A 121896-nucleotide genomic window follows, 5' to 3' on the forward strand; every position below is an offset into this window, starting at 1 on the left:
CCACTATCTTAGCTGATAAACAATTCTCCTTTGGAGGTCTGTTAGGGCACTTATATAGCTACAAAATGACACCAAACACACTTCAATACCTTTTGTTTAAGCAGAGATATAACAATTTGAACGAGTCTCGATTTGGAAAAGCGTAATTTACACCACCATTTTTGGGTGGCGAGTTCAAAACGCGTGGCCCCATAGGAAAATACACAAATTTGAAATTTGAACCCCAGAAACTTTACATTGTACGTAGAAAGTCAAAAAGTGTCAATTGGTATACCCTGGTAATTCATTGTAAGGACCTTAGGTACCGTCAATGATGGTCACAGAAGTCACAGGTCACCTTTGACCTTTCTAAACAAAACAATTTCAATGTGAAATATCATACTTTGATGATCATATCTATTGACAGCCATGTTGCAAAAGAGGGTCATCGGCTCCTTGTATAGTTTTTTAATTTGCTTAGTTGTATTTCTCATGCAAGAAAACATATTTATTTAATTAGACTCCAAAATCACCGAAATCGGACGTTGTTTACTATGGTCAGAATTCAAAAAGGTTGTTGACCTACATGTATGAACATTTTTCATCATAGCTCCCTCTTGAAAGGTCTGACACATAACAAACTATACATTTTTGGAATCCTCATGACCACACAAGTAATTTGATATAAACTTTACATAATTGGAGCATTCTGAAAATTTGACCCCCATGTAAGCTTGATTGACCCCTCCCCGGAAAGCCCGGAAGTTTCAGGTGGTGAGCCCAATCTAAATTGATTCAGAATCAATCAAAGATCCCAAATTCTTAGTCAGTGGGAGTGGTCTATTAGTAGACACATAATCTGATTGGACAATCGCATGATTTTGGGTGTCATCTATTAGGCCGTAGACGACCCCACGTCATCACGAGTGTTGATAACGCGTAACACGCTCATAGAGGTGCGGCGTATGTATTATGCGTTGTATGCGTGAGCGCAGTGCGGAATACTTTCACGCTGCGCTAGCAGTAGGCGCAACAAAAGATGTGAAGTTGTAAACAAGTTTCGTTCATTTTAGAAAAAGGGGAGTTTTTATGACGGTAACTTAATTTTTGCTTTAAAAAATAGTTTACAGTTATTAAAATAATAATTTAACTGACTAAAAATGCTGCGCCGGTATCCACTACGATAAAATATTGGACCTGCCTGTCGTCTATCATAGGTAGAGGATAGGCAAAATAAAAATTCCTATCGTTTATTCTCTAAATAACTTTCAAATCTTTGTTCTATGAGTTGGTCACAAACTCTACAGGACGGTCCTCTACTATATTCTGATGGAATTTCATCAAAATCGGAGGCCAGGGTCACCTGGGGGACCTGGTTGATTTGACATGGACTGACCCTGATTCAATCACCTTTTTCACCTAAATGAGGGGTGTTGTTGAATGGCGCCATAGCCTAGATTAATCACCTCTATAAGTACTAGTTCTCTGCCAAATACGGCAAATTTAGCACGATTTACACGAATGTAGTGCATATGAACTGATATCTCTTGATTACAGATGAATATGACTAATTCTCTAGTTCGTGAATATATTAAAGGACGGTGCATTTGCTATCAGAATTCAGAATGTCTCATGACATTTAAAAGTACCATACTTTATGTTTTAAATATTATTTTATGTTCCTTACAGCTTTCAATGTGTGCTCGTCAATTGTTTACTAGCATTTAATTATTGTAAACTGTAAATATTAACTTGTGTTTTATGTTCATTATTTGTGTTGTGTTCCTACATGAATATTGTTTTCATTGATTGTACCCTACAAATGTATGTGAGGTGAATATCAATAAAGATTCTGATTCTGATTCTATTCACAATACAGGGACGTGGACGTACGGAGTGGAGAAGGCGAGAGAAACTCAGCTGAATCTAACCCTGATTTTGATAGTTTTGGTCTATTATTTTGCCTAAATTTTCAACATGGCAAATTATCGGCAACACCAAGATGAATGGTCTGACGATAGAGATTTGGAAAGATCTAGAGATTATAGGAGGAGACAAGACTTTGCAAATAGTGACCGACACCATGGATACCGTGACAGTCACTCACACACATACCGGTACCATGATAGTCCCTCACATAGATATCGGTACCATGACAGTCCACCACACACATACCGGTACCGTAGTCTGTCACCACACACATATCGGTACCGTAGTCAGTCACCACACAGATACAGATACCATGACATTCCCTCACCAACATCGAGCGGCCCGGCGAGAAATTACCTCCACCGAGATCGGACTCCCGATCACAACCAAGGCCAAGTTACCCCTCACCGAGATCAGACTCCAGATCACAACCAAGGCCAAGTTACCCCCCACCGAGATCGGACTCCCGATCACAGCCAAGTCCAAGTATGGACAGGTATGGCCATGTGAGGGACAGACAAGATGACAGAGGACGATACTATGATGCTGACCGATCAGATAGTCCAGCGGTTAGAAATCGTAACCGATCATATAGCCCACGGTATAATCAAAAAGCTGATCCAAGAGGGGATCAGGAGGCACATACTGGGTGGTGTCCATATTGTGAACACTGTACAAATGGACAGTCTAGAAAAACACATATTTTGCAAATCGATAGAGCAACTTCACCAACACATCCAATTCCAACTCCAGCTGGAAATAAGAAAAGGAAAAAATCACCCTCGAGACAAAGAAGGGATAGAGTAAGACTAGAGAAAAAACGGAAGGAATTGGAACACATGACCAACACAATGGTTTCCCCCCTACCTTCACTTCTTGATTTGTAAAATCTACACTACAATACTGCAAAATGATGGGATCAGTCAACAAATGTGATGTGATCAAGCAAAATCAGTCGGAACTCAGAAATATTGATTTTGAGATATAGCCAAACAAAGGGAATATTTTCTTTTGTTTCCTGTTGTTGTAAGAACTCTTTAATTGCTCATATCTTTGGAACTGGTTGTTCAATTACGGTTTTCTGCAAAATGCAGGATTAGGCCCTATAAATGCTTTTTACTATCCTATAAGAAACTGAAAATTTAATATTTCTGAGTTCCAACTGATTTTGCTTGATCGCATCACAAATGTAACTTTCACCCTCATTCATCATTGTCGACTGAAATGAAAACTTGATGAGCTAGTGTTATTTAAAACAGGGAAACTTTACAGTACAATTTTCAGGGGCTGTCTTTTGGAATTTACAGGAGAGCATTAAATAGCTCTTCTGGAGCCTTCAAGGAGAGTTGTTTAGTGCAGAGAATGTCAACTAAGGAGAGCTAACAATCACTCTCCTTTATCAGATTTAAGGAGAGCAGTAGAGAGTGATTGCTCTCACTCTCGTCAAAAGGCAGTCCCTGAATTTTCCTCACTCATTTATTCAGTCTTCTTTCCTAAATACTCATCATCTGTATTATGTTACATTGAATGGCACCTGATTAACCAACCCCCTGAGCACTACCTGCCAACATTGCCTCTGATTGGTCAATTGCTTGATTTCTTCATTTTAATCACCAATCAGAATGGAGCTTTGCAAATAATTCACCCAATTTTTTTGCATGGTGAAATTATTCTAACAATGTTGCTGATTGGTCCAGTTGATAATGAAATCTTCTTTTTGGCCAATCGGCAGGTAGTGCTCATGGGGTTAAGAAATACTACACCCCTGGCCAATTTTGTGCCTATTTTTGCATTTTCTCAAAAATTATAGCGCATTGGTGACAAGTAAGATATGTATATTATAGGGCAAGGACTACAACTATGCACAAAAAAATCGTCACTACAAATCAACTTTATTACATTGAACTTTCATGCTAGTAACTTTATTACATGTTTTGTGACTTAAAGGAGTATTTCGTGATCCTAGCATCCTCTTTTTATGACATTTGTCAGTACATATCCACGAAAAAAGCTTATTTCCAAAATTTCAGTTGATTCCGATATTGCGTTTCTGAGTTATGCATGATTATGTGTATTACACTGCTAAAACAATGCGTTGTAATTTCGTTCTGTTGCACCAGAACGAAATTCAAATTTCACAATATCTTGGCTAAACGAATTAATCTGAAAGAAATATTTTGTACATAAACATTATGTAGCCAGAGGTTTCCAGTGGTATAAAAATCTCAACTTTTTTTGAGAAAAGTGGGGGATGAGGCTGTGAATCACGAAATGCCCTTTTAAATAACAAGTTATCAAAATTTGGTGATACATTTTTTTGGTCAAATTTGTTCATAATTTTTCTTCCATAACAGCCATCTTGGATTTGTACAAAGAAATATAGAACAAAAAGGCTATTTCACAAGACCAGATTTCCGAATGCATTGATGAAAACCTGTATTTATAAATGATTTCTTCTTGAGTGTATTTGTATAAATCATGTTATCCATTTTCAAGGGTTACTGAAAAGGTGTTTTTTGAAAATAATGAATTTGAAACTGGAAATTATTAGATTTTGTGCCATTTTCACTTGGTGTCCATAACCTGTCCAAACTGCCTATTCAAAACACGCATATAAAATTGGCCATAACTTCAGAACCATTTATCCTATTGGGGTCATTTAAAGACTGAAATGCTCCATTTAATGAGCTCTGTAATATAAGTAGGGATGACCAATGAACCATCAACTTGATTAGAACGCTCCCATAGACATGCAAGGAGCTCAACTGTGCACTGCTTGCACAGACATTTCTAAATTGATCTCATTCTTTTATTTATCAATATTTTTCTGTAAAAATTGGGAAAGTGAATGCCAATTATATTTTGTAACTATCTTGCAAATTACAGCAACACAACTTATTTCATTTTCCTATAAGTGCGAGTCAAAATTGGTCCATCGCCATACAGTGCGTTTAATTGCCAGTGGCTGAGTTCAGCACTGCTCAAGAATGGCACAAAATATTCAGATTAATAATATCAGGTGAAAAATGTGGCCTACTGAGCTGTAATTTGGCAGAGTTGACAGTAATACCTCTATCATACCCTCTGTAAAAAGGAAAAAATATGAACAAGTAGATCTCGAGTTACAAATTAAATCACCAGCTTCCCTTTGGAATTTCCATACTCCTTTCGAATCATGCTAAGAAGACACCTTTCTGAACATAAATGTGAAGTTTCGTGCTCATTCGATGTATTTTTCACCTGATTTCAACCCTAAACGTTTTCTTATATTTAGGCCTATAACATCTACAACTTGCTGCTGGCTATACCTTGTTTAGAACTTTCAAAAGAAATACCTGAATGTGCAACCATAACTGTTTCAAAATAGCCCGCGAAAGTCATGCAGGTGACTCCGAGGTCATGCATTGAATTGGTTTGAATGAAGAATACTACGGGAACCAGCACCTTTTGTTAGAGGTCACACATGAGCATGATGAGTGAAGTGCATACCTATATTGTTGTGAACGAGTCAATGACCTTCAATGACACTTTAAGATTTTGTTTGCATACACCTACTAATTGGTCATATTAAACCCAATAACATTGAAATTTTTGGTTGTGAACAAAAAGTTCACCTAGACTAAGTGCAATTTTGATTTTGTGCCATATCAGCCATCTTGGATGATTTTGGCAAATGTTCTCTAAATGCATGATTTCAATGCCTCGGTTTAAAAAAATACTTTATGCCATTGACTAGTAAAGTGCCATTTCATAAGAAACCCCTTTGATACTTTCACAATATGCTTGTTTCATGTTTGCATATATGTTAAAATAAAGAAATATATAAAGGTAAATATATGTTCATGCCAATTTTGCTCCCAATTGCTATTTTTGGACCATGTCATTTTATTTCGTTCCAAATTACCGGTCAGAATGGGAAACTTTAAAAATTCATAATTCGAAAAGTTTTTGACCGATTTTGACCATTTCACCACCAAAATACTTCTGTTGATGAGTTCTATCCAGAAAACAATCTTTTGTAGCAATTGGGACAACATGAAATTTTGATGGTTATCCCTAATATAAGGTATGATTCTACAAAACAGGAGAAACTTCAAATTTTCATGGTCATCCCTACTACTATTGCCATGTGGTCTTTGCCTTGCTGTTTTGTGCTGGCCTTTGGTTTCTAGTTGAGCTCTGATTACCACATGTCTCTTCTTTAGCATTACTTCTGACTCTAACATTCAAATATGTCACACTTGTATTGCAAAATGTGTTATGGAATAGTTGTAGATTTAAACTTTGTTCAAATTTCGCATTTTACAGTGAAGGCCTTTATTTTTTTCACACCCGCCGAAATGTTAGGGGTAGGGGTAATATATTACTACTTAAATTTTTGTCAGTACATTCAACTGTGTCAAGTTTTATACCACTATTTAGCTAGTGAAATACTGAACATAAAGACACAAAAAGCATCTCAAAAGCTCATACCATTGAGGAGTTATGGCTTTTTCAAGCTCAAAATTAGGTGAAAATTTCATTTTTCCCCAAATCAATTGTCACCCTGACCCCCAACTTTCTAACCCTGTTACAAAAATAAAGAAACAGATTTATCCCATTTAATGATTTGAATATCACAAATGTACCTTTGTCACATAATTAGCATAAAAAATTAGGCGCTACTCAGTAGTTTTCATGTTCATACACTCACAGGAAATTAGCAAGTCAAAATTGTTGTCACCCCAAAACGGCCATTTTCGGCCAAAATTGGACCAAAAAATGAATTTTTCTCAAAATCAGTGAAAAATAAGGGGTTTTAAGTGCCAAAATCTGATAATATGTGACATTTTACCCCTAGAAACATTTAAGCAATCAAGAATTTTGACTGTTTTCACCCCTAAATATTTTTTTCACACGCGTGTCCGCCAAATGTAAGTCAAAGCTTGAATGCTGTCTTATACTCATCATCTGTATTATGTTACATTGAATGGCACCTGATTAACCAACCCCCTGAGCACTACCTGCCAACATTGCCTCTGATTGGTCAATTGCTTGATTTCTTCATTTTAATCACCAATCAGAATGGAGCTTTGCAAATAATTCACCCAATTTTTTTGCATGGTGAAATTATTCTAACAATGTTGCTGATTGGTCCAGTTGATAATGAAATCTTCTTTTTGGCCAATCGGCAGGTAGTGCTCATGGGGTTAAGGGGGTACTACACCCCTGGCCAATTTTGTGCCTATTTTTGCATTTTTCTCAAAAATTATAGCGCATTGGTGACAAGTAAGATATGTATATATTATAGGGGCAAGGACTACAACTATGCACAAAAAAATCGTCACTACAAATCAACTTTATTACATTGAACTTTCATGCTAGTAACTTTATTACATGTTTTGTGACTTAAAGGAGTATTTCGTGATCCTAGCATCCTCTTTTTATGACATTTTTCAGTACATATCCACGAAAAAGCTTATTTCCAAAATGTCAGTTGATTCCGATATTGCGTTTCCGAGTTATGCAATATGCATGATTATGTGTATTACACTGCTAAAACAATGCGTTGTAATTTCGTTCTGTTGCACCAGAACGAAATTCAAATTTCACAATATCTTGGCTAAACGAATTAATCTGAAAGAAATATTTTGTACATAAACATTATGTAGCCAGAGGTTTCCAGTGGTATAAAAATCTTAACTTTTTTTGAGAAAAGTGGGGGGATGAGGCTGTGAATCACGAAATGCCCTTTTAAATAACAAGTTATCAAAATTTGGTGATACATTTTTTTGGTCAAATTTGTTCATAATTTCACTTCCATAACAGCCATCTTGGATTTGTACAAAGAAATATAGAACAAAAAGGCTATTTCACAAGACCAGATTTCCGAATGCATTGATGAAAACCTGTATTTATAAATGATTTCTTCTTGAGTGTATTTGTATAAATCATGTTATCCATTTTCAAGGGTTACTGAAAAGGTGTTTTTTGAAAATAATGAATTTGAAACTGGAAATTATTAGATTTTGTGCCATTTTCACTTGGTGTCCATAATCTGTCCAAACTGCCTATTCAGCTCCCCCAGACTGAGTACAGACTTTGTGTCTCAAAGATAAGTAGCACCCACTTAACACTTTTGTTATATTGTTGACTTAAGCTGGTCATAAATTTCTGGCCTCTCTGGCTGTAGGTAAGGCTAGCTTCAGACTCCATATTGTACGTACAATATTGTATGTACAATACTTTTCGTGACGTCAAAAATTATTGCACGTGCAATAAATATACGTGCCACGACTAGTTGAATCAGATTAAATAACGCGCTATAACCCTGACGGTTCATTGTTTGCTAAATCCAAGCGAGGACACCAGAAAATCTATGCAAGATAAATTTCTACTGCTGCTGATGAAAAATCCTACAGTGCGTTTGGAGGTTTTTTCTGCACTTTACCAGTAGGCCTAATAAATAAATAAAAAAATAAAAATCAAATAAAGATTTAGGGTGAATGTTTTTAATCACTGCTCATCTGATCCACTTTCCCAGGAAACTAAATACCGATACTCCTTAGTTTTTCCCTGACTTTCCAGACATAATTATGAGTAAACATCAAATTTAATGTTTACAAAACAATAAAATATATATACATTCGTTTGCATTTTGTACATAAATATTAATATTAATAATGTACAAACATTAAAAAGGGGGGCCTAAGAGTATGTCTATTTTTAATCATATACTAATTCCGCCATGCCCAAACATATTTTATATAATATGAAATACCCAAATTCCAATCAAAAATAAAAACAAATTTGTTATCAAATACACTAGGCCTATGTTGTATTACAGGAATTTAATAGATGGTGCATTTTAATAAATAAATAGATTAAGGTTACACGAAGAAACGTATAAAAAACGTATAAAAGACGTATAAAGTTGTTCTCTAAAACCGCGTTTTCTCAGCAATCAAATATCGCAGTGAGTCAAATGTTGGTGCATGGATGTATCTTAACATTATTTTTGTGTGTTTATACAAATTTTTAGAATCCGTTTGAAAATCCTTCGTTTAAATCATTTTTACGCACCATGTTCACAAGATCAAAAACACGTTCCATGCAGTTTTTTTCAAATATTCGCTCCGTATAAAAACACGCCGAGTGATTGTTTTCTCCTTTTTTGTATTGTACTACAAATCGACCAAAGAAATAATGTTGCCATGGGGAAGAACCAAATACAGTACCGATTAAATTTTATTAGCCCGTTTTTGGGAACAATTTTCGAGAATCTTGTACCACAAAACACTGTTATGTTACATTATCGATATCTGGATTGTGGAACGTTAATTTTGATTTCTAACTGCCTACATTATTTCTCAAAAGTATGTCGATTCCTTTACCATTTGAATTTCACTCCAAATTTAAGCTACTTTTGCAAAAATCGAGGTTTTTCGCCATCGATACCTCCGACATTTACAGCGGTGATGAGATTGTTTATCATAAGAGCCTGGTATGCACTAGCTATTCCATAATAGTCAGTTTGAGATCAATCGATTTCACAGGTCACTCAGTAGCTCAATCGGTTAGCGCGCTGAACTAACGTTCGACTATATAATACTATAGTTTTGAGCTGGAAAACTTTGGTACGTGTTCGAGTCCCTATGTGGTCCATTCCATCTATTTTATTTTATTTTTCTCTCACTTTTTTCTTGTTCGTTTCTTTCTTTCTGACTGCAGCGATTGATTGTTTTTGCCCGGTTTTTTCCATTATATAGCCTAATTCAGGAATTTTTAGGCTATACTAATCTAATAGGCGCGGCCTATGAATATATTTTTACAAATTAGATTAACAAAATATTGGTTGTTGGTTTTCTTACTGTTGTTGTAGTTATTGTTGTAGGCCTATATATTGCATAATCAGGGTATAAATAGGCATACTAGGCCTATTATAGCCTATAGAAGCATTGATTTATTTCACGACAGATATCATCCAGGATAATTTTAAAATTGAAAATTTAGAAAATCCAAAGGAAAATTGCCGAAAACGGCTGCCCACAATCCCCCCCCCCCCCAATCAGCCCATATGGTCCTATCATGGTCGCCCCTTCCCTATCCCTGCCCCGGATCCCTGCAACATATAGGATGACTCACGAGCCGCGGTTTGTCCGTGGCCCTAGTTCAGATTGATACACTAATTGTACGCGTGAGTTCATTCTTTTCTGCATGGCTGTTTCCATTATTAACTTACGCCCCTCTGGAATCAAGCCTTGAAAATCAATTGTATTTAACCTTAACACGGGTAATGGACGATAAATATTTGGCAATACCGGATTTACCACAGAGCCAGTGGATAAAGAAATCAATTACAATTAAAACAAATTAAATGAGAAAATGAAAGCAAGGACATTTTGGTGTTCAAAGTTCCGGTTCAAAGTATTGTTTTAGAATGCGAAGGAGTCCTAAACGTTATCCTGGCCCAGGACACTGATTAATGTAAATTCGACCCATAGTTATTTTATCTACTTTTGCCACCATTCAACCTGTTCAATGTGATTTGTGCCTATTTTTAATACAATTCCGAAATATGACGTATCAACGTTGTATCGGTCCACAAACTATGATCCGAGACTATTTCATTTGACACGGTTGTATGGATTTCAAAAGATCGGTCCTATAATAGATATCGATTACAGAATTACAGCATGAGGCTTTGAGGATGCCGTAAACCTCTTGACAATCAACCAATCAGAGAGACATATTTCAGATATATGTTCGTATAATTGAAACTCCTTCAACTCTGAAATGTGACGTGTCATGTCAAAAGGAGACACTTTTGGGCAGGATCGTAAATGGAGAAATAGCCAAAAATCTACCCGGGTGTGATTTTTTCACAATTTGGGTTTGTTGCGAATTTGTGATGTTATTAATGTTTAAAATATTGTCTGATAGTTTCAGACCGGAATATAACTGGCATCTTGTATTTTTGAGACATATTGCCAAGTAATTCCTACTCTCAACATTGTCAATAATATTTTTAAATGCCGATATCTCAATTTCCAATTTCATAATACCATAACTTACGAACTCAATATCTTCGCTAAGGAATGTCCGATTTCATTGGGAAAAACGGCGTTGTGGAGCAAAATGTATCTTTATTTAAGATATGTAAAAACCTCAAAATTGATAACCTGCCCAAAAGTGTCTCCTTTTGACATGACACGTCACAAATATATATTTCAAGTAATCTCGTTTCACGTTTATGGATGTATTGGGATTATCATAAGTAGGTCTATAACATACACCATCATAACATGCCTCAACGATATCAACATGTAAAAAGCTGTTGCAAATTCATAACACAATGTGTTATAATGTATAATGTTATATGCCAAAACTTTAAAAAACAATAAAAATATCGGTATCAATCAAATCAAAACCAGAATAAATACATAGGCCTACAAATAATACTTAAGAAACTGACTAAATCAATATATGACTAAATGTCGGTATAAATGAATCGCTAAATCAATTAATCAATCAGTAATCAATCAATCAATCAACCAATCAATCAACCAATAAATAAATAAATAAATAAATAAATAAATAAATAAATAAATAAATAAATAAATAAATAAAAAATAAAAAATAAAATAAAAATAGGCCTAAATAAATATATCTATAAATAAATAAATAAAAACTGAATGTGCCATTTATATTATTATTACAATTTTAATATTATTATTATTATTATTAGTATTAATAGGCCTTTTAATATTAAGTACAGTTGAATACAAGAAGACATAAAAAGATGTTCATCATTCCGTGCACGAACACTCACTAAATTTACCACTTTTAGAAATTTGGCAACTCCGTATCAATTAAGCAACCAGTGATTGTAGCAAAATATATATTTTCCCGGTACATACTATTTATTGCACGTGTAATACTTTTTGACGTCACGAAAAGTATTGTACATACAATATTGTACGTACAATACGGAGTCTGAAGCGCGCTTAATAAAATGGGTGATATGCTTATTGATTGGAAATGGTCATGGTTGGTGAACATGAGAATGGGGAAAATTACAACATTATTTTGTCTTTTAAAATACTAAAATCACAACATTATGCACATTTTATGTAATGATTTGATATTTTAGTTAAATGTAGATGTGTTATCTTAACATGCTATTAGAAACTGAAATAAAAATTTTGGTTTGGGTAGGGTTGTGCTCACGATCACTGTGCTGCTGAGAATTTGAAAGTGGACCCATCAATATACCAATTTTTCAAAAAATTTAGGCCAATCAATAGAGGTTATCCACTTTACTCATGTGTGACTTCTAACAAAAGGCGCTAGTTCCCGTAGTATTCCTCATTCAAACCAATTGAATGCACGACCTCGGAGTTACCTGCATGACTTTGGCGAGCTATTTTGAAACAGTCATGGTTGCACATGCAGATACTTCTTTTGAAAGTCCTAAACAAGGTATAGCAGTCGCTGATAGGATATGCAGCTTATAGAACACGGATAACCTCTATATACCAAGTTTTCAGCCAAATTTTAACACAAATTGACTTAATTTCCCAAAAAGTTTTCAAAATTTTGCCTACAGTGAAAATTGAACCATTTTCAGCTGCAAATTTCCCTATCACTGGTCATTTATACCGAGTGCCCCCTCCCTGGGGTGTATCCCAAATTTTGATCTGGCATAGGGTATAATATATATTTCCTCACTTATTTCTTCCCAACACCCTCACCCCACACCCACACTCCAAAACACACTTTATACATTCAAGATATAAAAAAAAAAAAAAGGCTGATTGGCCAAAACACTAAGTTAGAGAATTTGCTTTTTAAATCCATATTTTGCTTATTTTGAATTGTATCCTGTAAATATGTTTTGGTAGCAATGCTCCATTTACACCATTTAATTGAAATGTAATGGTGTTAATCTCACATTTCCATAATGATCTGGGTGTTACTGATATTATTATTAGGTAGGCAAAGTATATTTAAGGGTAGACGAGGTATTGTTGGTCGAAGCAACCTAAAAATCGATTTTCATTACCTAGATCAATATATTATTGAAAAATAACACCTTGATGTTTTGCAAAAGTTCATTCTGCAAATCATATAGTTTGCAAACTTGCTTAATGTATTGTTGTTAATGAGTTATGTACGTTTTACAAAAGTGTTGTTGTTTCAGCCCTCTTTACAACGTAACTCAAGAACCGCAGCACATATAAAAGTATATCTGTGATATTTTTATTCTTCTACACACTCGCTATGAATTGAGCAATACAGTTTTTGCCAAAGCTCACTACCATTCGTAAGATGCTGTGAACTACCAAATCACAACAGTTTAAAATAATTAATAACCTTAATGTTAAGAATGTTAAGAAAAAGTTCAGCAATTAAGGCAGTTCAAAACACAAGAATAAGCTTATTTTGAATATCTGACTAAAAAGTTAATTTTCATTTATTCAAATGTAGAATTTTGAAGCTAGAAACACATGAAAAACACCAATCTTGAGTCCTTTCTTTCATTTCAAATGCAATCCTATTTTCAAAATTACCTGTAAGTTATTTGTTAATCAAAAGTATTGTATTTAATTGTACACATAATCACTTTGTAATAACTAATGACTTAACACAATCTAATGATCAATATATCACAAATCTATACACAAGATAAATAAAAAGATGCTAAGTTTGACATGAGCACTTGATCTAGTTTAATCCCTTCAAGAGATGTAATCTCATTCAACTGAACATTATCATAATGGAAATATAATGGGTGGTTTAAGAAGCAATCAATAATCAAGTTAAGTTACAAGAGTATGTGAAGTGGAATGTAATGGAGCATACATTGATTTCTTGATTTAATCATTGTACACCAATTCAAAATTAGTTCTAGTGGTACATGTACAAATGATGTATTATGTACCCTTAATTTTCTTGTTATTATCTTTGAACAAGTTCATCTGGAATTATAAGTTAAAACTAAAAATGAGAATAAATATCAACATTAATCTTTGAATGTACAAAAAGAATTATAGTCTGAAGAGTTTACACTGTAAATTACTTGAAATATAGTAAAATGGAAATGAGTCGGCAAAAGAAGATTCTTCGGGATTTTTCCTGATTTCAGGTTTTTTGTGACCACAATTTACGCAATTTTATTGATATTAAGGCTGTTTTGGGGGTATTTTAGCCCAATTTCACACTGTTTTTCAGGATTTTCTACTATCAGGATATTTTACAAGCTTTGAATCACACCCTGATATATGTAGGCCTATGTAACTGGTAAGGCAGGAATTTGTGTGAAGATTCATAAATCGAACGAAAAAGAGAAGCACTAGTAAAAATGTACTTGTTTTGACATTTCATTCATAAATTAAACTGACAAGATGGAAATGGTGAAATGTGCAGGTCCAATTTATTTATTTGTTATCCTTGAAGTTTTAGTATTACCCCTAATAAATGAGATAAGTGCAAGTATTATTTATTTAATTAGGACTTAAACTTTTGTTTTCTTTTTTTTTCTAGTTTTTGAAGAGTTAATCTAATTATCTCCACCTCGCCTTTTCTGGACTTTGGTAATAGGCTACCTCACCTTTCCTCGCCCTTTCTCGCCACACCTCGCCCTTTCTCGCCAAAAATTGGTACTTTCTTGACTTTGTGGGTTCCTAGCGTTGGTTTCTAGTTCAGCTCTGATTACCACATGTCTCTTCTTTAGCATTACTTCTGACTCTAACATTCAAATATGTCACACTTGTATTGCAAAATGTGTTATGGAATAGTTGTAGATTTGAACTTTGTTCAAATTTTGCATTTTACAGTGAAACTTGAATTTGTCAATGAGTCGGTCTTCCTGGGTCTTGTTTGCGCTTTTTGGAAGCATCATTGGTATTGTAGTCAGGTTTCAGCACTTGTGTCTTTTGATAATGTTCTTTGATCAGTTTTTAGGGTCATTCTAACTCAACTCAACCAATGGGTTGGCTGGTCACATTTTGTTTATCACTAATATGCCCTATATAGGTCAACTGAACACACTTCAGACAGTAGGTGTCAAGTTCCTGTCAACTCCTTGTCGTTATTGAGTTATGACTCGTTAAATTTTGGCTTTTTTTGACACAATTTTCCCATTTCCCATTGAAATACACACAAAATTGTCCGAAGTACCAACCAAATTTTTCTGCCTCCGCAGGAGGTAGTATGCTTTGAAATTTACACCTAAAATGCCGCACATTGCGCGGCATGTAGGCCGATTGTACAAATTTATATTCTGACAAGTACTCTAATTTCCGCCCAATATCGAGAGCCCAATATATATCCCCACCTCTTTGCGCCATACATAAATTCGCCTATCGCCATTTCCGAATGTTCAAAAAGGTAATCACGCTTCCTCAGCATGTGCAATAAATAAGCATTAAAATTAATCTTATTCTATAGGGATTCTAGAAACGCCTAGCACGTGGCGCCAATGGCGTGGGTCTATCAAGTTAATGAATTATGCATTAGAATATTTTCAAACTCATACGGTCGTTGTATAATTGAAGACCGAATTAAAAAGACTAGCTTGCGTATGCCGTCCTGTAAACCAGACCAAAAATGCCATACTGCGCAGGTCAGCAACCAATCACGGCGCGCCTTTGTCATGACGTCAGACGCAAACTAGTCTTTTTTAATTCGGTCTTTAATTATAGGTTGTAGCCTCAGCGCTCATCAGCAGCCACACCACCTCAATGCCTTCGGTGTGATCAGCAGCTTTATCGTTGAAGACAAGTTGGAAAACCGTTATGCTGTGGCAATGGGAATACACCTCAAACAAGGTTTAATTTCATGATTACATGAAACCTGATTATTAATGCAAAAACTTTGGCTGGAGAAGTTGAAGCTGACGTTCATGGCGACACTTTGGATGTGATAATTTGACATCATGGATTGTTTTGTGCAAAATTGGAGGTATTTTTGTGCCACGGCGAGTCAGCAGACCGACTGGCATGCATGCTAGGCTCGACTAGGCCACAATCATGATCCGATGCATTTGAACTGCAATGTATGGTATGATACGCCTAGCCGCGCCTATGGCCGGCAATAATTCGTTTTAAAGTATTTGCTTCCCCAATTCCCATGCGTGGTTGTGTTTTATGTTCTACTGAGTACTGTTGCAATATTTTTGCATGCATACCCATGACCGTTTCAAGACTTTGACTGAGAAATTTGCTTTTTGTTTGTTAAGATAAAAATAAAAATAAAATGCAAGAATCATCTTTCCCCACATAATACTTCTTACAAACAAGGTGTTGATATTGGCCCTTTCGATGCAAGACAAAGCACAAATGAAGGAAACAAAACAAAACAATAATGTTTTTGATTTTTTATTCAATTACACATACAAAAGAGTAATGACCTATAAAAAGACCCCCTAAATATAATAATATTAATATTATTTTAGTCCTGAATACAAAATATAATAAACAAGCATTAAAAAAATCTGAAACGTTACAATCGTAATTTTCAGTCAAAAATCCACGAGAAATGACTCTTGATACAACTTGGGCATATATGCATTTAAAAACAGAAACGGCTGCCTGCATCTGGAACTCTTCATATCTGAAAGTTTGAAGGTCTTATTTCATACATCAGAATTATCTGCAAGATTGCAAGATGGCTTTAGGTGACCGTGGCCCTATTGGCTAATGCACAAATTTAGATTTTCTTTCTATTTAAATAATATGTTAAAGCTTATGCCCTGTAGATTACATTCGGTTCTTGAGATATGGCCTGTCAAAATGGTGCGAACCCAAAACAAAAAATTGGCAACAACTTTCTTTTTATTTTCTATATTTTGACAAGTCCAGTTGCCAGATGATTTTCTAATTACATGTATGAATTATGCAAAGTAAAGATTTCAGATACAATTAAAAGAGCTATAGTAGGCCTACTGAGGCATGGTACATGGGTAGAACACACACTGTAGACCTACTACAAAATTACGGTTGCGTTTTGGCAAATTTCAATTTGCATAATTAATTTGGGCCACTTATTAGAAAAGTTGATTAGGGCCCTAATTAATTATGCAAATGGAAATTTGCATGGAAAAAGGCATTCATGGGTTTTATATCTTATTTTGTAGCCGATCTGAACATTCTACTTTGTACAATTCTTGCATATATAATTAGAAAATAAGGCCTACCTGACATCATTGCATATCAAAAATAAAAGAAATTTGTTGCCAACTTCTTGGTTTCAGCGCCATTTTGACAGGCCATATATTTTGGTAACCGAATATCCGATTAAAATAAAATTTTCAGTCTTGTAATCAGGAGAGAATGGACTCACATATTTCAATCAGACAAAAATCTATATCCAATAGCGTTACCTTAAAGCTAGCATTATAAGTGTCTCCTTAACTAATAACAAAAGGTGCCCACTGGTATCTTGGAGGCATTGTCTTTTTTAAAGACATTTCTTGTTACCAACAAGTTCAAAATGCCTGTACGAACTTCCCAGACACCACTCTTTGTGGTGTCAAGCCATCTTCATGGTTAAATTAGTGTTGCTTTTATTGAAATACACAGTAAATTGATGAACTTTGCATTGTGGGTATTATAACATTAATGTCAATTTAATACTGTGAATTTCACAATAAATTTATGAACTTTGCATTCTGGGTATTAGAACATTAATGTCAATTACTGTGAATTTCAATGTGATCTCCAAACAGTTGTTTAACCATGAAGATGGCTTGACACCACTATGATTTCTGGGAGTAAATGTATTTTTATCATTGACATTGTAGTTATAGTTGTAGTTATAGTTGTAATCACATTTTTATAATCATTTATAATTGTAGTTGGATTATAGTTGCATTTATAGTTGCAGTTAGAATTGTAGCTGGATTGAGAGTTATAATTAGAGAGTTATAGTTGAGTCTAGAGTTATAGTTGAGTTTATAGTTACTTTATAGTAGTTGTAGGTTTAGAGTTACGGTTGAATATTTCACTTATGCTACATATGATCACAGAAGTAAGAAATCTTTCATGATGATCAGGTATTAAACCTAGTAAATTCAACCCCCCCTGGGTCAAAACCTAGGTCTATAGATTCAAATCTTCTTAGACTATACTCCAACATCAGATACTCTTTTTTTCTGGAAGATCTGGGTAAATTACTTGAGGGCACAACAAAGGGGAATTAGTTTTATGGCCATATTAAATGTTTTCACTGTGGGAGACTATTAGCATGATTAGTAGTTGTGAAAACAGACCCTGGAAATAAATTCCAGGATCTGTGCTGTGACTTGGTATATATTTGATCACCTACCATGCCTATACTGTAAAAATAGTCATGATAGTGGGGTGGGTGTAACAATGCGGTACTTAAAAACATTTGTGCCATTTAGTACCATTTAGCATAACATAATTAGTGCAAATTGCACTCTATTAGTTTAAATAGTGTTCAGTGGTGTAGTTCAGGTGTTGTGGTGCCCAGGGGTCAATGATACATGTACATAATGGTGCCCATTTTTTTGCATCAGCCCCCCCCCCCCCTTACAAGTGTTTGTGAACGGTCCATAAATAGTTTTGCGAGCATAGCAAGCATGACATTTTGCACACATTTCTGTACTGCCCCCTCTTTTAAAGTGCCAAATCCCCACAGCTCATAATTAGGGGTATATGAGGGGTGTTTGGGTGATGGAGCCACCTTCAAAAGACAGGGTATAAACTCTTCTACAGGAGTGGGAGAATTAAGAAGGGGCCAAGAGGTGAAAAATTTCCAAATCTTCCTGCTGTCCCTCTACTAAAATATTGTTGATATTCACTGAGAAATTTTGGGTCAGAATTAGAATGTTTAAAAATTGTGGTCTAACCAGGCCAAAAGAAGATACTTTTGTTTTTGGTCAATTTTGTCCCAGTATTTTGAGCCGAGGCAATATCGACCAGCCCCGGGGGGGGGGGGGGCATCAAAATATTTTGGTGGGTAGGCCCCTATGCTCCCCCGACATTTTGAGGCGGTGATCTTTGGGAGCTGACTCTGTACCGATAAAAGGTGGTCTTTTGGAGCTGCGAACAAGTAAAACAGGGACTTTTGGAGCTGAGAACAGTCCAAATCAAGGGTCTACCTTGGCTTTCTGGTTGAAAATCGCCTGAAAAAACCTTTCAGAGCTGAAATGATCAAAATCAAGGGTCTTTCGGAGTTCTATTTTGGTCAAATATAGGGGGTCTTTCGGAGCTGCGAAATCCAAAAAGGGGGGTTTCTCCGGGGAGCATACCCGTATGGTCATTTGTGTTGAGTGCCCCCCCCCCCCAGGGACCAGCCTCTCCCACTGATGCTGCTGATGCTAGTGCCTCTGCTCGTCTGGGTCTTTGAATTGATGAAGGATCATGCTATAAAAATTAATTAAGTCATGAAGTGACATGAGCTATCTATAAATTGCATAATGGGTTGCTGTTTTGGCCATGATTTGACCACCCAGAGGCTTTCATTTCCTACTTAAGGGGGTACTACACCCCTGTGGTAAATTTGTGACTATTTTTGTATTTTTCTCAAAAACTAAAAACACACTGGTAACAAAAGTTATGTATATTATTGGGACAAGGCGTCCAATTACTACACTGAAATTTCAGTGACTCAAGACAAGCGGTTCAGTATATATGATAGGAAATGAGGTACATCCTAGCGGTACCTCATTTCTTAACATAAATAACGAACCGCTTGTCTTGGGTCACTGAAATTCCAGTGTAGTAATTGATTCTTTGCCCTATAATATACATAACTTTTGTTACCACTGTGTTATTAGTTTTTGAGAAAAGTGCAAAAATAGTCACAAATTTATCGAAGGGTGTAGTACCCCCTTAACAATCAACACATTGACCCCTCACTGTGTGTCTCAACTCCAAGCATGAAGTTATAGAACTCCCAGGACCCCAGTTTAGGGACGCACCATTAGATTCGCAGGGGGGCATGGGAGTTTGGGTCAGGCAGAATTTTTTTTTTCGTCTCACTAGTGAGCAAAGTTTGTCGTCTCACTAGTGGGCGAAGTTTTTTTTTCTCAAAAAAACTCCCATGCCCCCCTGGAAATCTAATGGTGCGCCCCTACTTTGTTTACCTTGACAAAAAGGCATAATGGGAAGGCATTCCAGTACAGAGTACGGAATGCATTTATGGCCCGGATTTATGGAAGGCATTTGACTACCGGTATAGCATAGTATCAACAATGCATTATGGGAAGCTATGGCATAATTTCAACAATGGTACAGAGAATGTCTTTAGTTATCTAGCCAACTATAAACTTAACTATAATTCCAACTACAACTATAAACTCAACTATATATAATTATAACTACAACTATAAACTCAACTATAATTATAACTACAACTATAAACTCAACTATAATTCCAACTACAACTATAAACTCAACTATAATTCCAACTATAACTACAACTACATGTACAACTATAACTACAACTATAAACTACAACTACAACTATAAACTATAAAATGTTAACACTCGATTTCTGGTAGGAACATCAGCAGTATTTCAAATATGTGTGAGATTGGTTATGGTGGCTTATTTCCCACATGATAAAATTTGGGTTGGTATTTAGGGCAAATTGCATCAAATATTCAACGAGCCATAACTCAGAAACGACACCAATATCTGTGTTGAGACCAACTGTTTGAAATGTGTTCATTTGGCCTATAAGGCTATGTGATTTTAAATAATATCTGAGGGTGACCAGTCAACCTTTTCTGAAAATTGGTTCAGTTGGTTTGGAATGACTCTTTTGCAATTAAGGGATCTGGAATGAGCGTTTTGACAGTAAGTATTTTTTGTGGGACATGAGGACACATCAGACATATCGAATTACATTCTGAATTCATACGAAGAATGTCTTTCTGATATTTTTTGAAATTCACGATATAATACAAATTTTATGCCAAATTATTAAAATTTGATATTTTTCACATTTTTGATATATAACAGTCCTCGAAGTAAATTTTACAAATCTAGTGATATATTCTTAAAGTGTATGTAGCTGGGAGGAAAAGCCGACAATCAATTGAAAATTGTGACCTTTCATATTGAAGATATGGATTTTTTTTCCCCAAAAGACCTAATTTTTTGTTGTTTTGGGAAAAAAATCCATATCTTCAATACGAAAGGTCAAAATTTTCAAATGATCGTCATCTTTTCATCCCACCTACATACACTTTAAGTATAAATCATCAGATTTAATAAAGTTTACTTCGAGTACGGTACTGTAAAATATCAAAAATATCAATTTTTAATCATTTGCCATAAAATGTGTATTACATTACGAATTTCAAAAAATCAAAATTATTTGATATCGATCAGAAGAACATTCTATGTATTCAAAATGCAATTCGATATGTCTGATGTGCTCTAATGTTCCACAATAAATACTGTCCAAACGTTCATACCCCACCCCTTAACTTCATGAAAAACCAAATTCAGGGTTTTGTCAGCAGATTTTACCTTGTGTACCGTATTCATTCTATTAACCAGTAACTTTACACAAAATAAAACTGTGGTATTAGTTTATTAACTGCCCATGCAAATCTGAAACATACACATTGATAATGATCGATGAATATTTTGGGCCTTTTGCCATTTTGTGCATAATTTTTACACTTTCTTTAAGCATGTTAAGGTCTAGAATAGAGATTTGATTATTTATGTTCACCCAGACATGTTACACACAGCACATTATGGGTTAAAAGGGGGGGGGGGGGGCCGGTCCCCCCCCAGTCAAAAAAGGGGGGGCCACTGGCCCCCCCCCCCCCCCCCCCGGTTCCGCCGCCCTTGGTTATTTCAATTACTTGCTGTCTTTATATGAATATACTAAAGTGCAGTCAAATAGGCCTACAGCATCTACATGTAACTCAATTCATACAAAATCTCAGTTTTGTTAGGCATTGAGTGTTAATGCTAATGCTGACCTTTCAATTAATATTAATTAACAACATTAACAACATTGAAGACAAACCTGCAGTGACAAAATCATTAAACGGAGACGAATATAACTATTCGTCTCAGATGTGACATGTTTTTCATTCAAAGATTATTTATTCTATACTTCTCTTAAGTTAAGTGCTTTCAGTGATTCCAGCGAAAGTAAATTTTGTCTTAAATACATAGCTTTCAGCTGAATTATTATGTTAGGACATCTATGACAATGCAAAGGTACCAAAATCTGAATTTTGATGACTCACGATACGATCGTCCAAATGAGCAAATCGCCGAATGGGCCTTTAAAACCTGTTACTTTTAAATCAGTGGCTCCGGAACCGAGGCAAATCCATCATGTTTCTTTTAATCACTGCGTTGTCTTTTTTAAAGACATTTCTTGTTTACATATAATATTTACAAATTTTGTCAGTGTAATCACTGGTCCTTATGTACATTATGGTCCAAAAATGGTCTCATAAGTATGTTTACTTTCTTTACAGGTGGCGCTAGATGGGCAGTAAGCGCATAACCTGCAAGATGATGAAAATTGAAGCACGCAGCGTGATTAAGTTCCTGCATTTGGAGGGTTAGGCCTACAATGCTTAGAAAATCTATGATGAAATGAAAGCTATCTACAGTGATGATTGCCCATCATATGGCACTGTTACTTTTTGAAAAAGGAATTTCTAAACTGACCACATGTCCCTCACAGATGAGCCAAGAAGAAGACGTCAATCATTTATGGATGATGCGGCGACAGTGAAGAAACTCAAGAAAGTGGAGGATCTTATCATGAAAAGGTTATGTGCCTACTGCCCATCTAGCGCCACCTGTAAAGAAAGTAAACATACTTATGGGACCATTTTTGGACCATAATGTACATAAGGATCAGTGATTACACTGACAAAATTTCATCAATATAGCTCTTTTCCTTCTGGGTGATGTCCAGGCGGCATAGGAAGCGCAGCTCGTGACGTACGAGGCTGGCGAAGATACAGGGCTGACAGCCCCATTCAAAATACACGGTTAGCAATTACAAATGGAAAATTAACATACTTGCAGTGGGGTACTTTGTAGAACCCCGACGGTTTTAGAGTAAGATCATTTTGCTTTGACACCACATAACAAATTTAGAATTGTTTGTGAAGATTTCATGATTATGTGTTAATCCAATGGCGACCTCAAAATTGGCGATATCACTTCCATCACCGCCTGGGTGATGTCAAAAACTTTTGGATACCCCCTCGTATTGTAGGCCTAAACAGTGTCAGAAATAAGCGCCCACCCAAAATGACATTGTTAAGCGCCCTGGGCGGTTAATGGAAAAAATACAGTACTTAAAGTACCGGTAGATATTCTTTGGAGGTACATATCTCTCCAAATTTTAGGTATTGATCCAAACCACTAATTGTCTTCAAGTTCTCAATTCTTGAGTAATTGTAGTTAACATACATGTACAATTAGGGGCCAGTATGTGTTGTGATATCATCCAGGAACTATTATCTTACGCGTAAGCGTACACAGAACTCTAGGTGTGAAGCGCCCTAATCTGGGCAGCCAAAACTTAAGACCAATCATGATGAACATCATACCAGGGCAGTGATAATAAATATCATTATTATATATCATAACCGTGTCTGTATATTACTTCATGGTGGCAGCAGGTGGGATAAATTCCATGGATTTGACAGAGGAACTCTGATCAAAATCAACGGAGGATTTCGTCTAAATCTGGACAATTTCCTAACTCATCGCCACATCACCATGGTCAAGTGCAACAGACCATCCCTCGCCACAGGGAATATCGCCGCAGGCCACGAATTCTGCTATCGAGCGAGTCACTCGTTGAACCAAGAGTTGAACTGCAACATGTTTTAAACACGTAACGACGGCACACTATTTAAAGCGAACACTCACATCCTTCGGTACCGTATTTATGGAAATATACCGGTGGAAATTTTGTTACCGCTTGACTATAACGGATTATAAAGGAACTGTATATCGTCGCCGAAATCTGTGCTTCGATTGTCACCTTCAGGTTGATTTAGAAAGTTTCAATCATATCATAGTACATCGTGTCTTATTTTTGTGTGCCCTGCCCTGGTCAAACATCAAACTCGACGAGTTAACGAGTAAGTTTTTATAGAACTAAAGAACTGCAACTAAGCCCGTAGCAAATAGAACTTTGAATCTTCTGTGTGAATTTGAGCTACTTTGCTATAAATTGTCATGAAAACTTTTCACCGACAAAGTGCTGACGAACCCCAATTTTCCCGGTGAGTGCAGTGAGCCAGGAATGAGGAGACCCCAGCCCAGAGCTGATGCGCCACGTCTTAGCCTAATCACAGAGGATCACTACGCACAGCCGGAGGAACATGCATTGCTAACTTTTACACATAGAAACGGACTGCATGCTGTGTGGATTACCAGTTCCAAGGCCTTAACAGATGTTGCCATGGTTACCTACTAGGATTCTGAGAAATCAATCTATTTATAGCGAGACTTTATAAACATTACCAACGGACTGTCAGCTGTTTACTCAGATAAACAAAGCGATACCAAGAGAAACATTGAGCATATTCAAGAACTAGATCAACTGTGCTCCAAGAGACTTTTTACTGAAACAACTTTTAACAAAGAAAAAACCTTTGTTGAAAAGATTTTTAAAGTTAAACCTTTGTGTGGTTATAATAAAAAACAGTGATTATTTTCTTTGTTTGGAACCAGATTTCTCAATATTTTACACAGTTAATTTTGTTATGCTTTCAATATTGAGTGTTTTAGTTATGCACAAACACCTTGGTACCAATATCTTGTAACCCGTTGTTTGTACTAACCATTTCTTAAGTCTTGTTTTCTCTTTAACCTACCCCTAAATACCGTTGCTGTTCCTGTATTCAGGTAAACCATACCTTGCGCAGCCGTGTATTTGAGATAAATACCATCCAACATGACATCCAAATATCCAGTAATGAACTGGGATGTACCAGACGTAAGCGAGGAGTTTAAATTATTTAAACAAAGACTCGAACTAACTATGTTGGACAAAGAAGTGACGGACAAAGAAAAACAAGCAGTGAAGATCAAAATCGCTGTGGGAAACATAGGATTGAAAAAAAAAACACGTCTGGCCTCAGCGATGAGGACCAAAAGGACCCAGAAAAACTCTGGAAGATCTTTGATGCCCAGCTAAATGTCAACGTCAACTTTAGAATACACAGACTCGAATTGATGCAGTTTAAACAACGACCCCAAGAAAAGCTTGACGATTTCATAAATCGATGCCGAAACAAAGCAACTTACTGTGAGTTCACGACAGATGAGATGGCCGAACGCATCGTAGAGTTAGTCATTGCATCAACCCCCATCCAACTATTCCGGAAAGACCTCTTAGAGGAACCTAAAGGGTTTACGCTGGCCAAACTACTAGAAGAGGGCCGCAAATATGAAGCCTTGCAGGCCGGCGGCCAGAGGATACGGAGTTACAACAGGGATGAAACAAAGATCGCGGGTGTAAACCAACGCCAGATAGAGTGCAGGAACTGTGGACTCACACATCCACCCAGGAAGTGCCCTGCATACACGGACACATGTAAGTCTTGTGGCTCGAAGGGGCACTGGGCGAAGAAGTGTAGGAACTCACGGTCCAACCACCCCCGCCCCAGCAGCTCGGGTCCCAAGAAACCGAGGTCCAGACCCAGAAGCAAATCCCCAGGCCCTGGTAACAGAAGGTTCGGAAGACAGCAACCCGGAGAAGCCGACAAGACTACGGGTCCAAGACAAACACTGCCGTGAACGAAATATCAGGCGAATTGGATGACGATCTAGAACATCACACATTCTACAGCGTCAAAGTTTCCAACCTGTGTCTAGAAGACGACGACACGGAAGCATACGCCACCATAGATATAACCTGCCCGAGGAAAACGGGTCAACACCAGCTTAAGCTGAAACTCGACACGGCGCGCAGAGGGTAACACACTACCTCTGCGGACGGCTAAGCAGATGTATAAGCATCAATGGAAGAACGTCGTAAAAAAGACAAGAGCACGGCTCACGGCCTATAACGGCACAAAGTTCATTTGTTGTGGAAGCATACATTTGGTATGCAGGGTGTAGACCCCAGTGGATCACACAGAAGTTCTATGTAGTTGACGTGAAGGGGCCGGCAGTGGCAGGACGCCCCCTGTGCGTGAAAACGAATCTGGTGACCATCAATGCCATGCCGGCAAATAGCCCTGCAGTTGATGCAAACAGCATCAATACCATCAACATCAACACCGTGGCAGACTTGAAGACTGAATACCCTGCCCAGTTTGACAAAATTGGCAACTTCAAACGCAAAGCCAAGATCCATCTTATTGAAGACGCCTGCGCCGGGTTGACGCTACCGAAGTATCCAGTCCACCTGAAAGGTAAACTAAAGGACGAAATAGACAAGATGGAACAGCAAGGCATAATAAGGAAGGTGAACTACCACACTGACTGGTGCAGCAGCATCACCACCAGCGTCAAAAAGGATGGGACATTGCGGGTGTGTTTGGATCCTAAGCGCCTCAATAATAGCCTCAAAAGGTGTCCACACAAAATGCCCACCTTAGAAGAAATCAATCCACAGCTCGCAAAAGCTAAACACTTTTCTAAGCTAGACGCTAAGGCCGGTTATTGGTCTATCCACCTTACGGAGGATTCGCAAGACCTCACCACTTTCCGCACACCATTTGGACGCTACTGCTTCCGCAGACTCCCATTTGGCTTGTCCATAAGCCAGGACATCTTCCAGATGGAGATGGACAGGATCGTGGAGCAGGTTCCCGGATGTGTGTGCATAGCTGATGATATCGTAGTCTTTGGGGAAACCCTAGAAGAACACGATAACAACCTAGTCCAGCTAATGGAGGTGGCCAAGAAAGAAGGTCTAGTTTTTAACAGTGTGAAATGCACCATACGCAAGAGCCAGATCAGTTTCTTCGGATCAGTGTACACGGCCGACGGTATCAAACCGGACCCGAAGAAGGTCGAAGATCTGAAAGCTATGCCAACACCTCAAGATAAGGAAGATCTTCAGCGATTTTTAGGTGTAATCACCTATCTAGCCGCATATATACCACATTTAGCAACGAAAGCTAACCCGCTAAGAGACTTGCTGAAAAAGGACATACCTTTCCTGTGGCAGGAAGACCACCAATCAGTCTATGAAGAACTAAAGAGCCTCATGTCAGCAGAAACGTATCTACGATACTACGACACTGAGAAACCTACCACTCTGGAAGTAGATGCATCACAGAAAGGACTAGGCGCATGCTTGCTACAAGACAACAAACCTCTTCCGTTCGCCTCGAAAAGCCTAACTGAATGCCAATCCAGCTATTCAAACATCGAGCGAGAAACACTGGACTTGTGTTCGGAATCACCAGATTTCATACATACTTGTTTGCGAACGACTTCATAGTGGAAACCGACCACAAACCACTCGAAATGATATGTAAAAAGCCCCTGGCAAGTGCACCACCCCGACTGAAGCGTCTGCTAGTCAAGGTCCAGGGATACAATTTCGAGGTGGTGTACAAGCCAGGGAGCAAAATGGTACTGTCAGACACACTAAGTCGCCTGCCAAACCCGAATAAATCAGCTGAGATCCCACTAGACATCCAAGTCGAAGGCGTGAACTGTGACGATGTGGAAGATGTATACAAAGTCGATCTGATCAACTTCGGTCGCAACAAACAAGAAGCCATGCAGCAAGAAACTGCACGGAGCCCAGTCCTTAGAACACTAGGACAAGTGATCAACAATGGGTGGCCAGACACCATCAAGGAACTTCCAAAAGACATCCGACCATATTGGGGATGTCGGGACGAACTAGGTGTGTCTAATGGAGTAATATTCAAAGGATGCCAAGTGGTGATACCCGAGCCAATACGCCAGGACATTCTTACACAACTCCATGAAGGTCACATGGGGATAGAAAAGACCAGAAGACTGGCTAGAGAGTCGGTATACTGGCCTGGAATCAACCAGGATATAGAAAACCTCGTGAAAAACTGTGCGTTATGTCAGGAAAACCAACCAAGCCAACGCAAAGAACCACTGGAACCTCACGAGATACCAACAACCCCATGGACCAAACTAGCATCTGATCTGTTCACTCTGGATGACGAAGATTACCTTCTCATCACAGACTACCACTCCAAGTTTCCCGTGCTACACAAACTAACCAACACCCGTAGTGAGACGGTGTCACGGGCAGCAGCAGCTACATTCAGCCTACTGGGAGCACCAGCAGAGATCATGTCTGACAACGGACCCCAGTACACAGGACAACCGTTCAAGCCATGTGCGAGAAATGGGCGATCAAGCATACAACTTCTTCACCCAGGTATCCCCGGTCGAACGGACTAGCTGAACGCACTGTTAGAACAGTGAAAGCATTGATCAAAAAATGCAAAGCTACCAAACAAGATCTACAAGTAGCCATGCTGAACTTGAGAGCAACACCCATCAATTCCAATCTCCCATCTCCAGCGGAGATATTGATGGGAAGACAAATCAGGACAACACTACCGAGCTACCAGAACCCTAGAAATCTGCAACAAGCACAAGACATTGCAGAGAAACTTCACCAGAGAAAGGAGAAGATGAAAGAGGATCATGACAGGAGTGCTGGTCCGAGCTTCCGCCACTTCACGTTGGACAAGAAGTAAGGTTGCAAGACCAGCAAGGCAATTGGAAACCCGCAGAACTGACTAGACTCTGCCAGGAACCACGATCATATGAGGTGGAAACACCAGGAGGGGCAACGATCACAGAAACAGGTCGCAGATTCGCGAAGTGCCAAGTGCTGTCAAGGAGAGTAGCAAGAACGCACCTAAAGACACAAGTATCTCCAAGCACGTGCATTTCGCACCAGACCTACTTGCGCATAGTACAAACAAGGACGCCCAACCACAGCAGGAGAAAGCAGATCCTAAGCCGCCAGATCAACAAATTCGAACCAGATCTGGACGCATAAGCCGTAAACCAAAACGACTCAGAGATGAAATGTGAGTGGTATGTGTCCTCATCTGCACGGTATGCTGCAAGCGTATCGGTTGTTTGAATGCAGAAACAGCAGCACTGTTGTTTACGTGTACGTGTCTGTTCTAACAAGTCGTTGTAATCGTTACTTGTTATATGTTAGAATTTGTTACTAAAGTGTTGTGCATAAATGACTCACAATTTACCAAGATGCAAATACACAACGCAGACATGACAATCAAGTTAAGCAAAATCAAAATTTATTGGTAAAGTTAAATCGCAAATATACACTGCATTTCATACAACACATTTTAAACTTTTGATCCTAATTAATATTAGTAACCACAATTTAATCACATTTAATACAACTGCCATTAGAATGTTTTTCAACATATTTCACATCTGATGATTTTAATTTATTTATTCCCCAGTGTGCTAATCCAAAGAAAGGTGGATGTTGTGATATCATCCAGGAACTATTATCTTACGCGTAAGCGTACACAGAACTCTAGGTGTGAAGCGCCCTAATCTGGGCAGCCAAAACTTAAGACCAATCATGATGAACATCATACCAGGGCAGTGATAATAAATATCATTATTATATATCATAACCGTGTCTGTATATTACTTCAGTATGTAAACGCCAATTTAGTGTTTCTTTATTATTGTTGACGCACTCTCTTGGTGGTGTGGCAAAATCAAGATGGATGCGTCCCTGGTCTATTTGCATAAGTTTACCACAAATACACAGCACTTTAATCATCACTAAATCATCTTTACATTGTTTGTAATGACTGTGAACAGAAGGAGGAACACTTGAATAACAAGATTTTACTTGCAAGAGATCAAAGGTGTTTTTATGTGTCAATTTCATCACACATGTAATTAAACACTGCTAACTTTGGAAGGTCCTGCATTGTAAGATGGAAAAATCAAATCACCTAAATCCTTTGTTAGGTCACTAAAGAATTGAAGTTAGGGCAGGATACCCATTTCACTTAGCAAAGACAATCAATTTTAGGACAGCCATTTCACATCCAATGGGTTTCCAGGGAGTGACGTGGTTCCATTATTATGTGAAGTGGGTGTCCTAATCCTAAAAGTGTTCTAACTTCATTTCTTTTGTGACCTAACATCACCTAAGTTGAATCGAGGCACAAAGGATTGAAGAGATAATTCCCCCATTGTAGTAGGGGATTTATCTTGATTTTTCCATCTTAGGGCCTTTTTAGTTAACCAGTGTATAGGTACTACCATGGAAGAAAGAGATAAGAAGGAACCACAACGAACGCATTCACTTTGTACACTCCCTTTACCGACATTTAGTTGACATTGTTATTCATGAGTATTTACTTTGATCAATACCCAGCGTTAAATAGGTGATTGGTATTGTATTCCATGTATTTGCATGTCTTCTGGAGCGTGTGTGAAGGATGATTTGAACTAATGACCTTCCGTGCAAGCACCCTATAGGATTTTCTTTGGTGACGTGATCATCGGTCATTGATGGCCTACATCTTTTTCTTCCATTTTGCCCAATTTTCCCGAACTTTGATGACTTTTTTCTCAGAGTTGGCAGTCTTTGGCACTGAAACGAGTTAGCTAGTTACGATTATACACATATAAACTATTAAATTAAACAGGTTTTATGTACCGGACTCAACCGGCACATTGTGCATTATTTAAGAACATTTTACATCTATTTTTCATCGAAAAAGTCACCAAAATCTTACCTTATTTGCTAAAGATGAAACTCAGCAAAAAAACGGCCGATTTTGATTACCTTTTCGATGTTTTATAGGACATTTTCTACACAACACGATCAAGAAAACAGTTTGACTGCAGATCCCAAAACAAAGCTACTATACATGTTCAGAGCATCAGTGAAATTTCATAATCTTACTTCTGGGTAGCGTTTGTTTGTTCGTGGATGGGTTTGTTATAAATTTTTTCCAGTAATGATTTTGCCAAGCATCGATCGCGGTAAATGGATCATACATGAAAGTAAGTACCATTGATAGCTTTTTCTTTTCATGCGTCAATAGATAAGCGGATTAAAACTTGGCCGATCGAAGTCGTTGTGGTTCCTTCTCATCTCTTTCTTCCATGGTACTACGAGTCATGTTTATCCAGGTGGGGATTGTCATCTTCAAATGACCAGGACTAAGGCCTAAAAAAATTGTTTCATTGGCGTAACCTGACCAATGCTAGAAATAGGCACGACCCTAGATTTTTTTTCTGATTTTTTTGCAAAAAAATTAAAAGAAAAAGAAACCAAAAAAGTTCCAAGGCCTTAATATTACACAATTTACAGCTTAAAATGTGTGTGTTCAAAAAAAGAAAATGTCGACCGACCTACCCCAATTTTTTCTGTATGTTACGCCAATCAAACAATTTTTTAGAATTAAATTATGCCCTACAGACTCAACCAATCCTGAATTGATTCAGATATGGACTAGACTATGCCATAGTCGAATTTTCATATCAGCTATTTTTGACAAAATGAGATAAGCTACATGTATTAAGCTCTACATTCTGACAAATTTCAAGACAAGCATGTCATTAATTAATTAGATATCACTAAATTAGGTTTGGTGTATCCACTCAATGGGAAAATTGTATACAACATTCCCCATATAATGATGTCCTAGTACTACATCACTAGCAACAACAATCTTCAGAGCAATAACATCCGCTGAAGACGCTGGTTGACCCGGTGAAAGCGCTCCGGTGAGTGTACCAAATTTGAGTAGCGTAGAAGTATAAATTTGCTTTCTATTAACATTCCCCATGTTTTTTTTTGACATAGTGGCGTATCAGTGACATAGATCACTAGGTCATAAATATGTGACACGTCACTATTTCTGTATATCACGGCTGTGTGGCCAATACGGATATGAATTTGACATACTGATGTATCATGAGTCCTATGTCAATTTTGAATGGAGAATCATTTTTCCAAAAATTGACATACTGATGCGCAAGTTTAATGACTAATTACGATTAATTTATGAAAGCCAACAATGTATTTTATACATTAAATGTAACTTAAGGATCTAGTTTTTCATACCCATCCAAAAAAAGGGGACATTTAAATCAAGGTAATGTGTGACAAATGGTAAAAGTTGCAAAAACTTCAAATGCGATTATATCAAACGTCTTTGTTATAACACAATGAAGGCTGACAACAATTCCCGGCAACAATTGAGCACAAGTAACCATGACGTCATTGCACAAGACAATTTCAGCGCGAAAAACTTTGCGGGAAGTTTTTGAATGTTGTACTAAAATGTTTTATACTCTGACATTTAAATGTTTTTTTTGCAAAACGTTTTTGTATTTTAAGAATAAACATTCATGTTAAACTTCAGACTTGTTTTTGGTTTTTGTCAAAATGTTTCAAATGTTAGGTTATATAAATAATGCTGGTTTCATACTTGCTTGCCACTTTGCCGCTCTGATAATTTTGCCGCTCTGATAAGCCGATATATCTTATCACTCCACCGTTTTGCCGCGGCGACGGCACCGTTCAACTCGGAGCGGTGCCGCTCTGACGTATGAGGATTTTGGAGCGGTGCTGAGCAGCAAGAGTGGTTTTCAGAGTCATGCTGCTGCCACTCCGCGGTGTGCCGCTCCGCTTGCAGAAAAGTGCAAGCGGCATGATGAAACGTCGTTTACGTCGCACCGCTCAGCGGCAAGCGGCAGAAAGTATGAAACCAGCATAAATGTTGTAAAAAGTTGTTTTTAAAGGGTTTAAAACCACTACAACAACATTTAAGCATGTCAAAATGTTATTGTAAACTACATATCTTTTGGCAAACATTTGTGCAAAATATTAGGTCAACACTAAAATTTAAAAATTTTCAAAATGTTTTTGAATTTTATTAAAAATGTTCTATACCCTTACGCCTATATAAAACATTTATTGTAAAACTTTTTTGTGCTTGATCGGTATTAAAGTACCATTTTTAGATAATCTTTTATTATATTCTCACTTTCAAATATGTGACCCCTCAGCACAACTGAGCCCTGAAGTCGCCAATCATCATTTTTGAGATATTCAACCAAAATATTCTGCTTGAAATTAGCTTTAAAATGATGTATATCATGTTTATAGTACTTGACATTTAAGTAGTGAAAAATCAATAAAACAGTCAATAAATCCTTTGTTTCCTATTGTTTATTGTTAAGTTCAATGGAGCATATCTCAATAGTGGCACTGGTGACATCCAGGCTCAGTTGTGCCGAGGGGTCACATATTAATTGCAACATTTAGATTGAAAATAGAAAAAAAGTACTGTTTTCATTAACAGGAATGCACAAGTTTTCCTGCTTTTGCAGAAATTCCTGCTTTCATGAAGTCCAAATTTCCACACTTTTCTTTATTTATTTTCAGCCCGTTTAGGAGGCTTTTGGCCCAGATTCACACACATTTTTTAGGCTTTTTCTTCAGGTCAGCTTGCATCCCTGCATTAAGTACTGCTATTGTATTCAAGACTTATAACACCCTAAAACTAAACCATTTATGTCATCATCACGGATAAAAACTAACAGATCTAAAGACTATACCCCTTGATAAATTTGTGACTATTTTTTCATTTTTCTCAAAAAATAATAACACACTGGTAACAAAAGTTAGGAATCCAGTTACTACACTGGAATTTCAGTGACTCAAGACAAACAGTACGTTATTTATGATAAGAAAAGAGGTACCGCTAGAATGTACCTCATTTCTTAACATATATAATGAACCACTTGTCTTGAATCACTAAAATTTCAGTGAATTGGATTCCTTGCCCCTATAATATACATAACTTTTGTTTCCAGTGTGTAGTAATTTTTTGAGAAAAATGCAAAATTAGTCACAAAATTTATTTATTTATTTACCACCTTAATTGGGTGCAAAAGACCATACATAACTGGTATCAAAAAGTTGCATTGTTGGTTGGCAATTACTATCTTCATAAATTCATTGGAATAAATCTCAAAGCTAAATCATAATAATTGGGTGATAATGAAAGACTGGAAACATTAATTTTAACTTCTCCAGCTTCGCCTAAATCAACTACAAAACAGTATTCATTTAGCATGTTACTGCTATGTAAAAATAGATAGAATTGCACAGCTATTACATTTTTGCATATTAATCAAATTTGGTCCGTTATCCTTCATGAGAAAGGCATGGAATTTAGCCTAGTGTGAAATCATCTATTAAAGGATTATACAGCTTTATTCCATAAGCTGCTTATAATTAATTCCTAAATGGAGTCTTTACACTGGAGTCCAACTCATGAATATCATACTTCTCCAGCTTCCCCCTAAATCCAATACAAAACAGTTCATTTAGCATGTTACTGCTACGTAAAAATAGTTTTAGAATTGCACAGCTATTACATTTTTGCATATTAATCAAATTTGGTCTGTTATCCTTCATGAGAAAGAGCATGGAATTAGCCTAGTGTGAAATAATCTATTAAAGGATTATACAGCTTTATTCCATAAGCTGCTTATAATTAATTCCTAAATGGAGTCTTTACACTGGAGTCCAACTCATGAATATCATACAAATTTCCCTGAGCATAGTTGAAGAGTAGTCCTATTCTGGCTTGTATGGACACCATGGATGGTCCTTGTGGTTTATCCTGTGGTGCAAAATAGAAAACAAATATGAGGGTCAGCATGATATGACAAGCCTATCAAAACTGCAGTTGAATTAACCCTAACACCAGTAAAAACCACAAAATACCACGATGAAAAATTCATAACATGCATGCATCCCAGGGTCTGCGATGACGCAATCACCCGAAGTGTGATATGATCACGGAATTGCTGGCCGGGCAGCAATAACCCGAGCAGCTACCGGTCGCGTTCGTTAAGCTTGGCATGCGAGGGGTCAAAGGTTCGAATCTCAAAAGGGTGCCAAGTCAAAAATTCTTCTTCTTCTTGAAAAATCGGATCTTCTCTGACTTCCGATACCAAAAAGCATGGGTCAGTGTTAGGGTTAAAATACATGTATTTTTCCAGATTAGAATGTCCTTTACCCCTAACACCAGTAAAACCACAAAATACCACGATGAAAAATTCATAACATGCATGCATCCCAGGGTCTGGCGATGACGCAATCACCCGAAGTGTGATATGATCACGGAATTGCTGGCCGGGCAGCAATAACCCGAGCAGCTACCGGTCCGCGTTAGATTCGCTTGGCATGCGAGGGGTCAAAGGTTCAATCCCGGGGTGCCAAGTCAAAATTCTTCTTCTTCTTGAAAAAATCGGATCTTCTCTGACTTCCGATACCAAAAAGCATGGGTCAGTGTTAGGGTTAAGAATACATGTATTTTTCCAGATTAGAGTGTCCTTTACCCCTAACACCAGTAAAAACCACAAAATACCACGATGAAAAATTCATAACATGCATGCATCCCAGGGTCTGCGATGACGCAATCACCCGAAGTGTGATATGATCACGGAATTGCTGGCCGGGCAGCAATAACCCGAGCAGCTACCGGTCCGCGTTAGTTAAGCGCTTGGCATGCGAGGGGTCAAAGGTTCAATCCCGGGGTGCCAAGTCAAAATTCTTCTTCTTCTTGAAAAAATCGGATCTTCTCTGACTTCCGATACCAAAAAGCATGGGTCAGTGTTAGGGTTAATAAACATTCTACACTATTCATAATATACCTTTGTACAGGAGCTAACCATTGTTAATTGGTGATGAATCCACACTTTTGCAGTAGCGTATATGCAAACGCAAGTTAACGGAATCGCGTATGTCTACAATGGGGGTGTATGGATTTTAACTGGAATAGCTCATTGCAACTGATATTTCTTTTGGCCAAGATTTGTACGGGCTTCATTTGCCACCTCTATTTCAAATTGATAACCCATGGGGCCTTGCACTCGGAATTATATTTGTAAGCATTCGCATGAAAGAAAATGCGGATTTAGGGTGGTTTTAAGCAAAACCTGGATCCCCGATTAGGGTCTCAAAACATAATTTTACTAGAAGAAGGGGTATTTTTAAGGACGATCCTTGTTTATGGTAGTTTTTAACATTACTCAATAAAAATGGTCATTAATAGTGGTGACATATTTATCAAGTCATTTGGCACAAAAGAGTGGTTTACAAGGAATTTTAAAACATTTCACTATGCAATATGTCAATATCCTTATTTAGGGACAAATTTCAAACTAATTCCTTGCCAAGGGTGCATGTTCTTATTTGAGTAAAATCCATGTTTTATAGATAGAGTTAGTTTGACAAATTTTCGACATCCTAACTTAGGGTAATTTTTGAAAGTCAGTTCATGTGGATGCTTATTACAACTTTAATATATGAGTGCCCCCACCCGGCCCCCAGGTTTGATACTTATGTATGGGGTAAGGGTGCATGTTCTTATTTGAGTAAAATCCATGTTTTATAGATAGAGTTAGTTTGACAAATTTTCGACATCCTAACTTTGGGTAATTTTTGAAAGTCAGTTCACGTGGATGCTTATTACAACTTTAATACATGAGTGCCCCCACCCGGCCCCCAGGTTTGATACTTATGTATGTTAATTGTGATAAGGAAATAACAGTTGATTTTTTTTAATGAAGCATATCTAGGCATTAACAGCTGAAGGAGATAATGCTGACAGAACTTTGGCCAGACACAAGTGACCTGCTGAAAGGGGATTTGAACACTCACCATGTCAAATCGACTCCCCTGTAGTCTCGGTTCAGAGCCATCAGCCTCTTCATCTCTTCTGGATTCAGCTCAAAATTCAATGCCTGTAAAAAAAGCACAAAAAAACATACTGGAATTGAATTAATTTGAATTGAATTCATATCATTATACAGATGGGCAAAATAAAACAATGAACAAACTGGGCTTTTCTCTTTAAAATCCAAACTAACCCTGTGGAAAATTTTGTAAAAAATCCTCCACGGGGGCGTATGAAATTTTAATGGAATGAACACATTAGGAAGGTCCATTTGAATTTCATACACCCTCTGAGAAAGATTCAACCTTAATCTTCCACAGAGGGAGGGTGGGTTTCTATTAGAGTTGGTTAATGTGCTAATTCCATCTAAAATTCATACTCTCCATGTGGAAGATAAAATTTCCCAAATCTTCCAGGAGGTAGTGTGGATAAATTGAAAAGCCCAATTTGTCCTTTTGTAATTTTAACTTAGTTTTAGATTTTCTGTTCTCTGCTGTAATTTCCACAATGAGTGGCTTTGTTTAAACTTTTTGCATTAAGGCCACCAACATCTGCCCAAAGCTTTAAACTGACACCCTACTTTCAAAATCCAATGTATCATTTTTTAAACATGATAAAAAATAGCACATATTTAGTCTAGCCGAGCCAGCTGACTCTTGAATCCTAGTAGTTACACAGCCGTGACGTTAGTCACGGCTGTGTCTTTTTTTTCTTACAGGTTCTTTCTTCTTTCTTTCTTCTTCTTCTTTCTGCCGACCACTACATTTGCTCTAGCACTTACATGCTTACGCCCGATTTTAACCTAACTTGGTCACAACAATCATTGACCATGCCCCTACATGTCATATGAAACTCGTGGGGTCAAAGGTCACGCAGGGGTCATAGGGGTCAAAAACGTGATTTCAACTCAAAATGCTTCTTCTCTCACAGATTACGTGGGACAGTGACACCACTTGCACACATGCATTGTTATTATCTTGTGTCTATGGGGTCCTCACAGATTTGGGGTCAAAGGTCATTAAGGGGTCACTTCCGGTATAAAACGAAAAAACTTCAAATGTTTTTATTTGCTAAGAAAAACATAGGACAGTAACGATATGTTCACACATAAATTGTAGTTACCCTGTGTATATGTGGTATTTTTTATTTAGGGTCAAAGGTCATTAAGGGGCCATTTCCGTATAAAACGAAATACCTTTAAAATGCTTCTTCTCCCACAAATTACGTGGGACAGTGATGCCACTTGCACATATGCATTGCTATTACCCAGTGTCTATGGAGTCCTCACAGATTTGGGGTCAAAGGTCATTAAGGGGTCACTCCCGATATAAAACGAAATACATTCAAAAAATTGTATTAGCTAAGAAAAACGTAGGACAGTAACGGTATGTTCACACTTAAATTGTGGTTACCCAATTCATATGTGATATTTTTTTATTTGGGGTCAAAGGTCATTAAGGGGTCACTTCCGGTCTGAGACGAAAAACCTTCAAAATGCCCCTTCTGCCACAAATAACATAGCAAAGTTGTGCCACGTGCACCCATGCATTGACATTAGCCAATGTCTATGGGGTTTCATATATTTTGGGGTCAAAGGTCATTAAGGGTAACAACACGGCTGTGTTCGTGGTCTTAGACCACAGCTAATTTCTTTCTTCTTCTTCTTACACAGCCGTGACGTTAGTCACGGCTGTGTCTTTTTTCTTACAGGTTCTTTCTTCTTTCTTTCTTCTTTCTTTCTTCTTTCTTTCTTCTTTCTGCCGACCACTTCATTTGCTCTAGCACTTACATGCTTACACCGATTTTGACCTAACTTGGTCATAACCATCATTGACCATGCCCCTACATGTCATATGAAACTCGTGGGGTCAAAGGTCACGCAGAGGTCATAGGGGTCAAAAACGTGATTTCAACTAAAAATGCTTCTTCTCTCACAGATTACGTAGGACAGTGACACCACTTGCACACATGCATTGTTATTATCCAGTGTCTATAGGGTCCTCACAGATTTGGGGTCAAAGGTCATTAAGGGGTCACTTCCGGTATAAAACGAAAAACTTTCAAAATTTTTTATTTGCTAAGAAAAACATAGGACAGTAACGGTATGTTCACACATAAATTGTAGTTATACTGTGTATATGTGGTATTTTTATATTTAGGGTCAAAGGTCATTAAGTGGCCACTTCCGTATAATACTTAAATACGTTTAAAATGCTTCTTCTCCCACAAATTACGTGGGACAGTGACACCACTTGCACACATGCATTGTTATTACCCAGTGTCTATGGGGTCCTGACAGATTTGGGATCAAAGGTCATTAAGGGGTCACTTCCGGTATAAAACGAAAAACCTTCAAATTTTTTTATTTGCTAAGAAAAACATAGGACAGTAACGGTATGTTCACACATGAATTGTGGGTAGCCAATTCATATGGGGTATTTATTTATTTGGGGTCAAATGTCATTAAGGGTCACTTCCGTATAAAACGAAAAACCGTCAAAATTTTTTATTTGCTAAGAAAAACATAGGACAGTAACAGTATGTTCACACATGAATTGTGGGTACCCAATTCATATGTGGTATTTTTTATTTGGGGTCAAATGTCATTAAGGGGTCACTTCCGGTCTGAGACGAAAAACCTTCAAAATGCCCCTTCTGCCACAATTAACATAGCAAAGTGGTGCCACATGCACCCATGCATTGGCATTAGCCAATGTCTATGGCCGTTTTCATATATTTTGGGGTCAAATGTCATTAGGGGTAACAACACGGCTGTGTTCGTGGGTTAGACCACAGCTTAGTCTAGTTCTTCTTCTTTCTGTCAACATTTGATATAATTTGCTCTAGCTCCTTCATTATTTGACCGATTATGACCAAACTTGCGCACAAGCTCAACTACCCCAGCCTTTACATATGACATGACCCATTTGGGGTCAAACGTCATCAAGATGAGTAATTTTGGCTAAAAATGTGATTTTTACCAAAAATGCTTCTTCTCCTACAGATTACATGGTAGAGTATCGAGATTTGGACATTTACCTTGGCTATAGCCGGGCCTATGGGGTCCTCACAGATTTGGGGTCAAAGGTCATTAAGGGGTATTTCCGCACATAACCAAATACCTTCAAAATGCTTCTTTTCCTACAGATTCTATGGTACAGAGATGCGACTGACACATATGCATTGACATTAGTTGGTGTCTATGGGGTCCTCACAGATTTTGAGTTAAAGGTCAAACAGGGGACAAAAATGGTTGATTACTGAAAATCACTTTAAAATTCAATATTTTCTGCATATTACGTGCTGTGATCATCAGAATAATGCCAAAAGGGCTCTAGCATTATGTTCATGTACGATTGTAATCAGATTTGGCTTAAACATGGAGGAGGGTCTGTTTTGGAGTCAAAAGGGGTAAAATTCTAAAGTTTGTCCAAATTAGTATATGTGATCTTGATATGATTCAAAATATATTGGAGGTCATTTCAAGGTCACCAGAGGTCAACGAAAGGTCAAAAGGGGTCAAATTCTAATATTTGTCCAATTTAGATGAAAATTAGTATATGTGATCTTGATATGATTCAAAATATATTGGAGGTCATTTCAAGGTCACCAGAAGTCAACTAAAGGTCAAAAGGGGTCAAATTACAAAGTTTATTCAATTTGAATGAAAATTAGTATATGTTATGTGGATATGATGCAAAATGTGGTGAAGGTCATTTCAAGGTCATCAGATGTCATTTCAAGGTCACGGCTAGACTTCGCAGCCTTACTAAGGATGCAATATATCTAGTTTCTTATTACATTTTTAGCTACGGGTAGGTTAGCTGCGGGTAGCAGCTCTATAAGTCACCATGTCTCTCCGTCCGTCCGTTAGTCCGTCTGTTAGTAACAAACGCTAAAAGATGCTGTTACGTCAACATCGCTTTGTCGCATGGCTATGGTACTTGGTGAGGGGAGGGCCTATACCGCCCCATACTGGAAAAGAGTTTCATTCCAAATATGCTAATTAGGTCATTAAAGGGGCATTACACGATTTTCAACAATTTCTAAAAAATGCTGTTACGTCAACATCGCTTTGTCGCATGGCTATGGTACTTGGTGAGGGGGAAGGCAGGTACCGCCCCATACTGGAAAAGAGTTTCATTCCGAAATATGCTAATTAGGTCATTAAAGGGCATTACACGATTTTCAACAATTTCTAAAAATGCTGTTACGTCAACATCGCTTTTGTCGCATGGCTATGGTACTTGGTGAGGGAAGGCAGGTACCGCCCCATACTGGAAAAAGAGTTTCATCCCGAAATATGCTAATTAGGTGATTAAAGGGGCATTATACGATTTTCAACAATTTCTAAAAAATGCTGTTACGTCAACATTGTTTGTCGCATGGCTATGGTACTACTTGGTGAGGGAGAGGGCCTATAGGGCAATTAAGGGAAATTTGGGAAAAGTGGGGAACATGAGGGAAATTGAGGGGAATGGGGGAAATTAAGGGCAATTTTGGGGGAATTAAGGGAAATTCAGGTGAATTAATTGATTTTGTGGGCAATTAAGGGAAATTGAGGGGACTTGGGGAAAATTGAGGGGAATTAAGGGAAATTTGGGAAAATTGAGGAGAATTAAGGGAAATTAAGGGAAATTCAGGTGAATTAAGGGAAATGATGTCAAGGCGCTTTTTTCCCGAAAATCGTGTGGACATCAAAAGTGACCGAACACTTTCGATGTCAAGACGCTTTTTTCCGAAAATCGTTTGGACATCAAAAGTGTCCGAAATCGGTTTCAACACTTTTGATGTCAAGACGCTTTTTCCCGAAAATCGTTTGGACATCAAAAGTGTCCGAAATCGGTTTCCGAACACTTTTGATGTCAAGACGCTTTTTCCCGAAAATCGTTTGACATCAAAAGTGTCCGAACGGTTTCGAACACTTTTGATGTCAACACTCTTTTTTCCCGAAAATCGTTTGGACATCAAAAGTGTCCGAAATCGGTTTCAGAACACTTTTGATGTCAAGACGCTTTTTTCCCGAAAATCGTTTGGACATCAAAAGTGTCCGAAATCGGTTTCCGAACACTTTCGATGTCAAGACGCTTTCTTTCCGAAAATCGTTTGGACACCAAACGTGTCCGAAATCGGTTTCCGAACACTTTCGATGTCAAGACGCTTTTTTCCTGAAAATTGTTTGGACATCAATAGCGTCCGAAATCGGTTTTCGCACACTTTTGATGTTCAGACGCGTTTTCTCCGAAAATCGTTTGGACATCAAAAGTGTCCGAAATCGGTTTCGAACACTTTTGATGTCATGACGCTTTTTCCCGAAAATCATTTGCACATCAAAAGTGTCCAAAATTGGTTTCCGAACACAATTTTTCAAATTTTGATTCTTTTTCTTGGTGTGGATGGAAATACCCTTTCTGGCATTATTTTAAGATGAGCGCCTCAAAGGTTAAGCTCACAGCGGGTTACAGGTCAAAATAGGGGTCAAACTTGAACCTGCTTCAAAGACACCAACACTGCAAAATTGAATTCCTTGTCCCGCAGCGACCGCTACGGATCCGACGGTACTTGTTTATATTTGACGAGTTACATTTGCCTTTATCTCAAATCGAGAAAAATACATTTTGCACCTGAATTCTTCAATATAAGAGCCACCAACAGCTGCCTGGAACACCTGGCTGAGAACTTCTAAATCAGTTTATATATATGAACAATTTCAATTAAATCAATTTTATCACAATATAATTACATTATATGACCTTTTGTTTCAAAATACTGCAATAATGCTCAGGAATTGGCTCTCTAAGCCTCTATTTCATTTGTGTCCTATTCATTTCCATTATAATACTATTATCATCTTAGCTGTATATCAATTATCATGTACTGCATTTTGTATATTGATCTAAAAAATGTCTCTGTATGTATTACATTATTCACCCATTGCACGGTTCCGCCATATGCGAGGAGAGCCTCGATCTGGCAGAATGCATGAATGGGAATTGAACCCTTGATTGAACCAGTCATATAACATTGCGTAAAGTTTTCCTTTCATGTCTATTGCCAGTTCGAGGCTCTCCTCGCATATGGCGGAACTGTGCAATAGGCGAATTATTTACTTGTACCAATGTGTGTTGTGATGAAACAAAACTGTACTGAACTGAACTTAAAACCTCAGAGTTGGTACTCTTCCTGTCTAATCTCCTTGGATTCATACATTCATGGGTGTCAATTGTTCTAATGTCCATGGCTAACAAATTACAAATCACAACATCATGCAGGCTATTCCATTTGAAATCCACAATCCCCCTGTGGTGTGTTTCAAATAGACAATGGGGTTAACTTACATTTGTAACACTCACTCCCATTGCGGAAGATACAGGTAAAGACATATACAAGGGGAGTACGGGTTTCAAAATGATTAAACATTATATCATGACATATGTACAAGGCTTTGGAAAATAAGGCATAACAGACATTATGGAACCACAGATTCTGGATCTCTGTGATAGAACGATGCCCATGACTAATGGTGGACTTGTTTTTTGTTTGCAGTGCATTCTGCTAATTATTAATCTATAGTCTGTCTCGTTGTAAGTTGTGAGTAACGCCATGTTGGATTTCACAGTGGCAGATTTGAATTGGTGTGTTTACACACTTGCGTCACCAGCGTATGGACAAAACGCCCTTCTTTGCATATATGTCTACCCTGCAGGATTAAGTTAGCATGCACAATCAAATCTGCCGCTGCGAAATCCAACATGGCTTTGCTTTCAAATTGTGATGAGACATAGGGGACAGACTCCGGTCACCAAGCGTGTTAACAAATATTTCAAAGACCCCAATTTGCAATGATTTTTTATCACATTTACCCCCCCCCCCCTGCCTTCTTTTCATGCACAATTCAGGACAAAATTTGGCAAAAAAAACCTTTTTTGTAGATGTCAATGACTAGAATTTCAAACACCTGTGTTCAATTACACTCAACATTGCCAGATTTTTCCAAAGTAACCACTTTTATCACAGACAGTGCAAATTAAATACTTCCTATTTTGCTGAATTCGCAGTCCTTGCTACTGGTAAAAAATACCCCTTTTCCGCTATATTTGGTAACACGCATGGTTACCAACTTGGGGGGCCGGGGGACAGACACGATTTTAACACACCTCAAAATTGGATTCTATTCTGGATGGAGTCACACTCTTTGGTATACACACAACACCACGCTGTAAGGCAAATCGGATGAGAATCTGAGCTGCACTCTTGCCCTTCTTAGCTGCTATGTCTTTGACAACTGGGTCCTCCAATGGTCGTGGGTCTTCTTCTTTGATCCTGTGTACAAATTATTTTATCATTTGAGGAGTTCTGGTGCAAAAACATGATAATATAATACAAAAGGCTGCCTTGTCTGTTTTTGTATGAATCTTGTTATTTCCTTCTTCACCCAGAAGAAGGCCTTTTCCTGCACACTATACTGGACTGGAATTTAAAGTATTAATAAATAGTGCAGTTCTTTTTGTAAGTTTTAAGTAGCTTTAAGTGTAAATTTATTATTTGTCAGTTTTTGATCGGTGTCTGATGACCGGGGTCAGTATTGTATTCTCAGTCAGAAATTGCTTTTTGGCAACTTTACTGAGTATCCTGGTAGATGTAGAATTGAATTAATTGGGCTTAATAATTCCATATTTAACACAATTTAATTGGTTCAATCGGTAATTCGCTATAGACTCTGGTGCGCTAGTGCTTGATGGGAAAAAATTGAGCTATAGACTCTACATTTAGCTTGAAATTCCCTTGGGCAATGAACTTATTACTGCTAAATATTGCGGCTTACCTGAACGAAACTCAGGGAGCTGATCCTGGCTGCGATGGATATAATGTAAGCTGATTATTGATTAGGGTTCTCCCTGAATGATCTTAAATGCGAGAACTAATCAGAACAAGCATGCATTGATTGTGTATAATGTGCACTCCGCGTACTACGCGCAGTGCTTTCACACACGTTCGCGTCACGTAGACTTGATTTATTTTTCGGACAGGTTGATGCATTTATATTTGGTTCTATTTTCCAATATTTTTAGTGATAATTATTGTGTTATAAAAACAGCAAAAAATCATGGAATTTTTTCTTGAGTATGAAATAGGTTAATAAATGCGTATCACTTGTTGCTCGTGAAATTGTACAAAATAATGCACTTGTACTGAGATTTTGATGCGTCTAATGCACTCCTACCATCAAAATCTCAGTATACATGCATTATTTTGTACATTTTCACTCCCAGCAAGTGATACGCATTTGTTAACCTATAAATAAGGGGTATCTTGAGTTATAGTGGTCAGAGATTTTCTGTAAAGTGAAATGACCTTATGAAAGTATGCTATATACCTCTGTGTAACGGTGGCTTAATGCAAGTTGATCAAACTCACTGGGTGTGGGCACTTTAGGGTTTGGATGTTTATAAAACGAAGACAGTACATCAATTCCATCATGATTGATAGTTTTGCGTATCTTTCTCAATCTAACTTACCAAGGTCTGTCAGGGGATCCTAGTGGACTGTAGGCTGTTATAACAATATTTTTGGATTTACAAAAATCTACTAGATCATTCTGCGTCAGGTACGGATGCATCTCAATCTGCAAAAAAATAAAAAATAGTCAGGATTCAAATTAATTCTTGCAAAGAATTCATTCATGTACTCAGGGAACTGGACGTATTAAGTGAACCAGATTTTCCTTCCTTCCTTCCTTCCAAATACGTGCTTACCTCAAATGGTTGAGTATCAGCGCACCGGCTTTACGTGCACAGTTTACCTATGCACGATCCTGGAACCTAGGATTGATTGCAGATATCAGAACCGGGGATGGTCCCCCTTCTCTTTTCGAATAGCTCTGACACTTAACGTGCACAGGGTTTGACTCTTCCTGTACACGGGACCAACGGCTTTATGTGACTTCCGAATCACGGACGTCGCACATACCCCACCTATATCTGCATGTGCTAAGCAGTGTATGGGCCAGTGGAACAACAAAACTAGAATTTTCTGCTCTTTGCTTTGGTTCAATTTTTACGGGTCACACGGGTCCGCGCCTACTTTCACGGGTGTTTGACGCAAGGACGCGCCTTATTTCAAACGCTGCTACCTGCCGATTGGCCAAAAAGAAGTTTTCATTATCAATTGGCCCAATCAGCAACATTGTTATAGCACGCAAAAAAAGTGGGGTGAATTATTTGCAAAGCTCCATTCTGATTGGTGATTTAGGTGAAAATATCATACTATTGACCAATCAGAGGCAATGTTAGATCGGCAGGTAGTGCTCAGGGGGTTAATACATACCTGGAGGTTAGCTACAGGAATGGAGGCTGCCTTCATCACTCTCTCTAGTTGCTGCTTATTGAAATTGGACATCCCAATAGCTTTACACTTGCCACTAGCTACAAGTTTCTCCATTGCCTGTTAAAAAGTAAACCAAATGGAGTTGCAATCCATGATACACCTCTTATGGAAGACATGACCTTAATCTTCAACTTCCACACAGGGAGTGTAAATTTCAAATGGGTTACCTGAATGGTTAACTCCAATTGAAATCTACAACCCCTGTGTGGGAGATTAAGGTCATGTGTTCCATAGAGGGTGTATGGATTTCAACTGGGATAGCCGAATGCAAAATACAGTGTGCACTTTACACGAGAAGACATTTTCCGAAAAAATCTGTGTTTTGGATTACAGATTTTTCACAGATTTTTAAACTAACTAATTACATATTTTTGTCTCCTAGTGTTATATTATTTAACTAGATGCTTTGGTACATGTACTTACACAAATATACACAACTTAATTGTCATTATTGTATTTTCTTAGCCATTTTCAAAATGACTAAGAGTCTCTTTCTGTCATGTTCTTTCCCTCTTTCTTTCTTCTCTAAGTCAATCTCATAATTAGCCATCGTAACCAATTGTGACCATCCATGGCAATTGACAAATCCAGTGTAAAGTCACACTACTTTTGAGTATCTTGGGTTATCGAACAGTTGATACTACACCCCCTGATAAATTTTGTGACTAATTTTGTATTTTACTCAAAAAATAACTACACACTGGTCACAAAAATTATGTATATTATAGGGGCAAGGAATTCAATTACTCAAGACAAGTAGTTATTGATTTATTGATCAAATATTGGTTTTCCCTCATTTTTCCACAACTTGTCTGTGCTGAAATAAAAATTTCCAGTGCAGTAATTGTAGTCCTTGCCCCCTATAATATACATATTTTACTCGTCACCAATGCACTATAATTTTTGAGAAAAATGCAAAAATAGGCACAAAATTGGGCAGGGTTGTAGTACCACCTTAAAATGATATATAAATCACTTGTCATAACTGCATGGGAAATAAGTGCTCAAAAATTGTGGTGGATGGTCACATATGCTTCGAGTCATTTTGACCGCTTGGTCACTAGGACCATTGGGTCGGGCACAAATATTACATGATCAACTTCCAGTCCTTCTTACCTTGTACGTGTCAACATAATCAGTGTCTGCAAACTGCCACTTGCCATCAGCGTCTTTTGGAAATAACTCTTTACCTCGCTGAAACAGAGGAACAATAAGAAATAAGTTATAAACCACTAAAATCAAGGCCTTATGTGCTGCATTTGTGACAAAATTACAATTTTTTAATAAAAGCATGGACCATGAGATTTAATTCATACAATCAAAATGTAAGTGAACATGTTCATATTGAAAATAAACATGAAATTAATAGTTCTAGTCCAATAAAACAGCAGTTATTGTACAACACCGTTTCAACCAGGGGCGGCGGAACAATTTTGAAAGTGGGGGCCAGTCAGGGTGATGTAAAAATAAAAATAATGGTCGCGAAAAGCGCTTCATCAGCGGCGCTTATGCTGACGCAGAGGGTGTCTGAGGGGGATGTGCCCCCTCAGAAGTGAGAAACTTTTGCAAAATGAAGGCCCAATTGAAGCCATTTGGTGGACCATTCTGGCACTATTATTGTGTACAATTTTATTATGTTTTGAAAAATCCCAAAATGGGTTAAATGAAGGCCCAAATTGAAGCCATATTCATGGATAAGCTTTCACTATAATTGTATAAATTATTGCTTTTAGTGTTGGATGTCCTAATACAGGGGAGTTGGAAAATTTTGCAAAATGAAGGTCCAATTGAAGCCATTTAGTGCATCATTTTTACACTTTCTTTAGGCATGTTAAGGGTCTAGAATAGAGATTTGATTATTTATGTTCACCCAGACATGTTACACACAGCATTTTATGGGTTAAAAGTGGGGGGGCCAGGCCCCCCTGGTCAAAAAGTGGAGGGGCCACTGGCCCCCCTGGCCCCCCCGGTTCCGCCGCCTATGGTTTCAACACTGTTTGCACAGAACGTGGTTGCCATGCAGCTAGTGGTAATAAGATTGTCACAACAACATCCATATTGTATATGGCTTCAATGTCTCATTTCGGGCATGAATATATAATCATAACACATTGAGTCGGGGGGGGGGGCACTCCCATATATTGACATACGTCATGTGCCCATGATAAGACCTCGGTATTTTTGGCAAATCCTACACCCAATGACCCCATTTTTTTCAGCAGCCTACACTGAATGACCCCATTTTTTGAACAGTTAGTCCTCAAAATTGAAATTTCAACGCGATACGCGCACATTTTCAGTAAAATGAATGAGTTTCGTCCATTTTCATTTTGTAGTTTAAAATTGGGTAAAAAGCTATATTTGATTGTCAATGATGTGCAATTTTGGGCGCTCACATACAAAATCACCACATTTTTGATGTTGCAAACACCAAATGATCCCCTTTTTTCTGAAAATGTCTACACCAATAGACCCCTTGTTTCATACGCTGGTGGTGAGTGGTGGGCACAGGTACGTCACTTTCATATTTGAAAAACCAAAATTTCCACTTTTTGCAGCAATTTTGAGCGAGATTTGATGATTTTGCCGAACCTGAAATTCACTTTGCCCACCATGCCCCCCCCCCCTAAAGAATTCACTGGATACCGGCACTGGTATTAAATAGCAATATTCTTTGTATTACCACACACCTTCAGTTCAATATTAACAGGACATACATAATTAAAAACCAACAGTTTGCGGAAAAAACTCTATTTCTATTCCAATATTTCTTTAAAATCTGCACGTGCACATCATCAAGATTTCCAATTAAATAGTACACCTGGTTAGCTGTCAGCTTGTAATCAAATATCTTAACTCTCTTCACGCGGTTGTCGACTGCAGACGACAAGTTTCAAAAAAAAATTTAAAAAGTCAAAAATTTCAGAAATGGGAATTTTCATGACCATATTTGGAATCAGCATGAAAAATGCATTAAAATGAGTACAAACAAGCATAGTATTAGTTCAGTAGTTCTTAAGATAGCTTTTGATATTTTGAGAAAATACCTGAAAACTTGGACTTTTTATGTTGAAGCCTATGGCTAGCATGCAGAGCATTAAGCTAGTTTCTAATATTCAGCACTCCAATAAACTAACCAATAATATAGATTATGCTATTAATATTAACTATAGATAAAATTATATCATATGAGAGAATTCAATCCACTTTGGATATTATGCTCAATGTTATTAAGGGCTCTTTTTGAAATTCCCTTACACAGGAAGGTGTGCGCCATCCTGCAGCTTTCCTGTGCTAGCCTTCTTTTGTTAAAATCCTGTGTGATTATAACACTGCAATTAGCCACTTAAATTAGGAGCGCACTTTCCTGGGTTGTGCGATGAGCCGTAGTCAGAGTAAATCTTCCCATTCGTCATGGACCACCTCAAAAGGCAGGGTGTATCACTGATGCATATAATCCATCCGTTTTATGACCGAGCTTTCCTGAGGCGCGCGCTTAGCGAGGGGAATCCTGCCTTCTTTCTGTGTGAAAACGTGGTAGGGTATTTCGATATGAGCCCTAAATAGTTAAAAACGATTTAAAAAACAATATGGATGAAACTATACATCCACAAAAATCTCAAGAAAAGCATGAACTCCCCCGGTACTCTGTATACCTTGCACTACTAGGAGAAAGGACCCTCAACACCCGCCTTTTTTATTTGTTTGTTTGTTTTGGAGATCCTCCAGCATTTTTTTTTTTTTTCTGAGACTCCCATTTTAAGTCCCAAGAGGCTTTTGGCTAAATTTTTTTTCAAAATACAATAACATTAATTTCAAATTTTAACTTCAAGCTTTTATGTCTGGGAAATGTTTGGACATATTTGCCAAAAGGCTACTGAACAAAGCCCCATTTTCAGTTCCAGAGACAGATCCCATTTTATATATATCCCCAAACTCCGGCCCAGAGACTGTATTTTTAAAATCTGTGCAGCACTTACTTATCTACCCAAAAAATATTTAGAGTACCTCCAGTCCTCCACCAACCCCCTGCAGAAATGCCCCACTATATAGTAATTATAGTAGTATACAGATTAGAGAGTGGATGTGTTTACCTTGTAAGCCATAGGCCAATGAATGAGATATAGGTCTACATAATTTAGTCCCAGCAGGTCCAGACTCTTTTGACAGGCGGCTTCCACATCATCAGGATGGTGGTCCACATTCCATATCTACAAAATAGAAAGAAAACAAGTTAAGAGAAACAAGACTAGGCTAAAAAAGCAAGAACTACTCTTCTAAGGGGCTGTGCAATAATTATGAGCCCCAGGGGGAAATTTTCCAATGGTTTGCCAAAATTCCTTTCCCCAGCCCGCCCTCTCTTTCGCGCCTCTCTCAGCCTGCCAAAAATTGCTTGCCACCCCCGGGGCCACCCCCTCTCAGCCTGCCAAAAAATCTAATTCCCCCACCCCCCTTTTACCCTCTCCCCAGAGCTCATAAATTGGCATAGCCCCTTATCTCCTTGAAGAGGCAGGTATTTCACCAGTCCATATCTGTTCTCTCATACGGTGCCAAGACCTGGACAATTAACCACCAAATGTTTGGAGCAGAAATTAAAGGCTTAATTTAATGTACGATTTCCTTCAAATTTTAAATTTGTCATTATATACTCAAAATGCTGAAATAATACTAGTAATAATGATCGGGAATGGTTTCTGTCCATTTTGAGCTGAAATAACGAGGTAACGTGAAAGAAACACTGCTTGTTATTTTGGCCGTTTAACACGCAGTTCTATAGGCGGACATAAAGTCATAATTTCTTGAATTATGACTTTATGTCGAACTTTACTCTGTTTACCTACAAACACAACAAATTTGGCTGATTCCATTTAGGTGCAAGTTGTGACATGTATAAACATTACAAATATGCCAAAAAATCAGGTTTGAAAAAAATTAACCAAATTCATGACTTTAAGGGTGAAAGAAAGGGCTATGAAAAGAATTATGAGAGGTGTAACCAAGGACAGGATGATAAATACCAATTTTAAAGACTAAAATCAGGACTACATGATATTAAGTTGACCACCAAATCAAAGATGTGGAGGTGGGCATGAATAACAGATGGACACACAGAGCAACAGACATGTGGCGTAGCATGGGTCATCATATTGGGGAGGGGTACCGCACCGAGCATCATTGGGGGCACTGGGTCTGATGGGGGGCACAGTCCGTTTTACTGCAATTTTCCTATGGGATTTTCTAAATTTCGCAAACCATTGGGGGGGGGCACGTGCCCCTGTGCCCGTATGACGCTACGCCACTGGCAACAGGTTGTACTCCTAGACACCTAACCAGAAGAAGAGGGACACAAAACAGGAGATCTATGTAATATTTTGAACTAAGGAATTTGGTGAAAATAACACATACTTGTCAAATCCTACTAAGACCCTAGCTGCCTGCAGGTTGCATGCCCCGTGCCCGGGTTGTATGTTTTACCTTTACAGCTCAAGTAACATACCTTTGTGGTGACAAATAAATCCTCGCGTTTGACAGTCTCATCATCAATCTTGGCCTTGATACCAGCTCCAACTTCTTGTTCATTCTGGTAGCAACATGCTCCATCTATGTGCCGGTACCCCACACTAATAGCATGCTTCACTGCAGCAGTGACCTCTCCTGGTTTAGACTGGTATAAATACAAAACAAATCTCTTAAAAAATTGATTAAAAAGTTCTGATAATCTCAATACTGAATGACTCCGTTTCAGGGGAAAAAGTTAATTTTGGCATTTGCGAGGGCAGCCATGCAATTCTGTTAAGACTTGCAAGGTCACCAAAGCTAAAAGAATAGGCCTACATCCAAAGTAACACATTTTGAGGGGCACCAACATGCGCGTATTTTGGGGGGGTGAGGCTTTGGGGGCGCCAGCCCCCCGGGGTCAAAGCAGGGGGCGGCAAAATCAAAGGGGCGGCGGGAAGAAGAAGGGGAAGAGAAAAAAAAAGTAAAGAAAAAAGGGCGGAAAATGTGAAAAAATTGGACTATACATCAAAATGTGTTGCTTTTGGGGCGGTAGCGCCTATAAATCCTTTTTTTTTTTTTTGCTCTTCACTTTTTCAAACGACCGTAAAAAAAATTGGGGCAACCTTTTTGGGCTGTTGAGGAAGGAGCGGCAAAATTGCATTTTCTTCAGCCCCCCGGGGAAGGGGCGGCCACGGTACGCCACTGACCAAGGTGTGATAGGCCTATGTGATGTGTCCAAACTGGATAGGCATGGGGCACCCAAGGTAGGCATGATCACAAAATTTTCAAGTAGGTTTTTCGCATGGAAATTATTTTGTTTAAAAAGGTGATTATTTAACTTAAAAAATGAGGGGTCAACCATGTCTGTAGCTCAAATATCAGCAAAGTTATGGGCAAATGTTTGTTTTTAAAATTCTGCAATTTTCTGCGGCCATCTTTGACAATGCCTTCCAATGACTTGCTGTACAAAAAAGCAAGTAATGCATCATTTTTCACCACAGCGATCCGTTTTACACAAAGGCGATTTTATTTTATGAAATCTATAACTATCACTGCATGATGACTTCTGTATCAAGGATAAAGTACCAGCACTTTTTAGACTACGTCTCCAAGTTTTTGGTGTCCAAATTTCAAAATTTTGTATTTTCCTATGGAGATTACACATAGCCATTTACTGTGGTCGCAACTTTTTGAGTTTTTTAAAGCAATGTGGACATACCTAGTACCTACCCAAGGCAATTGTCTTCGGTGCCTATGGTTACTTTTTTTCCTGCCGTTTTTTCATTATTTTTCTTCAAATTTTTCATTTGGATGAATTTATTGAAAATTTGTTTTAGGCCAGTGAGAGTCGATTTTGAGTTTCACGTCACCCGCCCTAGCTCACTTCATTTTCTGATCCTCACTTAAATTCATTATTGTGATTTTCCAAAAAATACTGATAAAAACTGGTTATACTTGCAAAAAAAATGATGAATATGCATCTATTTTTTGTGGAAAAATCAAAATCAAAACATACATTTTGCACACTTACATCCTTGCCAGACTTTTCTTTATATACGGTACTTTTGAATCTCATTTGGGCTAAACATCCATCTTCTAAGTGAGTGAGCGGCAAATAACAACACGTTTTACATGCGTGTTGGTCATATATAATGAATAATGAAAAAGTTACCTCACTTGTTTTCAGAAATTATGTGACCGGAAACTCAAAATTGACTTAGTGGCCTTACATGTAGGTTATATTTCGACCCAAAATTTTTCCAATGATCGCCTTTTTTGGTGGAACAATACATGCAAACCTCAGCCGCCACTGCACAACCATTTCACTCAACTCAGCTCAGTTTAGTTTAACTTCATACTAGCCGGGCTTCATGTGCAGTCAACACTTTTTAAAACAGTCATCATGATTAAAGTTCATAGATTTTAAGCTTACCTTCCAAGTACCGAGTCCAAAGATTGGCATCTCTGCACCACTAGGTAATTTAACAAATTTATTATTAGCAGCCATTTTTATTGATCTTTGATCAAACGTATCACTGGAAATTAACAAGGAAACGAAATTATATATGACGACCCTGTGACAGTGCTGTTACATAAAGCAGAAACAATGGAAAGAGGCGTGAACATCGATCATGATAACACACCGGCAGTGTCACTTCGGCCCTTTTGTGCCAACAGCGCGGTTCATTGTGCTTGTCTCGTCACGCTATTGTGTGAACTACGTAAATGAAGATGATGTTGTTTTCGCTGTGGCGCCCACACGCCGACCAGTGTGGCGCATGGTGCTGCGCCATGGGTGTGCACAATGTGGGTGAGCATGCTAGAGGGTTGTGTTGGCCTTCGTATAAAAGCAGAGAAGAAATAAAGCTATCATAATGCACTGACGATTTCCATAATTTTTACATTTTAATTTTCTTATTCTTTACTCAAAATGTTGAAATAAAATTGGTACAAGAACTGTCAGGAAGGTTTCTGTCAATTTTAGTAAGCCGAAATAACAAGGGAAATACTTTGGTGGGGGTGGTTGGAAAAGTTGGAACCTCGAACGTCAAAAAATTTGATCCCCCTAAAAAGGGTGGATTTTTTATCCCCCCTTTTATGGTCTAAAATTTTTTGATCCTCCTTGATGTCCTAAAAAGAAACCAAAAATATACATCATTAACAGTGGCATAGATTTCTTTTTGACATTGGGGTTTGAGAAAAATTTTTGAAGTCCAGTGAATCCATCACCTTTTTGCCGACAAAATAAGTTTATGGTACAAAAAAATGTGCAATATTGAAGCTAAACTGGTGAAATATAGCACAACACTGGAATTAATTTGCACGAAGCGCAAAAAAATTGGCACTTTTTAGTTTAAAATAACCAAATATGGGGTTAATTTTGGTTAGAAACCCATATACAGGCGTCAACATTGGGGGGGGGGGGATGATTGTATGGACCATCCCCCTATCATCTCCCGGGATCTACCTACCCCTATCATAATGGTCATTAACTCATTAGCTAAAAAATTACCGTTTCGAGTTATTACTCATATAGTGTTACACCCAAATTGTAAAGTGCGAACATTTTGTTGATTTGTAGCTTGAGAGTACAAAATTGAATACTTAACACAAAATTTTCGAATGTACACATGCCTTCTCGTACATTTTACCCCAGAATTTTACCCTCAAATTTTTTGGATCCCCCCTGTTAAGGACTGAATTTTTTTTGATCCCCCGTTTTTAGGACCCAAAATTTTTTTGATCCCCCCTCAATATTTTCCCCCCCCCCACCCACCACCACCAAAAGTATTTATGAACACTCCCTAAACCCAGTGGGGCGGGTACTTCAATAATGAAATGGATATACCCAGGACTATGTAATTATGTGTAGGCCTACCCCCGGGTGGTCAATTCTCAAAGTGGTCTGCCACAAATCGCTTGTCCCCCACCCAACTCCCTTTTGGCTGTGCCGCCAAACCCCCTCCCCCTCGACATGCTAAAAAACCTTTTCCTCCCTCCTTTTTTTTGACGTGGGGCCAAAAAATCTTTGCATCCCCCCCCCTTTAACACATAGAACTACACATGAAAGATTTAGATTTTGGGGACCAAATTTAAAACCTTAATATCATTTAATGCTAGCGCATCACAGTGACCAGGAAATTTTGCATATTCTATTCCTAACGTTTTCCTACACCTTTTTAGGGCACGATATAGCAACAGTCATTGTACAGTGCTCACCGTATCGTACGTACAGTGCTTATCCTAATTGGTAGTAATGTTGATTTATCACTGCCTGGGTGCTCTATAACAAAGGTTTTACCGTACGAACAGTGCTTATCCTATAATTGGTAGTAATGTCGATTTACCACTGCCTGGGTGCTCTATAACAAAGGTTTTACTGTATGAACAGTGCTTATCCTATAATTGGTAGTAATGTCGATTTACCACTGCCTGGGTGCTCTAATGCCCCGTATCCATAGGCTGTTCCCTTGTGGCATGTGCCCTTGTTCCGTGTTCACTTGTTCCCATGTGACCTGCCACACAGACAACTAACCTTTGTTTTGCTTAGTGGCAGTATCCATAGGTTGTCTGTGTGGCAGGTCACATGGGAACAAGTGAACACAGAACAAGGGCACATGCCACAAGGGAACAGCCTATGGATACGGGGCCTTAGACTTCTCCGTAGTCCACTTGCCCATTTTGCATACTCTGGCTATTTATACATTTTTTTACGCATAAAACGATGATTTGTATTAATTGTGTGCAATTGATAGATTTTCACATCTGATCTTTTCAGTCACCGTACTCCCTCTGTTTGTTAGCTTCCCAAGTGGAGGATTTTTACTCGGGCTTTCACGATCAATAAACTGGTAGATTCAAAAATCAGAATTGTTCAGTATTGAAGTGAGCCATTATAATTATGCAAGATATGTTGCATTCATTCAATAACAGCTAATAACTTTTATTGTCACTAATTATATAAACTATCGAACACTTTAATTTTAATAAACATCAGTATAATATAATATAAGTTCAATGACGGAATGTGTTCATCATGATTAATAATAACATATTTTTATTTATCAAGAATTGACTATGGCACAGTCTAAGGTGCTCTTTAACAAAGGTTTTACTGTATGAACAGTGCTTATCCTAATTGGTAGTAATGTCGATTTACGACTGCCTGGGTGCTCTACTGCTCTTAAAAGGTTTCACCGTACATGCTTATCTTAAATGGTAGTAATGTCGATTTACCACCGCCTGTGTGCTCTTTAACAAAGGTTTTACTCTATGAAGAGTGCTTATCCTAATTGGTAGTAATGTTGATTTACCACTGCCTGAGTGCTCATTAACAACGGTTTTACCGTACATACAGTGCTTATTTTGGTAGTAATGTCGATTTACCACTGCCTGAGTGCTCTTTAACAAAGGTTTTACTGTATGAACAGAGCTTAATTTACCCTAATTGGTAGATTTACCACTGCATGAGTGTGCTATAACAAAGGTTTCACCGTACATACAGTGCTTATCCTAATTGGTAGTAGGCCTAATGTCGATTTACCACTGCCTGGGTGCTCTTTAACAAAGGTTTTACGGTATGTACAGTGCTTATCATAAATGGTAGTAATGTCGACTTACCACTGCCTGGGTACTCTTTAAAAAAGGTTTTACCCATATGAACAGTGCTTATGGTGCCACACATGACATCACACCTATAAGCACAGAAATGGACACAGATGTAGCTCTTGATATGCTTAACAAATCTGGATTCAAGGCCAAAAATAATAATATTTCTTTCCAATGTGGCGGAAAAATGTCATCAAAGTTTATACAAGGTCACATTCAAAAATTGCTCATATTTTGTTGAAAACCACACCAAACTACTCCTCTAATCATAGGGATTAAGGTCAAACTATACTTGTTCTGAATCATAATGATTTACTACTGCTTGGTGCATGTTACAAACGTTTTACCGTACATATCCTAATTGGCAATGTCAATTACTGGATACACAAGTAACTTTTTCCTATATAAAGACTGGATGATATACAGTGGCGTAGCATCGGTCATCACATTGGGGGGCACCGACCATGATTGGGGGGCACCGGGTATGATGGGGGGGCACAAGCCATTTTTCAGCAATTTTCCTATGGATGATAGATAACCCTTTCCAATCAATCGTATCTGAACTTCCCTCCATCCTATCACAAGGACAGCCTTTTAAGGAGAGCAAGAGCAATCGCTCTCTACTGCTCTCCTTAAATCTGATATAGGAGAGTGATTTTTAGCTCTCCTTAATTGACCATTCTCTCCTTCATTCTATTGTAAATGCTCTAAACAGCTCTCCTTGAAGGCTTCAGAAGAGCTTGATGTTCTCAGTAAAACAATATATTATAATATAAAGTGCAACCGCCAAAGGTCAACAGGCACATACTCGGCCTCACTCGACTGGAGGCTGATAGTTTGTCCCTGTTAGCATTATGCCTCGGAAGATCAATCGGACCACATTGAAAGAATAGCATGGCACAGAGTAAGTTTTTCAATACATTTTATATTAGAAGTTTTCATGCAGGCTCCAGAGTGTAATCACAATGTAACAACATTTTATCCTCTACATTCATTTTTGATCTAAAGATAATACTCTTTTAACAATGGGCTATTCCAGTTGAAATCCATACACCCCGTACGGAAAACTGGAATAACTAGTGGCGGCACCAGGATTTTTTTCAGGGGGGCAAAATTAAAAACTGTTGCACAAAATTGCTGCAAAAAGTAGAAATGTTTGTAATTTTGAGTTTTTAATGGGGGCAACTTGGGTGGGCAAGAGTTCTGACTGGGGCAGGAATTTCCCCCATGCCCCGCCACTGGAAATAGCTCAATATGTAGTAAAATATCCTCCTGGACTGTCTTTTCAGGAGAGTGAGAGCAATTACTCTGCCAATTTTCACATTACTCAACACATTGATTTGTAGCTCTTCCCTGTCAATCACTTGATTTCTTTTATCTTAGTCATTGATTCAAACATTGCTACCATGGAAATTTAGCACAACCGGCCCAATTATCAGCCTCTATAGGCAAAATATCTAATTCTCGATCATGAGAGCCAACTTGGGTATGAACAGATATTTGCGTCTAGCGTAATACGCAAAGACCACACGCTTACAGAGCAAGCACATCTTTTGAGAATTTACCAATCACAGTCTTTGGTTGCACAATCCTGTTGTTCCACGAAAAGTACGCTGACGCAACAGTACGCAGAAGGTACGCCATCTCATGATCAAGAATTAGATATTTTGCGTATAAGAACTATTTTGATTGGCTAAAGGGGATTAAGCTTAAAATTGCTGAGAGATCTAAAAGCTGTTTTGATTGGTTCCTCAGATGATTATATCATGAAACTAACAGCAATCAGGGGCTGGCTCTGGATCCATACCCTTATAAAAAATGTTTTAGCTTCTGACAAGATCAAACAAAAAAATATCTAATTTGATTTCATCACTTTTCTTCTTTCACCCGCACCCTATCATGTGAACGTTTATGTTTATGTTTAGATCTATGTTCTCGATCACTTTTCTTCTTTTTGCGATGCCTCTTTTCTTCCTCATCCCTCCTAGAGGAATCAACTGATCCTTCACGACTTGACAATCTGATTTGCGCAAAACTTTCTACAGACTCCTCCCTGCTGCGTTGGGCAGATCCGCCTTCTTTGTCATCATTTACGCTTTCTGGAGTGACATCTTCCCTGTCATCATGTTTGCTTCGAGAATATTTTGCAATAGATGGACTACGCTCCCGCTCTCTTCTACGGTGTCTGCTTTCCCCTCTTGGACTTCTATCTCTGCTGGAATGCCTTGATCTTTTCCTGTAAATAAAACATGATATTAGGGGTAACATTAATTAATAATATATAATTCAAAATACAGTATTTTGTCAAATAAACACCGCCGGGGCGTTACATTTTCCCAAGGGTGGGCGTTTATTCAAGGTCAATTTTAGAACGATAATTCGTTAGGTAAACTTAAACTCACGCTTAAATGACGAACTATGAACTAGAAACACTGATTTCTGGTTCACTTTCAGATTTCCAATCCAGATTATCGCCAATTATTGACGTTATTATCGACCATGTGGGCAACTTGGTAGGCTTACTACACAAGATAGCATGGAAATATCAGCATTTTTGAAACATCTTGGTTGAAAAAAGTGGTGGGGGGGGCGTTTATTTGAAGGGGTGACTATTTGACGAAATACGGTATACAGATGTTTCAATCATACAAGTACAATCTTGGAAACTTGAACAATGGGCATGCTTTGTCAAATTTGTTTATAATCATGGAAATGACATTTATTTTGTTTTAGGAATAAACAGGATATCTACTCCCCATTCCAGAAAAATACACCACTAATTTTTTTGGATTAAAAAAATATTATCCTGTTTTGCCAAATGAAACATAGCTTAATCCTAATCCTTTAGTTAGTCCTAACTGGCAATAAAAGTCAAATTTTAATATCTTTGCAATTTGAGGTAGAATGCATGGTCCAAAAACATGCAATTTTGCATGTTTTCTTACAATTGTAGTGACAAAATTGTAAGACTTAGCACAAGTCTAAGCATTCAAAATCTTGAGTATAGGCTAAGAGTTAGCTCATAATTTTAATATTATATGTTATTTTTGATAATTGTTATGAAAAAGATTGAAAAATGTGTTTTCCAAAAATTATAACGCATAACTTGAAATTAGTCTTTGTTCAGTCTTTGGGCCTGATTGTCACAATACGTAAAGGTCGAAAAACATGCTAAAAATGCATGTTTTTGGCCCTTATTTCCAAAAATTGACAAAATATAAAAATTTGACTTTTATTGCCAGTTAGGACTACCTAAAAGATTAGGATTAAGCTATGTTTCATTTGGCAAATCCAGATAATATTTTTTTAATCTAAAAAAATAGTTTTGTATTTTTCTGGAATGGGGAGTACAACATTGGTTTACCATTCATCGCTCCCCCATCAATCAATATTGGAACACTTTGGAAAACTGCTCAAGTAAGGCTGTGATTTCCAGGTAATTTTGTGCCAGGGTACCGTATGTAATTTATGGGCAGGTACCTGGGGTACAAGTATCACCAGGGATCAAGTCAAAATTGAGTGCCAATTTGCACTCTTTTTTCCTAATGGTCTCTAAACAGTTGTGTGAATTTGTAGCAATGATATTTATTGAAAATATATGCCTGCAAAATATTTAATGTAAATGACTTAAACAACAGCTTTGTTTGACATTAAACTCTGGCCTCTTGTAATTCTCGCGTATCACAATACGATGCGCCTCCAGCGGTCTCTGGGTCAAGGCCAAAATATGCAGTGCATCATTGGAAAATGAGTCGACATCCAAAGCCCGCATAATACGAATACAATACAGGAACATGCATCATTGTGGGTAAATGTCATTATAATGATGTTACATGCGAATGCACACTAAAACAACAATTTACAACTATAGTAGATCCATTTTCTATCTATTGATCACAGGGAATCCTCCGTGGAGCTGTTTTCAACATATTTATTATCACACTCTCGTGAAAATTCAATAGCAGCTAGAACGGCCATGTCGACTCTGGAGTCGAAAATTTGACTGCCAAAAGCAACCGCTGGCGGCGCATCGTATTGTGAAACGCGAGAATTGGACGTTGTGTTTATAGGGACACAGGGACCAAGTTTATCAACTCATGGGGCCATTTCAGGTTTGTAAATATATTAAATAATGCCCTTCGGGTATCGAGCAGCTGGTTTTTGTACCCGGGGATCACAATTTTGGCATGAAATTGTTGAAGATTGCTAGAATATGACTTTGTGTACAATACTCACAGCTATGTTTTTTGTATGTTTTTTTTTAATATCCCTGATGAATAGTTACCTGGAGTTAGTCCCTTCTACAACTTCCCCTTCCTCCGCTTCATCTTCAATCTTCACACGTACTCTAAAATAAAAGAAACCATAATAGATACCCAATGAAGTCTTTCTGTACAGGTGTGAGTCATGGGTAATCACCAAGGACATGGAAAACAAAATCAATGCCTTTGCAACATCTTGCTAGAGTCATGTTAAACATCAAGCGTGTGGATCGGATTCCAAATGAAACCATCTACAATCTGACCAACACCACTCCACTGGTTGCCAGAGTCAAGATTCATCAACTCAAATTTCTCGGCCATATACTGCGTCTTGAAGACGCACGAGCCTGTGAAAGAATATGCCCTTTATATTCCACCACATGGGAAGAGGAAACCGGGACGGCTCGCACACTGTACTTACAGTATGTCCAGCACCTCCTGGGAGATACTGAAGGGATGTTGCAGCCAAACAAAATTGTTTCGCTTGCCCAAGATTGCAATAGTTGGAGAAAGCTTGTAGTCGCCTACTCCGCAGCTGACTGCTGATGATGATGATGAAGTAGAATGAAAGAGTATGAATACCAACTCCGCAATCTTTGTGTGTCACTCATGGAGGGCACTTAATGTATATGCGCAAATGAGCGTATGTACTACGCATGAAAGAATTCATGGCTATTTAATGCAAATCAGTGGCAGTGGAATAATTTCATGACTCAGCGGCACAAAGACATATCTCCATTAGCTGTTGGTGTATGATTACCCGTGAAATGCAAACCTCTCTCATTAAGTGTCTGCCCTGTATAGGAGTGCATAAGTGCACATACTATGTACTATGCATGAAAGAATTCATGGCTATTTAATGCATCTCAGTGGCAGTGGCATAATTTCATGACTCAGCGGCACAAAGACATATCTCCGTTAGCTGCTGCATGTATGATTACCCGTGATATACAAACCTCTCTCATTCGGTGTCTGCCTTGTATATCGAGGGGTCAAAAGGCCCCAAGTGAGTGCATTTTTGGCTAAAATAATATTTTGGTACCAAAATAATCCTTTACAACACTGGGCCCCTTATGATTGTATAGCCATAAACAAGCTAAAGCCAATTGTTATCAGCGAAAATGTAAAGCCCTAAGTGCAACACTATGCATGAAATGTGTGAGAGCCAGAAGGCCCAAGTACAAAAACGCCTGTATCATTGTAGGTCGTTTTTGTACTTGGGGTCTTTTGGTTCTGTCCCCTCGATATTGGTGCATGTACTATGCAAGAAAGAATTCATGGATAATGTATCTCATTGGCAGTGACATAATTTCATGTCTCAGCAGCACAAAGGCATATCTCCATTCAAGTATGACTACCTGTGATATGCAGACTTATCTAATGCACAAGTGCATGTACTATGCATGTAAGAATTCATGTATATTTAATGTGTCTCAGTACCAGTGTTTTGGTCAGATGAAAACAGTTGGGTCTGGAATGGCTAGTGCTGAATTTTGGCTGGTATTCCAAAATCTTCCTACAGGGGAGGTGTGGTTTGCACTTGAAACCCATACACCCCCTATTGAAGACATGACCTTAATCTTCCACACAGGGGGTGTGAATTTCAAACTAAATTAAGGTCATGTCTTTAATAGAGGGTGTATGGATTTCAACTGGAATAACCCAACTTACCTGTCATAAGCTGAAGCATCCTCATCCCCAGAGTCATCTGAATATCTTCTTCTCCGCCTCCTCCTCCTCTCATCTCTTCTATCATCCTCTCTATCCTCTCTCCTTCTGTCTCTTTCATTCCTTCTCCCATCTCTATCGTCGCTTATTTCTTTCCTTTTTTCCTCTTTTCTTTTCCTTCTTCGTTCATCTTGATATATATCTTCCAGTTCTGACATCTGTGAATCGATGATTTCTTTCATGATCTGAGAAAATGAAAAAAGTGAAAAATATCTTTGTAAACAATTTCTCATGGTGTGAGAATCCATCATAAGTTCTGCTAAGAAATTGAGCAGAACTTTCAATTGAGGAGTTTGTTTTCAAAACTGTTTTTTTTTTTTCAAATGTATTTTACCAATGAAGTTTTCCTAAAGAGCTGTCTAATCTAATAACATTGGATCATTGGAATAATCATAAGGATTAATAAGATCTTTTCCAAAAAGAATAGCAAGTCTTTGTAACCATCACCAATTTAAAACACCATGATGGCCCATTGGTAAAATACAGGTAAATTGCACTTTTTTCAAAAACATGCTAAATCTGACGTCTGCTCTTTTTGAACTTTCGATGGGAGACTTCCAAAGCTATAAAACACAACAAAATTATTTTAAAAATCTTAAGTAGAGGATGGATGCAATTTTGCGCAAATCCACTTTTTTTCTTACCATACTGTAAAGATTTGCCTAATGAGGCACATGGGCTCCTTTGCCTTAATATAAAGTAAATTTCACATACAAATAAAGAGCTCCCTCCTCTGAAAATCCCAACAAAAATTAAAGGTATGTGCCCTTACCTGTTGGTGCAATTTTTATAATAGGGCACTTTTGGTTCCTACCTGAAATTCCATTATGTAAAGGTGCCAATAAGTGGCGGAATCTTCACAGTATGTCCTTTACTATATGTGACCGTCCATCACAAACCGCTCGTAAAGTCGGCAAATTGTATTTCGTGTTACAGTGCAAAATGTTCATAAAGGTTGTATTCATATGTACCTAAAATATGTGCTACATGTTACTCATTTTAGTCCCAGTCAAAAACCAATCTTTAATCCTATTGTTGAAGAGGATAATAAGCTTATACTTATGTATAGAATTAGTAAATAGCTGTAGTCTTTGTTTGCTTGGCCAAATCCTGTGCAAGTGGTGGGTTAACCAACAATTAACAATGAAAGGACATTCCTGAACCTCGTTGACTTGGGGATAATTTGAAGTGACCGCTAATTATGACCATTTGATATTTAATACCAGCAATGTGGGAAAAGAGAAATAATGTAGCACCAAAAAAATACCAAAAGGAGCAAAGTTTAAAAAGCAATAACTCCGCTTCTGGATATCGTTTGAAGTCAAATGATATATCAATTATCATTGTAAAGCTTATGATATATATTTTTAAACATGGAAGAAAACAAGATTGACCAGGGGCCGACTTTACGAGCGTTTTGTGATGGATGGTCACATATATATAAAGATCTGAGCCTTCACATCTAAATTAATTTCATATTCCTCCATTCCACCACATCCAGCATGCGTGTTTATTTTATGCAACCATAATGGGCCACAATATACGCTAAACTCTTAAGCCTAAGGGTTGGTGGTATTGTGGCCCATTATGGTTGCAGAAAGAAATTAAGCATCCAGCACAATCACTGAAAAAATTCAAATTCAATTGCAGAGTCTCCTTGCGCCAAAACAATATTAGTTTTGTCTTATGTCCCATGGGAGTTTCAAATCTAATGAGGTATGCATTTTTTATTTTGTTTTATTTTGGTTTTTTTTATAAATTGCACAACACCAATTTTGGGTATTCTGACCTTGGAAGTATTCAGGCTATGTTTAGCTCGAATACAGGCTACATCTAGCTTTACAACTTTGGAGTTGCGGTGCGATCAGAAACAAAATTGAAATTGATGTTACAGCTGATTTTTGGCCAAATTTCTTAAAATGTAAAAAAAAATACAAAATAAAATTCAATTTCAGCAATTTTGCTCCAGCAAACATCAAATGGGCAGGGGGAATATGAGACAAATCTATTGTATACTAGGCGGTTACCCGTATTTGGCGGTTCTCGGCTGTCGCGATTACCTGGCTGATGGTGACAGTACCAACTAAGTTTCATGCCCATACAACAGTTTTTACTAATTTGACTTCAGATGAACCCCGGTGACCCCAAAATGACCTTCCAAAAATTTGGCTCTAAATGTTGACTGTACCCACCAAGTTGCATGCCCATATGACAGTTTTTTACTAATTTGACCTCAAATGACCCCTAGATGACCTCTGGTGACCTTGACCCACAAACCAATAGAAACTTGTTCTGTTTCGGGTCAAGACACACCCACCCGTCAAGTTTGAGGAACGTGCGACCCCCAGTCTCCAAGAAAAACAGTTTTTACTAATGTGACCTCAAATGACCCTTGGATGACCTTGGGTAACCTTGATCCACTAACCAATACAAACTTGTTCTGTCTCGGGTCAAGATGCACGCACCCACCAAGTTTGAGGAACGTGCGACCCCTAGTCTCTGAGAAAATAGGCGGACAGACACACACACACACAGATAGACAGACACACGATGCATATTATTATATAGATTTTTGCCTTACTAACCTGAGTTTGAGATCGTCGTGTAATGTGGACATTTTTCGCCCGGTATGTTTGCCGACGTCTCTTTAAATCTCTCTGTTTGGCAAAAGCTGCAGCCCGACTTTCAGCGTCTCTCTTTCCTGAAAAAAACAAACAAGATACACAATCACTTATTTTAGAGAACCATAGTTTGGGCCAAGGTTATGCAAAATAATGTCACATTTCAATATAACATGAATTTAAACATATCAACTGAGTACTCATATCATTATCATTTAAGAGCACAGGTATATTTATTTTTACAGAAGGGCTACTTTTTCATACCTTTATTTCAAGAGATTTTAATATTTTCCATAATTTTTTTCAACAGGAGGGGGGGGGTAAAAGGGCTTTTTTCTTCCATAACTTCCAATAAATTCTTATTTCTTTCAAACCAAAAAATAAGTAATTTTCAAGTTTATATGCCACCTGTAGAAGGGTTGGATTTGTAAGATTGTTCATATAATTCGTGAATAGTTTGACATTTAACATTTTCTTAGCTTACAATGGCAGGGTATGCCATCTTGATCACAGCACAGGTGCTTTTTGGGCTCACAACATCTCTTGCTGGAACTGGTAGTCACGTTCCTATGGTGTAATGTGTGCTTGATCAAACTCAAAGTTTGGTTTGGGTGTGCCGCTGAGAATTTGAAAGTTGACCCATCAATATACCAATTTTGTAAGAAATTTTAACCTAATGTCAAAATGTTCAGCCAAATTTGACACAAATTGTTGTAGTTTTTACAATATTTTCTCCAAATTATAGGGCAAATAATTTTTGACTACAGTGAGCGAAATTGGCCAAAAAAATTGAGAAAACTTTGAAAAATGGACCCATCCATATACCAAAATTGGCCAAAAGGGGGGCCATTGATATACCAAAGGGACAAAAATGCTATCCATGTTTGAGGCACATCCCCGTATGGTCATTTGTACTAAGTACCCCTCCCCCCTGTCATAAGTCATATGTGAAAAGCACCTGTGATCAAGATAGCACCCCCTATCAAAAGTTACGAATAGCAAGTTAAAATGCGTATTTCTTTATCAAAAAAACTACCTGTTATCATCATTACCATTATTATTACAGGGATGAAAGTCCACTTTTGACAAAAAACCTGAAAACAGGCTGAAAATAAAAGAAATTGAGTAAATCTGGATTACAAAAAAGCCTGAAAACTTTCATACCTGTTATTATCAAAACTAGATCCTACCTTTCTGAAACGAGGTGGGGTCAAAGGCCAAATCTTCCAGGGACACATTACTTCCATGGCCCGCTTCCTTAGCTTTCTGTACTACATACTCGTATATGGCCAACTTCTCCTGGGAGTTCAAATCCGTCTCGATCCTATCCATGGTCCTAACAACAGGCTTGATACCTGAACTCCCTGTCAAATGGATGAAAATTTGTAATTGAAATAATTAATTATTGAATGTATTGATAGCAAGAAGGTTGTAAGTGCTCTGTAATTGGGCATGAGTGTAGGCTAAGAATTAACTCATAAAGTTATAATTTTAATATTTCATGTTATTTCTGATAATTGTTTATGAAAAAGATTAGAAAATGATGTGTTTTCCAAAAATTAGTCTTTGTACAAGTCTTTGGACTTGATTGTCATAGCATACAAAAAAAAATGCCCTAAAAACACATGTTTTTGGCCCTTATGTCCAAAAATTGACCAAATATCAAAATTTCCCTTTCACTGCCAGTTAGAACTAACTATAAGTATTGGAATTTAGCTTTATTTTATTTGGCAAAACAGGATAATCTTTAATCCAAAAATATTAGTGCTGTATTTTTCTGGAATAGGGAATAAGTTTTATTAATGATCTGCATGCTGACCATTATAGGCTTCAACATAAAAAGTTGGGTTTTTTTGTCAAAATATTAAGAGCTATCTCAAGAACCACTGAACCAATACTAGGCTTGTTTGTACTCATATTAATTCATTTTTCATGCTGATTCCAAATGTGAGCATGAAAATGTAAAAGTTTGAATTTTATGAATTTTTGAAGAAATTTGGAACTTGTTTTTATCTGCAGTCGACACTCAAGACAAGACTTTTGAAAGTTGGGTTTTAAAATTTTTATGAGGTGTTTCTGCTCTGCAAGCAAATGCCCCCCCAATCTGTTGAGTCCTTTACTTTAGATATATGCTATACCACCTCAGCTATCAAGTAAGCTGGTGATAATGGGCTATTCCAGATGATATCCATACACCCCCTATGGAAGACATGACCTTAATCTTCCACACAGAGTTCACCCATTTAGGTAACCTCATTTGAAATTCATACTGTGTGGGAGATTAAGGCCATAGGAGGTGTATGGATTTCAACTGGGATTTGTTGGCTGACTGAATTGATACACTGTGAATTTTCTGTTCTGTTCTGTTTTCTATCTTAGATTGAGGCCTACCATTAAAATTTTGTATGACCAGCGGTTTTGATATAAGAAACAAAAACTTGTATTAACAATGCCCCATAAGAGAGCAGTTACCAAAATTCACATCCTTTTTGCTTACACCATCTAAACAAATCATATCTTGGATGTTAAATCTTACTGGGGTAATGAGAAAAATATGAGCTTTCTACCAAAATTGCAGTTTTTCTAAAGAAAAATGGGGGATGAAGCTATCGATCAAGTCACACTCCTTCCACTCTGAACTCTGTATGGGAAGTCCCTGTTTTGGGCTGTCATACATGGGAACCTAAATAGTGACCCTCATTCACTTTCAGGCAAAGACCCAATATCTAACAAGACTTGGGAGTGTTACAGAGGTTATATTATTCCAGGGGCGTAGCCAGGATTTATTTTGGAGGCTGATATTTCCCCAAATTTTGAAACTTTTTTGACCGAAAAAGCATAAAAAAACTGATTTTTTCCCCGCTAACTATGCTCCCAAATTGGACCTCTTTGGCTTTCGCTGTTTAGAGGGGCAGCTGCCCCATCCCCTGGCTATGTTCCTGTTTTTTCTAATACTGCAAACAGACGTGCATGCAATGTTTTCATATCAAAATGAACACTACATATTTTTTCCTTGTTTTGTCTGAAGGCCTATACCAAAAATAGTGATGGTATATTGGTTGTAACCTAAATCACCCCCTCTTTATATAACCCGATGTATTCAACACATGTAAGGATACACATTTAAAGGATATTGAGATATAGCTTTCATATGGTTTGTGTACATTTTAAATGCTAGGTCATAGGTCATCCAATATGTCTGCCATTGTTGCCATGGTGACCCAGTGTATCCGCACGTAAACGGTGATGTACTGAAATGCTGCAATTAAGATATGGTTATAATAATCAGGATAAAAAGTGCATGAAATAAATTGGTATACACCTTTATTAAAGAGTTAATTGTACTTTTATACTCTACCACATTTAATTTTGTGAAAATCGCATGCAGATTACTTGTGACCTTCAGTTTCTGCACTTTATCCACAAAAAAGACTCACAGAAACCAAAAAAAATCCACCAGGAAATTTACTAAAAATTGAATAGCTTTTACATTGGGTACTGTCAAAAAAACAAATTTGCAAAACTTATTTTGTTGCTGTATTCTCAGAACTCTACAGGTCATTTTACCACTGAAAACACTGATTTGACCCTAAACATGGTATGGTGCAAAAATGGACCTTAAATGGTGAAAGTTGTCAGGGTCAGAAATTCAGCGAGAATCCATTCTTCCAAAGATTCTTGTCAACAAAATTGCAAGAATCTAAATGTAATTATGTAAATATTTCAGTTCATCATACAAAGTTATATGGCGAGAATCAAAATTCCACTAGGAGAATCTAAAAGGATTCTCGCACTTGGTTGCGAATTTCTGACCCTGGTTGATCATGAAAAGTACCTGTATGGCACCATACAGCAAAAAATCAGCGCTTTTTAAATGTTTTCAAAAGTTGTTGCAATGCAATTTTAAGATGCATTCACAAACACATTTGGGTTTCTTTTTGCTGGAATAAATGTGCTGTTTTAAAGCAATAATGTGTGATTTGCATAAAGAATAGATTCCTATTTAAATGTTTGTTTTCACTGATCACATTATCCCCTTTTAATTTCGAGCCAAACAAATGAGGTATAACGAAGAAAATTGTGATTTCATTCCAGCGCCTCATTCGCTCGCCGATCGTATTACATGTAACTGCACGGAGCATCGCGCTCGACGTGTGTACACATAAGCTGACATCGCGGGACATGTTAGCAAGCACTCGATCTGTGAACTCTGAATAAAACTGGGTATCCCGGTTTTAATATAAAAACTTAAATTTTACTGTTATTAAAGCACTTCAGGCTTAGTCTTTTACGTGGTATTTTAGTACACCACTGGGCATTATATTTATGCAAAAAGTAGAAATCCAACTAAAATTGAGGGCGTCGCTGTGAAGCAATCACACATTATGGCTTTAATTTGGGATCAGAAGTACATTGAATATATGAATATACATGTAATATCAGAAATCAAATTCAAGTTAAAATGCATCAATATTTTTTTTAAAAACAAGAAAAAGACAACTATAGTACAAGTGACCTACCAGAAACTTTGGATAAAATCTGGTTCTGTGTTGACTGATCTGAAATTAATAAGAAAAAAAAATGAAAATAAGGGGAAACTGCACGAAATTTGTTTAAAATGACAAATATCATAGCCCTATGGGCCAAATGAACACATTTCAAACTAGAGCGGTTCTCGGGTTGCGCGGTTTTCGGCATACGCGGTTGGTGTGTAAGGTTGTTGGGTGATGGTATGGTAGTGGCAGGGGTGAAATTAAGTGGGAGACGGGAGCCGTTTGGCCCCCAGAAACTCTGAAATGGCCCCTGGTTCCATCTCAATTTTAGTTGACCAGGGGACACTTTACTCACAAAACTGGCCCCCAGGATAGTGAACCAAAGATATCAAATTACAAGCAAATGGTGCTAATTTAACTCATCCAGCACATCTTTATTTTTGGCCCCTTGGTAATTGGAAATGGCCCCTGGTTCTTCCAAATCTTGGTGAACTAGGGGCCACTTTTTTGCCAAAGTGGCCCCTGGTTCAAGCTCTCTTATTTTCACCCTTGGGTAGTGGTTGTGTTTAGATGTGAGTTTCTTTTCAGAACCCTGTATGGGCGAAGCCTGGATGGTGGATGGGGAGTGTGGGTGATTAAAGAAGGAAATAATATGGAACTTAGGCCGCACGGCTGTGTAATGTTTATGTTTTACAAGATGCCCAGAGCACGGGTTGGGATATGGGATATCCGCTCGTGGTGTCGAGTTCACAACAGGTGTTGGTATTGCTTTACCAAAACAACCCGAGCCGTGTGGTGGAAGTTCAGTTTGTATGTATAGACAGTTTCCTAGCAATATTGACTGTACCCACCAAGTTCCATGCCCATACGACAGATGTTAGTCATTTGACCTCAGATGACCCCTAAGTGACCTTGGATTACCCCCAAAATGACCTTCCAAACATTTGACTCTTAATGTTGACTATACTCACCAAATTTCATGCTGTTATGTCAGTTTTTAGTAATTTGACATCAGATGACCCCTGGGTGACCTCGGATGACACCGAAATGACCTTCCAATAATTTGAATCTAAATGTTGACTATACCCACCAAGTTTCGAGCCCATATAACAGTTTTTAGTAATTTGACCTCAAATGCCCCTGGGTGACCTCGGATGACCCCGAAATGACCTTCCAAAAATTTTACTCTAAGTGTTGACTATACCCACCAAGTTTCGTGCCATTATGACAGTTTTTTAGTCATTTGACCTCAGATGAACACTGGGTGACCTTGGATGACCCCGAAATCTATTCAGCTCTACAAATACAACTGACCAAGTTTAGGCGATACACCATGTTGTTAAAACCCCTGTAGACCCTATAATACTCGGCATCATCGCACATGTTGACTGCCAAACTTCATCACAACATAAACTTCGAAAACGATCCATTCATACTGTCCCATTTATTGATACCTTCTGTTTGTATCAATTGCCAGTGAGCAAAATACATGTGCTCTGTTCACTATACACAGCAAGGTATAGGTAGCTATGTGCACGATATTACAACCTCTACCTTGCTGCATTTGATTTGCAGTTCTGACATCTGGCCTGCGCCGGTTTAACAACCAGGTCAGACCTTTGGAGCAGGGCTAGACAGGGATGACAGAATGCTGTGTCAGTCATAAATTAAATAAAATTTATTAATTTAGATAAAAAAGGATAGAAAGAAAAGAAAAAAAGTGAAAAAGTGAAAAGCAAAATGAAAAAAAAAGAGAAGAAAAACAGAAGGGGAAAATGGGGAGAAACGGGAGGGAAATTATGATTTCCTTTCTCCATGCTCAAAATTAAATGTTGAGATTAAAGTTTTCATTTTTCGTTGGAAAGGGTGTGCCCGAGTGATTGCGTATTAAAGCAAACGTTAACAAACAAAAACAAAATTCCCTGAATTGTTATGCCAAAATAAAAAAATTTAATCTTGTAAATTTTTGGCTCTATGTAAAGTTTGGAAGGATTTTTGTTTTTCAAAAAAGAAAAAAATCTGGGGTTATAATGAGTCAAAAGATGTGTTTTAAATGAAGTAAAAATTATGATGCGCAGTGATTATGCCATGTTATTAAATTTCTAATCTTAATATTTCGTCTTTTTGTCAAAATTCAAAAAGTATTTAGTTTTGTTTAGTTGTGGCGTTAAAATACCCAAACAATTAAGTTTCTGACGATACAGTTCTTTCAGGGACACCCTATATATAGCATGTTTGTACTACAGTATCAATTTTATTGAAGGTCACTGGTAAATAAACACTTGATAGTGTGTGCCTCGGGCCAGACTGTATGTGGCTATCACGATGTTTGTTCGGATCGCCCGACACAAATTGGCTGTGTAGGAGACTAGGTCTGTGCAAACAAATTAACGACTTTATAAGCGGTAGCGAGTGTTTCCAAAAAGCAACACAAAAGCAAACAAAAAATACACCCATTGCCCGCTATTTACCGCACTAAATGAACGACTCTAATCATGTACCGCATCGAAATGAACGACTCTAATCAGCTGCGGCAATTCCCCAATGGTGGATAGGCCTATACTATACATGTATTCTTATTCGTGCATTTGACGGACTTGGGTGTTTTTGTTTTTGTTAAATATCTCCTCTCCTGAACACATATTATTATAGAAAATCTATCTACTTCTTCATTCGATTACATACTATATACCCTGCAACTTTCAATCTATACAGTGGCTTGATAAACCCTTAAACGTGCGAACAAATATTGCAAAACAAAATTAAAGTATGGCTCTCCGCCTATGGCTCCGCCCATACAACAATAGGTCTCAAAACCTTGTCGTTTCTGAGTTATGGCTTGTTGAATATTTGATGTTTTTTGACGCAATTTGCTCACTCCACATTGAAATACACACAAAATTATCCTAAATGCCAACCCAATTTTTACCATGTGGGAAATAAGCCCCAATAACCAATCTCACACATATGCAAATTACTTCTATGATGTTCCTCTGTACCAAAAATCTTAGTGGTATCAAGCCATCTTCATGGTTAAATGACTGCTTGGAGATTGCATTGAAATACACAGTAATTGACATTAATGCTCTAATACCCAGAATGCAAAGTTCATCAATTTACTGTGTATTTCAATGAGAGATTCAAACACTAATTTAACCATGAAGAAGACTTGACACCACTAGGATTTCTGGTGTCTGGAAAGTTCATACAGACTTTTTGAACTTGTGTGAATTTGGTTGTGGTGGTGGACTTCCCACATGGTAAAAACTTGGTTGGTACTTGGGACAATTTTGTGAGTATTTCAATGGGAAGTGGAAAAATCGTGTCAGAAATGCCAAAATTCAACAGGCCCTAACTCAGAAACGACAAAGAGCTGTGTTCAGTTGACACATAGGGCATTGATAGTGATTTAAAAGAAAATCTGAGAGAGCCAACCCATTGGTTGAGTTGGCATAGAATAATAGCCAATTCCATTTGAAAAACATACTCCCTCCAATTGAAGACTTCTTAAATCTTCCACAGGGGTATGACAAATTTTAAATGGGATAGCCCAATTGCTTTTACTTTCAACATAAGATTACTTGTTCAGCTTATAATTGGGATAGTTTTCCTATAAGCAGGTCCAACTCAACACTGAGTGACCTACACACACAGCAGCAAACACACACAACTTTGTTTTGTTTTAAATCACAAAAATCACAGCTTACCAATCAAAATGGAGGTTACATTCTTTGCATTCTCATAGTACCAATCATTGTGTGGTATTTCTTTCTGAAAATAAACAGAGTAAAAAAAACCAGATAAATCGGTACAGTAAAAGTGGTCTTTTTGTGCACATTTTTTGTGTGTGTTTTGCAATAAATTCATAATTTTGTATTTTCTTTCATATAGGACGGTTTCATGTACGCCCCGGGTCACTAGCCCTGGAGGCACAACAACGATATTGGAGCACATGAAAATGAAATATCACCTACAGAGTGCTAATATTCCTTACAAAGCATGGGTTTGAATGACGTGCCAAAGATTCACAGAGGATGATAATAGTTTTTTGTCCTCCACCACACTTGACTGACTCTCAATGCAGGGCATTTTTATCAACCTTTAAAGCCTTAATGTACAATTTCCGTCAAATTTTGATTTTGTTATTCTTTATTCAAAATGTTGAAATAATATTAGTAATAAATAACTGATGGGAAGGGTTGCTGTCCATTTTAGGTTGAAATAACAAGGTAAAGTGAAAGAAATCCCACTGGTTATTTTGGCCATTTAACACGCAGTTCTATGGGAGGACATATTATCATAATTTTTAAATTATGATAATATGTTGAACTTTGCTCTGTTGACCTACAAAGACAACAAATTTGGCCGATTCCATTTAGGTGCAAGTTGGGACATGTGTAAAATATATGCAAAAAAATCAGGTTTAAAAAAAATTAACCAATTTCATATTATAAGATAGTACAAAAATGTACATTATGGCTTTTTAAACCTTTCGTGCAAGCGCCCCATACATAATATACATGAGAGAACATTTTTATTTTTGCAGTCGCTGCATTGAGCATGAATAGCGCAAAAATTAATATCCACATTGCTCTACTTTAAATGTTTGATTTACAAAATACAACTCTCTGACCAAAACATTTTAAAAAAATCAGGCTTTTTAATTTTTGTTTTGTACTCCAATAAAAAAAATTCACTGTGTAAATAAAAAGCCTACAAACAATTTATGATTCCCAATTCAATTCTTGCCGATTGCCGAATATAAACTGGTGTCGACTTAGAGAATAAAGGTATTGTTTTTAGCCCCTGGAGTGCATCTATCGTCTCATATAACACGGGCGACATCATTATTTTAAGTAAAACAACGAGGCGAAGACGAGTTGTTTTACGCCAAAAATAATGATGTCTCCAGTGTTATATGAGACGATAGATGCAAGAAAACAACTAAAAACAATACCTTTATTCTCATTCTTAAACACTTCAATTCAAATAAAAATATTATACAAGTTTTAATCAAATTAAATCCAACATTTTGCAAGGAATTACCTAGGGCTTAAAATCGATCAGTCCCGTTGTTGCTTGCGCCTCCGATTGGTCCAAATAAGCGAGTACGTGTATCGCGTGTCGACGCGCTTCGGCAGCTGACCCGTGTGATATCGTGTCATATCACACGGGTAAAGCTGGGTAAGAACCAATAAGATTGCAGGAACGTTCTCAAGTGTTTAAGAATCATATTTATAACAACTTAATTAATCAAAGCTTCTTGCCTTATTTAATGCCCTGTTCATGCAAAGAAATTGTGCAATTTTGCAGGAATCATTTTACATATTCCCTACACTGTCAAGTCGACGTTGAAATTCCTCCTTATCTTTTTTACATGGAATCTTGGTAAAAATGATCACTCTGAATTGAACCCTTATACTCTCACTTATTTCTGGCAATTGTTGAATCTTTGTAAGAATCAATTCAAATACAGACTGGCCTCATATTCTTAAAGTGGAAGCCCCACTTTTGGTTCAAGTTCCTTGGGGGATTAGTCAAGGTTAAAATGTATCCATGTAAATTCTGTTCTGTCTGTCATCAAAGTAACAGGTGTAAGTCCGTTCTACTGTGGCGAACTGGCCAAGTAGAGCTTCCTGTTTAATACTGGAATCACGTTCTTTGCCTCTCACCTGTTCCTGGCGTGAGTAACCTTCCTTGACAAGTTGACACTCTTCGCTATGCTTTGACAAAGCTGCTTCTGGGACCAGGTGATGGGAATTCACAGGACATCTCACCATGTCTGCACCCTCCTGGAAGAATAGAAGGTATAAGTGAAAATGTATACTGAGAGTCATCAAATTAATTTAGTCACATAACTCATATTAGTTACATGAATCTAAGTCACATGAACAAAATCCGCTCGAAGTCAACCAGTCTTGAAAGAGTCGTGTTGGATGATGGATCAGAATACCGTATTCGTATCCGCCCATGCCCCTATAAGCGCCCACCCAATAACTTTACAACAAACAGCCTATGCAAATCTGGATCATGGCCCGAAACATATGGCACACTGATGATAATGGTTGAATATTTAGGGCCATTTTTTATGTATTCAATTATGTAAGCAATGTAAAAAATAAGCGCCCACCCAAAATGACTTTATTAAGCGCCCTGGGTGGTTAATAGAATTATATGGTACATCAAATACTTCCTTCTTATTGTGTGACAAGTTTAAATTTACTACAACAACTAATTATAGGTTTAGAAAATTTACAAGTGTTACTGCAAATTTAGTCAAATTATTAAAAAAATAAGAAATTTACCAGCAGTATTTCCTTTGGAAGATATTGCAACTAAAGTTATTTCACCTTAGAATATTAACCATAATGAACTGTGTAAATTTTGGATCTGGATGCTCTACTCCGATTAAACAGGTTATTGCGTCACATCAGAGGATGACTTATAATATGTGACATGATCTAGTCCATGGGGGCCAAAGGAGCCATTTTCGAAAATTGAATTACTATAATTATAACATTATACTGTAATTTTTATAACATTACATACAACAGGCTATCTTTTACTGAAACCACCAAAGGTCTAGCATACTTGGTTCTAAAGTTATGAAGTTTTTTGATGCCTATTTTCTTATGTATTTTATTGTTTTTTTACTCCATATTTTGACCTTTATCTCAGTTTCAAATTTGCCGCCTTTGTGGCCCCCATGGACCAGATCATGTCACATATGACTTTTTTGTTTGATGAGTGACTAGGCTTATTGTGGGCTATGAGTTGATTGTCCAAGTGTTTGACTAATTCTGTCTTGTAACTGGTTGAATCCAATATCCCATGGGGCAAGTCATTCCAGGCTGAAATTCAAAATCATTGACAGTTTCTTCACTCACCAAGACCGTTTCCTTTGACCACTGTAGCTTATTTAGGATGACTTCAGCATCTGTTTTCCCTTTGTCTATCAGTGCTGACAGGCTGTCAATAAAAGCCTGTCGGGAATGCCCAGATTCCCCGTTACTGGTTGGCATCATCATTTTAGAGTCTAGCGGGAAGATGGAATGTTAAGAAAAATAGAAATTATTGAATATTTGTACAATTTTTTTTGACATGTAGATGTATATTTGCACTTAGGTCTTCATTTTGCACAATTTTCCAACATCCCTCCTCAGACACCCTGCGTAGTGAATAAACAAGTGGCCATTTTTGTTTCTGCTTTTGACATTTTTCAATGTATGTTTAATACAATTTATAAACCTGTCTACAATAATAGGGAAAACTTGTCCACGAAAGGCTTCATGGACCTACATTTCACAAATTCAAGTTAGTCGCTTAATTACAAACTAAAATTTTACATACTATCATGACTATAGTTAGTGCCAAAATGGTCCACCAAATCGCTTCATTAAGTCTTCATTTTGCAAAAGTTTCTTACATCTAAGGGGGGCACATTCCCTCACCCCCCCCCCCTGCGTTGGATGGGCGCTATGGCCTACGCTGCCATTTACTTTTTTTTCATTAATTTTTTCAAATTGTCACCCCCCACTCACTGCTCTAAATCCACCACCTGAGGTGTCTCACCACTCACGCCACGCAATTCCAAAAAGTTGACAGCCCTGTGTCTGTGATCAGTAAAATTATTTACATGTGTATATCAGATCACATGATCAGGGAAGTGGCCTGATCAGATACTAGTCAAATGCAGCAAACCTTAGTTTGACGAGCACGACTACCGTGATGTTGCAAAGTCTGAGCTAAACGTGTACAGCGCACAGTTCATTCATAAATTTCCACTCGGCAACAGCAGATTGCCTCAGCAGCCAATCAGTAGGTAGGGCCTATGCCAGGCCCAGGTAAATTCAAATTTGCCATCAAACTGCATCATTTTATATATATCAAATTAAAGCCCTTGAGTAAAGAATGACATGACAAAACTGAAAACCTTTTTGTCATATAGCACTTTCCGTTCCGTTGCAAAGTTACATCTTGTCTCTCTCTCTCTCTTCCGTAAAGTACAGTCCGCCTCTGGCGTATCACGTACTGCGATGGCTGTGTGCATGCCAAGTGAAGATATATACAGTGCAGGTGATAAGGTTCTACAAACTACTGTGCGATAAAAAACCAGGCTGGCTTAACTGAGCTTGATGGTCTGCACACCTTGCTTGAATCCAGCTACGGATGTGCAGTTGATGAGATCTTGAGGCAGGTTATTCCATAGCCTAATGGTGTCCGGAAAGAATGACTGCCGGTACACAACTGTCCTGGCGAAGGGAATCAAGTATCTCATTGAGTGTCCTCTCAGTGCTATAGTTGGAATCAGATAGGTATGGGGAACATCAACTAGATGGTTAACTATCCGGGACATCATCACCACTTTGGTCTGTGCACGGCGTTCCTGAAGGGTGGGCCACTGGAGTTGGTCTAACATGGCAGTAACACTACTGGTGGTTCTGTAGTCCCCATAAACAAACCGTGCAAAGCGCCGTTGTACCATCTCCAGCTTTTGGACATTGCATGATGTTGAAGGATCCCATATTATGCTGGAGTATTCGATGATAGGGCGTACTAAGGTCTTGTAGCACATCTCCTTGGTCTTTCTGGGACACTGGTGAAGGTTACGTTGCAAGAACGCTCTGGTGGCATTTGCTTTATTTGTAACGGAGTTGATATGATGGTTCCAGCTGAGGTTCTTACTGATATTAACACCAAGATATTTGGCTGAGTCTACCTCCTCGAGAGTATGATTGTGGATAGTGTATGGCTGTTGAATAGGCTTCTTCTTATTTGTGATGCGGATGACTTGGCACTTCTGGGGGTGGAACTTCATCTGCCAGTCATTTTCCCATTGCTGTAGATGATCCAGGTCTTGCTGTAATAAACGTGTGTCCTCCTCCGATTTAATGTGGCGATACAGGACACAATCGTCTCATGAATAGTCTGGCTGTTGTACCCGCCAAATACAGTCAGGAAGGTCGTTTATAAACAACAAGAACAGCAAAGGTCCTAAAACACTTCCTTGTGGCACACCAGATAAGACTGGTGTCGTTCCAGATGTTGACCCTTCCAGGATGACTTGTTGGGTGCGATTATGCAGAAATTCACTCACCCACCTCATGATGTTACTATTGATACCATAGTAAGTGAGTTTATGTAACAACCTCTGATGAGGGACCTTATCAAAGGCCTTTGAAAAGTCTAATAAGATCACATCAACTTGGCCCTTGTTGTCCAATGCGCCAGCTAGATCTTGTATGGTTAGCAGCAATTGAGTCTCACATGACCGCCGTTTCCTGGAGCCAAATTGCGCATCTGAGATGATATTATTAACATCACAGTGTTCCAGAATCTGACTACATAATACATGCTCTAGGACCTTGCAGATGACAGATGTAAGTGAGATTGGTCTATAATTCTCAGCTTTATTTCTTTCTCCTTTCTTAAATACAGGTACCACATTGGCCTTTTTCCATTCTTCAGGTAAGATGCCTTGGTTAATTGAGGCTTGGAAGAAAATTGACAGAACTGGAGCAAGTTCATTTGATAACTCCTTCAGTAGTCTAGGAGGAACTTCATCCGGGCCTGATGCCTTGTGGATGCCAAGATCAGATAAAAGTTTCCTGATACCTTCACATGATACTACAATGGGTTCCATAGGTGGATATGGGCTAGGTCCCTTGTCTTTGATGGAAGACTTGTCCTCATTTTTGTTGAAGACTGATGAAAACTGACTATTTAGCATGTTGGCTTTAGTCGCACTGTCTGAATAGGTAACACCATTTGATGCCTTCAGAGGAGAGACCCCTGAATTATCACATTTCTTGCTGTTTATAAATCCCCAGAATCTTTTGGGATTTGCAGTTGAATCAGGGCTGATGATGTTATTGATGTACTCGCTGTAAGCACTTTTACAGGCTGATCTGGTTGTTTTCTTCAGTTGACGATATCTCTCAAAGTCTTTACTCTTCCTGGTCTTCCTAGCTTTAACAAAGCTACGTTTCTTTTGTCTTGTCAGACGCTTAACTTTGCTTGTAATCCAGGGTTGATTTATCCTTGTGGATGACATCTTGGAGGGCACGCCATTGTCCAAGATGTTAATTAATGCAGTTTGGATGTCGATCCACATCTTATGCACACAGCTGTTCACGTCATAAGTGGATGTAAACTGCAGTTGGAAGGTAAGGCAGTTTCTCTTCATGTCACAGATGTTAGCTTGTTTCCACAGGTAAATTTTATGTTTAACTGGTTTACTTCTTTGAGGTACAGTACAAGATTCAGTGTACACAATATCATGATCTCCAAGTCCAGGCAGGGGAGCGCATTTATTTACCAGTGATGGGCGATTGGTAAGAAATAAATCTAAGATGCTTTCTCCTCTTGTTGGAAACATAACCATTTGTTGTAAACCACAGTTCTGAAGTAATTCAAGGAATCTTGCATTGATACTATATGGATACTGATTTCCTTCAATTGTCAGCGTGGCCCAATTTATGTCTGGAAGATTTAGGTCTCCTCCGATCCACACAGCAGCATTCTTAAATTGGCGTGAACCGCTTCAATACCTGAACACAAGGAGTCCAGGTACTGTGCATCATTATTTGGAGGTCGATATGCGGCTCCCACAATAAGAGTCTGATTTTTTGCCATGGACACTTTGGCAAAGACGCATTCTGCAGCTGCATCAACATTAATGTCAACATGGTCGTAAATGAGCTCTTTACTGATGGCTAACAGAACTCCACCATAACCATCACTACGGTCCTTACGTATGACATCATAGTTAGGCGGGAAGATTTCAGAGTTGTAAACGCTACTATTGAGCCAGGTTTCATTACCTATGATAATGGTAGGTTGGGCCGAGTCAATTAAGTTGGCCAAGTCCTCCTTTTTGTTCTTCACACTTTGGAAGTTAACAGTTAAGATCTTCATATTAGCAGCAGGTTTCTTAGCCCGAATTTTAGCAGCTGGTGACGAACATGACTGCGGTGGTCCTGGACTACTGCTGCATGAGGCAGTATTGCTGTTACTTGTAAGCACAGAGCTATTACCATCACTTTCATCAAGGCTAGAAAATGAATTTGCAGTGTCAACCACAAAGGATTCAAATAAGCTGGATGAGAAATTGGGCATGCCACAATTCACGCAGTGCCAAGAGATGTTATTGAGCGCCATGTATATTGGGGTAGACATGTGCATACAGTCGGCATGGTACCATTGTTGGCAGTCATCGCACGCAACCCCATGTTGTTTCCATGTTACTGCACGGTTACATATTTGACATGGGTATTTAGGGGTCCTGGGACCTGGGTTAACTTCCACATCAGATGCATTAGCTAGCAGAAGCAGGCTCAAGTATAGAAGAGAGTGAGCTTTAGTGTCTTTCTGACTTGCAAAAGTGCCGAGCTTCCTTGAGACAGCCATATTGAAGACGCCATCTTTTATAAGTTTGAGCTTAAATGTGTCCAGGTTTTGAGCAATGCTTGAGCATGACCTGGCTGCAGATGAAGAGTGCACTGGTTGGTATTTGCAAGCAAGGCTTACAAATGTAATGCCAAGATATAGATACAAGATATGTGATTTGGTGAACATCATCATTAAAGAAAGAGTCATATACTATTGCCATACAACAAAAAGCGGGCGTGGCATTTCCTCTTCTTTGGCTAAGTTCGGATGAAGTAAAATGCAAAAATATGAACGGTCTCACCAGGATGTCTTGAAGAAGCGTTACCACCAACAGGTATTGACAGGTATTGACTTTCATCAAAAAGATTCTGCTGGCAAAATTCCCCAAAACAGCATTTCGGGGGTGTTTCGGGAGATCTTAGTCTCATTATGATAGCAGCTTTTTTTTAATGGAACTGCTATCAAAATCCCTCTAAAATTCCATGTGCGATTGTCTCATCACCATAAAAATCATATATTTGGGTCAAGTGAAGTATAGAAAACATATTTATGTAGGTTTCCTTGACCTACCTGTTCTTTTAAATTTCTATGTAAAATATGTACCCCGGTATTGTGTTCTATGGCACGAATTTGGTTGATTAACAAATGTGTTAATTAAGGTTTGCCTGGCATACCTACAATCAGAGACAAGTGCGTCCAACGCAATAAATACGCGATGTATACTTGGAGTTGGAATATATGATTTAATATTAATAATATTGTATGCAAACTTACTTGAAAGTTAGAATTGCACTGCATACTATACTTGCACTGGGTTACACTGCACTGTTCATTGGAATAACATGATAATTTGATAAGCTTACATATTATCCTTGTACAAACGAATAATTCGTACATGTATACATGTTACGAATGTCAGACGACTCGACCTCCGGACTACTCGACTTCTGACAACTCGACCTCCGTGACAGCTCGACCACGGACAAGTCGACCTTCCTGAGAACTCGAGCTTTATATTCACCGTGCACTTGATGCATTCATCGCCGATGGATGACTTGCTGATCGTGCATTTCATTTTAGGCCAACATCATGATGAAAAATTTTGCTTGCTCCATGTTTTCCATAATATTTATGATGCCATGATTAGATGTAGGCCCTACTATGGTTTTATAATATTTCCTATGGTTTTATTGTCAATTATTTTAGTACTAGTATTATATCCAGACTTTTATTACAATATTCCGGTACAGTAATCGTATAGGGGCCTACAAAAAACATATGAAAACACTCAATATTTTGAAGTTGCTTCTTTCTTATCTCTTTCCCGGGTTATTATAAACTGGTATGTTTATATCTGATGTCATTATTTATTTATTTATTTATTTATTTATTTATTTATTTATTTATTTATTTATTTATTTATTTAATTTTTATTATTATTTACTTAGTTGTTTATCTAACATTTAGTATATTTCATAATTGCGTGAGGAATTATTTAATGGTATATTGACGATAATAGGTTATAATAATAAAATTATTATAAAAGATAATAGCTTGAAATAACTCTGCGTAGGAAAGGGATGGGATATCTTGGCAATATGTTGGTATTGTCAACTTGATAAGGTGATTAGCGCAATCTCACATTATACAATAGGAACAATAGCCGAATGGCTAGGATATTGAATTCTTTGGTATCAATCATTGACTAGTGTGTTATTAAGTCTCTATTATTTATCAATGGAATCTATAAGAATAATCAGATTCTAATCATCAATACCAAGTTGAAGAAAAATTATAACAGTAAGAAGAATCGTTTCGATTTCAGATTATTTCCAGCTTCAGAGCACAATAAGCAAATTAATATTAATTTTAAAAACTATATGCATATCATTAAAAAAAAATCAAAAACAGAGGGAAACAGGATAATAATCAATTTATATTTCTGAAATTTAGGCCTTGATGATATTAATGATATTTATGATAGTTGTAAATGTAGAAATCTACGTTTCAGTTACATTGATTACAGTATGTATTTATTATTATGTTAAATTCCTTCTATACTTAAAGTTATGTTAAAAATAATTAACTAATTTCTCCAAGACAAATGCGCACAGCGACAGCGAAACAAACGCGAGCAGCCGGGGCGAGCAGCAGCTTGGAGATATTATACTATTTTTGCTCCGAGATTTTTGGGGTACATTCGGCACCCACGTTTTGCACCGCGGGTATTTTGAGTGCTGCCGAAAGCGCCGGGTGAGACAGGGGTTGAATCAACGGCACCACGACCGAGCACGCAAAGGTGACAGAATGAGAACGGACCCGGACGTACGATCGATTGCTTGAGTCCCCGGGCCCCTCGGCTGCGTGTCTGTATAAACTGGTACATGTATGTTCTCATCACTATAACCGCAAACCGCTTGGGCCTGTGGAATTACGAGCCGTTTGCCCGTGTCTTGTGCCGTGTCTTTGTGCTTGCGACGTATATCCAGATATGTTTGTTTAATTTAGGGCCTATTATTGCAATCTATTTATTTATTTCATTTATTTAATTAGCAATTAATTATTTTTTATTATTATTTACTTAGTTGTTTATGTAACATTTAGTATATTTCAACATTGCGTGAGGAATTATTTATTGTATATTGAAGATGATAGCTTGAAATAGCTCTGCGTAGGAAAGGGATGGAATATCTTGGAAATATTTTGGTATTGTCAACTTGATATTGATTAGCGCAATGTCACACTGTACAATAGGAACAATAGCCGAATGGCTAGGATATTGAATTCTGTGGCTATTGACTACTATCTGTTCAATTAGCTTAGATTCTTGAATTTTTCAGATATTTGAAAAAATAAAGAATTGTGGCCAAAGTCATCAAAGAAAAGTGTTAGCACAGCCTTAGACCTAACGTGATTTATACTTTTCAAATTTCAAAGTTCAAGTAAAAACCCCATTTCTTTTCAATTTTGCCTCATTTTAGGCAGTTACTTGGGTCCACCAAAAGGGTTTACAAATCGAGTGGGACGGTCCATTCTCAACTTGGGGCATAGACTCTAACCAATTTAGCAAAGCAATCTGTCCACCAATCTGTCCTGCCATTTCAATTGTTATACCGTTCCGGTTATTGGATAGGTTCTATAGTTGAGGATGGTCCACCGGGTTTTGTTACACGAAATTATATAGCGCGATTACGTTTTATGCATAACATTATTCTGAGCATTATTTTTTTTCCTAAACAATGACATTAAAATCATGGATTTTGTTCTTATTTCAACTGGTTTATAATGTAATTGAGTTTTGTTTAATATACCATCATTCCTTCCCAAGAATATCAGCATTCGCTTGACATTTTCAGATACAGTGACTTTACCAGATTTGTTTTCTGTAACCTGATTGTTTTAAATAATATTTTCTTGTACAGTCTTTTTCAATCCACAATTTGGCTTTTTCAACTTTTGTGAAATTTTTAAATTAAAAATATTAAAAGTAGGCCTTTTCAACTTTTTTCAAATGTTCTATATCAAGTTTATAGGGCCGCCGCGCCGCAAAATGCTATTTCAGTAGATAGTGAAAAATACAAAAACAAACAAAACAAAACAACAAACACGAAATATCAAAATACTAAAAGTTTTTCCTAATACATTTAATACATTCTGCCAAATGTGTGCATTAATTTTCAGTAGATAGCGAAATAACATAAAACATCAACAATCCCCGTTCATATCTTAAACGAATTGAAGCGATGTCAAGTAAAACACAAATCTCGTACTCCGCCCCCCCCCCTGCCAACGCGCCATGCTATGCGTGGGTTCCGTTGCCCACCGACATGCCTGATGTTGAAGCGATAGAAATTAAGTCTTATACTCCGTTGCCCACCAACGTGCCCCAGACTATGCGTGCATGGGTTCCATTGCCCACCATCGTGCATTATGTTAAACATGTCAAAATTAACACAAGTGCAGTGCTCCAGGGACTGCCTTTGAGGAGAGCAATAGCAATCGCTCTCTACTGCTCAACTTAAATCTGATATAGGAGAGTGATTTTTAGCTCTCCTTAGTTGACCATTCTCTCCTTACATTCTATTGTAAATGCTCTAAACAACTCTCCTTGAAGACTCTTTGAAGAGCTATTTAATGCTCTCCTGCAAACTCCAAAAGACAGTCCCTGAGTGCTCCGTTGCCCACCAACGTGCTGTTAAACGTGTTGAAGCCTGTGAAATTAGCACAAGTCCCCGCATACTCCGTTGCCCACCAAGGTGCATATGTTAAGCACGGGTTCCATTGCCCACCAACGTGCTTATCTATGTTAAACATGTTGAGCCAAATTGAAATTAACACAAGTCTCATACATGATGACTATAAACACGTAGATAATACTAAATGTATGAACTTCTGTATTTTATAGACCCGCGCGCCGCGCCGGCCGTAAATGCTATGCTCATAGCATAAATAATAATAAATAAATAAATAAATAAATAAATAAATAAATAAATAAATAAATAAATAAATAAATAAATAAATAAATAAATAAATAAATAAATAAATAAATATAAGCAAGTCAATATTAACAGCGAAGCTTAAATCAAACCCAATGGAAAATACCCGTACATTGCTAAAAATATTATTTCTTGGTACTGAAATCATTTTTATTTCATGTCAAAAATTTTTATAGTCCTGAGACAATTTATCCATCCATTCCAATATAAAGAAGTTTTAATTAATTGTGTTTTAATAAATGCTCCGCATGGTAGTAAGAGCTGTATTTAATTCGTACACGGAACCAAGAAGTAGCTACTAGAGCTTACTAGCAAGCCAAGAGCATTCACATAATTTCATGACTTTTCAGTAAAAGTACGTGGTCTGATCATGATTCTGTATCTGATTTTTCTAGTGATATTTACTCTCCACGAAAACTACTAGTTTCCTTTTTATCTGACTCTTTATTAAATGATAGATTCCATTGATCATGCTCATTGATAACAAATACCTGACAGTCATTGATTTTATAATACCAAAGAATTAAACCTACTGCACCATTCTGCTATTGTAGGTAAGTGACAATGCGCTAATCACCTTATCAAGTGGTCAATACAAAAATATTGCCATATCTCTCTATGCAGAGTTCTTATTGTGACGGGACCGAGCGGCTAGGTACTTAGCAAGTGGCTTTATAGGTGGGCTTGCCGGAGCTAGAATCCGGCTATGCACTGGAGGAGACTGTGATGGACCTCAAAGAAAACTACAGTGATATCTTGTTTTACTTCAACAATGTATACCGATTTATTCGTGGCACTTGTCTTATCTGTATTACATACTACGGCTTCCAGAATATACTTTATCTCCACAAAGTAATACCATCTCACATATCAATCAACACTAGCTTTTAATCTGGCCAGCAGGCTGTCTCACGCGTCACAATAACCGGGCAGCAGGTAACAGTAACCACAAGTTGCCGTACCACCAATAACACGCTACACAACGGCAACAGTCTGATTTGTAAACCCGGGCCAAATTACATGCTAAGATACACCACGCCAGAATCTAGAACGATCATCACCGGAGTGAATAAGAAAAATGTGTTAATATAATTATATAACATGTTAGGCCTACAAAAATCTAAGTTATCTAGTACAAAATGAAAATTTGGGCATAGCGGCCCCGCGAAGCGCCATGCTAATATTGACGACACTTGCGTACGACATGCAAGCATGTAGTGGCAAAGTATCATCACAAAGTTTGACAAATATGATGTAAACACAACTACCCATTGGCATACGAAAAATTGGGCAGCATGGCCCCACGCGGCGCATGCCAATAGGTATAATACATGCAAATGACATATAATATGCATTGGCACATATTAATATTTTGAAAAATATACATAAGTTTTTGAACGCAATTGAAAATTTGCACATAGAGGCTCCCTCTAGGTGCAGACCAGATTTTCAACAATACATAAAGATGACATACGTATGTATCTTTACGATACATGACGTATATATCTCTATGCATCATCACTCTTAAAATTACGACATGGTAAACAACAATATAGATTTCAACAGACTATGTGTTATAAACAATAGCACCATACAAACCATTAGGCCCTACTATACCATTAGGCCTTGTCACTACCTCCACCACTCAGTATTTGGATTGGTCAACTACTCCCATCACTCAAAGCTCAGGCCCTCCATCACTCACAACTCGGAACCAACTAACTCCTCCATCACCCAAACTCGGACCAGTCAAACTCCTCCATCACCCAACTCGGACTAGTCAAACTCCTCCATCACCCAACTCGGACTAGTCAAACTCCTCCATCACCCAACTCGGACTAGTCCAACTCTCCTCCAAATACCCGCAGTACCAGGGCACCAGCCCACGTTGCACCAGGACACCAGTCCACGTAGAACCAGGACACCAGTCCACGTAGAACCAGGACACCAGTCCACGCAGAACCAGGACACCAGTCCACGCAGAACCAGGACACCAGTCCTACCCGACGTGTTCCTCCTCTCTACTACCCTCAACTCTCCAAATATCACTCTCCGCAGTAATTAGGCCCCCAGACCTCCTCTCTGCTACCATTAACTCGCTAAATATTGCTCCCCGCAGTAATTAGGCCCCCAGACCTCCTCTCTTATGGATCCGTGCTCCTTGCTCCGTGCTCCTCTTTTATGGATCCGTGCTCCTTGCTCCGTGCTCCTCTTTTATGGATCCGTGCTAGTACCTTTTGATCCATTGCCTCTCTCTCTCCCACTGAAAAGCAAACATACACGTGCACGGAACCATAATATAACACAATCATGTCTGTTGAAATCACATATAATAATGATAAAAATATACCATATCATCTTACCAATAACTTTCCGTGAGTACTTAACATCCACATATTATAAAAATAAAAATACATGAATATTTAAATATACTTCACACAATTTATAGGCCAAAATAAGATCATAGGCCCTGTACATGACATGTTTCATAATAAAGACCTAATTAATCTAAAATAGTATCTGGGTGTGACTTGCGCGAGTTCCACATAAATACTCTGATCTCAATATTAAAGCCTCCATGATTTGACAAAATATAATTTCGTTATTAACAAATGCTTTTAGCTGAGGCTACAATGTTTGCATATCAATAATAATCATGAATAATGTCAAAAGTCAGACAATATAAATAAACACCTAATAAATTGTGGACAATGAGAAAGAGAGTGAGAGTATTATTTTCCAAACGAAAATAATACAACGCGAAAATATAATAAACCCTATTAATATTATACGCAACTCGCCATCTCTAATAATTAATCAAATCTAAGATCCAAAATAATATTCGGGGAAAACCCGAGTAACGCAATTAGCGCATGTACATGTATATGTGCTACTTAGCAATGCGCTGTGCGGTACGTATACCTTTGACCTCATGACGTGACTATGCACCAATCTGCACGTACGCCATCTAGCAATAATGGAACCCAAATAATTTAATTATAAAATAATCTAAGATAGACGAACTAAATCAGCCATTTCTCTCTTTCCGCTTTACCTAGAAAATCCTGTTATATACCAACATGAGCAGCAAAGAATACTATATTGTTTAAAACATATGATTTTGAAATACGAACACGATAAAGCATGATTTTGGGGGTGAATTTGTGGCCCAAACCGATAAGAAATGTGCAGAGATGCTATGCTTTCCGTATACACGCACACGGAAAATTAAAACAACAAGCATCACTCGAGTTGCTCACACAAAAACGCTTAAAATACATCCTAAAATTAATTTCACGACTCCCAAATCACCTCTACGTGTTCTATACATAATAATCTAAGTTGAGTTGGAATGATTGAATTCCTAGTATCATTTATAATAATAAAAATAATAAAAGAATAACGAAAGAACAAGAGAAATATAATTACCTAGAACGATCATCACCGGAGTGGGGAAATTTCCACTCCGGTGAGACCGCATGGTAAGCAGCCAATCAGCGAGGCGTATTACCAGTTAATTGATTGATTGATAATGACGTAATGCAATTCGAAAATTCGCCTTTAAAAAGGCGCACTACGTGATTTGGATAGCAAAATTAAAGGATACTACTTTATAATATTTAATATTTCGAATCCCGTCACACAGCCCCCTCCCAACATTATTGACGCTCCGTCAAAATGTGATCTTTGAAACACTAACGGGGTTCGAAATTGTCTTACTCTACACATATATATATACAATTTACTCTACAACATTTTTCAAAATATATAGCGTCCTATGCTCCTTCCGACTCAGTCATGGCAATGGTAGTCAGCTTAATCATCTGGCATGCCTGAAGCCAACAAGTTCCTGGCAATGGTAGTCAGCTTGATCATCTGGCATGCCTGAAGCCAAATATCCTTTGTCCAACATGGAGTCGGTCTTCGGCTGACAGCAGATCCCTAGTCTTCTTCAGCCCCTAGCTGCGACCACTCTTCTAGACTCTGTCGATACTCTGCTTCCTCCTTCTCTTTTCTTTCTTGGTCCGTGATTTGCCGCTCGAGCTCTTCTAGTCTCTGTATCTCTTCCTCTGCCTCCTCGATCTTCTTGTCCAATTGTCGCTTCTCATGTTCCTTCCTTTCTATCCGCTCTTGCTGTTTCTTTAACCTCCTTTCTGCTTTTTCTAATTTCCGCTCCAGCATGCCCAACTCGTTTTCCTGCGCACTGACCCTCCTTTCTCTTTCCATTAACTCCATCTCCCACTGCCAACGTTCCCGTCTCCTCATTTCCATCCAGTGCTGATAGTACCCTTCCGCCTGACTCATTCTCCTCTCCCTTTCTCTTAATTCTCTCTCCCATACTTGGTACTCACGGCGGAAATCTTCTCGCCATCGTTCCTTTTCCTTCTCCCATTCTTCATCCACTCTTGCTCTATTAGAAGCCATGTCGATTTCTGTAATATAAGAAAATACAAGGGATTAATACTTTACAATAATCTCTCCTGGTTTACTCTTAGGCTAACGGTACCTAATGGGTCTCTGTCTGACTCGGCTTGGATTCCGACGTCCCACCCACATTTGGGGTCCATATGTGTCTTTCACATTAGGTGTTCCTTTAGGTTCTCCTATGTCTCCAACCCGATTTACCATACGCCCACTTCCTGGGACTCTATTGCCTTTTCCCCATCTTGGGATGTGTTGCACTGCCACTTCTGGATTGAACTGAACTCTCTTCTTCTCTTCTGATCTTACTGGACATTTCCTCAAGATACTTGGCCTCTCTGTGCCCTGTTCCGTACTTGAGTCCTTATCATCAGTTCCTTGACTCTCTACAGGTTCGGTCCCATTAGCTACATGACCATCTGGCCTTGGTGCTCCCACTGATTCTTCCACCTCTGGCAACACATCAGTCTCCAACTCAGACTGTTTCTCTGCCGGGACTGGAGCTTCGAAGACCCATGGTTCTAGCTCTGGTCCTTCATAGGGTTTGAGGCGGTCCGCATGCACAACCTTTGGTTTACTTCTGGCCGTCTTCTGTATGCGGAAAGTGACATCTGATAATGCTGTCACCACTAGGTAGGGACCTTCCCATGGCAGGGCGAGTTTCTTTGACAAGCCAGGTCTCCTCTTGACATCAAACAGCCACACAAACTGACCCTCCTTATAGATAGGATCTCGTGTTCGACGGTCATAGTTCCGCTTCTGGCGTCTACTACTCGCTTCAAGAGCATGCCTAGCCCTTTCGTGTACACCTCTCATTCTCTCTCTCAACTCTTCTGCATAGTCAGTTGCACAGTCTCCTTCTCCGGGCACTGCACCAAACACTAGGTCAACTGGGGCAGATACTTCACGTCCTAACATCATCATATTAGGGCTTTCACCGGTAGATGCTTGGACACTTGATCTATATGCAAAGCCCACATAGGGTAGACACTTGTCCCACTCCTTCTGGTCTTGTAGTGGCAACAACATCAGCGACACTGCATTGGTTATCGTACGATTGTACCTCTCCACTAAACCATCAGACTTCGGGTTATAAGGGGTAGTTCTTGTCTTGGTGATGCCCAGTATCTTGCACATTTCACTGAAAACTTCTGACTCGAAGTTCCTCCTTGGTCTGAGTGCAGTTCCAGGGGAACTCCAAACCGGCACACAAATTCGTGCACTAATTTGTTTGCTACTGTCTCAGCACGCTGGTCAGGTATGGCGTATGCCTCCATCCATTTAGTCCAGTAGTCTCCTACCACAAGGACATATGAATTTCCTTGGTGAGTCTCTGTAAGGGGCCCTAGGACATCGATTGCCACTCGCTCTAGAGGGGCTCCAACACGGGTTTGCTGCAACGGGGCTCGACGTTTGCACGGAGGGTTCTTCTTACGGGCACAGTCTACGCACTGCCGCACATAAACTCTGACATCAGCGCTCATACCAACCCAGTAGTACCGTTCTCGCAGCCTTGGCAAGGTTTTCTCTCTACCCAAATGGCCTGCAGTCTTCGATGCATGCAGTGCATCAAGTGCCTTCCTCCTTAGTGACTTCGGAAGCACTAGTAGCCATTTGAATTCTTTGCCATCGTCACTTTCCCATCGCTTCAGAAGGACGCCCTCTTTCACCGTCAACATGTCCCACTGGCCCCAGTATGTCTTTAATGCAGCTGACTGATGTGCAACGTCTTCCCATTTGGGCCGTTCACCCCCAGATTCCTTCAACACTATAATGGGTGACATAGTCTCATCAGCCATCTGAGCTTCTCGGATAGAAGTAAGAGAAACTTCAGGCATGGTAGTGATATGCCTTAGCCATACTTCAGTGTCACTGTTCTCCGCTGCTTCTGTCACTGGTGTGTCCAGCATAACACCAACTCCTTCAACCTCAAGAGTGTGCTCTCCACCGCTACTATACTCGTTTTCAGTGCTGACTTGGGCAATTTCAGCCCCGTCACGACGTTCCAGCTCGAGTTCTGGCTCTGTCTGGGTCCCAATTTCACTCGTGGCCATAGGAACCTCATTTGTCTCTACTAACTCAGCCTCCTCAACTTCTGAATCCTGTCTTTGGCTTTCTTCTGCCTCTTTGGCCATCTGCCCTTCCCATCGACCACACTGTTTACATGGGCGCCTGGACAAGCCATCTGCATTCTGATGACGCCTACCAGGGCGATACTCAAGGCAGAGATCAAAGCTTTGCACTACTTCTAACCACCGGGCGAGTTGGCCTTCCGGATTCTTGAAGTTCGACAGCCACCTTAAGGAGCTGTGATCTGTCCTCACCTTCACTTGGCCCCCTCCCAAGTAATGTCTGTACTTCTTCAAGAACTCCACAATTGCTAGCAGCTCTCGCCTCGTCACACAGTAGTTCCTCTCAGCTCTCTTCAGTGACTTGCTACCATATGCAATCACCTTCTCCTCTCCTTCTTGCTCTTGTGACAGTACACAACCGATTGCAAAATTACTTGCATCTGTGTCCAGGATGTACTGTCCTGCTGATTTAGGGTAAGCAAGAATTGGCGCCGTTATCAATGCTTCCTTCAATGTGCCAAAGGCTTTCTCACAATCCTCATTCCACTGGAACTTTGCACTTTTCTCCGTCAACCTGTGCAATGGTGCAGCCGTATCAGCAAAATCACGTATGAATCGCCGATAATATGACGCTAGTCCCAGGAAGCTACGGACCTGTGTCTGTGTAACTGGCGTCGGCCAGTCCTTCACGGCTTCTATCTTGTCCGGGTCTGTGTGTATCCCCTTCTCGGACACAATATGCCCCAAATACCGGACCTCTTTCTGCAGTAGGGAACATTTGTTTGGCTTGACCTTCAGCCCGGCACTCCCAAATCTGTCAAACACTGAGGACAACCTTGTCAGGGACTCTTCAATTGTACGGCCAAATACAATGACGTCATCTAGGTAGACCAGCAACGCTTCCCAACGCAGACCTGCCAGCACATTGTCCATCAACCTCTCGAATGTGGCAGGTGCGTTGCACAGCCCAAAGGGAAGTACATTCCAGGAATACAGGCCACTTGTTGTCCTGAATGCAGACTTGTCACGGGCATCTTCGTCCAGCTCTACTTGCCAGTAGCCTGACGCAAGGTCCAAAGTAGAAAAGAACTTCGCCTCTCCTAGCGCATCGAGCGAGTCGTCAATCCGCGGAAGCGGATAAGCGCTGACGGAAGCTTCGTTCAATTTCCTATAATCTAAACACAGCCTCTTTGACCCATCCTTCTTCTTCACAAGAACCACTGGACTTGCCCATGGACTATCAGAAGGTTGTATCAGACCCTTGTCCAATAACTCAGCCACCTGTCTCTCAACTTCTGTCCTCTGCTCAGGTGAAGAGCGTCTCAATGGCTGTCTAATAGGCTGGGCACCCTGTGTGTCAATGCTATGCTGGACCAACTTGGTACGCCCTATGTCATACTCGCCCCTCGAGAATATGTCCTGATACTTGACAAGCAACTCGAAGATCTGTCTCTTCCCCTCAGGCTCTAAGTCAGTGGCACAGCGCTCATACAACTCTTTCAGGTGCTCTGGAAGTTCCACGTCCGCTCCCACTTCTTCACATCTGCGAACCGACTGTTCGCATTCAACTTCAACATCTTCTTCCTCAATCTGGAGCAAACGGGCAACTACCTTTCCCGCCTTAAGCACCTTTTCTTCTGAGCCCAAATTCATGATTCTCACGGGTATGATCTCCGAGCTAGCGTCTACTACGGCTCGGGCTACCATTAAGTCATCATCTTCTATCCCCTGATCTATGGGTTCCACCAAGCACATCATGCTACCTCTCCTGTTACCAGCCAAGCATGCAGGGACCACCATTTCATGTTCTGCAGGTATACGAATCTCTGATGACGTAACCAGCTTTGAATACAATGGTTTGTCATCTTTTGTGCGACAATCCACTCTCTCGCCACGAATTATCAGCTGCAGACTATCAAAATCTATTTTGGCTCCGCACTTCCTTAGAAAATTCGTTCCCAGCAAGTTATCGCTGACTTGTGCAACGTAGACTGGCACACTCTCAACATGACTACCCACTTGCACCTCCATATAGGCTGATCCCATTATCTGTACTCTGGACCCATCAGCCTGTCTCAAGTATACCTTCTCTTCTTTCAATGGTGGTCGTCTCGCCTGCGGAATTTGACGGTACTGCTCTGGTGTTAATGTTACTTTGGAGGCCCCTGAATCAACACAAAGCATTACTCTCTCTCCCTGTATGACAGTTGAAACCCATAGATCCTTTATTTCCCCAGGCTCATTCTCCCCTATCCCCAAGGCGAATTCTCCTATGTCCGTGAGAAATTCGGTCTCCCCGGTGTCTGACTCTGGTTGTTCCCCTGTCTCGCAAATTGGTTCGGTACGCCCGCCATCGGTCTCCAGCCTTGGTCCCTCCTCATAGGTGGCCTCCCCCAGGACCTTTGGTTTGGCCTCATTTCGTTTCCCTGCCATCTTGCAGGACAATTCCGGTACATGTGTCCTTCCTGATGACACTCAAAGCATGCCAACGGGCGTTCACATTGCCACCAAATATGATCACGGCCTCCACAATTGCGACACTCACTCCACTGGTCTACCCTTCCACCAGCTTGCTGGGGACAGGACCTCTGCATATGCCCTGGCTCTCCACATTTGAAACATCTCCGTGGGAAGTCTTGACGAGCTGGAGAACGCGGACTCACTCTACCATTTGGCGGTGGTTGCTGTGACTTTGTTGCAGGAGATGGCCGAGGACTCTTATTAACTGGCTCTTGGCTCACACCACTCATCGTCTTCTCCATTCCTTCCACCTTCTCTAGCAAAACCCTCACCATTTCATCTTGACTCTGGTATCCAAGACTATCACTCCTCTCTCCCCTACCAGAGGCAACTTCAGGTCTGGCTTGCTTAACTGACCTCAAGTCGCGCTCCATCTCGCTCACACGTGCAATCAACTCACTCACTTCAGAATCTCTGGGTGAGTAGTCTCTTTCTTCACTCGCTATTCTACTATAGCCAACCTGCTTCCCACGTCCTCTGGTCTGTTCTGTCTTGCAGAATGACTCTACATTCTCAGCAAGCCCTATAGCATCCACCAGAGTTTTAGGGGTCGACCGGAAGAGTTCCTTGCGCAACTCTGTATCAGCTATCGCCCTCTTGAAATGCTCTCTAGCTATGTAATCTTTCTCCGCTTTCTCAGACTTCGGGTGTGCCAACTCTACTAGTCTTTTGATCTGCTTCCCCAGTTCACGGAGGCTCTCTCCTTGCTTTTGCTCACGCCGAGAAAGAGACAGGAAGTAATTCTCGGGACACTCACGTGGGCCGAACTCTCGTTTAAGTACCTTCACTACTTTGGCATAACGAGCCTCACGTGGATTAATATCATTCACATTCAGCGTGGCCAGTGCCTCATCTTGGCAACAAGAAAACATCTGGAATGCTGCTTCCCTGTCTGACCAGCCATTGTAGTCTCTACACGCATCGAACTGGGCGGCAAAGTCCTTAAATGAGCCTTTCCCATTGAACTTTGGGGGCTTCATACTTCCTCGTTTCTTAACTGTGTCGCCTGCACTGGTTGACTCATCTGTGGATGTCAGTGCAGATTTATTCTTCTTCCTTCCCCGTGACTTCTTCCCCTTTGAAGACTCCGTTTTACCCGACTTCACTCCTGAGTGTGATTTAGTCTCATCTTCACTAGACCCCTTGGATTCTCTCAGAAGCTTTACCGCTGACGTGCTCTTCTTAGCCTTTTTGCTGACTTTATTACGCTTGCCTTCACTTTCTGACAATGTGTCAGAGTCACTCCCACTGCTATCGCTACTCTCAGTTTCACTCTCTACTTCTATCGCCTTCTTCTTCTTTGACACCGATGCTCTCTTGGGAGACGATTTAGGCCTAAAGTCAGACTCCGATTCACTTTCACTGCTAGTCTCAGTCTCGCTAGCTAATTGTGACTTCTTCGAACTTGTCCTCAACTTATTCTTCTTCTTCTTGGACTGTTTATCCCCAACCTGATCTGACTTAGTCTCCTGGCCATGCAAAGTGTCCTTTTCTTTTGCCTTTCCCGAAAGGGATCCAAACTTGGCCTCAAATTGGCCTCTTCCCTTCAGCCTCTTATCACGCCTTAAGAGGGGTGGCTGGCTTTGCCCTGCAGTGTCACTATCTTTGTGTCCTTTCCTTCTATTCTGCCTTCTTTGTCCCTTAGATTGCCGTCTCGCTTCTTCCCCTGAATTGGAATCATCGGTCTGACAGCCTACTTCCACCCCATCTCTGGATGGCCATGCCATATCCACAGGCCCGTACTTTTGCTCACGCTCCATGTCTCGCAGTGCTCGCAACTCTACCCCTCGCAATTCGGTTTCACGCCTTGAACTTTCACATTCGCTCTTCTGCGATATTTCCAGTTGGAGTGCCTGACTCTTGGTGTTCTTTCCCCATTCTTGCAATTCTTTCCTCTTCCATTCATCACGTTGTGCTTGTGCAGTTTCTTCGCGTTTTCTCGCCATTTCTCGTTCCACCCTCTCACACTCATCCTGCTTCCTACGACTATCTCGCAACTGGTTTATTCTCTCCTGCTTCTCTCGTTCTTCCCGTTCCATCAATCGCACATCTTCATCTATCCTCTGTAACGCCTGTTTTTTCCGTTGCCTTTCGTGATCTTTCTTTTGTGCTTCAGCCTCTAGTTTTTGCATTTCTCGTTCTGCCCGTGCATTCTCCTCAACTTGTTCTCTTTCCCGTTCCCTGCGTGCCATCTCCAGGTTTTGCTCATTCCACTCAGCCTCCCTCATAGCCCTTTTTGCCTCCTCCATAGTCCTTTCTTTCACCTTCAATCCCCATTCAATATCCGCTAGTTCTTCATCGTGCTCACGCTTCAACCTACCCAGCTCTGCCATTTTCGACTGGTAGCGTTGATGTTCCTCCATCAACTCTTGGTCCGCATCTCTACTACTCACATCAAGCCTGTTCCTCGCTGCTCTCATCAGGGCATCTTGCTCTCGAGAGTCAACATCCCCACTTGCCTCCAACCTTGACGCCATTTTCTCGGATCCCCTAGATCTAAGGTTGTACCGTCTCTCTCTTCGCTCCTGTTTAGCACCATCACCCTCAACCTCTGCATCACCACCAGGTGCTTCCTCCTCGGACACATTTCGAGTCCTTCTTCTGCCTCTCTTTTGCAACCGTTCTACTTCTCTCTTCTGAGTCTGTCTCCCTTCCTCAGAAGTACTATCCCTTCGTTTCCGAGTTATATTCTTAGAACGTGCAGCCTTTCGCCCTCTATCAGGTTCGTCCCACATATCTGAGTCACTAACAGCGCCCACACTACTTCCAGGCTCACTCTCAATATCACTTTCATTACTGCCTGCCTCCTCCAATTGCTCTAGTTCAACCTTGCCCTCCGGTGACTTTAACTCTGATGCATTACTATCACCGGGCCGAGCTCCTTCCCACTTTTCCTTCCATCCAGGGCTACCTCCATCTTTTCCTACTTCACTTCCCGACATTGCTCAATACACCCACTGATCCTCTATTGTTACTTCAACTTGCTCTTTCACCTCTCTTTGAATCCACTGTCTTCCAAGACTTCGGGTTTACTATTTGCTCAACTTTCTCGACTTGTTACTCTCCGTTTACACCACCGCAGTTTCTGGGTCCATCTAACTCACAACTCCTCCTAATCTCGAAACAAATCCCACCGCTGCCACCACTTGTGACGGGACCGAGCGGCTAGGTACTTAGCAAGTGGCTTTATAGGTGGGCTTGCCGGAGCTAGAATCCGGCTATGCACTGGAGGAGACTGTGATGGACCTCAAAGAAAACTACAGTGATATCTTGTTTTACTTCAACAATGTATACCGATTTATTCGTGGCACTTGTCTTATCTGTATTACATACTACGGCTTCCAGAATATACTTTATCTCCACAAAGTAATACCATCTCACATATCAATCAACACTAGCTTTTAATCTGGCCAGCAGGCTGTCTCACGCGTCACAATAACCGGGCAGCAGGTAACAGTAACCACAAGTTGCCGTACCACCAATAACACGCTACACAACGGCAACAGTCTGATTTGTAAACCCGGGCCAAATTACATGCTAAGATACACCACGCCAGAATCTAGAACGATCATCACCGGAGTGAATAAGAAAAATGTGTTAATATAATTATATAACATGTTAGGCCTACAAAATCTAAGTTATCTAGTACAAAATGAAAATTTGGGCATAACGGCCCCATGAAGCGCCATGCTAATATTGACGACACTTGCGTACGACATGCAAGCATGTAGTGGCAAAGTATCATCACAAAGTTTGACAAATATGATGTAAACACAACTACCCATTGGCATACGAAAATTGGGCAGCATGGCCCCACGCGGCGCATGCCAATAGGTATAATACATGCAAATGACATATAATATGCATTGGCACATATTAATATTTTGAAAAATATACATAAGTTTTTGAACGCAATTGAAAATTTGCACATAGAGGCTCCCCTCTAGGTGCAGACCAGATTTTCAACAATACATAAAAGATGACATACGTATGTATCTTTACGATACATGACGTATATATCTCTATGCATCATCACTCTTAAAATTACGACATGGTAAACAACAATATAGATTTCAACAGACTATGTGTTATAAACAATAGCACCATACAAACCATTAGGCCCTACTATACCATTAGGCCTTGTCACTACCTCCACCACTCAGTATTTGGATTGGTCAACTACTCCCATCACTCAAAGCTCAGGCCCTCCATCACTCACAACTCGGAACCAACTAACTCCTCCATCACCCAAACTCGGACCAGTCAAACTCCTCCATCACCCAACTCGGACTAGTCAAACTCCTCCATCACCCAACTCGGACTAGTCAAACTCCTCCATCACCCAACTCGGACTAGTCCAACTCTCCTCCAAATACCCGCAGTACCAGGGCACCAGCCCACGTTGCACCAGGACACCAGTCCACGTAGAACCAGGACACCAGTCCACGTAGAACCAGGACACCAGTCCACGCAGAACCAGGACACCAGTCCACGCAGAACCAGGACACCAGTCCTACCCGCCGTGTTCCTCCTCTCTACTACCCTCAACTCTCCAAATATCACTCTCCGCAGTAATTAGGCCCCCAGACCTCCTCTCTGCTACCATTAACTCGCTAAATATTGCTCCCCGCAGTAATTAGGCCCCCAGACCTCCTCTCTTATGGATCCGTGCTCCTTGCTCCGTGCTCCTCTTTTATGGATCCGTGCTCCTTGCTCCGTGCTCCTCTTTTATGGATCCGTGCTAGTACCTTTTGATCCATTGCCTCTCTCTCTCCCGCACTGAAAAGCAAACATACACGTGCACGGAACCATAATATAACACAATCATGTCTGTTGAAATCACATATAATAATGATAAAAATATACCATATCATCTTACCAATAACTTTCCGTGAGTACTTAACATCCACATATTATAAAAATAAAAATACATGAATATTTAAATATACTTCACACAATTTATAGGCCAAAATAAGATCATAGGCCCTGTACATGACATGTTTCATAATAAAGACCTAATTAATCTAAAATAGTATCTGGGTGTGACTTGCGCGAGTTCCACATAAATACTCTGATCTCAATATTAAAGCCTCCATGATTTGACAAAATATAATTTCGTTATTAACAAATGCTTTTAGCTGAGGCTACAATATTTGCATATCAATAATAATCATGAATAATGTCAAAAGTCAGACAATATAAATAAACACCTAATAAATTGTGGACAATGAGAAAGAGAGTGAGAGTATTATTTTCCAAACGAAAATAATACAACGCGAAAATATAATAAACCCTATTAATATTATACGCAACTCGCCATCTCTAATAATTAATCAAATCTAAGATCCAAAATAATATTCGGGGAAAACCCGAGTAACGCAATTAGCGCATGTACATGTATATGTGCTACTTAGCAATGCGCTGTGCGGTACGTATACCTTTGACCTCATGACGTGACTATGCACCAATCTGCACGTACGCCATCTAGCAATAATGGAACCCAAATAATTTAATTATAAAATAATCTAAGATAGACGAACTAAATCAGCCATTTCTCTCTTTCCGCTTTACCTAGAAAATCCTGTTATATACCAACATGAGCAGCAAAGAATACTATATTGTTTAAAACATATGATTTTGAAATACGAACACGATAAAGCATGATTTTGGGGGTGAATTTGTGGCCCAAACCGATAAGAAATGTGCAGAGATGCTATGCTTTCCGTATACACGCACACGGAAAATTAAAACAACAATTAAGCATCACTCGAGTTGCTCACACAAAAACGCTTAAAATACATCCTAAAATTAATTTCACGACTCCCAAATCACCTCTACGTGTTCTATACATAATAATCTAAGTTGAGTTGGAATGATTGAATTCCTAGTATCATTTATAATAATAAAAATAATAAAAGAATAACGAAAGAACAAGAGAAATATAATTACCTAGAACGATCATCACCGGAGTGGGGGAAATTTCCACTCCGGTGAGACCGCATGGTAAGCAGCCAATCAGCGAGGCGTATTACCAGTTAATTGATTGATTGATAATGACGTAATGCAATTCGAAAATTCGCCTTTAAAAAGGCGCACTACGTGATTTGGATAGCAAAATTAAAGGATACTACTTTATAATATTTAATATTTCGAATCCCGTCACATTATGATCTTGATAATCATGTCTTGTTATATGGAATATTAATTCATATTACGATATTATTTCACACAAAACATTTAAATGTAGACTAATTATGTTAGCTACTCAACAAAGTTATAATAATGATAAATAACAACAACAACTTCGTGCATGCATTTATCACTATTCATGAATGCACCAAGTGCACGGCGATTATGGAGGTCGACTTGTCAGGGAGGTCGACTTGTCAGGGAGGTCGAGTTGTCCGTGGTCGAGTAGTCCGTGGTCGAGTAGTCCGGAGGTCGAGTCGTCCTGATACCCATGTGACAAGTTTACCAGTTTTTTAGCACAGCTTGTTTTCTTTCTAGAAACACATTTTTTTCTCTATAAAACAATACTTTTCTTCTTTTAGAAAAGCTAATATCAATTCAATATAAAAATATAAGTTGTATTGCCTACCAATAAATGGCCCCCTAAAAAGATACTTTAATTATGAATTATTTCATAATGTTAATAAAAATACATTTGAGATAAAATTTCACTACAATTAAAAACTTAATTGATTGACACATGTGTAGAATTGGATTGACAGTGCGGTTGGTGAAATGCTTATAAAATAACTGCTTGCAGAAACCTATGATTTAAAATATACTAACCAAATTTGTATATCTTTTTGTATTGACATTATATAATATTATAATTTAGTATTTCTTTGATATAATTTAACATTAACTTGATGCTATATATCTTATTAATGATTTTTTTAAAGCACGATATATAATAGTTTTAACTATACGGCGGAATTACTTGTAAACAACTACCCAATTTCACACGCACCTGTAGGTAAGCTTATGTGGCAAAGTAACTGACTTTTTCATGCTTTTACAGGTTTTGTAAACGTCATAAAATGGCAAAAGAGGCTAAGTCCGTGCAGCCGTCATCAAGTACAGCTTGTGTAAAAGAAATCGTCAAGCGAGATTTGGAAATTGGTGCATTGATTCAGGTGAGTTTTCATCATAAAATTTTTTTAAATGATTAGGCCCTTCGCACTTGTTATAGGTATGCCAGGCAAACACATTTGCTAGTCAGCCAAATTCGCTGAAAATGTCAATGCATTTTTACATAGAAATTTAAAACAACTGGCCGAAGAAGGAAACCTACATAAATATGTTTTCTATACTTCACTTGACCCAAATATATGATTTTTTATGGTGATAAGTCACTCGCTCATATGGAATTTTAGAGGATTTTGATAGCAGTTCCATTAAAAATGCTGCTATCATAATGAGACAAAAGATCTAGAAACACCCCCGAAATGCCGTTTTGGGGAATTTTGCTAGCTGAATCTTTTGACATTGTTTGATTATGCCCAGCGAGGTCACGTCACACTCGGTGTGACGTGCCCTGAACTCCCAATAACTTTCGTAAGCGACAGACAAATTGCAGGAAAGCGTGCCAATTTAAGCTTCCTGTAATATCTATTGCACATAACGTACAAAGTCACAAACTTACAAACTTCAATATGCACTTCAAATACTGCAGACCAGCTGTTAATTATTACCGATCCTGTAGAATAACACATAATCTTCAATTTCATGGAATCCCGTTGCTCAGAATTGCAAATGTCATTTTTATCTGTCAAATCCGCTGTGTATGTGCTCAGAGATTTTATGATATGCTCCATAAATCACAGCTGTGAAACTGACTTTATACCACTCGCTCGCTTTTAAAGCTAGCAGAAACAGTGTTGCCAAAACTTTTCAGCGTCAAGGCGCGGCGCATTGACTCGCCAGGCCGCGGTAAAGGATTCTCAAGTAGCCCAATTTTTAAACTTCAAAAAGCGCCCAATACCGGATATTTGGGCGGATTTACCAATTTAGACCATAAAACACCCAATTGGGCGGAAAAGCACTTGACTTTGAAACTTCCGGTACTTACTGGGAAGTTACTGACCGATCAATAAATGGTCACAAAACCCATTGTAATTTCAATTTGGAGCTTCAAAGACTCAAAACCTTTATAAATCGGCTAAATTGAAAGGAAAATACATCAAATTAGTGCGGCGGCCTGAGACTGGCAAAAGTAGCCCAATTTTAGACAAGTAGCGGCATGCTTTTTTGAGTAGCGGCAAGTGATCGCCAAGTAGCCCAATTGTGCGCCTAAGGCGCGGTGTTGGCATCACTGAGCAGAAAAGCGAAGCCTCCGGCTACCTCGTGGCATGACGTCACACAAAATTTCCGATGGGCGCCTTATTTATTTGTAACCCGTTTTGTGATTGGTTGCAAACACCATTCATCGCAATCGTTAGCCAATCAATGAAGGCGACGGCCTTTTACGGTATGAATTAATGTGACCCGCCAGTAAACAGGCATGAGAGTGAGGAATTTTAAAAAAAGAGGAAAAATGGCGACCGGAGTATCGGCCCTCACGGCGGGGGGTCCAGGGGCCCGCTTAAGGGCCCCTGGTGGGGTCCAGGGGCGAAGCCCTGGCGGGGTCGAGGGGCGGAGCCCCCGAAGCCAGAGGGCTTCTACACTGTAAAAACCCTATTGAGGCCCTCTCAGGAGTGCAATTTTACAGGAAAAAAAACAAAGACACATAAATGAAGACAAAATGTTTAATTTGAATGAAAAAATAGCACTTTTTAGTACAATGTGAGTGAAAATCAAATACTTACCCTCACTTTGTGACCTCACCTAATTTGACCCCTAGATGACCTTTGACCTCAAGACCCTTCACCTCAGCCCTATTCCCCCATCCACTGATCATTGTTACCAAGTTTGGTTTTAATTGGCATAGCAAATGTATACATAAAAAAATGTGTTATGTTTGGATGATACAGCGATTTGAAATTTCAACTGCCTATACTTTTTACATGCGATGCCATCTTAAATTGGCCATATTTACTTAACAACATGACCGATGCAGCCGATTCTTGGATATGTGATGCACAATTAAAATTCGATTATTTTTTGACCTTTGACCCCTACATACCCTTTGGCCTATATAACCCCAACTTAAATCAACCCTAGACTTTGGCACAACCATGTGAGAAACGAAATGAGGTATGTGCCTCCTAAATGATAGTCAACAAATTCAACAATACAATGAATGACATGCATGCATCAGTGCATGAAGATACAAAAAATGACAAAGAGTTTTAAGCTTAATACCTGGAAGAACAGTGTTACTCTTCCTCATCTTCAATATCTTCTTGTGGCTATCATTTCCCACGTGGTCAACTAGAGCCACGCGTCCCCTCATTGCGTATTTTGATCTCCTTATCACAAACAATGCAGAAAGCAAAACCAGGTTTCTTGATCAATCTTATGCAATGCGACAACTTCTGCCCGGTTGCACTGTGTGTATGATCCAGCCATTCCCACCGCCATAAGTTCTTCACCAGTGGGTCTTTTCGATCTTCTTGAATAGCTAGCTTGCTTGCAGAAGTGCCCCTTTCTAGGAAATCACAATCCCTCGACGCCATACTAACTCTTTGGTAATGTTTTTTAGTTCAAATATTTCGCTTTCGGACACGATTGTTTGGATTTTATTCACCCGCTCGCATCTCTTTACAGACGAAATTCATGACACGAAACCATCTTTAAAAAGTTTACTATCGTCGGGTCAAAGGTCTTTTGCTATATAGCCTCATCCCCAAGCTTGTGGGTAGCCCAAGTGCACGTATATGTTAATCTTTAGCGTCATCAAGAGTCTGATGGTGAGACTACTTTTGCTAATATTCGATTCCAGTCGCTTATCGCGAGTAAAACATGTACAATTCAGGCGGGATTTCCGCGATTTACCTAATACTTGAAAAACGCGGAAAGCAGTTATTCTCGCGGATTTGGGTCATTGAAAACGCGGAAAATCGCGGAAACGCGGAGATTTCTCATGCCTGGTAAAGTACGTCTAACCTGATTGGTTTACAAAAATAATTGGATATTTGCTAAGCCAGTCAGCGTGCTCGATGCTTAACAACCTGGTCGTAGAGGTTTTTTTTTTTTTTAATAAGCGAATTCACATGGTGACCAGCGATCGAGTATAAATTCAGCATGACTTCTGCTGTAACAGGTGCAATAACAATACGTCGACACAATCAGTGACATTTACACAATACAATAATGAATTATTTATGACATGCATGGGCTGGATTTTACGATCGAGGTAAGGTTTTCGGCCTGTCCCTGCGTGAATATTGTGACTTTTCAGCATCAAAGATACTTGCGATGATAACAGGTAACTTTTATAGGTCATAGGGTAGAAACGATAGTTGTACAATTGTACGAAAATATACATTTTGTTATAGGCCTAACGCCAATAAAAGGATTAGGGATTAATCTAATGTGATAATCACAACCAGGCACATGTAGCTTCCACGAGTGCAGAGACAGAGAGGGAGAGCCCATCCAGGCTCAGTGCACCTTAAGGGCACACAACTATGAATCAACTGGCGTAACTACCTCTTTCTCTCTTTTTGTCTTTTAAAAAAAAAAAAAAAAGATCACTTTCCTCACAAGGAAGTGAGGATAACACTACTAAACAACTACTACTAACAACTGACTTGCAGAAACCAATCTAACAGCTTATGTGAATGAAGACACTGTTGGTTTAGAACACTCAAAATAGGCAATGTGCCAACAGTCAATAATATCAACAGTTCAAGAGTCTTTTTGTCTGCAATGACAAACTGACATTCAACATGAATGTAAAATGGTTCAAAGTTCAAAGAAGTAAACGTCAGTTCCAGAGTTTTCTTTTAGAATTCCAAATGACATACGTAACTCAGTTCAAAGTTCAATGAAGTGACCATATAGGAGGACACCGATGATGGATTAATGTCATAGTACACAGTGACCTGTCCATTTAGTTTAACACATAGTCTTTCAGGTGTTCAGGAAGTTGGTGAGGGCGCGCGGAACGCCTTTGTGTGAGCAATGGTGGCATGATCTCAGGGCCAACCATACTAGCTTGGGGATACTTTCACTAACCTCACTGCTGTTACCGGTACATGGATTAGACTGTGCAGGTATTGCTGGAGCTATGACTGCTATCGCGCAAGGGATCGCGAGGATCTGACTCAGAACTGGGGTGCGAGTGATTAGCATTCCTGGGCAGGGGGTCACAAGTAGCAGGTGTGGACAACTCGCCAGGTATGAAAGGAGGCTCTGGAGGAGTACATTCAGGGACCACTTCAACAAACTCGGAATCCTCGGTGGGTGGAGACGACTTGGGAAAGGGACGAGAATCCAGGTCAGGATAATACTGGACCTTAAAGCACTCAGATTTCTTGATACGATAAGAAGTATTCGAAGCTGAGAACCCACAAATTTGCGGATGTTGCACCATGGGCCTTCGATAGTAGTGACTAAGTAGCGATCTCTAGCATGAGATTTCTTGCGATCTGAGTAGAGGTAGACAAGATCACCAACCTCCAACTCTGCTGCTGGGGAGGCAGAGGCTAATGGGGCCTTTGAATGAGCACTGTGTGGGTGGTTGGCTTTTCGCAAGGCATGCTGGGCCTGAATCATTTGACAATCAGTGAAAGGAACCTGCTCATTGGTAAACTGGTCTCGCTGAAACCACATCTCACGGGCTGAAAGACCTCGGGATCTGATGCGAGTATTAAGGGCTGCAGTAGCAATGGCAAGTGATAAGGCTGTAGCCGGACCACCTGTAGAATCTTGTCTGAGCAACTCATCTTCAAGCTCACGAATGGCTTTCTCAGCAACAGGATTCTTGTTATTATTTTTAATACGACCGATCTCAACCGATAGATGGTAACGTGTGAGAAGTTTGTCATTGGCGAGTCGAACAAACCCTGGTGCTGGGTCAGTACGAATGACTGCAGGGGGCCATCAAGTGGACGAAGTTCAATGCACAATTGAATCAGGGCATCACGCATAGCGTGCCATGTTGTTCATTCTCGACAATGCAAGAAGCTGTGTAGGACGTTGAGGTTTCGCGCAGCACAAGGACTAGCTGGCGGCTACGCTTCAGGATATCAGCTGCAAAAGAAATGCCAACTGCATCGGGAGGGTCACTTGAGGACTGCTCGATCAATGCCTTCGGGGCATTGGACAGAGAAGCACACTGGTGACAAGTTGATGTCACTTGATCAATAGCCTTGTCCATATCAAGAGCATAAAAGTAACGCTGGGTCACCAAACTGAGCTGATGTTTGGAGGGATGGTCAAGTTGGATGTGCAGGGCAGTGAGAAGACCATTTAAGACCTGTCTGGGAACAACAATACAATCGCGAGTTGGGGACAATGGTTGATCACGACGAACAACAAGTAGGCCATCTCTAGCGATAGATGCAACCTGCAAATAGCGCTTCACATCTTTGACAGAAGTAGCTTTCTTTGAAGGGCGAGTGCCCTGAACTAGATGAGCATGTGTTCGTCGAGATCCGGGCATTCCTGCTGAATAGCATGCCAGGCTGCTTTGCTGGCAAAGGGAGCTTAGCTTCCTGACAGAATGTCATGTGCGGAAACACGAAGGACAGTTGCTTCCTCTTCACGCTTTGATAAAGGAGCATATTTGACAAGTGGGCTCAGTGCAGTCAGGGGCATTACGACTAGCAAAGTCTGAGGGGTGTTAGCTGATCCTGCAAGATGACGAACAGATGCTTGGAAACGACTGACAGTGGAGAGGAATGTGGACACGCCGAGGACTGGCTGAAAACTCACCCCGGCAGAGCTTTTCATATGCCTGAACACAAGGTTTGCTGTCAGTGAGGATACATGTCTTGTGTTTGGACTGAATAACATAGGGACTGAAGTGCTTGGTGGAGGCAGAAATAGACAGCGCCTCAATTTCACAGCGTAACCATGTTGGCTGTCGATCACGCAATTTAGCACTGAAGAACCCGGCGAGGAAGAGTTTGTCATTGCGGGAAATATACAATGTCGACCCAATGCTATGTTTCTTCACGGATCCATCAGTAATGATCCAAAGCTGATCATTGGGATGGGGAAGTGTGACTGCCCTAGCGGAAGACAGTGCTGCTTGAGCCTTGTGAAAAGCAGTATGCAGACTATCAGACCATGTAAGCTCTTCAGTTGATTGGTGCCCTGCAATAGCATCATCTAATCCCGGCATCTAATGGGGCTACCAGACTGGCACAATTCTGAATGACACGGGCCAGAACCTTGTATGCACCGATGAAGGACCGCATGCCACCAACTTTGCTTGGAGGCGAGCAGCTGGAAAGTGTGGCGATGCTATGGGGGCTAGCACAAAGGGTTCCATGCCACCAACTTTGCTTGGAGGCGAGCAGCTGGAAAGTGTGGCGATGCTATGGGGGCTAGCACAAAGGGTTCCATTTGACCAAATCCAACCCAGAATTACTGTCTTTTGGGGGCAAATGACTGTTTTGGAAGCAGAAAGACGTAACCCAGACTTAGACAAAGCTTGCAAAACTTGACGCCAATTCTCAACAAGTTCATCCACAGTATTACCACCACAGTACAAGTCATCAGCGAGTTTTGCTACGACACCTTTCTCTAAGAGGTCACCAAGGACACGACACATCAGTTCCTCAAGGGCTGTTTCAGAACCTGGCATACCCATGGCACACCGTGTATACACACGCACCCCACGAAAGGGAGTTGCAACACCACAGTATTTCATGGACTCATGGGATAAAGGGATTTGGTAGAAAGCACTAGTCAAGTCAGTGGCAATCAAATACTTCCATTTGGCAATTGAACGCAATGTTGAGTCCACATTGGGCATTAGAGAGGGTTGTGGCTTGCTATATCTACCGACATCAGCAAATGCAGTAACCAGACGAAAGCCTCCATTAGGCTTCTTGACAAGAAAGGACGGGTTAAGGTATTCGACACACACACCGACATCTTCAGGTCTAGCAAAGACGCCTGCTTTTTCAAGCTGATCAAACTTTGATTGCAACTCTTGGAGTTTATCCTGTGCATACAATGGGAGACGACCTTTGCGCTGGGGGGTTGGACCGGTCCCATATTAACCACAGATTTGAAAGGGCCGACAGCACCATTGTAACCTGGGAAACTAGGGTCAAAACCTCATCGTACTCATCGAGAAGACTGCGGAAGTTGGATTGCTCACAAGTGCCAAGTATACCCATCTGGGTCAAGGGCAACAGCAGCTGAGTAGTTAACCGGTGAACTGGGCTTTGGGACATTGACTGATGCTGCTGCAGCAGTGTGTGATGGCTTAGAAGTTAGTGAAAAAAAAAAAACAGTGTGTATCTGGCCAAGATGTTCATGCTTTCTGATGACAAGTGGCACACCAGTATTGTTGGGAATGCGAACCCTGCCTGCAATACTTGTGATTACATCAGGCTTGGGCCAGGCTTGTTTGGGCGGTAGGAACCTACCGAGGGGGGTATCAACACGGGGCTCAATGGCAAAAGTAGCATCTGATTCAACGATGTCTGCAGGGAGATTTACCTCAACGTATGAGCCTGGCCATATGGTAGTGTTTTGAGAAGGTCCACGAAGTATATGGGCACGACGAACAGTGTGCTGGGATTTGGGGCTCTTGTTGGCGCCATAAGTGATAATTGTACCATCTGTCAAGATGATTTGGTTCTTAGCAGGGCGAATTGCGACATCATTGCATTTCATGAAGGGAATACCTGCAAGGATTTCTTCGTCAAGGTCTCTAACAACTAGACCTTTAAAGACAAAGGAGTGTCTGTCACGAGTAAAGGTGAGGGTTGTTTCCCCAACTACCTTAAGAGGGGATGACCCATCAGCTTGACGGGCAGACTGCGAACTCTGATGAATGGGGCATCCTAATCGTTGGACAGTGTTTTCGCGAATGAGATTACCAGTGGATCCACTGTCAATGGTGATGCGGACCGCATGGTGCTTGTGGAATGCATCTACATAAGGAGATTGATCAACATGAATTAGCAGCGCTGTTCTGAACATTGGGCTGCGCACTAAGGTCAGATTGGTCAACAAAGGCGCATGCTAAATCTGAGTCGCTGTCACAATCATCAAGGATGTTAAGCTGACGAGCCTTGGGCCAGGTATTTTCTGTCCTTTTCAGGGAGGTACGAGCACTCGCTAAGAAATGCGCATGGTCATGCCGACCAGCTTGCTCACACAGAGGGCAGGATTTACCAAATGATTTCTTAGCTTTCAATTTAGGCATCGGTCTACGCTGACTACTAGTGCGCATGCTGCGAGCAGCATCGTTTGAGCTCAGCTCGTCCAGGAGCGAATCCAGAGCTTGAGAAATTTCGGCTTTGATAGAAGCCAAGGTGCGGATCGTAGCTCTGTACCGTGCCGCTGCTTTACTAATCGGGGCAGATCAGGGTTTATAAGACGCAACCACGTTAACACTACAAAGTTTTTCGAGTGTAGGCGTAATCTCCTCATCTTCATCGATGACTTGGTCATGGTGACTGATGCCGCCTCCTTCACGCATGAGGTTGTCTTCGGTGAATGCTACTAGACGCTGGTACAAGTCCTCTGGCCGTTCATCAGGGCCAAGGGTAATATTGTTGAACTCTAGGAAGTGGCCACCTGTTGTTTGGAAGCCAAAATGGAGACGGATGGCTTGCCATATCTTTTTCAGGCTGGTGCAGTTTTTGAGTGTTGTATTTCGTGATATAATTGGACAATAGTTGGCTATTTGTCCAAGCATAAGCTCCAATGCAGCATTTTTCTGGACTGCTGTTTTCCTTTGGGCTTCCTGATGCCGCCTCCTTCACGCATTGCTGATTGTTTTTACACTCGTGTATGTGAACCAGAATAAAAGCTAATATGCAGCCTTGCAGGCTTAAGCTTACTGTTTTAAGCTTACTGGTCGCTCACAGTCTTGTGAAAGATCACACAATTAGGGTTCAAGATGACCACCAATTTCGTCAGGAAGGTCAGCTGAGAGACTTCAGAGATGACTGGTTTCGAATCCAAGCTGTCACCACGCCAATAAAAGGATTAGGGATTAATCTAATGTGATAATCACAACCAGGCACATGTAGCTTCCACGAGTGCAGAGACAGAGAGGGAGAGCCCATCCAGGCTTAGTGCACCTTAAGGGCACACAACTATGAATCAACTGGCGTAAAATGTTTACCAAAATATATTGGTCCGTACGTTGTGCATGTATTCAGTTGTTCGACGTATATTGTTTGATGATCAATCTTTGACAAGATGTAACTTTGCTACGGAAAGTGCTATGAAAAAAAGGTTTTCAGTTTTGGCTTTGTTTACTAAGGGCTTTAATTTGATATATAAAATGATGCAGTTTGATGGCAAATTTGAATTCACCTAGCATACCTACTTGTTAGTTTCCTGTTAAAGATTTTGAAAAAGGGACGAGGTGACTTTTAATTATTAATTATTAATTATCTTTTATTTTCTTTATTTAGTTTGAACTATTACAAGCAACTTTTGACTCGTTTTGACTAGAGCGGGCATTTAATTATTTCACAACAATATTTGATTTTATAAATAAGTGAAGGTGGAGTTGTACTCTTTGTTTATTCATCATTATTGTTGATATTATTAAAGTCAGAAAATGGCAAGTAGAAGTAGTTGACAGTTCTTTTAAAGGAGAAAATTAGAAATAAAAATAAAATAATTAATTATTTTGAGATTTTCAATTTTGGACGCGGGCGGTAAACAGGAAACTAAAAATCAAGTGCGAAGGGCCTTATGATATCAAAATTAATTTATGTAGATGAAAGGCAAACCTGTTCTTAGTTAACCATTGTAACAGTTTAACACATTTGCTAGTCAGGCAAATTGGGCTAAACCGGGGCCCAAACACGATACATATTTACATAGAAAATTAAAAGAAAAGATTTGTCAAGGAAACCTAAATATGTGGTCTATACAAATACTTCATTTGACCCAAATATATGATTTATTTTTGTGATGAGACAATCGCACATGGAATTTTAGAGGGATTGTGATAGCAGTTCCACATAGAAAAGCTGCACTATCATGAGACTACATGTATGCTGTTTTGTTTTTTAATTGATCATGCATAAATGTTGGCTTAAATATTTTTGATGAAAGTCAATCTTTGACAAGATGTAACTTTGCTACGGAAAGTGCTATGACAAAACGGTTTTCAGTTTTGGCTTTCTTTACTCAAGGGCTTTAATTTGATATATAAAATGATGCGGTTTGATGGTAAATGCTAAAATGTTGGGTGAACTTCAGTGGGATTCACTAGCAGACATAAGGGAAGTCACCAGATTACATCTTTTCAAGCAGATGGTTGAGGAAGAGATCGCGATTCCGCATTCACTCATCAACCCGCATCCGCGTAGATGGGGGGAGAACTACTCATTCAAAGGCCATGGCTAAATCAATCACCAAGACCAACGTGTATAAATATTCATTCATTCCTGCGCCATTTAGAGTTGGAACAGTTTGCCTGTGAGCATATCATCAGCATTGGGGGGAAAGATAGCTTCAAAGCAGCCACCATGGACTTCATCAGAAATTAAAAACGACCACTCTAACCTCCTGTAGCAGTAATGGATGCCTGCGTCCGTAGCTACAGCCCCACAGATGTAGATGTAGATATATAGTGTGTAGCGGAAAACACAAAACGTGTGTATCATGACCTATGACATTCTATTGTCACTCATAATGGGCTATTCCAGATGAAATCCACACTATGGAAGATTTGGGAAATTTATATCTTCCACAAAGGGAGTATGTTTTTCAAATGTAATTGGTCAGGGTTAATCATTTTGAAACACGTACTTCTCCTGTATTTAATATAGCTGGAGTGAGTATATTTCAGATGAAAGTTACCCAATTGTCTGTTGTATTCAAAACTCATACACCCTCTGTGGAAGTCTTTAGATATATCTTCCACAGGGGTAGTGTGGATTTTAAATGGAATAGCCCAGAACTCTTTCAGAAGGGTTGTAAATAAGGAGAGGCAAGGTGACTTTCAATCTTAAATATCAGGGTGGCCAGCATTCCACAATGGGGGAGACTTCTCACAGGGGTGTAGCTTCCCCTCCCCCACTTAGCTACGCCACTGCTCACAATCCACAAGTCTTGTAATTTGCATCAGTGTCCTTGACCATGGCATGCTTCAGTATGTATATGATTCAAACTCAGTCTTCAAATGACCAACATCAGAAATGATTAACTATCAAGTACCATTGAAGACTGAGTTCTGTAGACTAGCTATTGGGCTAATCCAGTTAAAATCCTTGCACCCCCTATGACCTTAATCTCCAACACAGGAGGTGTAGATTGCAAATGTACTCACTCATTCAGGTAATCCCATTTCAAAATTCACACTCCCTATGTACGAAGATATAGAACGTCTTCCATAGGAGGCAGGCCCATAACCAGGATTTGGGGGGGGGGCGATTTTGAAAAAGTGGACTTTTTTCAAGATTGAGACCTTTTTGGACTGGGGCGGATTTTGAAAGCTACGCTCGCAAATGGAACTTTTTGGGTCAAAAAAGGGGACTTTTGGTTACCCCTGGGTACGTGCCTGATAGGAGGTGTATGGATTTCAACTGGAATCCCATTGAGGTAGTACACCAAGTGCTCTGTTTTTATTTCTTGTCCACCTTACAAAACATAAAATTTTTCACTATATTTCTGGTTTTCAGGACATACGAAGCAGATGCAGCTCAGTAGATGAATTGAATGACGTCAACTTCAAGATCAAAGAACAAATCAAGATGCTACAAACAAGAATTGAGGTTTGTATTTTATTGTTGTTATTGTTGTTGTTGTTGTTGTTGTTGTTGTTGTAATTGTTGTTGTTGTTGACATGTATACAGGAGCTGCAAAATTGCGGACAAGAAATGCAGATGTTTGGCAAGCCAAAATGGGGGATCGAGGCAATCAATTTTAGGCAGGTCAAAAGGGAGTGCAAGCCATTTTTGACATTTATGGGTCAGCTTTTTAGTACTACTCTCTAAAAAGGCTTGCAAAACAGTATGGAAACATTCAAATAAACGAAGAGAGCATATCAATTTTTAATAATTTGCCATAAAATTTGTATTATATCGCAAATTTCAAAAAATCTAAATTATTTGATATCAGAAGGACATTCCCCGTATTTAAGTATGTAATTTCATGTGTTTGATGTGTTCTCATTTCCCACAAAAAGACTGTGCAGACATTGCTATTCGATCCCTGGTCAAGCACATCATTGATGAGCATTAATTAATTTATCTTTCTTTTCAGGATTTGGAAAGGATAGCCAATGAGCAAGACAAGGAAACAGACAGACAAAGTATGTTGAAGGATGCTGACAATTACAGGAAACAGCTTACAACGTGAGTAAAAGTAACAAGGTCTTAACCTATTATTTTATTGGGACTCATAACATTCAGTGTTTTTATACTGAGCACTTTGTATTTTTACCCAGTATTATACCTGGTAACAGAGGAGGCTTAAATGCATTCCTACAATGCACTATGATTGGGAAATTTGATCAATTTGATCTTTAAAGCAAAAGTCCCCATTGCCACACACACAAAATGGTAATTTTAACTGCAGCCAACAAGCTAATAGTTGAGACTTATATTTGACTTTCTTACAGGAAACATTCATATTGTCCCACTGCATTAATTTTATTCATAAGTCTCAATGTTTTGAATGTTAAATAAAAGGATAAAAACACCAGATATTTGCACACAATCACAATGCAAGGTATGGTCAACTGTGCCAAATGTGTACAAAAGCCAGACATACAAGGTCAGAAACCCCATTGGGTTATGGGAATGTCTTTAAACATCCTCTGACCTGGTAACCTACAGACAGATTCACCAACAAGCAGTATGTTTTTACTGATGCTTAAGACAAGGGTTGTGGTGTGTACTAGTACTGACAATTTTTTCCTGACCCCAATCTGCTTTTAAGGACCTCACGATATGATACATAAAATATATGTGCAGCAACTGTTAACTGTTGTGTTTCTACTGGTAGAAATACTGGATGTTACATAGACATGATCTATCTCATGAGGTGGATCATGGTTGACTGGTGTCCACACCGCTTCACTCCGAACCGATCTGTTTCCACTGGGCACATTAACCGATAACACTCTAAAATAAACAGCATCACCCACAATCCTTTCTCCAGTAGAAACATGCAGCTTGTGTATGTATTGATATAGAATGGCATGCATGCAGGTGGATTCAGAACTTACACTAGCTAATATAGTTGCATACTGCGTAATGTGTGACTGTCTACAAAATTGGGGCTTTAACTAAGGGAAGATCCTAAATATATGGTTTTTTTCACATTTCGGGGCAGATACAAAAAATTATGTCTTATGGGGGCGAATGTTGTAGCATAGGAACGTTTCCACAAAAAGAGTATGGGAGCAAAATTTTAGGGGGGAAATAAGACAAATATGGGGTCTTTGGGGAAAATATGAAAAATATCGGGTCGTTGGGGGGAGGGAAAGGCAAACACATACAGATGTAATGCACATCTTAATATTGAATTTGCTGATCTACTGTTGTTGCTTCCAGTACCAAGACATCTGTACGCAAGGCCAATCTAGCATGTAAACTATCCATAGACAAAAATGAGAGGAATGAACTACTCAAAGGAGGAGCTGATCCCGAAGTAAGAAAAAGGTAAGAATCAATAACGAAAGTGTGAAGCAGTTGTTAGGGACTTGTCACTCCTGGTGTTATCACTTAACATTGACTATGAGTACGCATGATCGATCCCAATTTCGTGAAAAAAGGGGTTATTTTTTAAAATGTTTGCGATTTTTAAAAAAATAGGGTTGTTTTTGACGATGGTGTAATCAAAATTTAAAAAAGTGGGGTCTATTTTTGTGAATGCTGAGAATGCTGAAATCCCAAGAAATCTTACCATTTCCTGTTCAATTTACTCCCAGATTTCACTTTTGTGAAACGTTTGTGCCTTCCTAATATTCATCAACTCACTCTGTTTGTTTCTGGGGTTTGCTACACCGATTACATCACTAGGGACTTCCCAGTTTGGCTGTTGTGTTCTTTGGTTTGTGTTCTTGAAATGTTAAAAAAGGGGTGCTTTTGTAAAAGTGTACTTGAAATGCAAAAAATAGGGGTCAAGTTTAAGGGTAATTTGTACCTGTTTTTGTGTCAAATATGGGTAACAAATGCTGAAAATGTTCTTGAAACCGTGCAAAATAGGAAGGTATTTTTAACTGTGGGAACGATCATGCGTTACTCCTTTGAATAGGCAGTGACAACACCAAGTTGTCACTACTTACGACAGGGGGAATGGGGATTTCAAAAAGGGGGGATAGGGGTCAATGATTCATAGGAAGTTTTCTCCTTTCTTCAAACACGTTAAAGCAATAATGTGTGATTTGCATAAAGAATAGATTCTTATTTAAATGTTTCTTTTCACTGATCACATTATCCCCTTTTAATTTCGAGCCAAACAAATGATGTATAACGAAGAAAATTGCGATTCATTCCAACGCCTACAATGCGTGTACTACGCTCGCCGATCGTATTACATGTAACTGCACGGAGCATCGCGCTCAACATATGTACATACAAGCTGACATCCACGGTACATGTTAGCAAGTACTCGATCGTTGAACTCTGAATAAAACCGGGTTGACCCGGTTTTAATACAAAAAGTTCAATTTTACTGTTATTAAAGCACTTCAGGCTTAGTCTTTTACGAGGTATTTTAGTATACCACTGGGTATTATAATTATGCAAAAAGTAAAAATCGGAGTAAAATTGAGGGCGTCGCTGTGAAGCAAATCACACATTATGGCTTTAATTCTGCTTCTTTTCCAGATCAAATAAAGAGAGTCTAGCCAAAACTGCCGGTAGCATCACAGAAAACCTGATGAGTTTAAATCGCATGATGGCGTCCAATGTAAGGCAAAGTGAATTGACCAATCAGACACTAGGTAAGAATGAAATAGGGTGAATAAGCTAATTGTAAGTTTGCACAACTAGAGGTCCGTTCATACTACGCCGCAATTGCTTTGAGGTGCGTTGTCACTATATTGATTACTTTTTGCCACAACTCATTGCATTTCCAAGTCAAAATATATTTAACTCTATTGCAATACTGCAATGCAGTATTTTGCAGTACGATGCAGTGCGGCAATGTACCGCGCTGTAAAGCAATTGCGCCGTAGTATGAGCGGAAGTCAACTATAGTTGAAGTGGGGATGCTCAAATATGTTTCAAATGAAAAAAAAAGAGCATTTCATCACCCTTCCGGCAAAAATATCCCTTGAACAAGAAAATTTTCCATCTACATTTTCAGTCCAAAAATGTGTCTTTTTTGAACTCCATCTCCATTTCCAAATACTTCCCCAATCAAGTTGACAAAGATCAGAAAAACTATAAAAAAAACTAAAAACCCCAAAATGTGTTGCATGCGTAACTAGAGCGAGATTGTGGAAAAACACCCCTTTTCATACATTTTTGTGATCACACATGTGTATGCTGTCATAACTGAACTCATTTACATAGACTACAGAACTGGAGGAGGGCTAACATTGGCTCAGCCCCCGATAATATGGGTCTGGTGAAGTGAAAAAAAGTGGTTGTTTTTGAAGTTATCTTAGACAAATTTTCTGATATCCCCCCCCCCCCCTCGGCACCCTATGAAGGTCATGAACAAAATTTGATTTAATCAGCCCCCAATCTCCACTGCTTTTAGAGTGACAATTTTTCATTTTGTTTTTTGTTTCAGTCAAATCTTCGGGCACAATTCAAGATACGCAAGAGGAATTTAAAGGCATGGGCGGAGTGATTCAAACGAGTAGAAGCTTACTGACTAAATATAGCCGAAGAGAATTAACTGATAGAATTTTAATTTTCTTAGCGGTGGCGCTATTCCTAGCAACAGTATTGTACATCCTCAAGAAGAGAATATTTTGATGATTGATGCCGAGTAGATATATATTCAAAATCATGCCATAAAATGTATAATTCCGTACTAATGGGATTTTATGACTGAAAATGTATTTAGATCGCGATTGTGATGGGTACCAAAATAGTCCCCTTGAGCATTTTTCTTATTTGACATCTGAAAGTCATAACAGGGTCAAAAATTGAAAACTTGAATAAGCATACCAAGCTCCATGTCTAGTAATAAGCAATATAAAATATGTAGTTTGTAATATTGTATTTTATAATATGCCTCATAATTATATAGATTCCTGTCATCTGATTGGTTAAAAGTGTGGTTATTGAATTAGCTATGGACCCTTTTTAAGAATTACTTCAAAAAGTCATTTAAAATCCCGGGCAATAGTCATTTAAAATCTCTTCTTCACGATTGAATAATATCGCTGTTTACAATGCGTCACTGCCAAGTTCGACATTAGGACTGTAGAAGAGACTGATTTTATTTTGGCAACACCAACATTGACAGAGTCCACTGAGCCGGTGAAAACAAAACAAGCAAGCAAAAAGCAATTGGCCAAAAAGGACCGAATCAGTAGCAAAGTATGGTTCCAACGTCTTGATAACCGGATAAAGATATCTACAAGCTATAAGCATGTAGTGTTTTATATATGATACGCAAGAGGAATTTGCTTATGACATTATGATCTCAATATAAAGAAATGCATAAGGGTGCTATTTTGGAAACTAGAATAATCTTAATCGATCTTCGTAGGCAGGAAAAACATCCTATGTACTTGTGGCTCTTGAACATGTTTGAAAAAAAAAACTGCCAAGAGGTTACATAGGAGGTTTTTCCTGCCCAAGTGCCCAATGATGCTATGTAACCTTAACTAGCATTTTTAGTTTTAAAAAAGTTGTATCCAACTATTACTGAGCTCTTATATTGGACTTGTACTTGAAAGTTACATGCAGATGCATTCTATACATAACGGTATAACAGTTTACCTATCTCTTACGCCTGTCTGCTACGAGGAATGCTCAATAAACATTACAGAGGAAGCCCCGCCAGAGCAATTCTGTGAACCAAACCTACCTGGTTACGAAATATCGTCCACAGAGGGAGTATGTTTTTCAAATGGAATTTGTTTATAGAGTTAATTATTTTGAAACTCATACTCCCAGTATATGGCGTTACAGGTCTTCCACAATGGGAGTGAGTATTTCAAATGGAAGTTATCCAATTGTGTATTCTATTTGAAATGTATACTCCCTCTGTAGCTCTCTGTGGAAGACTTTACCTAAATCTTCCACAGGGGGAATATGGATTTCAAATGGAACAGCCCATATTGTAAATCTGCTAAGTAATGTAGTCATATGTACATGTAATCATAGTTTCTGAATTTATCTCTCTGCAAGAATGAAGTCAACACAAAAACATTATTTTTGGTTTGTTCACTGCAAGTTAGATTATGTGGTGTGATCAAGCAAAATCAGTCTGAAGTCCGACATATTCAATTTTTAGTTTCTTATAGGATTGTAAACAGCATTTGCAATAATCATTTTGTCAGAAAACCTCATTGAATCTGGATAACCAGTTCAAAAGATGTGAGTAGTTAAAGAGTTTCCAAAACAAGAGGAAACAAAAGGAAATACTTTGTTTGTTCAGCGATAGCTCAAAATCGATATGTACGACTTCCGACTGATTTTGCTTGATCACATATGTGATACATTGTGTCCAAGCTGTGGGTAACTGGACATCTTCATATTTCTTTGAGTCCTTATCCAAAAGTTTCCAAATAAGTGTCTTTATCCAAAGGTTTGATCTGTTTCATACAAAAGTTTCCAAATAAGTGTCAATGCAGTCTTTTCAAAAGTGTGACATCGTAGACGGTCGCCATCTTTTTAAGTGGTTCACCTTATGGTAAAGCACTTATTTAAATCTTTTGTATGAACACCTTGGTCTGGGGCGGACATTTTAAAAATGAATTTAGAAGAGCAGCAACGACATCACTTGCATTACATTCCAGATGTTAAATCTACATATGCAAAATTTGAGGAAATTCGCACGAGTCTGTTTTATTTTAGGGCCATTTGTCTATAACTGGTCTTTACATGTAGCCCTATGGAGAGAGTGCCCGTTGAGGGCGCTATAACCCCCATTTTAGGAACAAAAATGTGATTTATAAAAAACGGATTCGTGCGAATTTTCTAAAATTTTCAGAGTATGTAGTATGAACATGTAGAAATATAATCAAGCAGTTGCCCTACCTGCTCTTCTCCGAAAAATAAAAAGTCCTATACCTCAATGATAATGAAACCTAGGTGGAAGCACATGAAATGCCTGGCAGGACTCGGAGAAACATGCATGTAAGTGGCCAGTGTTGTATGCTTTTGATCAAATGTAACACATAAATGGATAAAGCATTTTATTGACATGTAAATAATCAGTGTTGTGCAGTGGATATATTATAGGTCCATGTTACAATTTATTTTGCCTCATACATTTCTCCTCTCATCCTGTGCTACCCACAAAATATCTTTTAAAAGGTTTTGGAAAACATTTTATTTATAAAACGTCAAGTTTAAATAACTTGTAAAGTTGGGTTATTAAAAGATTCTATCAATGTTAAACATTTTTTGCAATTGTTTTTTCAAATATCTTTTTAAACACTAAGTAATGTAATGTAACAATGTTTAGTTCCATAAATGTTTGGAAAATGTTATGAACAAAACGTTTTATAACCTTTAGCAGTGGCTTAGCCAGGGGTAAAGGCGGGCAGCTGCCCCTCCCCCTGTGAGAAGTTTTCCCCCTTCCCTGTGGGATGCTGGCCGCCCTGATATGTAAGATTTTAAGCCCTTTTTTGTACTTTTTAGCCCATATTGACTATTTGTCATCAAAGATCCCCCTTAAAAGTTGGCTTGCACGCCCCCCTTGCCCCCTCTTTACCCACCCTCTGATAAAGTGCTGGTTTTGCCACTGACCCTTAGATAAGGTGACATTTGTGTGCACTGGTATTTTATTAATTTAATAAATGCCTATTATGAATTGTGACATAATGAAGATGTCGCAGCCTTGAAATAGATCAAGTGATTTTCTATCGTGTATTCGAGTCAAACCGGTATGGTCAAACCCCGGGTCAAACTGACCAGGGGTGGGGGTTGAATGGGGGAAGTCAAAGTGACCTGGAAGGAGTCGTAACTGACTCTATTCAACTAATTTCAGTTGAATCAATTAGTTTACAAAATTACCTTTTAACTTGACTTTCGATTTTTATATTGAATTGACTCCCATGGGGTATTCATTATAATTACAAATGACCGTACAAAGCTTTACTGACTGTATCAAAATGATTGGTACCCACACTCTAAGAAATGAAGGTTATAAAAAGGTTCTGAAGTGTCCTCTCCGGAGAAGCCATAGAGGTTCTAAAAAGAAAAGAACCAAAAATGGTTCCAAAACTGTCAAAAATGGCCCCAAAAATGTGATACAGACCTTTAAGGGTTCTCCAAAATTAATGAACCTTTTTTAGAGGTTCAAGAGGGAGGGTTCTCCTAAAAGGACAACAAAGGTTCTGTTTAGAACCTTTATTTCTAGTGCATCAGCTTCCAGTGATTACAAACAAGACAACCACATCGAAATACAGCATAGGAGCTATTTTATTTATAGATTAATATTATATACGGCCATAACACTACATGTCCTGAGCATTTCAAGGGGGTCCAATGCTACATATTGAAGAAGTAAGCTTGTCAATAAGCACCAAATACTAATGTGTACCTAACATTTTGATGTAAATTAAAGGAGCGCACAATTTCTTTAAAAAAGTAATAAACCAAGTTTACCATTTTCTCTCTTGGGCCACTGTATTGCTGAATTTAAACTTATTTCCTATGTTGTTTTTTCTTTGATATTTTTACTCTGAAAGTACACTTTCTTTTCGATGGGGGTGCATCGCACCACCACCCGCACCTACCCCCATTATAGTTTTGTGCCGCATTATTTGCATATTTATGAATATTAATGAGCTCATTAGCATATTTTGCCTACATTGTCATTCATCCACTCTGCAGCACAAACGCAATCACCGATCAATTTCATTATTATGTTTTCAGGGTTATTAGGAGTTAAGAAAACCTAATAATGATAATATTGGATGGCTTATTTCGCATGATACCATAACATATCGGATTTGTCATACAAATATCGAACTCGCCGTTGGCTCGTCCGATATTTTTATGACTCATCCGATATCAAACTTGGTTCGGTGATAGTATATGGTGGCCTCATGTGCTGTATACTTTTGTGTCGCATTAGTTGCATATTTATGAATATTAATGAGCTCATTAGCATA

The 121896-nt window shown here is 39.1% G+C and overlaps 4 protein-coding genes across 4 annotated transcripts; 1 reads left to right on the top strand and 3 right to left on the bottom strand.

The window, feature by feature from the left end:
* Window positions 1–33386: 33386 nt before the first annotated feature.
* On the bottom strand, window positions 33387–53690 carry LOC140162558 (aldo-keto reductase family 1 member B1-like). Its single transcript, XM_072185814.1, has 9 exons — window positions 53409–53690; window positions 51474–51641; window positions 50071–50187; window positions 47093–47170; window positions 45917–46033; window positions 45109–45215; window positions 43747–43912; window positions 36574–36656; window positions 33387–34528 (listed from the first exon to the last, which is right to left on the bottom strand). The coding sequence occupies exons 1-9, from the start codon at window positions 53481–53483 to the stop codon at window positions 34483–34485; spliced, it is 957 nt and encodes a 318-aa protein (XP_072041915.1). The 5' UTR covers window positions 53484–53690; the 3' UTR covers window positions 33387–34482.
* A 4096-nt stretch (window positions 53691–57786) lies between these two features.
* LOC140163235 (U11/U12 small nuclear ribonucleoprotein 48 kDa protein-like) lies at window positions 57787–81945 on the bottom strand. The gene is made up of 10 exons (XM_072186633.1): window positions 81854–81945; window positions 76576–76724; window positions 75361–75480; window positions 73396–73459; window positions 69716–69754; window positions 66386–66559; window positions 65160–65275; window positions 62518–62759; window positions 60870–60932; window positions 57787–58820 (listed from the first exon to the last, which is right to left on the bottom strand). The coding sequence occupies exons 2-10, from the start codon at window positions 76714–76716 to the stop codon at window positions 58454–58456; spliced, it is 1326 nt and encodes a 441-aa protein (XP_072042734.1). The 5' UTR covers window positions 76717–76724; window positions 81854–81945; the 3' UTR covers window positions 57787–58453.
* A 7572-nt stretch (window positions 81946–89517) lies between these two features.
* LOC140163236 (uncharacterized) lies at window positions 89518–90096 on the bottom strand. Its single transcript, XM_072186634.1, has one exon. It carries the CDS (start codon window positions 89998–90000, stop codon window positions 89518–89520), a length of 483 nt encoding a protein of 160 aa, XP_072042735.1. The 5' UTR covers window positions 90001–90096.
* Window positions 90097–101556: 11460 nt separating this feature from the next.
* On the top strand, window positions 101557–117774 carry LOC140162559 (vesicle transport protein SEC20-like). The gene is made up of 6 exons (XM_072185815.1): window positions 101557–101731; window positions 113318–113410; window positions 113901–113992; window positions 115196–115303; window positions 116474–116589; window positions 117387–117774. The coding sequence occupies exons 1-6, from the start codon at window positions 101636–101638 to the stop codon at window positions 117572–117574; spliced, it is 693 nt and encodes a 230-aa protein (XP_072041916.1). The 5' UTR covers window positions 101557–101635; the 3' UTR covers window positions 117575–117774.
* The last annotated feature ends 4122 nt before the right edge of the window (window positions 117775–121896 follow it).

Source organism: Amphiura filiformis, chromosome 10, assembly GCF_039555335.1.
Source record: "Amphiura filiformis chromosome 10, Afil_fr2py, whole genome shotgun sequence".
NCBI classification, from domain to species: domain Eukaryota; kingdom Metazoa; phylum Echinodermata; class Ophiuroidea; order Amphilepidida; family Amphiuridae; genus Amphiura; species Amphiura filiformis.

Coding starts and splice junctions, on each gene's coding strand:
- LOC140162558 (XM_072185814.1), bottom strand. CDS start 53,483: ATGGCTGCTAATAATAAATTTGTTAAATTACCTAGTGGTGCAGAGATG. Junction 51,642..53,408: donor TTGGACTCGGTACTTGGAAG/GTAAGCTTAAAA, acceptor TATTTATACCAG/TCTAAACCAGGAGAGGTCAC. Junction 43,913..45,108: donor GGATCCCCTGACAGACCTTG/GTAAGTTAGATT, acceptor ATTTGTACACAG/GATCAAAGAAGAAGACCCAC.
- LOC140163236 (XM_072186634.1), bottom strand. CDS start 90,000: ATGGCTTCTAATAGAGCAAGAGTGGATGAAGAATGGGAGAAGGAAAAG.
- LOC140163235 (XM_072186633.1), bottom strand. CDS start 76,716: ATGATGATGCCAACCAGTAACGGGGAATCTGGGCATTCCCGACAGGCT. Junction 73,460..75,360: donor GTTACTCACGCCAGGAACAG/GTGAGAGGCAAA, acceptor GTTTATTTTCAG/AAAGAAATACCACACAATGA. Junction 66,560..69,715: donor GATTTTATCCAAAGTTTCTG/GTAGGTCACTTG, acceptor TCCATTTGACAG/GGAGTTCAGGTATCAAGCCT.
- LOC140162559 (XM_072185815.1), top strand. CDS start 101,636: ATGGCAAAAGAGGCTAAGTCCGTGCAGCCGTCATCAAGTACAGCTTGT. Junction 113,411..113,900: donor TGCTACAAACAAGAATTGAG/GTTTGTATTTTA, acceptor CTTTCTTTTCAG/GATTTGGAAAGGATAGCCAA. Junction 115,304..116,473: donor GATCCCGAAGTAAGAAAAAG/GTAAGAATCAAT, acceptor CTTCTTTTCCAG/ATCAAATAAAGAGAGTCTAG.